Raw genomic sequence first — 127944 nt, 5'->3', positions numbered from 1 at the left:
GGTACCGCTGCCACTGAAGAGTCCGAACTAAACTATTTGAAAAGTAGATGATAACTCCAACAATGGAGGTTAACAGGGTTTTGTGCAGTACTCGGCCGCATTATGTTTCGTCTCTAGCTAATTACTTAATGCGTAATTATTTTCATATATATTTCGTTATCTCTTTAGGTAAAAAAGATGATAATTATCCGGTTAGAAGCATGCATTATTTAATTACAACACTTTCGTACAGTAGTCTGCACTTATTCAGGTAACAACATACATGGTACAGGGAGTCAAAGAAACAAACAAACACGGTCGATGGATTCGAAAGATTCGATTCGTCGTTTTAGTACTGGGATTCGCATCAGGCCAATCAGGCCCTCCGCGCATCCGGAGTATACCGATTTTAAAAAGAAGCAAACCAACGCGGTACCGGAACGAACCGGAACACGGTGTTGGTGGATTTCAAAGACTCGATTACCCGTTTTCGGCAATGGGATTTGGATCGGGCCAATCAGGCCTTCGGCGGATTCCGGAGGGGCCTCTTTCAAAAAGAAGCAAACGAACATGTTTGGTGGATTCGGAAGACTCAATTAGCCGTTGTGGGCAGCGGGATTTGGAGAATGACAATCAGGCCTTCGGCAGACTCCGTAGGCGCCTCTTTCAAAAAGAAACGAAAGAACGTGGTTCGTGGATTTGAAAGTCTCGATGGATTTGGATCAGGCCATTCAGGTCTTCGGCGGATTCCGGAAGGGCCTCTTTGAAAAACAGGCAAACGAACGTGGTTGGTGCATTTGAAAGACTGGATTAGCCATCTTCGGCAATCGGATATCGAGCAGGCCAGTCAGGCCTTTGGCAGAGTCCGGAGGCACGTCTGTCAAAAGAAACAAACGAATGTGGTTGGTGGAGTTGAGAGACTCGATTAGCCGTTTTGGACAATGGGATTTGGATCAGACCAATCAGGCCTTCTCCGGACTCCGGAGGGGCCTCTTTCAAAAAGAAGCAAAATAACGTGGTTGGTGGATTTGAAAGACTTGATTACCCGTTTTGGGCAATGGGATTTGGATCAGACCAATCATGCATTCGGCGTACTCCGGAAGGGCCTCTTTCAAAAAGAAGCAAACGAACGTGGTTGGTGGATTTGAATGACTCGATTACCCATTTTGGGCAATGGGATTTGGATCAGGCCAATCAGGCCTTCGGCTGACTCCAGAGGGGCCTCTTTCAAAAAGAAGCAAAATAACGTGGTTGGTGGATTTGAAAGACTTGATTACCCGTTTTGGGCAATGGGATTTGGATCAGGCCACTCAGGTCTTCGTCGGACTCCGTAGGGGCCTCTTTCAAAAAGAAGCAAATGAACGTGGTTGGTGGACTTCAAAGAGTTGATTACCTGTTTTGGACAATGGGATTTGGATCAGACCAATCAGGCCTTCAGCAGACTCCGGAGGAGCCACTTTCAAAAAGAAGCAGAAGATCGTGGTTGGTGTAGTTGAAAGACTCGATTAGACGTGTTGGACAATGGGATTTGGATCAGACTAAATCAGGCCTTCGGCGGACTCTGGAGGGGCCTCTTTCAAAAAGAAGCAAAAGAACGTGGTTGGTGGCTTTGAAAGGCTCGATTACCCGTTTTGGGCAATGGGATTTGGATCAGACCAATCATGCATTCGGCGTACTCCGGAAGGGCCTCTTTCAAAAAGAAGCAAACGAACGTGGTTGGTGGATTTGAATGACTCAATTACCCATTTCGGACAATGGGATTTGGATCATGCCAATCAGGCCTTCGGCTGACTCCGGAGGGGCCTCTTCCAAAAAGAAGCAAACGGACCTGGTTGGTGGATTTGAAATACTCGATTAGCGTGTTGGACAATGGGATTCGGATCAGACCAATCAGGCCTTCGGCGGACTCCGGAGGGACCTCTTTAAAAAAGAAGCAAACAAACGTGGTTGGTGGATTTGAAAGACTCGATTACCCGTTTTGGGAAGGGGGAGTTGCATCAGGCCAATCAGGCCTTCGGTAGACTCCGCACGGGCCTCTATCAAAAAGAAGCAAATAAACGTGGTTGGTGGACTTCAAAAAGTGGATTACCCTTTTTGGACAATGGGACTTTGATGAGACCAATCACGCCTTCGGTGGACACCAGAGGGGCCTCTTTCAAAAAGAAGCAAACGAACCTGGTTGGGGGATCTAAAAGACTCGATTACCCGTTTTGGCAATGGGATTTCCATCAGGCCACTTAGGCCTTCGGTGGACTCCGGAGGGCCTCTTTCAAAAAGAAGCAAACGAACACGGTTGGTGGTGCTGAAAGACTCGATTAGCCATTTTGGGCAATGTGATTTGGATCAGGCCAATCAGGCCTTCGGCGGACTCCGGAGGGGCCTCTTTCAAAAAGAAGCAAAGAGACCTGATTGGTGGATTAGAAAGACTTGATTACCCGTTTTGGGCAATGGGATTTGGATCAGGCAAAACCGGGCCTTCGGCGGACTCCGGAGGGGCCTCTTTCAAAAAGAAGCAAACGAACGTGGTTGGTGGACTTCAAAGAGTGGATTACCCTTTTTGGACAAAGGGATTTGGATGAGGCCAATCAGGCCTCCGTCGGACTCCGGAGGGGCCTCTTTCAAAACGAAGCAAACGAACGTGGTTGGTGGATTTGAAAGACTCGATTAGCCCTTTTCGGCCTTGGGATTTGGGTCATGCCAATCAGGCCTTCAGCGGACTCCGGAGGCGCATGTTTCAAAAAGAAACATATGAACGTGGTTGGTGGATTTGAAAGCGTCGATTAGCCGTCTTGAGTGCGGGGATTTTGGTCAGGCCAATAAGGCTTTCGGCGGACTCCGGAGGCACCCCTTTCAGAAAGAAACAAACGAATGAGGTTGGTGGATTTGAAAGACTGAACTAGCCGTTTTGGGCAATCGGATTTGGATTAGGCCAATCAGGCCTTCAGAACACTCTGTAGGCGCCGCTTCCAAAAAGAAGCAAACGGACCTGGTTGGTGGATTTGAAATACTTGGTTACGCGTTTTGGGCAGTGGGATTTGGATCAGGCCACTCGGGCCTTCGGCGGACTCCGGCGGACTCCGGAGGGGTCTCTTTCAAAAAGAAGCAAACGAACGTGGTTGGTGGACTTCAAAGACTCGATTACCCGTTTTGAACAATAGGATTTGCATCATGCCACTCAGGCCTTCGTCGGACTCCGGAGGGGCCTCTTTCAAAAAGAAGCAAATGAACGTGGTTGGTGGACTTCAAAGAGTTGATTACCCGTTTTGGACAATGGGATTTGGATCAGACCAATCAGGCCTTCGGCGGACTCCGGAGGGGACTCTTTGAAAAAGAAGCAAAATAACGTGGTTGGTGGATTTGAAAGACTTGATTACCTTTTTTGGACAATGGGATTTGGATGAGACCAATCAGGCCTTCGGCGGACTCCGGAGAGGCCTCTTTCAAAAAGAACCAAACGAACGCGGTTGGTGGAGTTGAAAGACTCGATTAGCCATTTTGGGCAATGGGATTTGGATCAGGCCACTCAGGCCTCCGTCAGACTCCGGAGGGGCCTCTTTCAAAATGAAGCAAACGAACGTGGTTGGTGGATTTGAAAGACTCAATTAGCCCTTTTCGGCCTTGGGATTTGGATCATGCCAATCGCCCTTCGGCGGACTCCGGAGGCGCATATTTCAAAAAGAAACATGAACGTGGTTGGTGGATTTGAAAGAGTCGATTAGTCGTGTTGAGTGTGGGGATTTGGTTCAGGCCAATAAGGCTTTCGGCGGACTCCGGAGGCACCTCTTTCAGAATGAAAGAAACGAATGAGGTTGGTGGATTTGAAAGACTGGATTAGCCGTTTTGGGCAATCGGATTTGGAGAAGGCCAGTCAGGCCTTCGGAATACTCCGGAGGCGCCTCTTTCCAAAAGAAGCAAACGAACGTGGCTGGTGGATTTGAAAGACTCGGTTACCCGTTTTGGGCAGTGGGATTTGGATCAGGCCAATCAGGCCTTCGGAACACTCTGTAGGCGCCTCTTACAAAAAGAACCAAATGAACGTTGTTGGTAGATTTGAAAGACTCGACTAGCAGTTTTGGCTGCTGGGATTTGGATCAGGCCAAGCAGGCCTTCGGCGGACTTCGGAGGGGCCTCTTTCAAAAAGAAGCAAAAGAACGTGGTTGGTGGACTTAAAAGACTGGATTACCCGATTTGGACAATGGAATTTGGATCAGACCAATCAGGCCTTCGGCGGACTCCGGAGGGGCCTCTTTGAAAAGGAAGCAAAACAACGTGGTTGATGGATTTGAAACACTTGATTACCCGTTTCGGGCAATGGGATTTGGATCAGGCCACTCAGGCCTGCGGCGGACTCCGGACGCGCCTCTTTCCAAAAGAAGCAAACAAACGTGATTGGTGGACTTCAAAGACTGGATTACCCGTTTTGGACAATGTAATTTGGATCAGGCCAACCAGGCTTTCGGCGGACTCCGGAGGCGCCCCTTTCCAAAAGAAGCAAACAAACGTTGCTGGTGGACTTAAAAGACTCGATTAGCCTTTTTGGGCAATGGGGTTTGGATCAGGTCATTCAGGGCTTCGGCGGACTCCGAAGGGGCATCTTTCAAAAAGAAGCAAACGAACGTGGTTGGTGGAGTTGAAAGACTCGATTAGCGGTTTTGGACAATAGGATTTGGACACACTAAATCAGGCCTTCGGCTGACTCCGGAGGGGCCTCTTCCAAAAAGAAGCAAACGGACCTGGTTGGTGGATTTGAAATACTCGATTACCCGTTTTGGGCAGTGGGATTTCGATCAGACTAATCTGGCCTTCGGCGGACTCCGGAGGGGCCTGTTTCAAAAGGAAGCAAAACAACGTGTTTGGTGGATTTGAAAGACTTCATTACCCGTTTTGGGCAATGGGATTTGATTCAGGCCACTCAGGCCTTCGTCGTCCTCTGGAGGGGCCTCTTTCAAAAAGAAACAAACGAATGAGGTTGGTGGATTTGAAAGACTGGATTAGCCGTTTTGGGCAATCGGATTTGGAGAAGGCCAGTCAGGCCTTCGGAACACTCTGTAGGCGCCTCTTACAAAAAGAACCAAATAAACGTGGTTGGTAGATTTGGAAGACTCGACTAGCAGTTTTGGCTGCTGGGATTTGGATCAGGCCAACCAGGCTTTCGGCGGACTCCGGAGGCGCCTCTTTCCAAAATAAGCAAACAAACGTTGCTGGTGGACTTAAAAGACTCGATTAGCCTTTTTGGGCAATGGGGTTTGGATCAGGTCATTCAGGGCTTCGGCGGCCTCCGAAGTGGCATCTTTCAAAAAGAAGCAAACGAACGTGGTTGGTGGAGTTGAAACACTCGATTAGCGGTTTTGGACAATAGGATTTGGACACACTAAATCAGGCCTTCGGCTGACTCCGGAGGGGCCTCTTCCAAAAAGAAGCAAACGGACCTGGTTGGTGGATTTGAAATACTCGATTACCCGTTTTGGGCAATGAGATTTGATTCAGGCCACTCAGGCCTTCGTCGTTCTCCAGAGGGGCCTCTTTCAAAAAGAAGCAAATGAACGTGGTTGGTGGACTTCAAAGAGTTGATTACCCGTTTTGGACAATGGGATTTGGATCAGACCAATCAGGCCTTCGGCGGACTCCGGAGGGGCCTCTTTCAAAGAGAAGCAGAAGATCGTGGTTGGTGGATTTGAAAGACTCGATTACCCATTCTGGGCAATGGGATTTGGATCAGGCCTTCGACGGACTCCGGAGGGGCCTCTATACAAAAGAAGCAAACAAACGTGGTTGGTGGATTTGAAAGACTCGATGACGCGTTTTGGGCAATGGGATTTGGATCAGACGAATCAGGCCTGTCTTGTCAGCGAAGGGGACACAGACGACCATCTGCGTGCCCGCGAGCTGACGGGTTCCACCCATCAAAAAAACCTTTATTTTCATCTGCTATTGGCTTTTACAACATCAGAAGTACCACGTGATGTTTACGAGTCATACCTAGATAAGAATGAGCACAGCTATCTAGCAGATAACACCACAACTCTTGTTTTTTTAAATAAGTCAAACGCAAACATAGAAACGCGGAAAAGAAATTCCATTCCAAGAAAAAATAAAATAAAGCACTTGAGTTCGAAGTTCAGTTCGAGAACTGAGCACTCACTCCATGGGGAACCTAATTGGTGTCTTGATGCAGCGCCCATATCGGGAGACCCTCATGCGACGTGGAGGTTCAGTTGGTGGCGGCTCTTCCGTTGCTGCCACGGGAGCGGTCGGTTCTCCAGGTCCACCAGCGTTGTCTTCGACAGGAAAGTTTGCCTTGAACTGTGGTGTGGTAGGAGGGGATAAAAGGGCTGACGACTTAGGCGAAGCGATGGCGATCAGGTCACGCCTGTTACGTCGAAGAATTCCCTGAGGGGGTCTTCACGGAATACTATCTTGGCTCAGCTGTTTTTCCAAGTACCTGGCCCTTGATCTGCATGTCAGGAATCCAGACGATGTCCTCATCAGAAAGAGAAGAGAGCGGACGTGCAGAATGACGCTTATCAAAGTTTCTCTTCTGCTTTCTTTTCTTTTGTCGGTCCTTCGCAACCCACCTTGAATAGGCAACAGTTTCCGGAAGTAGAAGAGATGAGACAACTGGAAGGCGGCTTCTCAACCTCCTACCCATCAACAGCTGCGCAGGGCTGGAGCCTGTTGACCCAGGTGTGTTCCGGTAACTAAGCAAAGAGAGAAACGGGTCGGACGCCTTCTTGGGAAGATCCTTTATAGTCTTGACCATCCTCTGCGCTTCGCCGTTTGACTGGGGATACTTTGGGCTGCTTGTGGTATGACAAAATCTATAGTGGTGCGCAAACTGCGTGAATTCAGCAGACTTAAATTGTGGGCCATTGTCCGTGAAAAGTTCTTGCGGGATTCCATGACGCGAGAATATTTCTTTCATGCGCTAAATGACAGCATTAGATGATGTCGCGACAAGTCGAACTACTTCTGGATACCGTGAATAATAATCAACAAGTAACAAATAGTCCTTGCCATTTAAATGAAACAAGTCAGCTCCCACCTTCTGCCACGGTAGTTGCGGAGTTACCGACGGTATGAACGGTTCTCGAGGCTGAGTTTTGTTCATTAGGCACTGCTGGCAGCTCGTCGTTACTTCCTTGAGTTGTGAAGAAAGTCCGGGCCACCAAATGGATTCATTGGCTCTCGCACGACAGCGGACGATCCCTTGATGTCCCTCGTGAAGTCTGGCTAACATTTCATTTTGAAGTGGTGCAGGAATGATCAGTCTGCTTCCCATCAACAACAAACCTTGACAACAACTTATGTGCATGTGGTTTGCATAGTAGGGCTTCAACACGGCACTTTCTCTCTCGACGGCCAGCCGTTTTCAGATAGTTTGTAGAGTTCTCTACATACCGGGTCGAATTTTTGTGCCGTTCGTATTCTTTGCAGCTGGTCCCTCGAAGCGGGTAATGTAACGATGGCACCGTTGGCGAAGGACTGGACTTCGGCTATGGTCAGTAGTCCCTCGTGCTTAGCATCATCTGTTGTAGGTGCTCTGTACAGTGTGTCTGCAGTAGGTAGTAGCTTTCCAGGAACATACTCTACAGTGAAAGAGTATCGCATGAGACGCATACGGAAGCGCTGAATTCGAGGGGTTAGTAGGTCTAACGACTTTTCCCCCAGGAGAGTCACAAGTGGTTTGTGGTCGGTGTTAAAGACGAAGGTCATACCTCGTAAATACTCATCGAATTTTTCAGCTGCCCATGTCAAGGCTAAATCCACTTTTTCTATTTGGGCGTAACGCCGTTCTGCTGGCAGCAAGGACCTTGAAGCAAACGCAACTGCTCTGAATACCCCGTTGTCTTGCTTCTGAAGCAGAACCGCACCAAGCCCGTAAGATGACGAATCGGCTGATACTATCGACTCACGTGATGGGCTGTACTTTGCAAGACACGTGTCTGCTGTTATCAGGCTCTTCAAAGCGTCGAAAGCTTTTTGCTGAGGTATATCCCAGATCCACTGCGTAGAGCAAGATAACAGCGTTCTGAGGGGAGTTGACATGGTTGATAACTGCTGAAGAAACCGAGCTACATGATTCATCATGCAAAGAAACATTCCAAGTTCAGTGATTGCAGTTGGCCGTGGGAAGTTTTTAATCGCGGCGACCTTGTCGGGGTTTGGGCAAATTCTATGGTTCGTTAAAATAACACCCAAAAATGGAATCCAAACACGCACTTTTGCCGATTTAACGTCATTCCAACTCGACGAAGGCGATTTAGAGTTTTTCGCAAACGCTCATCATGCTCTTCTTTCGTCATACCGTAGACCAAGATGTCGTCCATCAAACTTTCCACGCCGTCAAGTCCTTTCAGAATGTCGGTCATCTTTCTTTGAAATACTTCCGGCGCTGAAGTGATGCCAAAAGGAAGCCGCTGGTAACAATAACGCCCAAAGGGTGTTATAAAAGTAGTCAGTTCCTGGCTCTCCGGTGACAACAGAATTTGATGAAACCCTGAGTTTGCGTCTAATTTTGAAAAGAACTTTGCTTCACTGAGATTTCCCAGCACTTCTTCGACTGTAGGAAGGACATGACGTTGCCTCTGCACACTTTTGTTTAATTGCACGAAGTCGACGCATATACGGACTTGGCCGTTCGGCTTAAGCACCGGAACAATGGGCGCACACCACTGCGTAGGCTTCTCTGCTTTGCGTATGACGGAGAGCGACTCTAAACGACGTAGCTCTTCTTCGATGGCTTTTCGAAGAGGTAGGGGTATCCGACGCGGTGTTGAGATCGAGAAAGGCTCAGCGTCCGGCCTTAACTGAATTTCGTATTCTCCGGGCATCTTTCTAATCCCTTGAAAGACGGACGGGCATATTGCCTCGTATTCGGACGAACAGTTGCCCTCGTTTAGGAAGTGCACTACTCCTAAAGCTTCCAAAGCCGGCATTCCAAGCAATGGTACTGGAACAACAAAAATAGTCTGTAGCGAAAACTTTCCCTTCCACTGTACAACGGCGTCAAATTTTCCTACAACGTTCAACTTCACATTGTTCGGACCCATGAGCTCCTCTGCACAACTTAGGTTCTTCGGAAGGCCTGGAAACTCATGACTGACCACCGTCACGTCCGCGTCGGAGTCAACCTTTGCTTTGACGGCAAGTCCGTTCACCTTTACTTCAATAAACCGCGCTCTGGACTGGCGACATCCTATAGCTCCGAGAAAGTTATAATCTTCATTGTCATAATCAAGGGTGTCGACGTCTTTAATTTTGTTGGAGTTCCTTCTTGTGTTTTGTTTCGATGACGATCTACATACACTCGCGAAGTGTCCTTGCTTGTGGCACTTCAAACATGACTACCCTAACGCAGGACATGCTTTTCTTGCATGGGAGTCACGGCCGCAAAATCCACATTTTTCCGGCGGTTTTCTCTTAGGCGTCTGCTTCCTAGCAAGCCGCAAAGTGTCTACATTTATTTCACTTGTTGCTCCTTCGTTCGCTCCACTTTTAGGGTCGTTTTGCTGCTTTTTAACGTCTTCCGACAAAGGTGCCTTAGCAAATGCTTTTTCAAATGTTAACTCGGCATCCATTTCGAGACCCTCAGACAATTTTGTGTCCAGGAGGCCGAAGACGAATCTGTCGCATATCATACGCTGCTTTGATGAACCAAACTCGCAACGTTCCGCAAGAGAATGTAAGTTGGTCATGAACTGATCCACCGTTTCAGTCGGTAGCTGCTTGCAGAGATTAAATCTTGCTGTTTCGTAAACGACGTTCTTTGTATGCACGAAGTGCGACTGGAACTTTCCTTTCACAGTGCCATAATTTTTCGCCTCTTGTTCGGTTAAGTTGAAAGAGCGGAAAATTTCTCTAGCATTTCTGCCCATGCAATAGAGTAGTGTCCTCACTTTTGTTTCGTCACTCTCTTCGATAATTCCAGAGGCATGCAAGAAGTCTTCAAATTCATCACACCAATCTGGCCACTCGCTTACGTTTTCGAAGTTGAATTGCGGTGGTGCTTGTAGGCCTGTCATTGTGGATCGTGGTTGAAGCGAAGTGCACTCTTCCCGTCCTTGGGTGCTGCCTTTTTCTTCTGGCTTGGTCATTGACGCTAGTAGGGTGGCGAAGATAGAGTAGTCCAAGCAAGGCACTAAAGTAGTGGAACTTCCGATCCCACTCCTGACACCATGTCTTGTCAGGGAAGGGGACACAGACGATCATGTGCGTGCCCGCGAGCTGGCGGGTTCCACCCAACAAAAAAACCTCTATTTTCATCTGCTATTGGCTTTTACAACATCAGAAGTACCACGTGATGTTTACGAGTCATACCTAGATAAGAATGAGCACAGCTATCTAGCAGATAACACCACAAGGCCTTCGGCTGACTCCGGAGGGGCCTCTTTCAAAAAGAAGGAAATGAACGTGGTTGGTGGAATTGAAAGACTCGATTACCCGTTTTGGGCAGTGGGATTTGGATCAGGCCAATGAAGCCTTCGGCGGCTCCGGAGGCGCCTCTTTGAAAAAGAATCAAACGAACGTTTGCTTGCATGATGAACACAGTGAAAGACATACATGCTTTCATTTTTTTACATTTTACGTTTTCTTAATTGATTATATGGATTACGTTGCTGCAGATGGCAGTCATATAAAAATGATGGCTTACATTGTGCTTCATCCTTTATTTTCTTTGTACTCTTTTTTTAAACATGTTACATTTCATAAAGCAGCATGTAATTCCCATAGATATATAATCTCTGTTGGCTTGTACTTTTTCCCTTGAAATTTCCTAGCCTGTTTCCGGATTTGTTCCGGAACACCACACCATGCGGGTGACTGATCTTGGATCAGTCAGGATACAATACATAATCACAGCACGTATGACTGATTTGCTCTCTACATGTAACTGCAAATTATGTCGTGTGATTCACTTTATATTCATGGGTTAGCACTTAACCTAGGACGTCATGGCTTTAGAGCATTTCTCAAAGCTTTATTTGTCAAAGTCTAAAGTTTTGCCAATTAAGCGAGACACATATACTAAACAGTGAAATGAGAAGTGACAAATTAAACTCGCAGTGTACTTGACGTATACTTGAAGTACTTTCTCAAGTACATTGTACTTTACTAGAAGTACACTTGGAATTGCTGACTTTGTACTGTACTTGAAGTAATAATGACGCCCGGTAGCTGGTACTCTACTTTAAGTCTAATTTTGAGGTACTTTGCCTATCACTGTCCTCGGATATGTCCTCCAATTCGATGTAGGTTCCTTACCAGCATCACCGGAACGCCTTTCTACATCAGGTACGGGCCACCACACTACTTCCTACTTCCTACTTCCTAATTAGAACGGTCCTACTTCCACATTTTTTAGTACTTTCATAGGCTTTGAGAATCGAGGCATCGCGTTGCATTTTTATTTTAGTTTGATACGCACTAGATCACCTGTGATAAAATCCTGGGCTTAGAGCGTCGACTATGATCAGTGTGTTGCTCTCTTATCTCCTGACGAAATGTCATTCGCCCGAGGAAATCAGTCACATCGCGTGAAGGCATCGGTAACACGACCACATTGAGCATTGTACGTGGTAGTTGGCCGCGTAACAATAAGGCTATTGGCCTGAGGGTAATACACAGGAGAAAACAGGTGCTTGATGCCTGGCTCATCCGGAAACTCCTTAGGCACAGCTGATGTGAATTGTGGGCCATGGTCTGAGACCAGTTCGTCCGGGAAACCCTCACGGCAGAACACCCGGCGAAGGAATCCAATGACTTCCTCCGATGTCACGCGTCCTATAAAAGCGATTTGCAGCGATTGCACATAATACTCCATGAGAGAAATGGCGAATTTGGCTCCATAGAGTGCATTTTCAAATGGCCTCACGATATCGATAGCCAGCTTCTGCCAGGGTATTTCCGATAGAGGAATAGGTTGCAACGGGGCAGGAACGGTTTTGGGCGACTTGTCCGATGCTTGACAAGCACAACGGTCCTTGATGCAACGTTCGACTTCCCGATCCAGCCCTTCCACCAGTACGCTTCGCGTATTCCTTGTTTAGTCCTACCTATACATGGATGTAACCCGTGTGCTTGTACGGTCATTCTTGCGGTCAACGATTCGGGGTTTACCAGCATCTCTCCCCTGAAGAGCAACCTTTCAATAATGGAGTGTTCATATTGCAAGTGGTAAAATCGTCCTCTTGCAGACGTCCTTTCAAAGGTTAAAACGTTGTCACGTAAGTAATAAGTTTTAGCAGACTGTCTTCCTCCGTTACTCGTTGTACCTCAGCCTTGGTCAGAGATGTTGAAATCCAAGGCAAGACGATTTCTTCAAATTTTGTTTCCTCCTTGATATAGATGCGACGATATTGACAATGCATCGGCAACAATGTTTTCCGAACCCTTCGGATGTTGGACGGTGAAGTCGCAGTTAAGAAGTCGTGCCGTCCAGCGCAAAATACGTAGTGGTCGCCAACCCTGTCCTTGAGTTGTCAGAAGTGTAGACAGCGCTTGATGGTCGGTGCGCAGTGTCAAGTACCTGCCCACCGTGTACACGCCTGCCTGAGGATGTACATGCCATATTTCGCGTGCCCACACACATGCAAGCAGTGCCGTTAATAGAGTGGTGTGGGGGATGCGGTCCGCACCGAGTGAAGGGGTGATGCGCCGCAGCAATGCTGCAGCTTCCTCCCGTTCTCTGCGGCGCGATGACGCCAAAAACAACATTAGGAGCCTTCTACGAGGCACATTGTTATCATTATTTTTTTCTGAGTGTGACGTAATATGTTTATTCATCGTGAATCGCCTGGCACAGAAAGGGGATCCGTTAGTGGGGGAACGGGGTGGGGGGTGACGCAAAGAGCCCTCGCGCCGTGTGACTCGTACTATAGCGACGCCATTGCATGCAAGTCCTTCTCGTTCTCCCCTCGAGTAATTTCATTCTGCGCTAAAAAGGGTCCTTGACGCAAACGCTACAGTGCATAGGCCATTCTTCGTGTCTTGCTGTGGTACGGCCCCTGTTCCATAGCTCGATGCAACCGTGGTCAGAATAATGGGTAACCGTGCGTCAAACAGAGACAATAATCCAGCTGTTGCGAGAAGTCTTTTGGTACCTTCGAACGCGCAGTCAGCTTCTTTGTTCCATTTCAAGGTAGTCACTTTCTCAGGAGCTTCCGCAGTGGTTCAACGACGTGCGCCTATCATGGAAAGGGGCGCGCATAGTACCCAACTAGTCAAAGGGATGAATCGCGGGTGCTGCCGGTACTCCTCTCTGGTTTTGCCGAAGTCATCTAAACATACGATGACTCCAGGACGATCCCGCAGCAGACGGGTTATAAGTTTCTGAAAAGCCGACCGGACTGATGCAAGTCCGAAGCATACTCGACGGGATCTAAATAGACCTTCGTGTGTAATAGAGGTTGTTAAGTGCCGACCTTCTTCGTGCAATTTGACTTGGTATTATGCTGAGGACAAGTCTCTCTTAGCGAAATGCTTTGCTCCGGGCAAGGAATTCAGAAGTTCTTCCACGGTTGGCAGCGGATAAGTGTCAGCTACAACTGCCGTGTTGGCCTGCCGCTGATCGACACAGAGACATATGTCACTGCGTCTTTTTTCTGAATCACAACGATTGGTGATACCACGGTGATGGTGACGGCGGGTTCAGTAATGCTTTGGGTTCAGTGATGCATGTTGGAACATTTTCAATTCTTGAGGTGTCTTATCTTTAGCGTGGGGAGCAGGCGCCGTAACTTGGATGCTATCGGTTTTTGCATCAGGTTTCAGTTGTACTTTCGGCATGAACCCCTTTGCTAATTCGATTCGGCAGTCTGGTGGCAGAGATGTCATGATTACTGACGTGAAGACACTGTAAGAATTTTCCGTGTATGCAGACATTTAGAAACTTTACGACGTCTCTTTCCAGTACAGTTGTTCCTCGTGCTACAACATATAGCAATATCGTCGCAGACTTGCCCTTGAAATGAACTCTCGCCCGGAAACAGCCGCGTACTGGTATCTGCTGTTTGCTGTAGTTCACAAGAGTACGTTACGATTTTGATAATGGAAACTTCAATCGGAGCAAATAGCAGAGGCACATTTGCTCATTAATGAGGTCGTCGATCCAGTATCAACGGAGTGAGTAATCGAAATACACTCTACTGTAACTTTTGCACAAATCTTCTCTTCGTGTGCATTTCCGATCTTTGGAACAGTCACTGTGTTTTCACCTTCGGGCTCCACGGCGCCCACATGTACTTTCCCGCACATCTTCATTAAATGGCCCCATCGTGCCGCATTTTCTGCATATTTATCAATTGCTTTGCATGCACTATCGTTGGCAACATGTCCTACTTGTTCACGGCGAAAGCATGTTGAGACGTAAGTCTGGAGCATGGAGATTTTCTGACATTCCTTATCGATGGTGTACCCTCATTTCTTGGCTGAGGTCCACCGCCAACTTCCTGCGCTTCCACTGGCTGCTGGAATGCTTTTACTGCTCTTGCGCCGTCTTCGTATGCAATAACCATTCAACTGGATCATTCCAGGCCAAATCACCCAAAGGTAGTGTTCGACCCCCCTCAGTTTTGGTTCCAAAAATTATCATGCACTTCTTACTGCAAATAAATACATTTTCCCAAGTTTTACTGCACTGTGTTGAACCGCTGTCGATTTAGGTGGTGTCAAAGTTCGTCAGAATCGCGAAAATCATATTGCGAAAAAGGAGACGTATCCAACGGGGTTTTGCGTCTAGGTGGATGTTAGTGACATAGAATGAAAAAGCGTTGCCATAATATTATGCCAATATCAAGTTCTTCCCTTGTGTTCCATTTTCGGCCAGCGAAACAGAGCTGCTTTTTGGCGGTATTTCTTACAACTTTGTGCCTTGCTAACGGCACTTGTCACACGGGCTGCAAGAGCCCAAAAAAATTCAGCGTGTTCTCGACCTTTCACACTTCAAAATCACACGTTTTAAAGGCGGAGCGCTTAATACTTTTTGCTACATTTAATCCCAAATGTCGTACTTTTTTCAAAGTTGGCCGTTTTCAACGCCATTTTTGAAAACGAAGCTGTCGGGCGAGAGATATGCAAATAGATAGATACAACAGATCAATACCTATGCTAAAACATATACAAAAATTGAGCAGGCACTTTTTGGTGAGGGCGAGAAAATATTTTTATATCGCACCCTCTCTACACATAGTTACGCTGAGGGGGGGGGGGGGGGCACGGGTGGGTCGAGACGCATGGTTCGGGGAATGTTTTTTGGGGTGGTGAAGTTTTCTGATCGGTTTTGGAGGGCAAGAACATGCATTATTTGCATGTCATCTGTGCTACTATCACGTACCAGCCTGAGCTGTTCATGTGGTGCTTCCTAATCTATCCACACTGAAGAGCTGGCTGCTGATGCTGAACCAAGCAGGCTGGAATGATTATTTGCAATTCAGACAGTTTACATATTTGATTTACATATTCGATTGTACATTACATTCGATACATTACATATTCGATTGTACATTACATTCGATACATTACATATTCGATTGTAACAGATTGCAGTAAGAACAAAAAATACGCATATAAATGAACGCATAAATGTTTCATTATTATTTCATACTTTCTCTTCAAAGCAAAACCAAAGTTAAAAAGCAGAGAACTATTGGTAAGGTATCTCATGAAAAATGGCCACTACAGCTTCCTCTGTACGACAAACAGATAGGTCTTGAACGCTGCTCCGAATGAAGTCTCTATGCGTCTCATGGAGCTTCATGCCACCGGCTTCCGTGTCATATTGGTTAGGATGATCGCTTTCCACGGCGAGACTGGGAGGTGACACGGGTTCGAATCCTGTCACCGGCTGTGCTGTCTCAGGTTTTCCATGGGTTTACCGAAGACTTTACAGGCGAATGTCGACGCAGTTCCCCCTGAAGTCGTCCCAGGACGCATGCTAACCCCCCTGTCCCCCACTCCTTCCTGAAGTACCCTCTCCATCTGTTCACGTCTGTACGCCGCTCATAGCCACAGTTGATTCGCGGAGCTAAGAAGGAAGAAAATTACATAGCGCAGTCCTTCAATTTGCACGCGCGTATTTGCATTATTCGTGAGCATTCCTCACATTATTCACTGACACCTAGTGCGAGTCACTTAGTTTAGTGAAATATACATGAAGTGTAACCTTTAGAAAACCATAGCGAAATCAAACAACGACTGGGGGTCCGTCAAGATTACCTAAGGAATTGTGGGGACCAAGAAGTGCCTCCTGAAGTTCCTATTTCGGCCATTATTCAGCACCAACGAAAGCAACCTTTTTAACAAACTTTTTGGTAACCCGGCATGCATCACATGTAAGAAAGACGACCATAATCAGCTGAGCCGCGGATGACCTCTCCTCTTAAGCCGATTTCAAGTTCATGAATTAAAGGTTTCATGGATGTTGCATGGATGGACGTTGCTACCGGCCACTATGCTTTACGTTTAGGACGCTACAGTGCAGCAAAACCCATCCGCCTACAATGTGAACTGCGTTGCTATTGATCATAAGAAACGAACATTTGAAGTGATAACACGATTTGTTCATAATATTCCTTGTGAGCGCGAAAGCATCACTGTCAGTTCTCCTGAGTACCACTTCAAAACGCCGCGAATGAAGTACTCTGAGAAACACCTGCGAACAAACATACTGATGGACTGATAACTGAAAACTACGCAGTTTAATAACAAAAGGGCTGGGAAAAGGGGGCATGCTCATATCCGGCTGGAGGGCGCGGCTTGTGTAATCTGGGCACGCGATATGTTCGCGCGCCTCACTGGGCGCCGTCTCGTGCAGCCCTCGCGTAACCATGTAGGACATAAAAAATATTTTCTCGCCCTTATCAAAAAGTACCTTCTCAAGTACCCTCTCGGGTTTTCAAGTCATGGATGACAAGCCAATCGTCCTGTTTCTTTGAAGCTGGTAGCGTCATGTAGCCAAGTTTGGATTTAGTAACTTGATTTCACTCGGGGAAAATAATTTTAAAAGTTAGTAGTTGTAGATAGACTTTTTAGGTGTACACTACTCTTTCCTCTTTGCAGTTCTTTGTTAGCTGCGCCAGCGTGCTGAAGGGAGCGCAAGACTGTAAGGATGCCCAGAAGATGTTTGCTTTAGATACCTTGCTCTTTCTGGCTCGTGACTGGGAGAACGCTCAGGAGATCCCTTATGGCTTGGATATGGAAGGAGACTTCCACGGCGAGTGGCTGACGCCTAACCACTCTACACTGACAAGTCTTAAGAGTATCCAAAGGGGTATTAAAGAATGCACAAAAAGCATCTTTAGTTTTTTAATGCCGCACCCGGGAGACCAAATTAAACAGCCAAACTACGACGGAAGATTACAAGGTACGTGAGGAATTCTGATGTAAGTTTCCACTGCATGCAATGTCAACTTTTAGCTTATTTCTCAACAGTAAACGTATACTTTGTACAAGACATGCGGAAGGAGGATATAGCGCGATCTAAACTCGTTATCAAAGAGCGATGATGCTAACAACCCTCTCCGGTACCCTTTTGTAGTCAACATGTTTGGAGCTGGCCACTCTGCTAGCTTCAGTTCGCTAGCGGATGGAACATGAGTGAAAGTAGTTCTCTGAATATTAGAACAGTGAAACGGACGACATCTTTCCATTCCTCCCGTTCTCTGGATTCCTAGGCGACTACCAACGTTGAATCGTTCTCATTTGACGTGCTCGAGATTCGTAGTGCATCTCCTAAAACCTATAATTGGTTCGATGTTGCTGAACGCACTAATATTCAAGATGACGTGTGGAACAGGAGGAAGTGTGGACAGTGTTTTAATTTATTGAAGAAAAAAGTATTTGCTCGAGAAACTTAGAAAGAGGTAGGATGCACGGTCTCAGTACAACTAATCGGGCACTACACCAGTGCCGGATTCAGACCCAGAGTTCGAGGGGCCAGCCTCTTTGTCGAAGCGCTTATTCGGAGAGGGGAGAGAGGAAAACCCAATGAATAAACTGACGGACTGAGGGTGGAGGGCGTTCGTCCCCCCCCGCTCCAACGTATCAGCCACTGTACTGCAGGTTATACGCAGATGTTTAATTTCTTTTCATTTCATTTACTTACCTGAGGAGCCTCAGAAGAGGCAGGATGTATTTGCTGCCATTACTAGAGCGTTAACGTGAGCAAAAAGTATTTGTTGAGGAGCGTGTTGTACGGGAACATATTTTGTTGACTTCTTCCTCTGAGCTCGGCCCTTTCCTTCTTCCGCTTATGTAGTGACGCCACGCAACGACTCCTGCGGCCGCGGAAGTAGCGCAGACCTTTAAAAATTCGTTTATTTATTATCCACGCACTTCTCGGAGGAAAAAATAGCCAGTTCGATTGGCGTCCTTTCAGAACGAAAAGTGCCGCAGTCGTGCCCCACCAACGAAGGGAAGGTTAGGTAGCCAGCGAGGTGACCATCCATGACTCGAAAACCTGAGACAAGGTAGAGGACGGATAAACACGGTAGAGGAGATCACGGAGAAACACAACACGGTTCCAAGCTCAGCCGTCAGGTGTATTGCGAAACAACATTTAAATAGACACTTTGTGGAACAGCATGGAAGAGGCCCGCTTTGAGGAGCCTGTTGGATCTTCCCTGCTCCCCCACTTAGTGTCTATTTAAATGTTGTTGTGCGATAAAACCTGAAACCTGAGTTTCACACCGTGTTGTGTTTGTCCGTTACCGTCCTCTACCTTGTCTCAGGTTTTCAGGTCATGGGCGCACTACCTGTTCTTAAGTATACGCGAAGTGTAGACACAGTTCTCAACCCGTCCGTTGCTCGGCCCGACTTCTAAAAATGAGAGAGTTCAGCAATAGCCTGTCGTCTACCATTTGTTCTCGTTTTGTTTGTACTAATTCTCCCATTCATGTACCCACTCGTAACCTTAAAAATACTTAGTTAATAGATTTTGTTCCCAGGCGGGTATTGAGAGATGCTCCTTCGTTATAGCGTCCTCTTTTAGCAACGTTTCTGCGATGTGCACCTATCTTGTTCATCCGTGTCACGTCATTCTGCCTGTTTGGAGATGACACCAGTTTTTGCATACAGTGGAAATGAAGGGGTTCGAAAGAGCCAGGTGACGAGCGTATACGTATCTCTGGTTTACTTCTGCGTTAAATGTGCGAGCAATAAGCATGACGGGTACTACAAAAAGAAGCAAATGTAAATATTGCATGATGTCACAAGTGAAATGTATGCTCGCCATTACTTGCCAACATCGTGCCGCCAAGAAAGTGATCTAATCCATTTTGTCGTCTTCTCCTCTGCACCCTTTCGTTGAACGACTTAGAGGCGTCATGCTAGAAAATCCAACACTAGCGGATTACTAGGTCAGGAGTTAAAAAATAAAGAAATAATTGGGACAGTCAGCTGTACTGCGAATGCATGACAAAAAGAACGCGAGAGTGTTGGACTCCTTGCACTAGTTCAAGAGGTGCAGATAAAAAGAACGCAACTATAGGTGATAATAATAATAATTGGGTGTTTACGTCGCGAGACAGCTGAGATCATGAGCGACGCCACAGCGGTCTGTCTGTGGATTGCTTTAGCCCACCTGAGGGTTCTTTAACTTGCGATGAAAGCTCACCACACGGCATCCCGTATTTAACGTCCCTCGCGGAAGACGGCGTGTCTAAGCAACTTGTACCCTGCCACCAAGTTGCTGGCAACTATGGGTGAGCTTCCGGAAGTGACCGCTCCTTAAAAATGCAATTCATGAAGAAAATAAAAAAACGAAAAGTCCCGGATGTATTGATGATTACGTGTTTAACGTGCGGCCATGAAGTACGCTATGCTAAATGTTTTGTCGTCAAGAAAAATAATATCGAAAGAATGAAGCACGAAGTCAGAGCAACTATTTACTACGTGACCTTTCGGGCAGAGTCTGCCCTTCTTCAGACAAAAGAAGCAGTTAAAACATTGCTTATATAAGGAGTCGGATCGGTGAGAGAAATAATCAAAGAACAAGAAAGAAGCAACCCAAGGATGAAATCACAAAGAACAAAACAGACGGCTATACATTTGATAGATATCTGAAGCCAAGACAGTTGGAAGAAACGTACACCACTCTTTCCGTTTGAATTTCTGCAGGCCGCGCTTGTCCGTTGAAAAGAAGAAAACGGTTAAATATAAGTGTGCTTACAGCTAACGTGAATTCCGTGAAAAAAAATTACTTGTGCATTCAAAAGTTGGACAGTGACATGTTGTAAAAACAATGCATAAATGCATACACATCAAAATAATGAGGGTAGGGATTGGATATCTTTTTTAAGTTATACAATGCTAAGGTATAGGGGAAGCATAGATCGTTATTGTGCATTAATCAACCAGTCACAAAATCAAACTAATTAACCAAATGACAAGCATTTACCACAGCCTTGTTGATTATTGGAACAGGCGGCGAAATATCAATGTTCCCTTTCATTAGGTGGTAAAGTGGACCGCTATGTACATTTATACCATGGGTAACCAGACTGTGAAGCAATTAAAAACGATTCTCTGTTCTTACGCTTATAATTGTTAGTGAAGCCGGATTCTAAAATTATAATCTTTAAATCTTCATTATAATCGTGACTAGGGAGATTGAAATGCACAGATATGGGAGTCACCTTTGTGTCCATAAAACCTCTCGCGCATGGAATTACAAGACTCTCTAATGTACTGTAAACCACATCTTGCGCAAAATATTGCGTAGCAAATGTTATATTCAACAGTTTAAAGGTTAAAAACAGTTTAAACGGTTTAAAGTTTAAACCGTTTAAAGGTTAAAAACAGAAACAGCAACAGTTTAAAGGTTGTCCAATTTTGAACTCAAAATCGCTGGCGTGACTTTTGATTCTAGTGCAAGGAAAGATATGTTTACAAGGGGTGCAGCCTGAGGGCTGTTTTTGTACGTTAGAGTAAGAAAGTATGTCGCGAATGTTACGGTGGCGCCGAAACGCTATGGTAGGAGCATGCGGGAATATTTCTTTTAACTTGCTGCCTGCATGTAGAATGTTAATATGACGATCTAGAATTGTTTTGCATTTTCAAAGCTTTTTTTTGTATCGAGTAGCGAAAATTAAGTTTGACCCCTCCCTTTTAATTATTGGTTTGAAAAGAGAATCTCTCTGTTTCTGGGATGACTTCTGTAGAGCTTCTTTAACTAAAGAGCTTGGTATCCTCGTTTCAAGAAATCCACAGACATGTTTCGGGATTGCTTGGAAAAACTATTTTCATCGGAACAAATACGTTTTAATCGCAAGAATTGACCGTAGGGGATATTTTTCTTTTGTGTATGGGGATGATAACTATCGAAATGAAGGTATTGACGACGGACTGTACTGTAGGTTTCCTTGAAGAGGTCAGTTACTAACTTGCCATCTTTAAGTGAAACTGTCACATCAAGAAAATTCACAGCATGGTATAAGAAAGTGCAGGAGAATTTGATGGAACTATGCAGTGAATTAAAGTGATCGAAAAATGCCTTCAAAGATATTTTGTCTCCTGACCAAATCACAAATATATCATCAATATAACTGTAGTGAATTAATGGCTGTACATCAAAGCTCTCAAGTGCTCTTTTCTCAAAAGACCCAATAAAAATATTAGCACAATTTGGAGATACGCGTGAACCCATTGCGGCTCCATGGACTTGTACGGAGTGAGTGTTAGAAAATACAAAGTTCTCATACTAATGTATAGCCTTCTGTTTTGTTCTTTGTGATTTCATCGTTGCGTTGCTTCTCTCTCGTTTTTTGATTCTTTCTCTCACCGATCCCACTCCTCATATTAGCAGTGTTTTAACTGCTTCTTTTGTCTGAAGAAGAGCAGACTCTGCCCGGAAGCTCAGGTATTAAATAGTTACTCTGACTTCGTGCTTCATTCTTTCGTTATTATTTTTCTTGACGACGTTTCATCAAGCTGGATTGTGTATTATTTTACCCTCTTGTTCTCTAAATGTTTTGTAGAAGCGATATTTTAATAAATTTCTTCGCCATTAATTTTAATATTTATCTTTAATAGATATTTATTATTATCGAATTCGAGTGTAAGCAAGCTTCCTATCAAGTCTGCTGGAGTACCACTAACACCACGGCGAGTTTTCTTAATTAAAATTCTTAAATCACGGCGAGTTAAGGTTTTATGATTATGTCTGTCAAACACCTATGAATACTCCTGAAATATACAGGGTGCCCAAGCTAAGTGTGAACATATGTTCTAAATATATACTATGTATCACGTTTTATGAGATGAAATCAATTGTAGTATCGCATATGCTGAAAGGCACTCCTTAGGAGGGCGTCAGCAAACTTCAAAGACAATGTCTTAATTAGCTTCAAAAATTACCTTCTTAATTATAAAAGCCACAAAGCTCTCCCGATGAGAACATCTGTTCCTTTCGTTCACCTGATGTCGTTTTCGCCGATTTCAGAACAATAATTTCCGTAGATCGTCCCCCCCCCCCCCCAAAAAAAAATCCTGAAGGAACACCGTTTTTTGTTCATTGCGCATCTTCGGAGACGCGTATTTTCTTCATCCCCAATGTCACTATTGTAATTAGTCCGATGACATTGCGTTAGCATAAGACATTCGTGTTCTAATTGCTTGGCATACAGAATGCACACCTGGACCACAGCACGCCACAGAGACCGTAGCTCACGGCACATATGCAGACATTGATCATATGACATACGCCGAGCGACATGATAGACATATTGAGCCCGCTTGCGGAACTCCTGGAGAGCCCACGAGACACATCTGAATAGGACCAGAGACAAGGCGCGACTAACGGCGGCTCAAGCCTGACGCCACTCCATGCTTGTACGTGACGGACACCTCGGTCTCCCCTCTACGATGCGCACTTGTCTTCGAAATGGGGCTTCTAATGCCAACGTATTAAAAAGGATATCAAACTACTCAGTAAAAAAAGTGCTGCCTCCAGCGTACCACACTGTTATTTTGCGGCCTGGAATGCTGCCGCCACAACAAGATTTCCTCCTTAGTTAGGGTGCTCCAAAGTACATTTGTCTTTTAGGAGCCTTCTTCAAGGAACATTTAGGAGCCTAAAGGGTCTTAAATGCCTTATTTATTTGCGTTTTCTACAATTAAATACTCAGAAGCTCAAACTCCATGACGATGCGCTTGACGTGGCTGCTATTTCTACGGAAAACAGTGTTCCTGACTCGTTTTGTGCATTGTATTCATTACGTCAATGTCGCTATTACAGGCTTGTGCGAAGAATTCAAACAGTGTCTGGATAGTCTCGCTTCTCTCCTTTTCTCTCCGGAGAGGCTTACGCCAAAAATGTTGAATGGAAGGCCAGTAACTTGCAACGATTTCAAAGGTCTTCTCCTGGTAAGTTAGTTTGTTCTCGTTTTACACCCAGCACGTAGTGCCATTATGAAAAGTTAGAGAAGACTAGAAGCAAGTTATGTGTAATAAAGTATAAATAAATTACCCAAGCTAGCATTACATACTGACCACACCCGACCCACAACCCCTCTGGAAGTCATTATATTACAACATACCTCTACCGAAGAAACGTCACCGTGACGTAATCATCGTGTTGGTAGATGTAATGAAACCGAAACAGCGCTGGCGGAGAACACCGCCGTTTCGCAAAGCCATATTCCTTGACGAAGGTCACGGGTGGCTTCTTGTATTAGTGGTACTCACAAATGAGTAACGTTTTCAGTCGCTTTCGTGTATTCATTTGCGTTCCCAATCCGCCGCTACCACTGTTGCGAATCAGGACCTGCAGCGCCGACCCTGCTTGTTTAAGACATTCATTGACTGAAAGACAATGATGTTGCTTGGACCCTTTGGGGATTTGTTTCTTTCTTGAGTGTTGTAAATCGTGAACAACGCCGAAGAGAAACTATTTTTTTTTTGAATTTTGGAACGTGTGGGTCGGATCCTTTTCTCTAGCTTATCGAATGTCCTGCGTCACTTTGGTCTAAACGACGTTCAGTTAGTGGCTACCCATCTGACCATAACACCGGATACTGTTGGGCAACCCTCTGCTCGGTCGTTTTGAGACCGGGCGCTCGGAATGCGCCACGAGAACATGCGAGACTGCTTCGCTTTGACCAAGCGAACATGACTGCAAAAAAAGTTGTCCCATAATGACCACCTGAACTCGCCTTAACTCGTCCAGAGGGCTTTGTGCGTTGTGTGTTTAACTTAAAATGGGCGAGCCCATCTCGAAGAAAGCGCTCCGGAACGGCCGCTGACCATCGCTGGCTAAACATTGGCGGCGCCGTCCTTCTTGTGACCACCAGTTCTAGACATGCCGGTACGCCAGGCGTGACGTCATCATGGCATGTCTGGACAGGTTAGGCAGCTCAGGAGAAGCAAGAAGAAAAACACTTATAATCGAGGCAGAGGAATGCAAAGTGCTGTGAAAGCAAGAACAAAATATACTAACAACAGACACCGCCAACAGCTAACAACAAAAATGACCAATCGCACAACAAATCAGCCCACTGTCCGCCACAGCAGCAGTCACGAGGAGCGTAAAACAATACGTCGGTTCTATCCGAGTACCAGGCAGAAAACTGAATCATGATGTTTTTATCATCTTGTATGAAGTCACACATCTACCCACAACGATTACCTTCTGTACTAATTTAATTGCAAAATTATTAAGAATCGTGCCAGCGCTGCTCTGGTCCTCGAGATCAAGTCAGCTTTCGTGGCAGGAAGGAAATGTCGGACGCGCACTGGCAATTCCAGCAACCAACGTCTGACATGTACGGAGCATGTCACTGCTAATCGCAAACAAGATATTATTATACATAATCTAATTATATATATATATATATATATATATATATATATATATATATATATATATATATCTTGAGAAGTTGGAGTTGGATCGGACGGCTACGTAATTATAGTTGAAATAAATGGGAGACAGAAGACGAAAGTAGGGGAAGTAACAAAAAAGGGGTTTATTAAAACTTAAAAATCATAAAAGTTAGGGAGGATGTCTACGTTACGGCGGAAGCTCCGCCTTCTTCGGGACAAAAGAGCTAAATGTGGCCACGAGGCTGATAAGGGGCTTGAGAATGACGTGGTCGGTTGGGGGGAATTTCCCCCAACCGACCACGTCACGGGGTCACTCAGCGAGCGATATACACCTGGGAGGGTGACTGAGCACTCGTCAATGCCACAGTGCAAGCCAGTGAATTATAAAGAGAGGAAAAAAAGCCATTAAAAAATAAGAAAAATGACGCTAGATGTGTTTGAAATTCAAACTTACAGATTAAGATGGCTTCTATGGCTGCACGTAGAAAAACAGATACTCATGGAACGATGCGACAGCACCAGAGGACACGTGTTTCGCCGTGTTTGAGGCTCGTCGGCCCTGGGTAGCTGCGCATCGTTCAGGATTGGCAAACCAGGGGTCACTCAGCGAGTGATATAGACCTGGGAGGGTGACTGAGCACTCCTCAATGCCACAGTGCAAGCCAGTGAATTATAAAGAGAGGAAAAAAAGCCATTACAAAATAAGAAAAATGACGCTAGATGTGTTTGAAATTCAAACTTACAGATTAAGATGGCTTCTATGGCTGCACGTAGAAAAACAGATACTCATGGAACGATGCGACAGCACCAGAGGACACGTGTTTCGCCGTGTTTGCGGCTCGTCGGCCCTGGGTAGCTGCGCATCGTTCAGGATTGGCAAACCAGGGGTCACTCAGCGAGCGATATACACCTGGGAGGGTGACTGAGCACTCCTCAATGCCACAGTGCAAGCCAGTGAATTATAAAGAGAGGAAAAAAAGCCATTAAAAATTAAGAAAAATGACGCTAGATGTGTTTGAAATTCAAACTTACAGATTAAGATGGCTTCTATGGCTGCACGTAGAAAAACAGATACTCATGGAACGATGCGACAGCACCAGAGGACACGTGAGAGAAAACCCTCTAGTCATATCCTCCTTGCAGTTGTTTTGTTAAATAATTTCACTGCCCAGATAGAAAATATCTGCAAGTGGAACTACTTGCAAGTTGTTTATGAAAAAAATACCCATTTGAGAAACCACTTTGAAATTGTTCACTTTAAAATTCACTTGGAAGCTGTTCCACTTGAGAAACCACTTGGAAGTGGTTCCACTTCGCAAACCACTTACATATGCTTTTCCACTTTTCCACTTTGGGATTTATCTGCAAATGGTTCGACTTGGAGAACCAGTTGCGAGCGAGTACACTTCAGTTTCCAGCTTTCAATCTATGCCCAGTAACGCCTACGTACCATACGAACATCAGGCACATTTAAAAAATCATGATTTATGAGATACGGCGAATGTGATAAAATATGTGGTACCGCGCACGTACCGTATCGTGCATGAGGTACAGCTTGGGACAAAAGTTTACGGAACACGGTAGTAGCGTATTTCATCATCTGAGCGGCCCCCTGCTTGCTAACAGGAAGAGATCGAATAAGGAACGGGTGACTGGCCATTCTGTCCATCTCTCAGTATGTGAGTCCACTCCTGTTTGTTGTTAGGGTGTCGCACCAATGCAGAAATGCGACATCCCCGTGTTCCGTAAACTTTTGTCCCAAGCTGTACACATGTGATACGATGGGACTTCGCCACGTACGAACGCAATCAGACAAACATCAAACAATGCAAGTTCTCATTTCAAGCTTCCAACCTGACGTGGACAAGGGAATCGTGCCACCAGCGAAGTCCAAACTGAAACAGCCCCACATATTCGCGACGTGCATAAAACAAACAAACACAATGAGGTAATGAGCAACACGCTATTTTATTACGAAAATACATATATTGAAGGTGGCATCCAGGTTGACACAATAATGAAAAACATCTCGCGCACAGTGTCGGGAAGTATTTCACACGTACATACACATGTTTCAATGTCGCAAAGTATCGCACAATGAACAGACAATATAACTAGCTGCAGACCGCGTTTTCTTAAGGTGACCAGGCGCGAGATGAATCTCGGGACATTTCGCGATCCAATGTTGAACTGCAGTTGTTCAAGGAAAAGTTCAAGCACATGTTAGTCATGTGCGAACTGTAAGTTGGTCCACTGGCTTACCCTTCCAAGAAGCAAAGTCAACAAAATCTAGACTGAAATTAGCAGAAGCAGCTCACGACGCAGAAGTCACAACCACCTTTGTTCTCCATCCGAGCGAGCACCGTGGAACGGCTGTTCTTTTCCAGCTTGCAATCGCGTGATATCAGGGGAGATGGCGGTTTCGTGGCGAGGCATTGACTTACCACCTATATGCGCAAAGAGTACGCTGAGCTTAGAGTACAATGCTGGGCAATTTCAGTTGCTCCATTGTAAACAAGAACGTTATTTAACGCCTGGCTCTCGGATGGAATAGACGTGGCGCACTGAACTCCTCGTGATATCTTTTGCCCAGCTTTGTTTGCGATTTGTAGTGACGTGCCCATGCATGTCGGATATTGGTTGTTTCAATCCTTGTCAGTGCATGCCCGCTATTTTCTGTCTTCCACGAAAGCTGCCTTGGCCTCAGGGACGAGAGTAGCGCTGACATGATTCTTAATAATTTCGCAATTAAATTAGCAGAAGCTGACTGCTAGGGGATAAATGTGGTGTCATGAGGAGGAAAAGGCTCACAATTCAGTTTTCTGTCTAGCTTTCGGATGCAACGAACATATCGTTCTGCGCTCAACAGTGACTGTTGCTGTGGTGGACAGTGGGAAAATTTTTGTGTACTTAGTCCTTTTTGTAGTTAGCTATTGATAGTATCCCCTGTTAGCACGTTTCGTTCCTTCTTTCACAGCACCTTGCGTTCCTCTGCCTCGATTATAACTGTTTTCTTCCTTGCTTGTCCTGAGTTGCCTAGCCTGTCCAGACATGCCATGATGGCATCACACCTGACGTCACAGGATGCCCAGAACTGGTGGTCAGAAGAAGGACGGTGGCGCTACCTGGTGTCATGCTTTACGGCTGGGTAGCCACTTGTCTCTGCAACCATCGACGCAGCGATGGTCAGCGGCCGTTCCGGGTCGCTTTCTTTGATATGGCGTCGTTCATTTTCAATTAAATTGTTTTCTGTTGAGTTTGAGAAGACTGGGACTCCGTTGATCACGATGAACTCGAACATTATTGCTTTCTGGACTACATATATCTGTTCTACAAGTAGGGATACGCCCGACTGGCTCATCATAGTGAACGCATGGCGTGATCCCCGAAACCAGACGACACGCGCTTCCCCGTGATACGTGATCTTCTCGCGCCAAAGCGGCGCCGTCGCGCTTGGCTGAATCGTATACCACCCAACAATACACAACCGCCCTTCCCCCTAGCTGACATAATCGTCCAAATATTTCGGACGTGTCATCATTCGGCGTGGTCGTGTAGATATAGGACCACTAAGTTGCGGTGAAGACGCACTGGCTTCTGGAACAGCTGGGGAACAAGCTGGTGCTTGATCCATTGGAATATATGTAGGTGTTACAAATCCTTGTGGGACACAGTCGCCTGCAGAAACATCAGTCGGGTTCTCAACTGACTCTGGCAGTTCGTTGATTGGTGTGGCGCGACCTCTCATTTGGTTTAGATGGCGTCTGACAACCCTGCCAACCTGAGTTATAATTGTGTACGACACAGGTCCAGTAGGCTTCTCACTTGTTGGAGGGGTCCATGGCTGTCCATGGCAGTAGTTTCGCACGTACACCGGGTCAGAGTCTTTAATGGCCCTCACCGTTGGTCTGGGAGCCTGCTTTTCCTCTGCTTCCTGGCGTTTACTTATTCCGTCTGGATGCAATCAGTCCAGACAAGTCTTCAACCCGCGTCGCATAAGGAGCTCGGCTGGACTAAAAGCTGTCGATGAGTTTGGAGTGGTATGCTGATACAAGAGGAAACGAGCAAGTCGTTGCTGCCAGCTGCCATGTACAATACGTTTCATCGAGTCCTTCATTGTTTACACCATTCGTTCTGCCTGTCAATTGATTGCAGCCCGATAGGGTGTCACAAGAATTTGCCTTATAGCGTTTCTCCGAAGGAATGTTTGGAGGTGAACAGATGTCAACTCAGGTCCGTTGTCGCTGTACACAACATCTTGAATGCCGTGCGTAGCGATGATCTCCCGTAATACGTTGACAGTAGCTTCGGCAGATGTAGATTGCATGAGCTTTACCTCTAGCCACTTTGAGTGGGCGTCAACTACTTGGAGTAAGGATTGTCCATGGGACGGACCAGCAAAGTCCACGTGAAGGCGAGACCATGGAGGGTGTGGAACCTCCCCAGGATGTATTGTCACACGTTGCGGCGCATGCCTCGTGGATTGGAATTCAGCGCAACTCTTGACAGACTGTTTGATGTCCTCATCGATCTTCGGCCACCATACGTACGACCGAGCAAGGGCTTTCATGTGTCCAATCTCTGGATGACCCAGATGGAGCTCGTCTAACACTCGCTGTTGACCCTCGTTTGGAATTATTACTCTGTTTCCCCACAAGAGGCAATTCTTATGAGCAGATAACTCGTAGCGTTTCGACCAGAACATCTTGAACTCATCTGGACATTTGTCATCTGGCCAACCCTTCCACACCCACTTGAGAACTCGGGAAAGTTGAGGATCGTGTATAGTCATGTTCGCAATGTCCTTCGCATGAAGCGGTGGACTGGCCAGCTCTTCGGTGAACAGCACTTCGGGTGGACATGGCATTGCTTCGTCTTTGACGGGAAGTGGCAAGCGGCTTAGAGCATCTGCATTAGCGATTTTCTTCACAGGTCGATGAACAAGCTCAAACTAGTAAGCGTTCATTATCTGAGACCAACGAAGCATTCTTTGTGAGGTTATCATCGGAGTGGGCTTTGACCTTGTGAATATTCCCAGAAGTGGTGGATGGTCAGTCACAATTGTAAATGCCCGTCCATAGATGAAACTTGATGAAACTTCTTTACTCCGGCGATAATGGAGAGAGAGCTTCACGGTCGAGTTACTCACCGTAGTTGTCAACGTGCGTGAAGAGAATGCAACTGGAGCGTCGCGTCCATCCGGCTGTTGCTGACTTAGTACAGCCCCTACACCATAAGGTAATGCATCACACGTGAGGAATGTAGGACGTTTCTCATCGAATGGTACAAGAACGCTATTTGATGAGATAAGCTCTTTTGCGCGCTGGAAGGCCACGTCATGGATGGTAGTCCAAGTGCGCTCTGCGTCCTCGTCGAGAAGACGATGCAACGGCTCAGCAACGGTAGCCTTGTGCTTCAGAAAGGAATTGTAGAAGTTCAGCAGACCAAGAAAAGCTTGAAGCTCTTGCTTGCTGTTCGGACGCGATGCATCATGGATCACTCTAACCTTGGAATCTGCAGGGTGACTGCCGATAGCGTCGACACGATACCCAGGAATTCTACGGAGGACACACCAAAGAAGCATTTGTTCTTTCTGGCTCGCAGGCCAGAACGGGCAAGTCGACGTAACACTTTGCGCAATCGTGTTGCAAGTTCGTCCTGGTTAGCTGCTTGAATTAAGATGTCGTCGAAATAGGGCACTACTCCCTGTTGTTCCACGAGAAGTTCGTCAATTAACTGGTGGAAATCTCCTGGAGCTACATTCACACCGTACTGGAGGTGTTTGACTTTGAAAGCACTCCGATGTGTGATGATGGTTTGTGCTTCCGCAGCATCATCGTCTACACGTAGTTGAACATAGGCATGTGCAAAGTCTATTTTTACATAGCAGCCACCACCAAGAAGAAGATTGAAGAAGAAGAATCATGAAAGAAGATGGGTGACTGCAGGAATGGAGTAGGGATGAACACACATGGCGGTGTTGATAGTAACCTTGTCGTCGCCACACAGTCTTACTTCTACTTACGGTTTGATGACAGAAACTACATTAGTAGCCCATTTAGGATTTGAAATTGCTTCAATAACATTATCGGCGATAAGACGACCGGGTGCAGCATCCATGTTCGGATGTAATGCCAGTGGAACGTTCCTTGCCTTCAGTCGGATGGGTGCAACAGAAGGATCTAGTGCAAGTGAAACAACGGTCGTGTGTAATTTCCAAGGCATCCTGAAATACTTCTTTGAAGTCGTTGAGTACTTGCTGTAGGCGGTTGGCATCCATGTGGTGATCACCCGTCAACCTGATACCCAATGGTGCGATCCATTCGTACCCCAGCAGACTCACTCTTTCTCCGTCAGCGATAAGAAGCCGCAGCGAACCTCTGAAGGATCGATACTGAACATCAACGAAGCATGTGCCACGCAGCGGAATTGGCTGCTTTTGGAAGTCGCGTAGTGAAATGGAAAATGTACGAATAGCTGGGCCCTTCTCTGGCCATTGGCGCTTGTATGTAGCTTCAGAAATAATAGAATAATCGGATCCTGAGTCGGTTTCCATCTTGCATTCAGACCCATCTATCCTTACTTTGGTGTACTGCTTCCATAAAGTGGATGTTCCTATTCGTCCACATTGTTCATTGTCCTTCGTCCACATTGTTCATCTGATAGATACTTGCAGTAGCTGAGACATGTTGTTCTGGCTGTTCAACTGCATGTGTTGTTTGCGAAGGTTTTTTACCCTGTCGCTGTTGGGCAGGAGGACACAGGCATTCAATATGTCCTTTTTTGTGACAGTGACGGCAAATTGCTTCTCGGAACGGGCACCGGTCACGGTCATGTGACGCTCCACATCCGTGGCACGAAGTCTTCGGCGGGGTTCTTGGAATGTCGGGACTCCGCTGTGGATTGTTTGCGGATACGATCCCGGTGATCATTATTGATGTGATGGGCCGCGGAAGCTAACCCCCGAGTTTCTATTTCCTTCGCTTGCTCGGCCGGTGCTTCGGCAGCGAGGGGTTTTGCTTTAGCGCTCTCGAAGGTTAAATCCCTTTCGGCGAGCAGACGCCGTTGTAACCCGTCATCACGAATGCCGAACACAAGCTGATCACGTAGTCTTTCACTCCGAGTGGATCCGAAGTTGCAGTCCTCAGCTAGCCGGCGTAACTCAGTCACGTATGTAGTGATCCTTTCGTCGGGACGTTACACGCGTTTGTGCAACTGGAAGCGGCTGGATATTAGCGATGGCTTCGGAGTGAAATGACTTTTCAGCAGTGCGATCAGTTCATAGTAGGACTTTTCGGATGGAGACGCTGGTGAAACGAGGGATCGAACGACTCCAAGTGTCTTGGTACCACAAACGGCCAGCAGCTGAGCACGCTTTTTTGCAGCATCCGTGATAGCATTAGCTTCGCAGTAGAAGCGCAGTTGATCCGCGTAAACATGCCACGAAGAATGATTTGAAACATCGAACTCACTGATTGTTCCTGCCATCTGAAGTCCGTCAATTTGTGAATTCGGCGTGATCACGTGCGAAAATCAATCTTCCCAGGAGAAGGCCCAGTAGATCCCATCCTCGTCGCCAATATTGACTTTGGGAAGATTGAGCCTTCGTTGATCACGATGAACTCGAATTTTATTGCTTTCGGGACTACATATGTCTGTTCTGCAAGAAGGGATACGCCCGACAGGCGCATCAGAGTGAACGCATTGCGTGATCCGCGAAACCAGAGAACACGCGCTTCCCCACGATACACGATCTTCTCGCGCCAAAGCGGCGCCGACGCACTGGCTGAATCAGACACCACGCACAAATACACAACGTTTTTACTCACTCGATTCATGCACTCTATTCTCTCTTTTGTTTTTCTTTTTTGAGCACGACATGCCCACAATGAACAAAGTCCCCAGGAGACGAGTTAGATGATCCCCAAATAGTGTGGTGACTCACTAGGTGACCCTTATTGCTGTGGGGGTCCTAATCGGTAATTAATTGCTATTTAATGGCGTCTAGAGGGATTATGCGTTGTATAGAGTACTCAGTACAGACTACTCGCGCTCTCTCAAGAATTATGTGGTTATGTAGTGATGCATCCTTACAAGTGCCCTCAATGATCAAAGCAGATTTACATAATGTTTCTGTGATTAGTTATAGCGTGAGTATCATAATGCACCATCGTATTGCAACATCTTATTGATGGAGCTCGTTGAAGAGTAACTTTTGAGAGAACTGTTGAAATGTCTTCTCATGTTCAACAGTTGCCGCTTGCGTCGATCCCACCGTATGAATGTCTGTATGAGTGAGCAAAAATGTAAGAGTGAAAGGAGGATGAGCGACAGAGAGTGGCTGGTTTGCCCGTTCAGATGACGCCCCCTTGGAAGTCGCTGAGGAGACGTGTTAGCTTAGCTCAATTGGTAGAGCCGTGGACCGGTAATCCACAAGATGTGGGTTCGACTCCTACAGCTGGCTAACCTTTTCAGTGACTTTCATCTTTCATCGTTAATTTCTTAGGCAGTTTGAGGCTTTGTATGTCCTTTTTATGTTGTTCCAGCCTCAGAACATCAGTTCTCTCATGTTCGCTGTCGCCGTGGTACAAAGGCAGTATAATGAACGCTACTGAGGGACGCGCGTATGTTTCCTTTAGGGATAGTAGTCCGCGACTGCCCGACTTCGAGGGCAAGAGGGACTACCACACCCCCCTGCCTCTCTTCTACCACCATCATTTTCTCTCTCTTTTTCACCCTTCCTTCTTCGCCTCTCCTGTGTTCACTTTGCCGTCAAACCGAGCAGACCGCACTTCCCCAAACATCATTCTCCTCTCTGCGACGCATATGGTACCTAACCCACTTCGTCTACAGCGGCTAGGACGTCTTCTACTAGTTTGAAGGTGACTATTTCGATCGCTACGGTAGTTTCATAATTTCTCGAGAAGATGGCTGTGCTGGCACTTGTGCTGTCTTCTCCCGTATCACAGAAAAGGTACGAGAAGCCTTTCATGTATCGCGGTAGGTTCGTGCAGGTGCCCTTGAGGGCGGGAGCGTTGGAGTTTCGCAGTACCGAGACAGTCACTATGAGAGTAACATGTGCACTGATGTCCGCAAGGCCCCAATCACCGTATCGTCGTTCTTCGTGACCCGCTGCACCATATTTTCTGAAATCTTAAGTGTAGCAGATAGCTTTTCGCTTGCCTAGCTGGCGTCCCTCTTGCATTGTGAATGATGTTGGTGCTGTTCGTCGGTTTCGCGAGACCTTAGGGCCCGCGTAGTTTATCGCAATTGATACAGATAATTTTATACAAACGTTGCTCTGAAGTTGCTCTGAAATCTGACGAAGTTCGTTCGCCAACATGCTTGCGCCGGCGCGCCGGCGCCGTGACATATGCCCTGGTGTGACATGTGAGGTCTTACTCTCTTTCACGATCACCGGTCGAGTGGCATAAACAATTCGAGTGCGTTGGCTTCTTGACACGACGGTTTTGTGGCCGCGCTTCAACACGTGACCCCTAAGCAGCGGGCAACGAGGCTTTACGCGATGATACCCCGCCCCAGAAAAACTCGGAAGCTCGCGCATAAATGTCATCGCATTTAATTTCTGAATAAACAACAACACCCTGTATAGAGCCGGTTGCAAAATCAGGCAGCGTTTGATCAACTGCTAGACGTTTATAAGTTTGTGCTACAAGTTTATTTTTAAGATGATGACTGGGGAGTTTCATCGCCAGGAGTGACACGCTCTACCCCATTTCTGGTGGTGATGCGGGGATGAAATAATGAACCCCTTCCCTTCACAATAGAAATCCAAGTCGTATGGTATCCAAAAATGTCAGAGAGCTCTGAGGGCAGAGCGCTGGTGTGCTCGATTTGACCGGGTACCAAGCAGTTTTGAGACAAAAGAGGAAACCTATTACACACACACACATCAAAAATTGTTAAGAGTGTGATCAAGACAAATGAAAACGGGAGCAAACGAACTTTCAATGCCGTACGAAGACGATGTGATGTTTCCGCGCTCACAGCAATACCTGAAAAGGTAGGCTTTGCGTTTCTCACACATTTTAATGTCCCTTTTCAGACGTATTCATCTGTGTGTAAACACGGGACGCTGCCTGAAGTGCAGACTGTGACTGACGTGAGTATGTTTTTATTCTATGATGACACTCCCAATAGATACCTAATTATATTGCTGGCTAAAGTACCGTGTGGTCAAATGTAGTCAAAAAATTATTTGCGCATACGTAGGTACAACTACTAGTCAGGTTTAGCCGTTTAAGGCCTAGAGTAACTTTGTTCCTGTAAATACTTCTAGATATTGAAGGTTACGTATGTTGTATCATGACACCCCGTGACTTCACCATTTCTATTTAAATTGTTGTTGATGTTATTGCACGCGTCAAGAAATCACGCGCGAACGTCAGAGAGGCCCGTGCCGATATGGCAACGCTTGGTTGGTGGGTGCAAAGAAAAAAAAAACTAAACAAAAAACATTGATATATTGGCCCAACTCATCATTGGGCTGGTTACTACGGCAGCGAGTTCTCGCCACGCTAGGCTTTCTCGCATGTAACCCAGAGATACTTCCACGTACAATAGGAGCAAACGTCTTCCACATATAAATACATCCTTCGGAAGTTCACTTTTCTCCAAACGAACGTCGAACCAAGTCGCAACGTTCCGTTCATCGTAATCGATGGGTCCTGAATTGCCATTGAACCCGTCTTACATGGGAACCCTTAAAGCGAACCGAACCGCGTTAGCGAAGCGAGTTCTCTCATGTACACACTCCGGAGGCCTCCCAGGTGGGTGCATCGAGACGGTTCGGTCCGCCTGGAGAACGTGAGCACCTTGAAGCGGTCGCATTTCACCCCAAGGGCGTTTATGTTTAATCGTCTGGAGGAGCCAGGAGCGGATACGTCGTCACATAGCTGGCTCAGACAGCACAGCCGGTGGTAGGATTCAAACCCACCACCTGCCAGTCTTCGGTACGACCTTGGTTACCACCAACGAGAGGGACGCCTTAGCCCACTCGGCCATGCCGCTGGTCGTCGAGACACATATGACCATAAAAATGGCGGCGCCCATGATCAGCGGCCAAACCGTTTGTAAACAATGTGCCTGTTGTTTCTGCGCGACGTTTTGGATGTCTTTCGATTACGATAATTATTTGTATCGGACAATATCGCAGTACGACGCGCAGTTTTGCACAGTCCTTGTATTATTGACGACATCCAAAGATGTGATGATGACCAGGCGTTAAGACTCACTGAACCGATGCGATGTACTTAAATGTTGCGAAAGAAGTACCGTGTAGCTTACCCTCACAAAATACGTTAATCTCTTGCCTCGATGACGACAGAATTATGTCGGAAAGCGGCACAACGACATGTCACATGAACTCAAAATGACACTTTCTGCGAGCAGGACAAGAAGCGGGATATCGCCTAATTGGTGTTTTGCTATGGAAAAGGATTTTGCCCCAAACATTTTATGGTTCGATCTATGCCGATATCCTGCCTTGGCACCGGAAAAGGAAGCTCCTCCGGAGCCATCGAAATGCAATCAGTGGCCCCCTGATGTTTCTTCAGCCGTTAACTTCGACATTGTAGACATTGGTGTGTGGTGAAAGATTCGCCCAGGATCTCCGTTACAATTCATGGATCACCTTTAAAGAAGCTCAGGTTGCAAGGACGTTTTGGTTGCTCCGATCTCACCTGCCAAGAAATTCAGTACCAGCGGCTGCCAAGGCAGCTACGTGCCCGCCTGTGAACCCCTCAAATGTCTCACTTCGGGATCATGTAACTGCTATGTTGTCAAAAGGACCAAAATCTAAATGTATCTAAATTATCTAAATGTAAAACCCTCGCGGCTTGACATCGCTGCCAGTGTTTTCAAGATCTCTTTATGTTTACCTGATCCGACCCAATCTTCAACCTTCGTTAAGCAAGCTTTGAACCGCATGACAAATCTGATAGATACTTCTATAAAACATAGCTCATGTAACTTCAGGCTTGTGAAGAGTGTACGTTCTTTCATGAATGTCAAGGATCTCGCCTTAGTTCAAGCTGACAAATCGTCTCGTTTCGCGGCCCTAAGGTCTAGTGATTTCTGCAAGAAGAAGTGTGATGCATTGAACAGTTTGTTTAAACCTTTTCATTTACAATTTTTTTTGCAATATACAATTTTTTCGCATATTTTTTTTCCATCTTTTCATTGACAATTTAAGAAAACACTTGTTCTCCGTTTTTCGTGATGAAGAGGCTAGCCGGTTAGTAAATTCTCTAAAACTTCCGTTGAAGTCTACGTTGTCAGTCAAATTCTTCCTCAAGGATCATAAGCCGGAGTAAATAAAAACCAAACATGGCAAAAAGTCGTTTCGGGCTTCCTGCTGAACGGCTTATCAGAGATTCCCTTTGAAACCGCATTCCGTTTGAGAAATTCCGAAGCCTTTTTATGAGATCTTACTTCAGTTCATTGGAAACGTTGCTTTGTTGTGCCTTTGGACATTAAGGATTTGTATTATAGCCTCCAAAATTATTTTTTATTACGACGAGTTCGTGACTTTCTTGAATCATAGTTGCCTGCGTTCCAGAACAATGTTGCACCCCCCCCCCCCCCCATGAGTGTTTCTAATTTCTCGTAAGCCAATGAGAGCCGAGCGGGATTTTCAACGCCTTCCACTCTGGTGGCCGCCATGTTGAAAGCAGTCTCGCAGAGAGAAACCTACTGCGCACGCTCGTGGCGACCTCGCGATTCGTTTTCCGTTTGCGGGCTGCTGCGTGCGTCGGAAAAAGTTCAGCTCGGGCGAGCTCCTTGCGTTTTGCTGCGGGAGGTCGCGCACGTGTCTGTTGCCACGGTAACCAGCGCAGCACGCATGGGCACGCGTCAGAACATAGTGTGAACCATGCTTTAGTCATGTGTATTCTTTCCGCGAGTATTTAATGCGTTCTATATATAAAAACGCACTCGTTCTCCATGTACTTCGTCAGCGACAGCTCATTTCGAAACATGACTAGTGTGTAACCGCCAGTGTAATGGAGGCGCGCGTAATATATTTCTAGTGGGATCTGTAATGCGACCGCGCGAGCCAATCATGGGAGACTTCATATTTTTGAGTGTGAGTGAGGCTGTCCTGCGATTTTTAAGGTCTCTCTGAGGATTAACATATTTGTTCTGAACCACCATGTGGGTCACCTTTTTCACCTGGGAAGGGAAAGAAAATGAACGAGAGTTGCAGTGGTCCCCCGTCACTTCTGTAAGTCGTCTCCTCACATCGGTGCACTAGCACGCGCAAAGGACTTTCCCGCGTGGATACGTTGCGGTTCTTATTGTTGCCAACGCAGATGGCGGCACGCTGCGCAATCTTTATGAATGTAATTCGGTTATTTAATAACCGCGACGTGCTTTGTCGGGTAAATTCACAGTATCCCCTTTTCAAAAAAAGGGCAATCGAATGGTACAGTTTATGAGAGGAGCAGGGGCTACGAGAGCTCCCTTCGATATTCGAAAAATTCTAACATTCGCAATGGCACTATAATATATGCATGGCATTTACGAGCATTTCCGAAGGCAACAGCGCTCCAAAGAACGGTATTGACCGGAAACCGAACCGAAACCACACGCCATTCCTTGCTCTGGCTGTCTGATCTTCTGATAATAAAGTGACGTACGACACACAAGCAAGTGATGTAGTGCAAGCTATCTACACAGTAAATAAAAAAGAACACACTTTTCTACACAAAAAATGTGTTTTAAGTGATATGCACGTTTTTTTTACTCCAGTGACCATGATGAAGAGTGTAACAGGCAGTGTTTAAAACAGTTTTTAAAAATGCACCCTTTTTAACTCCAGCTACTGGGATCAGAAAAGGTGCTGAAGTGATTTACACCCTTCTGCACCCCCTATTGCACCGTTTTAGCCGAAAGCGTGTCAGAAAGGGTGTTTTCAATAGCGAGTTATGTTAGAGAAGAAATATCATGTCAGTGTCATCCCATGGGGCGCTGCAAAGGCACTAGAGGTCGACCTCGTGGGGGTACCCGGCATCCCAATACTGCCTGTGTGGTGATGGAGGGTATATGTGTATGGAGCCACATTTGTGGGTCTATTCATTGGGAGACCAGCTGTATAATATCAGCAGTTTCTGGGTGTGCTCCAAAAAAAAAAACAAGAAAAAAGACCACTCCGGGGGGGGGGGGGAGATTCGTGTTGTCGGCTCGCTAAACAAAGCGGTATTTGAATCTGAGCTTATGATTAAATGTAGTGGCTTGAATGTTACTTTGTCACCTTTTAGCTAGATATTTAAACTCGAAATACATTTGGCTTTGAGAAGGCGGTTCCACGTATTATTTATACTTCAGCTCAGTATACAATATATTTCCAACTTATACGGCCACATGAGGATCATGCTCATGCGACAGGTTTGATCGACGTTTCGATTCTGCGCCTCCGAGCCTCGCCCTCGCCTCGTCACGAAGGAATCATCGCCATTAGCATCATCGGAATGCCGTTGGAACGGTTGCACAATCTTTCAACTGTCTCAGCGTTCGCTCGTCCATTACAGAACGAAGGAGGATATGATTTTGCGCTCGCTTCAGTCGCTGGCCCTTATTCTGCACGATTCATAAGTATCTTGCAACTACCCCCATTCTGAGCAGGAGTTCCAGTTCCTAGAGTTCACCCACCAGCTAGCCTGTACTTACGCTACTTTAAATAGCAGTAGTAACAGGGAGCAGATCTACACATTCAGATAAACGTTCATATATATCAATCACTACTCACCAGTGTAAATGCACTTTACTCAATGGAATGCGTCGCTCGTATGCGTGCGTCTTTGAATCCTATGTGCGTCGCTCGTAGTCTCACGCGATTTAGCTGGTGCAGAAGTTGCAAGACAAACAAACTATATACGTAATACAGCGCTTGACCATAGAGATTAAAATATTTACGTTTCCTTGCCTATTTTGAAGAGTTAAAAAATGGGAACTACCGACACCAACCGGCTACCGCAACGACATTTGAAAACACACACTGATGCAGATGGGCTGCTCTTCTTGCCGACGACGAAGCCCGTAAAGTTTCGGTTTCAAACTCAAGTGAAAATTACGCAGAGTTTGATTTCGGTACGCTGCGCGCGAATGTTTCTGGTATGACAATGAAAAAATGGCTAGGAAGCAAGCGAGCTGGTGAGGATGATGCATAATGTAAAAACCCCGAGACTAGGGAACACGAAGGGACAGACACAACAAAGTAAGTAACAAAAAAGTAACTTGGGAGAATTGCGGTAGGACCATAAACGATTGATATATTATGAAATGTAAATTAAGATTATCATTTCTCTTGCCAAAACGCCCAGTGAACATATCTGCGCATACTATTTGAGCAGCTGTATGCACCTGCAAGGAACACAGAGCGTCTTCAATTCACCCCGCGTAGTTCTAGGGCAACTGTCAAAATTATAGTGACTCAGTGGTACTGGCTTGAAGGCTTCAAGGTGGTTTCCAATATCAAGTGGGACGGTGCAACACTGGAGCCAGACCCCCCCCCCCCCCCAAAGGAACCTGGCCTCAAGTGGGTTGGTAGGTTGTGCTCCCAGGATGGACACATGGTACAGCAGGCATCCCACTCTAAATACCACAATGGGACCTGACTTCAAGTGGGATGGCTGGACGGGGCCCAGCGTGGAGGCACAGTGGAACCACTCATGCCACCCAAGCATCCACAATGGGACCTGACTTCAAGTGGGATGGCAAGCTGGGGCCCAGCCTGGCAGCACACTGGAACCACTCATGCTACCCAAGGATCCACAATGAGACCTGAGTATGCCACTCTGGAACTGGCTGGGACCGTACTGAACCCAACTGGAACAACTGTGGTGCCAGTCTGGGACCATCCTAGATTTTTGCCTGGGATACCATGACTGTTGTGCTGTATGTTTCGAGCGGCGGCTGCAGTCCTGCGTCCCGTCAGGTACGTGTACACGTATCAGTTCGTGGCTGGTGTTGATTCTGCTAATTCCATTCTCGTTTTTGCAGGCCTTACTTTGTTGAACAGTAAGCTGGGTGAACGAACTTCGTTGTAAGTAAGACGTCTACGTCTACGATGACGTAGACTCTACTTCAGAAAATAATACAGATCTCTATGGATGGGCCTAATGTAAACTGGAAGTTTTTTTAGAGCTTCAGGCACCATATGATGACAAACTACCAAGTGCAGTGCTTGAACTTGAGCACCTGTGACTTACACATTGTTCACAATGCCTACAAGGCTGGACTGGCAGCTTCCAAATGGGATGTGGATACGTTTTTGTCGAGCCCGGCTTCCCTGTTCCACGATGCCCCTGCACGACGCGAGGATTTCACAGCCATAACCAACAAGAGCACGTTCCCACTTAGGTACGTGCCGCATCGATGGCTCGAGAACATTCCTGTTATAGAACGATCACTTTTGATCTGGGGTGATGTCGTGGAGTACATTGAAGCCACAAAGAAGCGGAAAACTACTGTGCCCAAGTGCCACAGTTATCAGAACCTGATGGAATTTTCACGCGACCCTTTGCTGCCTGCGAAGTTGAACTTCGCTCCTAGCATGGCCATGAGTTTCCAGCCCTTCCTGACTGAGTATCAGACGGACAGACCGATGACGTTTTATTTAGCCAGAGACCTCGAAGCGATCCTGTGGAAGCTTTTGGCAAGGTTCGTCAAGTGCTCTGCGCTGTCAGATTCAGCCTCAGTCACAGCTCTGTTGGGCATTGATCTAGATGATCCTAATAACCACGTGTCATCAGAAAAACTCGACATTGGACCTGGTGCTGAAAAAAGTGTGAAGGCAAGCAAGGCGAGCAGCAAAGATATATTTCAGTTCAGGATGCAGTGCAAGCAGTTTCTTGTGAAAGCCACACAGAAACTGGTGGAGAAAAGTCCCCTGCAGTTTGTTGTTGTCAGGGCTTTGTCCTCTCTTGATCCTCGACAAATATGCAGCAAGCCGGACAAGAGTGTTTCAAGACTAAAATCTGTACTGGATTGTCTCATTGCTACCAACCGAATGAGTGAGCAAAAGCGAGAGGTTGTGCTCGGCCAGTACACTGAGTTCATCCAACGTCAAATGCTCAAGATACGCACATTTGAGAGAGCCAGTGAAAACCTGGATCTCTGGTATGAAGACGTCATCGGGCATGACCTGGCATTTGCTGACCTGTGGAACGTGATTCGGCAGCTACTTGTACTGAGCCACGGATAGGCAACAGTTGAGCGAGGGTTCAGTGTCAACAGGCAAATCGCTGTAGAAAACCTAAAGGACCTCTCTTACGTTTCACAGAGTGTCATCTGCGACGCTGTTAGGTGCCATGGCGGAATTTTGAATATTCCAATTTCGAGAGGCCTGAGAGCTGCGGTCACAGGTACTAGGCAGCGATACGCTGAGCATCTAGACAGCCTCAAAGCAGAGCAGGAGGAAAAGGCAGAAAATGACAGGAAGCGAGCCAACAAGACAGTACTTGATGAGATGAAAGCAAAACGGCGAAAGCTCGAAATTGCAGTTGAGTCGTTGATGGAAGCTGCGGATAGCTATGCGGAGAAGGCAGAAGGAGCCGGCGATGTAACCCTGATCATTAAATCGAACAGCCTTCGAAAGACTGCCAAAAACAAGAAAGAAGAGCTCGCTCGAACAGATGAAGAAATACGGTGTATTGAGAGACTTTGCTGTAAGCATACTGAATTTCGGCAGGGAAAACAGTAGGTGTGCCCAGTGTTCTTTCAGATTGTACATATTACGGCTATATAAACAAATTTCTAACTAACGAAGAAATTTCTTTTGTAATTCTCCTGGTATGCTTACATCGATCCCATACATATAGCTGACGTCTAAATAGGGGCAAAGGGCGTTGAAATCTTGCCGTGTGCAGATCCGGCAGGTCCTTGAAAACCCTTGCAAAATTTTGAAATTCCTGGGTACGAACCCTTGGTTTGACCCTCTTTGTCTGTTGTTTTATTTGCATCTCTGTGGCGGGTAATGGGTCGCCAGCCTCGTGTCCTCTTCGGTGCAAGTCTACTACTATATTCCAATGGAACTCAAGGGACCTCCGATCCAAGGTGTCGGAGTTTCGTCAATTTGCTTGGAGGTGCAAGTTTCCATTGATGTGCATCGCTGAATCTGGGGTCACAGATGACTTCCGCCTCTCCAATTATGTGACGTTTGTTTCGAGACCGCCTGGTGCGAAAAGCCGAGCTGCTCTGTTCGTCCGATACTGCTGCAACTCGCAGAGACATACAGGCGACTGGAATTCGCGAGCACGTTTGTTGTACCGTTCGCTTTGACCGCCTGGACATCTCTATCGTTTCGTTCTATCTCCCACCTGCAATTTCCTACAACGGTGACAACCTTGAAGCACTTCTAAATAGCCTCCCCGCTCCGTACGTACTATGCGGCGACTTCAATGCGCACCATCCTATGTTGGGCAGTGTCCGCTGTGACACGAGACGTGCTCGTCTTGCTGCGCTATTCGAGCGAATTGATCTCTGTTGTCTAAACAACGGCTCTCCAACGATCACTCAGTCTACCCGTATGTCATCGTGTTTGGACCTTACAGTTGCAACATCGTCGATAGCGCAGCGCATTTCATGGCTGGTCGAAGCGTACGCCCTTGGGAGCGACCATCTTCCCATCCTGGTCCACCTTCGTGGTGCCATGGGTCCCCATCTCGCGCACAGTGCCAAGAAGACAAATTGGACTTATTTTCGTGCGACTCTCGATGATGCAATCGTTCGAGGAGAAGTTGACTGCGGGCCCAGTTCCTGTCATACTGTCGCTAACGTCACGCGTTCTGCCACAAGAGAGTACCGTGTAGTTGTAAAGTTTACTGCGGTCGACGACAAGCTTGAGCGACTGCGGGCAATTCGTCGTCGTGCCGAACGAAGAGCTTGTCGTTCAGGTCTTCTCTGCCATGTCGCTGAAGCTCGTCGTATACAGAATGCTATTCAAAAGCATCTTCACAATCTTGCAAGAGATAGCTGGAGAAGATTTACGTCCTCTCTGTCTCCGCGGACGCCGTTGTCACGAGTATGGAGTGTGCTAAAGGGCCTATCTGCACCTGTCGTTCAGCGGAACCCTCTCAGGTCGTTGTCTGTGGCCACCGCGCGCTCGGTATTCGAGGTTGCGGAGGAGTACTGTGTCCGCCTTAGTGCAACAACTGGGGCGGTGCTACCCTTGACACTTGACGTCCCTGTGGCCTTGGAATCGTCGGAAGATCCAGCTCTTGATGTCCCTTTTTCACTAACAGAAATGATGGCTGCCATCCGAAACTCCCCTGCTCGCACTTCTCCTGCACACGACCAAATTACGTACAAGGCGCTCCAGAACCTTCCTCCGATCGCTCATGAGAACCTTTTGCCCACTTATAACGAGAGTTGGTACAGTGGCACTGTTCAGCATATATATGTTCAGCATATACCATATGCATCAGCAGTACGCAGACAGACAACGTTTGAGCGGATGGCATCAGAAGGTCACGTAACACGTGATTCCTGACGAGAGGAATCACGTGTTACGCGACTGATGAGGACGTTACTGATGAGGCCTAAGAAGGCCGAAAGGGTACGTCATTGCCAAACATTGCCAATTCCGAACGATGCGCAGCTACCCAGAGCTGACGAGCCGCAAGCACGGCGAAACACGTGTCCTCTGGTGCTGTCGCATCGTTCTATGAGTATCTGTTTCTCTGCGTGCAGCCATAGAATTCATGTTAATCTGTGAGTTTGAATTTCAAACACGTCTAGTATCATTTATTTGTTTCTTTAATGACTTTTTTCCCTGGATTATAATTCACTGGCTTGCATTGTGGCATTGAGGAGTGCTCAGTCACCCTCCCAGGTGGATATCGCTCACTGAGTGACCCCTGGATTGCCAATTCCGAACGATGCGCAGCTACCCGGAGCTGACGACCCGCAAACATGGCGAAACGCGTGTCCTCTGGTGCTGTCGCATCGTTCCATGAGAATCTCTCTCTCTCTCTCTCTCGATATATATATATATATATACAAAAAGGAAAAGTAGCTAATGCTCTATGGCTGCACGTTGAGCATATGTTTACAATTTGATTGTGCACTCCCAGCCGAGTACAGCTGTTTCGTCCTAGTTGGGATTCATCAGTCCGCCGTAGGGAAGTGACACGATCTTGGGTCGGCACTAACAGTGCGTCTCGGCGAGACGTCAATGTTCCACGGTGACAGCGCCACCAGTGGAGGCCGCAATGCAAGCCAGCAAGTACACATACAAAAAGGAAAAGTAGCTAATGCTCTATGGCTGCACGTTGAGCAGACGCTTACAATTTGATCGTGCACTCCCAGCCGAGTACAGCTGTTTCGTCCTAGTTGGGACTCATCAGCCCGGCGTAGGGAAGTGGCACAATCTTGGGTCGGCACTAACAGTGCGTCTCGGCGAGATGTCAATGTTCCACGGTGACATCGCCACCTGTGGAGGCCGCAGTGCAAGCCAGCAAGTACACATACAAAAAGGAAAAGTAGCTAATGCTCTATGGCTGCAGGTTGAGCATATGCTTACAATTTGATCGTGCATTCCCAGCCGAGTACAGCTGTTTCGTCCTACTTGGGACTCATCAGCCCGGCGTAGGGAAGTGACACGATCTTGGGTCGGCACTAACAGTGCGTCTCGGCGAGACGTCAATGTTCCACTCTGACAGCGCCACCTGTGGAGGCCGCAGTGCAAGCCAGCAAGTACACATACAAAAAGGAAAAGTAGCTAATGCTCTATGGCTGCACGTTGAGCATATGCTTACAATTTGATCGTGCACTCCCAGCCGAGTACAGCTGTTTCGCCCTACTTGGGACTCATCAGCCCGGCGTAGGGAAGTGACACGATCTTGGGTCGGCACTAACAGTGCGTCTCGGCGAGACGTCAATGTTCCACGGTGACAGCGCCACCTGTGGAGGCCGCAATGCAAGCCAGCAAGTACACATACAAAAAGGAAAAGTAGCTAATGCTCTATGGCTGCAGGTTGAGCATATGCTTACAATTTGATCGTGCATTCCCAGCCGAGTACAGCTGTTTCGTCCTACTTGGGACTCATCAGCCCGGCGTAGGGAAGTGACACGAACTTGGGTCGGCACTAACAGTTCTTCTCCGCGAGACGTCAATGTTCCACTCTGACAGCGCCACCTGTGGAGGCCGCAGTGCAAGCCAGCAAGTACACATACAAAAAGGAAAAGTAGCTAATGCTCTATGGCTGCACGTTGAGCATATGCTTACAATTTGATCGTGCACTCCCAGCCGAGTACAGCTGTTTCGCCCTACTTGGGACTCATCAGCCCGGCGTAGGGAAGTGACACGATCTTGGGTCGGCACTAACAGTGCGTCTCGGCGAGACGTCAATGTTCCACGGTGACAGCGCCACCTGTGGAGGCCGCAGTGCAAGCCAGCAAGTACACATACAAAAAGGAAAAGTAGCTAATGCTCTATAGCTGCACGTTGAGCATATGTTTACAATTTGATTGTGCACTCCCAGCCGAGTACAGCTGTTTCGCCCTACTTGGGACTCATCAGCCCGGCGTAGGGAAGTGACACGATCTTGGGTCGGCACTAACAGTGCGTCTCGGCGAGACGTCAATGTTCCACGGTGACAGCGCCACCAGTGGAGGCCGCAATGCAAGCCAGCAAGTACACATACAAAAAGGAAAAGTAGCTAATGCTCTATGGCTGCACGTTGAGCAGACGCTTACAATTTGATCGTGCACTCCCAGCCGAGTACAGCTGTTTCGTCCTAGTTGGGACTCATCAGCCCGGCGTAGGGAAGTGGCACAATCTTGGGTCGGCACTAACAGTGCGTCTCGGCGAGATGTCAATGTTCCACGGTGACATCGCCACCTGTGGAGGCCGCAGTGCAAGCCAGCAAGTACACATACAAAAAGGAAAAGTAGCTAATGCTCTATGGCTGCACGTTGAGCATATGTTTACAACTTGATTGTGCACTCCAAGCCGAGTACAGCTGTTTCGTCCTAGTTGGGACTCATCAGCCCGGCGTAGGGAAGTGATACGATCTTGGGTCGGCACTAACAGTGCGTCTCGGCGAGACGTCAATGTTCCACGGTGACAGCGCCACCTGTGGAGGCCGCAGTGCAAGCCAGCAAGTACACATACAAAACGGAAAAGTAGCTAATGCTCTATGGCCGCAGGTTGAGCATATGCTTACAATTTGATCGTGCACTCCCAGCCGAGTACAGCTGTTTCGTCCTACTTGGGACTCATCAGCCCGGCGTAGGGAAGTGACACGATCTTGGGTCGGCACTAACAGTTCTTCTCCGCGAGACGTCAATGTTCCACTCTGACAGCGCCACCTGTGGAGGCCGCAGTGCAAGCCAGCAAGTACACATACAAAAAGGAAAAGTAGCTAATCCTGTATGGCTGCACGTTGAGCATATGCTTACAATTTGATCGTGCACTCCCAGCCGAGTACAGCTGTTTCGCCCTACTTGGGACTCATCAGCCCGGCGTAGGGAAGTGACACGATCTTGGGTCGGCACTAACAGTGCGTCTCGGCGAGACGTCAATGTTCCACGGTGACAGCGCCACCTGTGGAGGCCGCAGTGCAAGCCAGGAAGTACACATACAAAAAGGAAAAGTAGCTAATGCTCTATGGCTGCACGTTGAGCACATGCTTACAATTTGATCGTGCACTCCCAGCCGAGTACAGCTGTTTCGTCCTACTTGGGACTCATCAGCCCGGCGTAGGGAAGTGACACGATCTTGGGTCGGCACTAACAGTGCGTCTCGGCGAGACGTCAATGTTCCACGGTGACAGCGCCACCTGTGGAGGCCGCAGTGCAAGCCAGCAAGTACACATACAAAAAGGAAAAGTAGCTAATGCTCTATGGCTGCACGTTGAGCATATGCTTACAATTTGATCGTGCACTCCCAGCCGAGTACAGCTGTTTCGTCCTACTTGGGACTCATCAGCCCGGCGTAGGGAAGTGACACGATCTTGGGTCGGCACTAACAGTGCGTCTCGGCGAGACGTCAATGTTCCGGCATCGCCACCTGTGGAGGCCGCAGTGCAAGCCAGTAAGTACACATACAAAAAGGAAAAGTAGCTAATGCTCTATGGCTGTAGGTTGAGCATATGCTTACAATTTGATCGTGCACTCCCAGCCGAGTACAGCTGTTTCGTCCTACTTGGGACTCATCAGCCCGGCGTAGGGAAGTGACACGATCTTGGGTCGGCACTAACAGTGCGTCTCGGCGAGACGTCAATGTTCCACGGTGGCATCGCCACCTGTGGAGGCCGCAGTGCAAGCCAGTAAGTACACATACAAAAAGGAAAAGTAGCTAATGCTCTATGGCTGTAGGTTGAGCATATGCTTACAATTTGATCGTGCACTCCCAGCCGAGTACAGCTGTTTCGTCCTACTTGGGACTCATCAGCCCGGCGTAGGGAAGTGACACGATCTTCGGTCGGCACTAACAGTGCGTCTCGGCGAGACGTCAATGTTCCACGGTGACAGCGCCACCTGTGGAGGCCGCAGTGCAAGCCAGCCAGTACACATACAAAAAGGAAAAGTAGCTAATGCTCTATGGCTGCAGGTTGAGCATATGCTTACAATTTGATCGTGCACTCCCAGCCGAGTACAGCTGTTTCGTCCTACTTGGGACTCATCAGCCCGGCGTAGGGAAGTGACACGATCTTGGGTCGGCACTAACAGTGCGTCTCGGCGAGCTGTCAATGTTCCACGGTGACAGCGCCACCTGTGGAGGCCGCAGTGCAAGCCAGCAAGCACACATACGAAAAGGAAAAGTAGCTAATGCTCTATGGCTGCACGTTGAGCATATGCTTACAATTTGATCGTGCACTCCCAGCCGAGTACAGCTTTTTCCTCCTACTTGGGACTCATCAGCCCGGCGTAGGGAAGTGACACGATCTTGGGTCGGCACTAACAGTGCGTCTCGGCGAGACGTCAATGTTCCACGGTGACAGCGCCACCTGTGGAGGCCGCAGTGCAAGCCAGCAAGTAGACATACAAAAAGGAAAAGTAGCTAATGCTCTATGGCTGCAGGTTGAGCATATGCTTACAATTTGATCGTGCACTCCCAGCCGAGTACAGCTGTTTCGTCCTACTTGGGACTCATCAGCCCGGCGTAGGGAAGTGACACGATCTTGGGTCGGCACTAACAGTGCGTCTCGGCGAGACGTCAATGTTCCACGGTGACAGCGCCACCTGTGGAGGCCGCAGTGCAAGCCAGCAAGTACACATACAAAAAGGAAAAGTAGCTAATGCGCTATGGCTGCACGTTGAGCATATGCTTACAATTTGATCGTGCACTCCCAGCCGAGTACAGCTGTTTCGTCCTACTTGGGACTCATCAGCCCGGCGTAGGGAAGTGACACGATCTTGGGTCGGCACTAACAGTGCGTCTCGGCGAGACGTCAATGTTCCACGGTGACAGCGCCACCTGTGGAGTATATATATATAGAGAGAGAATAGAAGCTTGAGAGGGCGGTTGACCACGAGAATGAAATAAGCAGGAACAATCAGAAGACGACAAAGAGCTTACAGGAAAAGACAAAGGGGAGTTTATTAACACATATAGGGATAGGGGTCGACGTTTCGGCAGTCAGCGCTGCCCTCGACGGGACTGGGGTTTGGTGACAAGAAGAAGCTTTATATATGGGAGAGGGTTATGTACAAGGGAAAGAGAGCAGCGCATGCGCTTTTGTCATGACTAACATAGGTTGGTGACTAAGTGAAAAGGGAATGACCAGGTCTGTGCAGCAGGACATTGAGGAAATACCCGTGAGCCTGAAAAAGAGACAAAAGAGCGTATGTATTGTGCTGGATTAGGAACGCAGGTTGCGAATAGTATTAAGGATTCCTGGATCTTCGTTTATCTGACACTGGAATTTATGAATGAGATAAGACTCGCGCTGTTCCCTGAGCCGCTGGGAAAGAAAGCCTGACTGCAGGATGAAAATAGATATATTGGTGATTGAGTGTCCTGGTTTACTGAAATGGCGCGACACTGGCAGATTAGGTTTCTTCGCGACGTCAGATTTGTGGTTATTGAATCGCGTTCTAAATGAAGTAGCTGTCTGTCCGATATATTGGGCGTTGCATTCATTGCATTGAAGAAGATAGACAACATCGGAAGAATTACAGTTAAAGTCGCCATTAATGTTGACCCGGTAATTAGAATTGGTACTTTCTGCAGAGTTAGCGGCTTGCATTGATTTACAAATTTGGCATCTAGTTGCATTACAAGGGTGGCAACCAATGTTATTTTCTGGAAGTTTGTTAATTTTGGCATTGACTAGTCTGTCTTGAATGTTCCGCGCCCGGCGATAACTTACGCGCGGTGGCTGTGAGAATATTTCCTTCATCCGATCAGATTGTGAAAGAATTGTGTAGTGGCGGTTGAGTATCCGGCTAATGTTAGGGACGCTGCCATTGAATGTGACAGTGAGATTTACTGCAGAATTTCCATTGGCTCGAGGAGATCTTTGGAGCAATTGTTGGCGATCCGTGGATCTTGCTCTGGCTATAGCGTCTTTAACAAGTTTGCCCGGGTATTCACGATCAATGAAGGTTTGTTCTAGTCGTTGGAGATGGTTGTCTAGTTCGGCATCGTTAGTGCATATTCTGCGGTAGCGCAATGCCTGACTATAAGGTATGGCTAACTTAGTATGCCTTGGATGGCAACTGCGGAACGATAAGTACTGCTGAGCATCTGTAGGCTTCCGGTATAAGTTGGTTGAGATACCGCCGTTTTGTAACTTGACTTCCACATCCAAGAAGGTAACAGTGGAGGCGGAGTAGTGGGAGGTAAATTGAATGTTAGGGTGAATTTGGTTGAACCGGTTGATGAACGTGAGAAGGTCGCTTTCAGAATGAGGCCATATGATAAAAATATCATCTAAAAATCTCTTGTACACAAGTGGTTTCAATACGGAACATTCGAGAAATGTTTCCTCCAGGGATGCCATGAAGATATTTGCATAGTTGGGGGCCATTCTTGTGCCCATAGCTGTCCCGTTAACTTGCAGATAGTGCTTGTTATCAAATTCAAAGTTATTGGAGGTCAAAATAAGTGTTAGCAGTTCGGTGAGGACAGTAGGATCATACGGCTGGTCAGGTTGATTTTTGTATGCTGAAACGGCCGCTGCTATACCATCTGCGTGGGGAATATTAGTGTAAAGGGACGTGACGTCTAACGTTGCCAAGAGACAGCTTGAGGGAACGGTTACTTGCGATACAGTTTGAAGGAAATGGTTGGCATCTTTGACGTAGGAAGGTAATTTAGGGTGGATAGACTTGAGAACGTGATCGACGAAGGACGATATATTTTCTGTAGCGGTACCGTTACTGGACACAATTGGTCTTCCGGGATTGCCTGGTTTATGTATCTTAGGGAGCATGTAAAATCGGCAGATACCAACCATTTCCTTCAAACTGTATCGCAAGTAACCGTTCCCTCAAGCTGTCTCTTGGCAACGTTAGACGTCACGTCCCTTTACACTAATATTCCCCACGCAGATGGTATAGCAGCGGCCGTTTCAGCATACAAAAATCAACCTGACCAGCCGTATGATCCTACTGTCCTCACCGAACTGCTAACACTTATTTAATGGCAATTTAACACATAGATTAAAAAAAAAGAATGGTCGACGTTTCGACAGTGGCACTGTCTTCGTCAGGATAAAAGACGTACAAGGGTTGCATATTGGCTAAATAGGTTTCCTGGGTGACGTCACAGTCGGTGCAAGTATGCCACGTGGCAGTTGTCTGAGTCATATTCTGGAACATTCCGCAAGGTCAAGTCCGGGTGGTGATGTCATCTTTCTTGGGGAGCCAGCTCAGGGTGAGCTGTACTGAGGCCATAGCTGAAAAGAAAAAAAAAATAAAAGGAAAAAAATGGGAAGTATATCCCATCTAGGCGATCAGATTCCTTACTGTTGAAAGTACACCGGGATCTTCGCTAATGATTGATTGGAATTTGTAAATGAGGTAAGACTCGCGTTGTTCCCTGCCTCTATCGGAGCTAAAATTTGATTGAAGAATAAAAAGGGCAACGTCATTTATTGAATGCTCATGAATGAAGCTCCTCCTTCTTCGGGACCCTGTCCCGAAGAAGGAGGAGCTTCCCTCCGAAACGTCGACGCTTCACCATTTCCAAAATAATGTTCTAATTATGTAAAATAAACCTTTGTTTGTATTCTATTAACACCTCAAATCCGTCGCTGTGTCCCCTTTCGTTTCGCTATATATATATATATATATATATATATATATATATATATATATATATATATACTCCACAGGTGGCGCTGTCACCGTGGAACATTGACGTCTCGCCGAGACGCGCTGTTAGTGCCGACCCAAGATCGTGTCACTTCCCTACGCAGGGCTGATGAGTCCCAAGTAGGACGAAACAGCTGTACTCGGCTGGAAGTGCACGATCAAATTGTAAACATATGCTCAACCTGCAGCCATAGAGCATTAGCTACTATTCCTTTTTGTATGTGTACTTGCTGGCTTGCACTGCGGCCTCCACAGGTGGCGATGCCACCGTGGAACATTGACGTCTCGCCGAGACGCACTGTTAGTGCCGACGCAAGATCGTGTCACTTCCCTACGCCGGGCTGATGAGTCCCAAGTAGGACGAAACAGCTGTACTCGGCTGGGAGTGCACGATCAAATTGTAAACATATGCTCAACGTGCAGCCATAGAGCATTAGCTACTATTCCTTTTTGTATGTGTACTTGCTGGCTTGCACTGCGGCCTCTACAGGGGGCGCTGTCACCGTGGAACATTGACGTCTCTGCAATATGCAACCCTTGTACCTCTTTTGTCCTGACGAAGACAGTACCACTGTCGAAACGTCGACTATTCTTTTTTTAATCTGTGTGTTAAATTGCCCATTAAATAAATTAGTTTTTGTTAACGTTCCTGTAATCTGTAGTCCAAGTCTTATTATTTCACTTATATATATATATGTCCTACATATGCCGTATATAATCCTATAATATAATAAGCATCGTATGCGACACTGCATTGTAGGCATTCAAGTATACATCGCATAATTGCTCCGATGCTGCTGCGGCGGTGTGGCGTTGTACTTATTCGGGGTAAAGCAAAGCATCGTTGGCGTTCCAATTCAGAATTGGCCACAGTACAGTGAATGCAGTTGTATGGGACACATGCGCAGCAACCTGATGAAATAAAAAGCAAACGCGATCCATATCCGCGGCGTGAGCTTCTCCTTCTGTCGGCAGTAGAGGGCGAGGATCTGTGCCGGGAGGACAAGACATCCTCTTACTGCCGCTCCGGAGATCAGAAACTGGTGACGCGAGGAAGAGCGCCGGTTATGTGGTGCCAGTGAGCGCTGACGTTAGCTGCCGCCTGAGTGCCAGCCGGAAGAAAACTGACTCGTGCGAGTAGAGTGTTACTGCCACGAAACCCATCTTCTTTCTTTCTTTTTTTTATGCGATCCCCACGCTCGCGCCCTTCGTCATTAAACAGCCTCAAAAATGATGCACTTGGCGTGTGTTTTTCTGTATTATCAATTGGGGGGGACGTTATCGCCGGCACTTGGATATGACACCCGCTCTGGGACTTATCCTGCTTATGTTGTTTACCTGTAGTGGCAAGGCGCGCCACCTGTTCCTATTGGAAGTGTGGCCTCCGCTGAACCTAATAAAAGCGGAGGGATCGATTTTGCCGGGGCTGTTTTGCCGTGGGGTATCAGGCTGAGCGGTTGGTCTGGCAGTCGGTAAGATGTAATAAACCTTGCTGTCTTCTGGTAAGCTGGGCTTTGTTGAGTGTCTCCCTCGTACACTGGACAGACGGACTACGACCCCTAGTACGGGATGGCGATCATTATTCATTTTTATACGATTTTGCACAATTTTTTACACATCTTATCAGCTAACTATCGTAAGCCTTAGTTCGTGTTACAGGATTAAAATGTATTTAATATGCCACTTAAAACGGTTGTCGCGCTGCAATATCGCTGGTAAAAAATCACGGTGATCGTTGGGCGGTATTCTAGGCAGGAAGCGCGTCTTGCGGACGGCGCCAGAAACAGGTGGCTCGGGCGGCTCTGTCTCATCTCGGCACCGTTGAACAAGCATTCTCGAATATAGGTGGCTATGCTCTCACCGTGTCCGCACTCGACCTGCTCGGATCTGCTTGGAAATCTTCGAAACCGATGAGGTTGCAAAGTAGTTTTAATAACGGTGGCTAATATGTAGTTAAACCGGTAATTACACCTTAGTTTCAGAGTGTGGTTGTGATTTTAGTTAAACATCGAAAGAGCAACCCGTCACAGATCGATATTGCAAAGAAAGACGGTGGATAGCGGGAAACGGAGTCCTGTTAATCGTAGCCCAACTGTTTGTTCAGCTGTCTAGGCAGGTATCTTTTTCGTGACAAATTCGCATGCATGCATATACGGCGGAAAATAAGCTGCTCCTCAATGCTCGCACGCAATCTAAGTGGCTTCCAACATCATTTTTCTTAATCACAGCAAAAAAAAAAAAAAAAATACAGAAAAAAAACGGGTGAGCAGTGCCCCTCAATAAATGACTTAATCCAATCGAGGGGTGGAGGTGGTTGTCCCAAAAGCGAACAGGTGTATAAAGTGTCCTAGCAATGTATGAGAAGTGGTGGGAAGTAGGAGATATATAGAGGATAGCTCTCCTTAAGGGAGGGTAAAAAAGACGTGACAGGTTGAGAACATCCTGCCAATGAGCGTGACGGATTTGGAAGTGCATTAGAGAGTGTGGAAAGGATGAACAACAGAAATAGACGTTGGTCTGTACTGCTCTCCCGCTGAAATCCAACTATAGGGAGACGTACGACAAGTAGCACACGTGGTTTATAATATAATCAGTATTAATCTAGTTTATTTGCCACACATGTGCTGAAAACATTCGTAACCAAACTGTGTTTTATTGTTTCTTTTACATGAGCAGCAAGCTGCGTACGTCCACAACCAGAAGGTCCTGAAGAATATTGACCATGAGTATGAATCAGCCATGGCAGACGTAAGTTGCAACATCATTCCACGCATCGCTTCTGTTTCCGACGATTGGTGAACACAAAGCGACAGTGGCAATCATCGGTCTACGAACATAGACAGATCCTCGTACGGCGAATGAATAAGCCTAGATTTAGTAGTGCTTGAAGTCTGTGTGACAAATTTCTCGGAAAACAGAAATGCCGGGCACAGAAGGAAGAATATTGAAACAACCTTTGGTAGAATTTCATTCTGCCACACTACAGTGCTCAGTGTGGCGAACGAACGAATGTCATTTTCATTGGGCCGTGCAGCTCGTCACGTATTTCATGAAACAGCCATGGTGACAGTTTTAGGTGAGCCATGATCTGGTGCTAATGAAACAAACAATGCAAAGCACGCGACTAAGGCGCACAGTAGCCAGTTGCGTTTTTTTATTAACTACCGGCGGTTGGTACCAAAGGGCCGCCAGTGAGAATCGAAGGCATAACCTCCGATTCCTAGAATTCGGACAATTTTAACACCGTTGCTTCAGAATCCCATCCCTTTGCTGATGGCTTACGCTCTGCGGATGTCACTGTCACAGACATGCATCTGGCCGTTATGAACAGATAGCGCAACCAGAAATAAATGTTTCAGGAGGGGTCCTACGGGAGGTTTACATGGGGAGAGGATTTTTTTCCTTTCCCAAATGAGCTATCAAAGGTACGATTTCGGGATGTTTGAGCCGCGGATGCCCTGACACTGGTTAGGAGGCTTAAAGGAGCGTTAAAGTGGTATCTAACATGGCCAAAAACTGCTGTCATCTTGTAAAGCAGTACGTGAAAAGTATTCCCACAAAATATTTTTGTCCAAAGTTGTTTCTCCGCGGCGCAATTAATTTGCAAAATTGTCCACCTACTCTCTCAAATCAGCCACTCTATTGTGACGTTTGTGGTAGAGAGCCCCCTCATTCGTTGGTAGGAAAAACCGTCTGCTACGAACATTGCGAGCTGTGTCTTGTTGACTTCTTTTCTCTATAAGATTTATATGACGTTTTCTATTAAAAAAAACAAAGCATATATGCAGCCTGACCAAATAAGGTTGCAATCACAAGAGCAATATATTATTGGCTTCTGTGCAATCTAAGAACTCACAGTAGCAGAAAGCAAGCGATGACGGCGGTATTGTGGCGCCACCTGTTAGCCACTGAAATAACTGTGTGGCGAAAACGGTTAGAGAGGCTGCACACTGTCGGGAAGCACTGGGGTATCGCTGTACAACACACAGTTAATTTCAGGCTGCACCACTCGTTCTTCCCGTGTCATTGACAGCCTTCAAATCCTCCGTTTCGGACATCACGCAGCCGGAGAACGCATGGCGTCTCCGAAGCGGTAGCAGACGCTCCGACCTGCTCGGTGTTGCTCACCTCGATCATGTGATCCCAGGTCCAATAAGGAGCGTCCCTACCACTCGCGTCACATTGTGACGGGCGTGGCGGCGCTCATCACGTGTCTATCGTGAAGGCGAACGAGGGTGTTTCGCGCACGGGAGGTTCGGGGGGCTATAGCAGGCGTCCCAATTTCGCTACGGTTGCACGAATTGTGGGAAAACTGTTTTCGGCCGCCTAACATTCTATACCGACCAAAAACAGAAACAAAATTGTGTGCTTCTAGACTGCTCCTTTAAGTGAGACATAGGCAAATGCCATTGCAAGACAAGGCTTGGTGAGTTTTGTTTTGCTGACGTCGCATCTATATATATATATATATATATTACCTGAATAAAACTGATATAGGACACGTTTCATTCCATGTACAGGTTACGTGCGACCTACAAAACCTATTTGGTGTGATACCTTGTTTATGATGTGATCAGATTTCCGACGACAAACATGTTGTACAAGAGTGTGGAGTGTTCCTTGGTTACATAGTTAGATTGACAACACTGCATTTACGAATTAATTACATGTTTGCGGAGAGGAATGTAGTCGAAAAACATGACAAAATATGGGGCAGCACTCAGCATCGTGAGTTTAAGTTAGGAATTGCTTCCTGCAGGGTCTGCAACTGCTACTCGAGAAGCAAGGCAAAGAGGACAAAACCGTCGCGCTGGAAAAAGAGCACAACAGACTGAAACAAGAAGCCCTATCGAAACTTGGAAATACTCCTGTAATGGGGGACAAAATGAGTGACCTTCAGAAACAGCTGTCCCAGGCGAGTTCGGACGTCAAATATGTGATTAGGAGCTATTATTTTCCTACATACCTTGTTACACACGAAATCATGCACGATGATCATTACGGCTCTTCAGCGCATTTCATGGGTAAGTTATGGGCGTTGTAGGAAATTGTGTAATCTTCATTCAGCACCTTATAACTGATGTTGTGGTTTCCATTACTTTGCCTACAATTCTCTCCTTGTTTGTGTTCCTTTTCCTTTGTTTTCTTTTCATTTTTTTCCCTTTTGTTGTCTTTTTCTTTCATTTCTTTCCTGGTAATAGCCAGCCACTGTAGCGGTGGCTAACCTTTCACTTTTATTTTTTTAAATAATAAGCACATTCCCCCCTTCTCCCCTAAAGTAGATTTGAAGGCAATTACCGCATTATTTATTCATAACAGGAAAAAATAGCAGGAGCCCTTTGGCTGCACGTACAGCATATGGTTGTAAGTAATACGTCGCCCTGCCTGTACTGAACAGCTTGCTTGGTCCATCATCAGCAGTACGCAGGCACACAATGTTTCAGCTGATGGCGTCAGAGGGTCACGTGGCACGTGATTCCTCCCGTCAGGGTGTGCTGATACGCCACTGAAACTCCAGTGCGAAGCCAGTCAAGTGTACAACAAGGGAAAAAAATGGCAGGAGCTCTTTGGGTGCACGTAACATATGCTATACGTGTAGCTATTGTTTCCCTCGTACACCGGCTTTGTACTGGGCTTTTAGTGGTGTGTTGGCACACCCTGAGGGGAGGAATCACGTGCCAGGTGACCTTCTGACGCCGTAAGCTGAAACGTTGCCTGCCTGCGTAACTACTGACGTTGGAACAATAAAGCCGAAACAGCTGTCTATGGTGACGCTTGACTTACAAACATATATGCTGGGTGTTCAAAATTAAGCTTTCACGAGCGCTACTCAAACACAGCGATGACAGGAAACCGGATTATAACTTTACGCTAATTGTGTAAGAAACAGGTGCAGCTAATTATGTAGCACCTGCTTCTTACTCAAGGAACAGAAAAAATAGCACCAGTTTTCTTTTGTTCGCTTATTTGCAAAGTGCTAGTGAAAGCTTAATTTGAACACCCTGTATATATAGTAGATGAAGAAAATATCCGGAGCCTTTGGCTGCACGTACGGCTGTACAGTACTGGCATGGCGACGTTTGATGGGCAGAAATTAAAAGTTAAATAAAGAAACAAGTTCGACGTTTCGACAGTGGCACTGTCTTCGTCAGGACAATAGATGCGCAAGCGGTTACAGATTGCTTAAATAGGTTTGGTATGTGAAGTCATCACGTTACAAAGCTCGCCTCAGGCGGTTGTCGGTGGTCATGTACGGGAATATTCCAGAAGGTCTAGTCCAGTTGGTGAGGCCATTCTCCTTTGGTCCCTGTCCTTTTTGAGGGAAAATTTCTGGTCAGGGTGAGTGCTGCTTCGGCTTTGCTGAGAAAAAAAAAAAAAAAAGGAAAGGAACCGAAAGAAAGAAGATCAACTAGGCGGCCAGATTTCTTACCGTTGACAGTGCTCCGAGATCTTCGTTAATGGTTGACTGGAATTTGTGAATGAGATAGGATTCGCGTTGTTCTCTGCAACGATCTGAGCTAAAATTTGACTCTAGAATGAGAAGTGACACATTATTTAGTGAATCACCTGGTTGTTTGAAATGGTGAGAGACCGGGAGGTTTGGCTTTTTTGTAACCTCAGACCGGTGATTGTTGAACCTGATCCGAAATAATGTTTTGGTCTGACCTACGTATTGCGCTTGACACATGTCGCACGGAATGACACAAATGATGTTGGGTGAATTACAGTCAAAGTCACCAGTGACGGAACACTTAGAATTAGTGCTTTTAAGTACTTGGGTGCTTTGCATTAATTTACATATTTGACACATGCGACCATCGCACGGACACCCAGCAAATCTGTTTACGCGTCTCTTTTTGCAACTTCTGTAATATTTCGTGGCCGTTTGATAATTTTTTTACCTCAGCCTATATATATATATATATATATATATATATGTTTACAAATCAAGCGTGCCACAATCCCAGCTGTGGACGGCCGTTTCGAGCTAGTTGGCTCTCATCGGCACAGCGCAGGGATGTGACACGCGCTTGCTTTGTAAACATATGCCTCACGTGCAGCCATGGAGCATTCGCTCATTTTTATATTTGTATCTGTACTTACTGGCTTTGCACTGCGGCCGCCAGAGGTGTTGCTAACACCCTGCAACATTGATGTCTTGCAGAGACACAGTGTTTGTGCCGACCCAAGAGCGTGTCACATCCCTGCGCTGTGCCGATGAGAGCCAACTAGCTTGAAACGGCCGTCCACAGCTGGGATTGTGGCACGCTTGATTTGTAAACATATGCCTCGCGTGCAGCCATGGAGCATTCGCTCATTTTTATATTTGTATATATATATATATATATATATATATATATTAATATATATATAGTTGAAATAAATGGGAGACAGAAGACGAAAGTAGGGGAAGTAACAAAAAAGGGGTTTATTAAAACTTAAAAATCATAAAAGTTAGGGAGGATGTCTACGTTACGGCGGAAGCTCCGCCTTCTTCGGGACAAAAGAGCTCTTAGAGAGAAAGAGATTTTAGCTCTTTTGTCCCGAAGAAGACGGAGCTTCCGCCGTAACGTAGACATCCTCCCTAACTTTTATGATTTTTAAGTTTTAATAAACCCCTTTTTTGTTACTTCCCCTACTTTCGTCTTCTGTCTCCCATTTATTTCAACTATAATTACGTAGCCGTCCGATCCAACTACAACATTTCAAGATATTAATATATATATACATATATATATATATAGTGAAAAAAAAAATAGCATAGGCTCTTTGGCTGCACGTTGAACATATGTTTATAAGTTCCAAACGTCGCCACACCAGCATTGGCCAGCTGTCTAGTGCTGGTGTGGCGACGTTTGGGATTTATATTTATAAGAGACTTGGGAGGCCGTATAAGGGTTAAAAGTAGTTGCTACTTTTATTATATCAATAACTATGGGGTTACTGGAAATATATTTAGAGTTAGGTGTCGACGTTTCACAAGTCAGCGCTGCCTTCAACAGGACTAAACTTGGAAATAGGTGACAAGGGCTTATTTACAAGGGAAGGGGGAAATGAGAGAGAACAGTACACGTTGAGCGGCGTTGGTGATGTTGCAGGAGCATTGTTGCTGGTCGTCCATTCAGCACTTGTAGGGGCGTTGGCTGTCTTCCAGGAGAGTTCTCCTTGGTCGTCTGATAAGCCTGAAATGATAAAAAGAGAGACGGCAGAAAGAACGAGAGAGGGTCGGGGGACTTGATCTTTGAGCTAAGGCTGCAAACTGTAGACAAGACGCCGTTGTCTACGTGGCGGACTGGAATTTGGTGGACTGGGGTCTACGGGGTCTATGGTGGACTGGAATTTGTCGATTTGTGGATTCACACTATTGCCTGCTACGGCGTGAGGGGAAACCACATTCTAGGACGTACACGCGGATGTCCCTGAATGAGTGGCCGGTTTGTCTGAGATGACGCAACATAGGAAGACTTTGTTTCTTTGTAATATCGGATCTGTGGTTATTAAAACGAATTCGGAATCATGTTTTAGTGCGGCCAATATATTGTGCTTTGCATGAGTTGCATTCCAATAGATATACGTTGGATGAGTTGCGGTCGGAAGCACTTTTGATTTTTACTTGCACAAGTAATACACAGGCTTGGGAGGCTGTCTATGGGATAACAATGGTTGCTACTTTTGTGACATTAATAACTGCTGGTGTACTAGAAATGTATTTACAGTTACGGGTCGACGTTTCGGCAGGCAGCGCAGCCTTCGAAATTGGAAATATGTGAGAAGGGCTTATATACAAGAGAAAAGGTCCATCTGTCCATCTGTATCCAGTTATCTATATATCATCCATATACCATAGACGTCAGACCGGTGATCACCGTCAGACCGGTCATCACCGGTCTGACATTACAAAAAATCCAAACCTCCGGGTCTCTCGCCATTTCACACAACCAGGTCATTCACTAAATAATGCGTCACTTTTCATTCTCCAGTCAAATTTTAGCTCATATCGGTGCAGGGAACTAAATTCCAGTCAACCATTAACCAAGATCTCGGAGCCCTTTCAACGGTAAGAAATCTGGCCGCTTAGATCAGGAGGAAGGAAACACAGGAGCGGCCGTTTTGAACAGATTTCCGTAGGTCTCCTCTGGCGGTCGCTCCTGTCAAAACCGTCATTACTTCCTGTCCACCACGGGACCCTCTCTAAAGTTTCGGTTTAGCAACGCTTTGTTGCTCGGGCTGCCTTTCGTGCCTTTCCAAGGTCATTTACTCTTAAAATGTGAGTACCACTGCGGAAACAACGTTTTTAGAAGTTAACGATGAAAGAACCGGTAATCCAGAAGATGTGGGTTCGAGTCCTACAGCTGGCTAACCTTTCAGCGACTTTCCTTTTATTCTTTCATCTGTCACGGGAATCACGTTTTATTCGTAAGTACGTAGTTGATCGCTTGTTTCGTACCCCTGTCTCTGATAGTCATCCTGAATCGTTCGTTTGCAAGCTGGCGCTGTGCCACAGCTGCTGATTCATCTGATTTCCTCCATTGTTGTGCAAGTTAGATTACTGGCATGCTTTACCACTTCAGTAACAACGACACAAAACGTAGCGACGTCCTTACTGAAACGTCGCTGCCACGGATGATGTTTCAAGTCCTGCGTGCTTCTTCTACAGACCGTGACCGATCTCGTATAAACCAAGAGTAAACCTCCGAACACACACAAACAAGACTGGACGCGCGGCGTTCATCACAATGCATCTGGAGAATCACGACTCCCGTCGTCTGCTTGGACAGCTGGCCCAGGGGCGCGAAGCTGTAGTAGAAATCTATTGTAGCAGAAAACTCACGTGACCTCCGGAGCTCGACCAATGACTGAGAACTAGCCACCCTTTTTTTTCTTTTTTGATTATGTCGCGAATGACGTAAATGACGTTTCATCCGTTTCTCTCTTACTACTTTCCTCCTCTCTGCTTTGCTTCCCGTCCTCGTTTGTTGTTCCTTTTTTTTCTTCCATGCATTGTTTTGTTTTTGTTCGCGTTTGTCGGAATGCAATGGGAGTTACAGGAATACGACTGAGCCTTCGTTGTTTTTGTCACATGAAGTATTTTATTGTGCGACATACGGTTATGCAAGCAAGACGTACACACGATGACACTAATATTGCTCCAGAATTTGCTTGAAGAAGCCTGATGATGTCTTACTGCCTCTGGCAAAGACTGCTACTGGGAACTGGAGCTCAGTGGCTGCAAGATGAAAACAATTGGTATCAGATATACGGTTATGCATGTGAAAGTTGCAATGTAAATAGAAAGAATAGAGGTGCTATTCAACCGAAAAAAATGCGAAAAACAAGAACGGTGGTAGGGTTGTGAGAAGCTCGCAGTCATGGGGTGTGATGAGCGACCTTAGTACGAGAAATACCTTTTATTGCGGTCCTTCACAATTATAGATTCAGACCGATTAGCCTGGCAATCTTGGCTTTGGCGCTACGTACAGAACAGCTACTAAGTCAACGCGTCTGACGAAACTTGTCGAGAGAAATCACCAAGAATCAGACTTACAGTAGCGTCATACCTTTATACAGTACGACGTGAACGGGTATTTAGTCATAACATTTAGATGATATTGTTTCACGAAAAGAAATATAGTCTACCATCGTATCTGCAAAGCTACGATGTCTGTCTCGGTCACCGCGAATTCCGGTAACTGTTAAGCAACTCATTCACAATACACGAAGTGAATGCGGTGTTGTAAGGCAACAAGCAACGACAAATGACTTACCTCTCGGCAGTCGGTGACCAGGTACCGGGTACGGTGCGTTCGGACGCTCGAATAGTTTCTAGACCAAGAAGCAGAGCACAAATGTTGCGCAGGCATCTTCCCTGGCAGCTGTGACTGTTTGAGGACGCTCACATGATACAGCTTGCGTTTTTAAACAGGAAAAATCAGAACTCATAGTCCAACACAACCGCTACACAACACGAGCCGTCAGAAATGGACGCCGGCGACTCCGTGGACGCCGGTTCCAACCAACCGGCACAGCCGCCGCGCCGTCGCCTGTTCGAGCGCTCGCGAACAAATTTGAAAACAGCCAATCATCGCTCAGAAAACGAGTTCATTCTCATGGGAACCAATCAGTAATCACTAGCCACCGGATGTCTCCATGACGTTCACTTTGTGACGTTTTCTGACGTCCGATGATGTGAAACGCATGAAGCGCCTCACTTTATCCCGCAAAGGAACTGGCGAGTTTCGGGCCCTTGGCTGGCCTTCGCATGCTCTTGGGGTCACGTGAGCGGTCACATGGTAGACAGGAGCATCCCAGAATGCAATGCGAAGGCGAGCACGCTCGTTTCAATGACAAAAAGTTGGAAGGGACGCTCCTGTGTTTCTTTCCTTCATGGCTTAGATGGGCTACACTCTTTCTTCCTTTTCGTTTCTTTTCTTTTTGTTTCTTTTCAGTAAAGTTCGAAGCAGCGCTCACCCTGCCCAGGAATTTTCGCCAAACCGGAGGTCAATGACATCACCACCGGGACTTGACCTTCTGGAATATTCCCGAATCTGACTCGCTATCATGCTTATGACGGCGTCCGTGATCTCCCTCCTAGGGCAAGCCGCTACCATACGCGTGGATTGGTAGATGGAAACCAAAAATGATCATGTTCGCGGCATCCCTTCGCAGTTTTGGGGGTTTGGGGTTTGAATAAACTGTTACATTATACAAGACCCAAGCGCGTGTCGTAAATATTTTTTTTGTTTAAGATCGTATCTGTGCTACGGACACCGGGCATCGCTCGAGTCGCGGAGATGACAGCGTTGCCGGGTCAGATTTAGTTTTTTTGCCCGCCTTCGCTACCTGGGTAAATCTACCTTGTAGATTCTGTCAAGCAGCTTTTCTAACGACATCTCTATTGGCGTTCTAGGGAGCTATACTCGTCAAAAGTAATGGAGGTCGATTACATTACGTCACGAACTCTTGGGGAGAGCTAACAAAACACTCCTCGCCCATAGACTTCATTTATCCGTAGCCGTCGTCCACGGGTGTCTCTAGTGCTTGAACAGTAGGAAGCTCGCGCTTTCCTACAACAGGGGGGTAAGGGGGAAAATGCGTAGCGCATAGGTGTAAACGTGTATTACAATTAATGTGATGTGGAGATATTCCGTTCAATGCGGGAAAACCTTCACGTGCATAAATTGCGAAACATTGCGCATTTCGCCACGTTGGGGGTCAAGTGGCGCCACGCTGTAGGCTACTCTACGCGCACATACCGCACGTCGGCACAAGTTTCTCTTTCACGATACAACCTACAACCTTCGGCTTCCGGCGAGAACACGCGAAAGGGGGGAATCGCTGCGGTATGGGAGCTCCGATAGAGCGCCAAAATTGCAGGATCAAGGGCTAGACCATCGGTTTGTGGACGCGTCACATTCCCCTCTGTTCTTCACGCCTTCTTCGCGTAAAGGCTGATTTAGGGTGCGGCGCAGTTTTCGCCCATGACCGCCCGCGTTCGCTACGCCGCGCTTCCTCATCCTGCCGTGATCATACTCTGACGCTATTCGGCGCAACGCAACGAAAACAGCACCGGAGATTTTGACATTTCGTAGTGGGAAAGCAGTCATATCTGTACCCGCGTGCTGTAATCTGACTAAAGCGAATCCGTGTTCCCATTGTTGGCGCTGTTGTGTTTGTATTAGCGTAATGCGTTTGGTACCCCCAAACGTGAATACCGAATTCAATAAGAAAGTCTCACGTCTTTCCAGTTGCTCTCCTTCTGTTGCTTGACTCCATAGTCCATCCGTCGTTCATTATATAAGCGGGATGTTTGTAATGATCCTTCCCCAAGGAACCCGACACTACCGACACTAAAAACTGTCCAATCTTCTTTCTTGATCGTGGCCCTCTCTCTTCCTCGTTGGTACATTACAGTGTTCCTTTCCAATTACCATCAAAAGCTCAATGAGCGACGCCGTGTTGAGAAATGCGAGTTCACCGGAGCTCACGCCATGCACAGCTCGCTGGCCGCCGGTAGGTGTAGAGCATTGCCCTAATCCCCCGACGCCGGCTAACGTAGCCACGCGTTGACACCGCGCCGCGCTTCGCCGTGTGTCGTCGAACTAGGAACTCACCGGCGACGGTTCGCGATGCTCGACCGTGCGCTGGGCGTCGTTTCGCACCGCTCCGCCGGACTCTAAACCAGCCTTCACCACCAATGATAGCCGAGACACAAAGTAATCCAGCTCGATTACTATGACGAAAATAGCTGCCCTAGCTACTCGCGTTCGCGAGATAGACAGCCTGCAAGGTACACCTCTCTCGCACGCTTCCACCAGACACCGAGATTGCGTTAGCTCTGCATTGCCACTGCATTGAAATTGTTAGATTGTATCTTACACGTATAAGCTGCGCTTAGCCGGTTGGTTGCTATCTCTCTATTTCTCACCGTGTTATCGCATCATGAAATTCGGCATAGTTTTGTTGCATTGCAATTTTAGACCTGGCTGCCAACCGAACTTACGGAAGTTTTCACTTCAAAACGAAAGCGGGAACAAAATGCCGTTACCTGCTACATCTGAAAAACGGAACTAACAACAACAACAACTTTATTTTCGGCCTTGGAGAGTGGGGAGTTTCATCGCAACAGGCGATACTCTACCCCAGTGCTTGGTGGAATGGGGGGAATAAAATAACGAGCCCCTTTACAATAACGATCGAAGTCCGATGGTGTCCAGAAATGTCAGAAGAGCTTTGAGCGCAGAGCGTTGCTGGGCTGGATTGGGCCAGGGACCAAGCAATTTCGGTAGGGAGAAAGGGCGAGAGTCCAGCTGACGAAGAGACTCGGAGAGTGTCATTCGGGAAGGTTCGTAGTGAGGGCAATGAGGGCAAAACGGAACTAAATACATTACTCGCACCAGAAAACCGAACAAGTTTATTTTCCGTTATGGAGCATGTTTCACACATACAAATTATGAACACATCTTTTTTCATTATCACTGATATTTCACATTAAACTTAATTTCAGTAATAGTTGGTGCGCGGTATGTCCATCGGATGCTTTTTTTTTTTTTTTTTGCGCTTTGGCGCCAGAATACCAGCAGCGATACTGACAATGTGCTCAACGGAAGCACTTGAAGGAACAACCCATACGGATTGTTGAATGAATAGATTGGTAGGAAGAAGACCGACGCATTTTGCAGTCCAAAATGGCCTTACAACCGAGTCACCAGACACGGCACTAGTGCAAAGGATTAGTGTTCATTTTTTCGAGGTGCAAATGACGCTGTCGACCAGTATAACTAAAAACAAGAAAAAGTATAACTAAAAACGAGATAGTACTCAACATGCATCTTTAAATTCGATGAGGAATGCTGGAGGTGCTCAGGCATTTTGTTGTCAGAAGGCAAACAAGGCAGAGAAATAGTAAATTCAGCCTCGTGTTTTTCCTCTTTCACCTTGAACATAGCTTCTAACGCGGGTCAGAATGACGCCATTGTAGTGACACAGTGTGTGGGCCTCCAGACTCCAGGGCCAGGCTCTTCAACTCTCACATAACCAGCGTTATCCTGATATTTGAAGTTCGCTAACTCCAAACGTCACGCGGCAGGCACGTGAAAACCGTATTGCAAGACAGGCATTTTAAATGAACTTTGTGATTGGCCGTCGCGCGAGAGCTCGTGGCAAGTCACAGGTGAAGTGACGCATTAACCTATAAGTTGAAGATAAGGGCCCAGAAGTCGGAGGTGCCAAAGCAGTGCGAGAAAGAGCACATCCCAGGTGAAAAATGTCTGCGATCCCAACATAAAAATAGGCTTCAAGTAGAAACTGCTTTATAAACCACTTGTAACTGAAACGGAAACTACCTGGGATGGTTAATTATTTTTGAAGTATTCTGGAGTTAGTGACTCAAGGAATGTGGTGACGCCGCGCATCATCCAGGTCAGGTTTATGGCATTGACAAGTTCCGACAGTGTCCTCATTACCTCGTAATACCACCACAGCCAAATCAGAAAGACCAAGATGTGGTATTCCCAGAAGGCTCAATGTGGTCAGTGACACGGGCATCGCTGACTGAACATCGACCTAGAACACCTGGTGCAAGGCACATCGATGGCGGACAGACTTAAGATGTTTATCTGTATTGCAGCAATAGGGGAGTGGTGGAAAACTAAAATAAAGAGTAATGCGCACTAGCAAGTTTCCTATTTTTGTAATGAAATCCACTGCTAGCTAATTTGAGAAAAGTAACTTAGTCGTTGGACTTTTTTTTTTACATCGTCCCCCATAAAAGTAACTAGGTATCTATTTGTCTATTACAGATGATGGAAATGTTCTACACAAATTGCATGCAGACAATTGTGCTCGCCACAAAGGAAGCAGAGGTGCGTATGTGGCTTTTCGTCCCTTGCATAAATCAGAATGAGCGTGTTTCGTAAATCCTTTCTTATTTCGGATGACACGAAAGCGACGTGCAATTGAGTCACAATTGAAGGCACAAAAGAAAGAGGTACGTATGAACGTTTGACATGAAAGATGACAGCCTCAGCGGAAGATTCCACTAGAAGAAAAACTAAAACTGCTCACGCAGCCCAAGTTCCGCCCGTGTTATGTTATAGCATCCATGCGGTTCCGGAATACAAGGAGTGGCGTACAGTCCACTACGCAAACGACACTTAGCAGATGAGACGTAGCAGGTGACGCGGTGAGCGTTTTTTCCAGCCGTCTTCTATGAATTCTGCGGGATATTCCCCACGGTTAGCAGTGCACGTGAAGACACGCCGTTGAGCGCTTGCGTTCACTTAACAGCAGAAAGATATGAGGTTTCTCAGAGCTTCCGCTGAAGTATTCTGAGAGATATCGCTCATGTCAATACCGGGTGGGGCTATAGCGGCCAGAAACAATAGCGTGACGGTCACCATATTTGCTTCGCACGAGGAGGACGCACGAAACACTATGAAAATATACCGCTGCACTAGCGACGCCAAAGCTTCTGAATAGTTAGCTGATGCGGATCAAAGTCGCGAAGTTTCTAAACTTGTCTCGTATAGTCCCCTTGGCAACATAACCCAAAGGACCATCACTGCTGCATCTGGCACATTTTGAGTAAAAATATGTATTTATGCAAAAAAAGACACATTGTAGAGATATGTGTCACTTTACACGTACACGGGTCCAAATTTATTCAAGATACTTAACTACGGGACCGTTCACATACACACACTCTTGAGCTCATGAAAACTTTTTTTTTTAATCTTTGCAGTTGCAAGAGTTACGTAGACGGCATGAGAAGGATGAAGAGGTGGTACGACATAAAGAAGAATTGATTAATCAGGTGCGGCCTGTTTTCATGTGGGCTGTGACGTGAGTTGTACAGAACATAGTACCTCTGAGCAATCTCTGACGAGACAGCCACGCCCCCGCTTATGTCACTGCCACACTCGCAGAACTCTGACATCGCGGAAGACAGATTCGATCCGGGGAACCGCCACTCCGCAGCCCGACGCTTCACCCACTACGCCACTCTAGCATAGTGTTATGTCGTTCTGATAGCTGATGTATGGTGGGCTAGAAAGACTGGTGTGCGGTTCGCCGGGTGTCATATGTACGCCGACATTCGTGCCGAGAGATGGCGCGAAGCGTATCTCGGCGCTTTGCGATCTAATCGCCCCTTGCGGTTGATTTCCGTGCTACCAGTCATGTGATTGCTCACCTGCCGTTGACCCATGAGCGTGCCTGTTGTTTGCTCTGTATGCAAAACGCCCCTTGAGTGCAGCACAAATGATTGACATACCTAGATATTAGCCATCATATTCCCCGCGTCTGAATCAGCCCTCGGATCTGGGACGTGTGTACTGTGATAACGATAAAGACGTGTTGGAGCAGCCGGTTTTTGCCTTTGCGTAGTGATATTGGTCATATGTGCTCATCCTTCCCTTCATTTGAGTGACATTTAGCTTCTAGGTTGCAAGGTCCAGTAACGGGGAATTGTGATGAAAATGTTCAAGTCGGTGTTGGGCTATGAGCGTGAGATATATGTTAATTGCAGCAAACCAACAGAAGCGATAGAAAGGATGGCACGAAAATCTAACCAGTGATTTGTTTATTTTACAATACTGCTGGTACCAGAAGGGACCCTGGTAGGAGTAAGGAAGGTACATTATTGATAATATGTACACCTAATGCACTCATATAGTGTCTGATATATACCTAGAAGACCTCAATAACGCGTCCTGGAGTAGTCAGTCCCTAGTGTTTTTGGACTAGCATATCCGCATTCCCTTTTACCACTCATCACGCAGCAGACTTCTTGATGTTTACCTTCCTCAGTAGCATAATAAGAAATACAGGCATAAGTAGTGATTTCGAGTAATGCAATACTAATAGTAATTCGCGACTTTAGAGGAGCATGGAAACGACATTTAACATGACTCAAAATCCCGCGTCATCTGCGAAGCTGTCCACAAGGAGTCGCCATGCGAAATATTTCCGATCTCCGGCGTATTGTCACCGCGCGATAAAATTTACAAAAGACAGTCGGAGACAGCAGTCGCGGACGAGGGATACGAGCCCCGCGTGACGTAGCAGTTGCTCGGCGCCTTTCTTCTTTGTTTTTTTTTTTTTTTTTTCATCTCGGCTCGCGCGCCGCTTATGCATGTTTGAACTGTGCCGTTGGTCGTCACCGGTAAAGTACCGTACCTCGTGATACGTCACGCCATCTTCGGCTTCGCTTCGGCTCTCTTCGGATGTGGAGAAGGTTTCATTTTTTTTTTTTTTTTTTTTTAAGGTGTGCAGGACAAAGCCTTGCGCGTGCGATGTGGGTTAACTGCGCTTATGGTTCTTTCGTAGCAGCTCATTTTATTTGTTGTAGAAGACGTCGCAGCGTAAAACTAAAAACAACTCATTGCGTTTTTAGCTTTTCCATTCGACTGAACATTTAAACATTGGTTTAAAAACCAATAGAAAACAACAAACAACTACAACAACTAAAACTATGATGAAAGGACGCAGACGGGTAGAAATCCAGCGAACCGGTAGAGAAATAGGAAGAGAGTTGCCTCAGGAGCCGCCGATATTTTGAACAGAGACTGCTCTTCTTCTGGGCACCGTCCTCACCATTGGTATGGTATTTAAAGGGTTAGGTGTGACTTGTTAAAAGGTTCATGCGAATAGTGAGTCAACAGCCCGGAGGTAAGAAAGGGTCCGTACGCGCCTCTACGGCCGGAGTAAATGGCAGCTTTGTTAGAGTGTGGAGGGGATTATGCGAACAAAGTGATCTTTGTCCACACCGGTTACAGAAATGGAAGGTTCACGAACATGGGGACGAAACGGGACAACAGACAAGAAATGGCATGTGTTCCGAAAGATAAGAAAGATGGTTACGTGGGGAAAACCCAGAGCGAGCAAAGTTTTTCTTTTTTTGTGTGTGTGTGTAATGTATATTTGTAGTACAAAGTTGTGGCATGCAATGAAGAAATCAAAAAGCAGTGGCCATGCAGAACGTAACAGATGGTAAACGGGATTGAAAGGAAAAGGTATGAACATATTTTATTTGTGAAGTGTTTCTAGGGTGCCTTGTGATTTGTTGATCACGGACGGGTGAAGAGCGTTCAAATTGTATATAAGATAAGATTCCCAATCACATCTGCCACGTGTGGATCTGGACCCGATTTCTAGAATCTATAGTTTAAGGTTGCCAAAATTGTGACCAGAAACGTTAAAGTAGTCGGCGACTGCTTTGGGGAGTTTGTTAGACGTGTCGGTTCTGTGTCCGGCAAGACGGTTGTTCATTTGTTGGCCGGTTTCACAAATGTACTGCATAGAGCAGTCGCCGGATTCAATGCAGTATATGACATGGGAGCTTGTGCATGTGAATGCGTGGTTAACGGGGTGGGTGTAGTTGCTTGCAGTGCTTTTGATGGAGTTAGCGTGTTGAACGTGCTTGCATGTTTTGCAGCGCGAGAGTTTGCAGGGTCGTGTTCCAGTGTACTGGGTGTTCGTTTTGCTGATTTTGGCACTGACCAAGGAGTCTGCTAGGTTTTTGGCACGTCGGTATGTCACCTGTATTGGATGGGTGAGTATATTTCTAAGTCAGTCACTGCTTTGCAGGAGGGGCCCGTGCACCTGTAGAATGGCTTTGATGTTTGGAAGTGCGTTGGAATACCTTGTGATGAAGCTTATTTGTCACGCGTCGTGATCATTTCGGTGTTCGAGAACTTCGTTTCGATCAAGTGTGAGTGCCTTCCCTATTAGAAAAAACCATACAAGTGTCCGTTTGGCAGTCATACGGTATAACTGAACGGACTCCATACACTCTATGGACTGGTACGGACTCCGTACACTGTATGGCATCCTATGGCAGTCCGTACACTGAATGGCCTCCTATGGCAGTCCGTACACTGAATGGCCTCCTATGGCAGTCCGTACACTGTATGGCCTCCTATGGAGTCCATAGCCTGTATGGCCCCCGACCTTGCTGTATGGCATGGGTATGTGTGGCAGTCCGCAAGATGATGGGATGAGACGTGAGTGTTTGCTGAACGTAACACCAGCACAAAATGAACACAACTAGTGCATGTCAATTTGACAAAATTTATTGTCTTATAGCCTTTTTAGGAAGTCAGCCAAGTAGCTGTTAATTGGATCAATTCACTCAGTCAGACTTCTGCCTTTGCAGCTGGGCTTCGTGGCAGTGTACTCCTGAAAGCAACCTAAAATAAGAAAATGAGCATGCATTAGTACCAAATACCACGCTACCATATGCTCTGTGGAAGCATATTCTACAAAAATAAGGAACTTCTTAACATGATGAAAATTGATGTTCTGAAGCTCGAACACAGAGATTAAACGAAAACACACTAAGCTTCAAGTGTCTAAGAAATACAGAAGAAGGAAGTCACTGAAAAAGCCAGTTGTAAGACTCTAACCCACATTTCCTGGTCCAAGACTGCAATTGAGCTAAGCTGTCCCACTTTGTGAGACAGCTCGTGGTGACCAGCACCATGGGGCAAGTAATTTGATTGGTCAACGAGGCAGCTCTTGACGCAAGTAATACTGTTTGCTGTTCATTTGACAATGTTAACACCATATGCTACCATATGCTGAGCTCGGAAACCCATTTTATCTGTACAAAAAAAAAGTTTAAATGAGGAGTGTTCACTGGCTTTCTTTCAAAAATGTTACATTGTGCTTGCATCTGCATCAGTATTGTACATAACAGCTTAGAGGACAAAGACTGGTGCGAAGCAGCTTTACTATATAGCGTAAAGCTTCCTCTCAAACGAACGGGATGATAGAGCTTTCCCAAACAGAGGCTTTTTGTTTAAGAACATCCCCCACAGCCACACAAACAGATAATGGGGATCATCTCAGGGCTTTCTTTAAAGGAGTGCTGAGGTGCAAACAAATAGCTCCTGCTGAGGAACCATGAGCATAGGTGACGCAGAGAGCAAGCGAGAGAGCTCTGTTCTGCGCCCCTTTGAAAAATTATTCGCCTCGTGAAGAGAGTGCATCACAGAACGAGAGGAAGTCGGGTTGTATGTTACTCCTTCACGAGACCAGTGATGTACTGCAGAACTGCTCAAGCAGTTATAAGCAGACCGTGATGTGCGAAGAAAAAACTAAGAAACAAGGTATGGCGCCTTCACCGTGTCATAGAAGCATTCTGTTCGTTGTCTGCAACTGCTCTCTCCAACTATTTTTTTTTATAAATTCAACTGCACAGCTATAACGCAGAGAAGAGTGAAAATATTTTGCATGGTGGCGCCTGATGGACAGCTTGACAGGTGAGGCAAGAATTCGAGTGATGTTAAATGTCACCACATTCTCCTTAACAAGTGGATACTGTTGTCAAAATAGAAAAATTGCTCAATGTTCTGGCAGAATAAATACACATACTCGTGACAGCAGCAACTGCTGGCGCCGCTTTGCAGTCATGATCTGTCCGTGGAGCTCCCTAGGTGACCGCACTGTTCTTGCCACTTCTCGCTGCAAAATTTTTCAAACCAGCCTGATACAGGTACCGGCAGGCTTCACATACACTGCAATAAATATACTATACCGTGGCATGAACAATGAAATCTACAACTCAGACATTGGGGTACTGCCATTGGAGAACTGCACTACACTGATATCTTGTCAGCTATGTGGAAGTAAACAGCTCTTGAACACATGGAATAAGAAGCTCGTGTAATGCATGTTGTACACTGCAGCAGTGGGAGCCTGACAAAAGAGCAGCAAGGTAGTTGGCATGGTTGGGACAACAACTTATAAAATGGAACAAAAGCTGTAGGCCATATTCGTCATTGTACTTATTCACGATAAGTAATGTGATGAAGACACAGCTACAGTAGCCGCCAATGTGTCAAACCGAAACTTTTTCGTTCAAGATTTTGTACGAATACTAGAAAGACAGCTCTGGAATAAAAGATGGCGGTTCATATTGGTCCAGTGCTAATGGTGTTGTAGGCACTATCAACAGCATTGTCTGTAAACTGTTTTCGGATTGTTGTGTTCGTTCTGGTTGTGCCAATAGGCACAGGGCAATCTGAAAACGGTTTACAGACAATGCTGTTGATAGTGCCTATAATGACATTAGCACTGAACAGATATGAACAGCCATCTTTTATTCCAGAGCCGTTTTTCTAGCACTGGCATAAAATCTTGAACGAAAAAGGTTTGGTTTGGCACGTTGGCTGCTAGTGGAATGCTGTGCCTTTATCAGACTGCCCATGATGAAAAGTATACTGACCAACATGCCTTACAACTTTGGGTCCGTTCTATAAGTTCAGTCTTAAGCATGCCAACTACGCTGCACCGCTGCTCTTTTGTCAGGCTCCCACTGCTGCAGTGTAGAACATGCATTTCACAAGCTTCGTATTCTATATATCTAAGTGTTGTTTACTTGCACAAAGCAAACGAGATCTCGGTATGGTGCACCTCTCCAATTGGTTGTACAGCAATGCCTGAGTTGTAAATTTCCTTGTTCATGCCACAGTATTTGTCGTGTGGTATCAGCAGCTTGAACAGTAACTAACGTAAGCAGTAGATGCATTTATGAACATGGACTTTGCTCCATAGTAACATCCTACAAAAATTGAAAAACAGAACATTGACAAAGGCAGACTGGGAGTAATAAAATTAACAGAGATCCATGCTTTGACTTCATGCATTTTAAACTCACACTGTCATGCATGTCTGTGTACACGTGAGAAGTAGTGAGAAATAAAATGCCATTCACACCGTTTCCCAACGAAAATAAAAAGTATTAAAGCGTAGTCCTACCACAGAGCTGCATCCGTGTCATGAGCATAAAAAATCTGTGGCACTTGCTTGTGGACGTCACACTGTCTTGATAAGGTACGTTTTCTGGAAAACAGCATTTGACAGATGAAAGGCACAATCAGAGGAGTCTGTCGTACAAAGCATGGCATGCATGTAACTAATATAGTGTGGAAACACTACAAGTACACAATAGTATGTTCATGTTCATATATGTCAGAATATATTTGTGAGTTATAGAACTGATTTTAAAACAAAATTTTGTAGGAAAAGAAAGATGGCTTCAGTACGCAAGCATGCAGTGGGTTTATTTATGAGAAATTCACCTGTGTTATTTTATCTAAGCGTTGCGAAAGACAAAAGCAATGGTTTGACAAGATAACACGGGATTGTTTGAAAAAGTGAATGTGTTACGATTTCGGGGCCAACTATACTATATGTCTACAACACAGGGCACTTGTATTTGCAGCGACATAGAAACACACATTCAAGTACGTGCATCTCAAACATATGATGATCTAAACGACGAGATGTAGCCGAGACACACCCGAACAGAAACATCTAAGCTTCCAACCCATCCGCGCACAACCAAGTCGCACATGACAAACCACAGAACCCCACCTAGCAATCCTCAATGGCACGCGCTTTTGTATGTGCAATGACGATTATGTAACACATTTCAACGCTTATTCCAAAGCTAATCAACCGGGTCCCGATACCTAAACAACTGTTGCTAACTCTAGCGAATCTCACTCTCCTCTCGTGATCGAGTTTCGTTCCTTTGTTTGAACGGATCGCAAAGGATTTTCAAACTTCACGCATGCACTTTGCAATCACAGATAGCATTCCGTATCACTTCATTATCACATCACAACAAATATTTATATGTTTACCTTTCATTATCGGCACCTTGGCGGGACAACAGTCCATCGTTTCTTCGCCAGCAGGCATAAACAGCCGTTGAGCTAAAATCGTCCACCGATCCTTCATGGAAGTGCAACTCCTTGACACTGTAGTAACTACCTCCACTTTGTCCGCATATATCACGAGTTCATACACTGCACGCAGATTAAAATACGTTGTGCAGCCAAGAAAGGTTTTGCTGGAAAAGGAAATTGATCACACAGAAACAACGTGCTTCGCCTACGTCCGCCATAACCACCCAAAGCCAAAAACACAGCGACACGTAGCCCCCTAGGCAAAGTGCATCTAGCAACAGGTAATTTTTAAATATTATTTCTTACCGACTTTTGGCTTTGCGCAAAGGATTAACCGGATTAACCATCATTTTTCTCGAACTAAATAACAGTGCCCCATAACATTAATCAGAGTGCCATACGTTGACGACCATCGCCATACTTAGGCGGCAGTTTGTCTGTTTCGGTTTCTGTTCTATTGTTGCATTTTCGTGTTATGAAAACACCGTACCACGGAAAGTATTACGCCAATTATGTGCGTGTAGTTGTGTTTGTGATTATAGAACGCTCACTTCAAGGCATTGAGAATGATGTGAAATCACGAAAAGGATAACTCGTGATATCTCCAGAAAATAGCCACGAGCGGCACCCAACGATATATGAACAAAGGACCAGCATAGCCTATGTGTTACTTCAATATTGTTTACCTATTTTTAGATCCCTATCATGCGTCAACAAGTAAATATTGAATCATTTTATTCATGCATATCAACGTATCCCATCTGCCCTTTATGGTAAATTAATCAAACATATATATGTTATTGAGTATAGCACTAGGCGAAATTCAATGATTGTTCCAAAGCCAGCCGGGTTCTGTTTCCTTAATTCCTGTTGCTAGCACCAGCGTATCTTTTTCTCCTCGAATGACAACAACTTTATATTATTATTATTAATAATAATAATAACAATAACAATAACAATAATAATAATAATAATAATAATATTATTATTATTATTATTATTATTATTATTATGTAAACAGTGCAAACAGCTTGATTGTGTGTCGTAAGCTAAAAAAGCAACGTAAACAAATCAGCTTTAACAGATTGCAGTTTGGAAAAATCTCTATGATAGTGATGAAAGTGTTGCGGCATGCGCAAAGCAGCAACCATGTCACGGTGATGCGCACACAGCGCATTTTACATCTAGTCGTCCTTCGGCTAAATATGATTTCTATGCCTGCCAAGAGATTCCGTACACACAGAAGTTTGCTGTATGGACACCTGTACGGCCGTCACAGAAGTCCGCAAACTCGCTCTACGGACTTTGAACGGCTGCCATAGAGTTCCGTACACACTCTCTATGGAACCCGTACGGCCACCATAGAAGTCCGCACATGCCATATGGATTCCATTGGTGCACCGTAGCAGTCCGTACGCGTAGCGTTTGAGGACCATATAATTCCATAGCGTTCCATACCATTTCCATTCAAAGTCGTAAGAGTCCACACAAGTCCATACATAATCTGTATGGACTTTTATGGTTTTTTCCAACAGGGTTGCGACGGAATTCGGTTAGGAGGGTGTCTGTAGTCCCTTTGGATAAGTGTGCTGCAGAATTCGTCAAGCGTCTCAGCATAATCTGTGTCATTTGAACAAATTTTGCGCAGTCGCAGTCTTACACTCTGCCCATTAGGAATTTCAACCTTACAGTGACGGGGTGATGACTCTTGAAGTGAAGGTATTGTTGTTTGTCAGTTGGCTTTTTGTACAGAGCTGTGGTGAGGTTGGGATATTGTGGTGTCGAGAAAGTTGATGGAGTGAATTGAGTGCTGTGATGTGAACTTTATAGTGCTGTGCGTGGTGTTCAGTAGATCTACGAACTTTTGATATTCATATTCACCGTGTTCCCATATTATAAGTATATCATCGATCTATCGAAGGTACATAGTGGGTTTTAGTGCGAGCGCGCTAAGAACTTTGTTTTCTAGGAACCCCATGAATATATTTGCAAACGTGGGTAAAACAGGTGTGCCCTTACTTGTACCGTGTACTTGTAGGTAGTATTCGCCATTGAACTCAAAGTAGTTCAGTTGAAAAAACTGATTGCTTACCTCCTGAGGCCATCGGATAGTCACATAAAGGCTTCACCCCCAAACCAGTTCCTGGATGAGGAGAACTGGCACCTGAACTAGAGCTAGAGTGGACATCAACCCTTAGCAACAGAGCCCGTACGTTTCTAGACATATTAAAGAAACAGTGCCACGCGCAACTCGCTACAATCCAGGGCCACATAAAGAATATCAGTCTCACCGACAGGGAAGCAAACACTCTCGAACTGCACATTCAACAACTCAACCGCGAGCTAGCTAACAAGGAACACTCAAAACTCGGAAAACCTAATTCCAACAACGACACCAATACCGAACTCACTAACACAACACAGGCTGAAGCCGAACAAATAACATCTACCAGCACAACCCCAACTCTCCGCAACATGGCTCAGCCACCCCATGAAAACGCTGACGCAAGCATCGTAATAGATATATCACGCTCACTACACAGCCCATTGGAGAGAGGGGATGGGTTCCGTGTCTTTTCTGGTGTTTGTTGTAGAAAGGGTATTGCAGAGGGCTGTGATTCCATCGTTGCGTGGGATGTTAGTATAGAGTGATGTCACATCTAGCGTGGCGAGTATTGCGTTCCTTCCAAATGTACGCGTGCTGTTTATATCTCTGATTATTCCGAGGAGGTATGGTGTGTCTTCTACATGGGATGGCAGTATGTTGTCGGAATACGGTTTAAATAGTGGTCCAGGAATTTCGAGAATATTTTTGTTGGTGTGTTGTTAGGTGCAATTGGCCTGCCGGGGATGTCTGCCGGATAGAGCTCGTTGGCGTGTTTTTTGTGGATTATGGGCAGTCAATAGAAGCGACCTGCGGCAGTGTTTGATGAGGTGAGATATCGGAGGTCATAATGTGTGATGAGCTTTCGTTGGTGGAGGTCCTGTATGGTATGGGTTATAAGCTCAGTGCACTCCTTTGTTGGGTGATGGTTCAGTTTGAGGTAGTGTTGCGTATTGTTCAGTTGCCTACGAGACTCATAAATGTATTTATCTGTGGGCAAGATCCCGATACTGCCACCCTTATCTGCGGGCTTGATAATGATATCATCTCTGTCAGCTAGCGCTTTGATGATGTCACGCTGTGTTTTAGTGAGGTTGTGACCACGCCAGCCTTGGGAAATACCGCGAAGGATGTCGTTGCTTACTTGCTTAATGTACCGGTCTACTGCGTTTTCTCGGCCGTGATTTGGTGTCTAGGTTGACGGTAGTCGGAGGTCGTTGTTGGTTTCTTGCGTTGTGTCAGCGAAGAATTCTCTTAGGCGTACTCGTCTCGCAAAGTGCTGGTGGCTCAGCGATGTTGAGGTAGGTTAGGGTTGTGGTGGTCGATGTTATTTGTTCGGCTTCAGTGTGTTGTGTTAGTGAGTCCGGTATTCGTGTCGTTGTTGGAATTAGGTTTTTAGACTTTTGAGTGTTCCTTGTTAGCTAGCTCGCGATTGAGTTGTTCAATGTGTAGTTGGAGAGTGTTTGCTTCCGTGTCCGTGAGACAGATATTGTTTATGTGGCCCTGGATCATAGCGAGTTGCGCGTGGCACTGTTTCTTTAATATTTCTAGCAACGTACGGGTTGTGTTGCTAAGGGCTGATGTACACTCTAGCTCTAGTTCAGGTGCAAGTTTTCCCAATGCAGGAACTGTTTTGGGGGTGAGACCTTTATCTGACGATCCGATGCCCTCAGGAGGAAGCAACCCGTCCTGTCTTTCTCGCATGTCGCAGTCTTAGGGGATATCTGTTGGAAGTACATACATGAACACATCCCACACGTAGAGCACGGACCCCCCATACACTTCTGAAGTGGCTCAAGAATATCATACATCATGACACATGTAACCGCCGCCCCACCGATCATCACGCACTTCATACTCCACGTAGGGACCAACGACATCGCACGGTCGACAGCCCGACACGTCATCCAGGAATTGAAAGCACTAGTTTCCTTCATCACAAACAACAGACCATGCGCTTAGATAGTGCTGACAACGATACTTTCCCGAGAACAGAACAATCACCGAGAACGCATACACCAGGACACATGGCTATACGAGTTCAACAGGAAGGCACACACTGTCAACAACCACCATCTCCACATGCGTCATGTACATACCAACGTTATGGTTATCACGCACGCAGCTTTCGACTTTCGACCACCACGTGACTCACAACACAGCACCTAAAGGCATCACACGCAAAACAGTTCCTGCTTTAGGAAAACTGACACCTGAACTAGAGCTATAGTGGACACCGTGAGCTAGCTAACAAGGAACACTCAAAAGTCGGAAAACCTAATTCCAACAACGACACGAATAGCGGACTCACTAACACAACACACGCTGAAGCCGAACAAATAACATCGACCAACACAACCACAACTCTACGCAACATCGCTGAGTCACCCCGAGAAAACGCTGACGCAAGCACCGTAATAGATATATCACGCTCACTATCCAGCGACGAACTACAAGTCCTCTCTAGAGGGTTAACATTCTGCCCTACACTCAATTCTGTTAACGAATACGAAATCCACAAAGACATATCAGACTTTGCGAGACGACTAAGCCTAAGGGAATTCTTCGCTGACACAACACAAGAAACCAACAGCGACCTCCAACTACCGTCAACCTGGACACCAAATCACGGCCGAGAACACGCACTACACCTGTACATTAAACACGTAAGCAACGACATCCTTCGCGATATTTCCCAAAGCACGCGTATTCACAACGTCACTAAAACACTGCGTGACATCATCAAAGCGCGAGCTGACAGAGATGATATCATTATCAAGCCCGCAGATAAATATATTTCTGAGGCTCGTCGGCAACTCAACAATACGCAACACTACCTCAAACTGGACCATGACCCAACAAGGGAGTACGCTGAGCTTATAACCTGTACCATACAGCACCTCCACCAACGAAAGCCCATCACAGGCGATGACATCAGATATCTCACCCCATCAAACACTGGCGCAGGTCGTTTCTATTTAGTGATCACAATCCAAAACGTACACGCCAACGAGCTCTATACTGCTGGGATCCCCGGCCAACTGTATCTAATAACAGCACACCAACAAAAGTACTCTCGAAATTCCTGGACCACTATTTAAACCATATTCCGACAACACTGCCATCCCATGTACAAGACACACCCCACCTCCACAGAATAACCAGAGATATAAACAACACGCGTACATTTGGAAGGGACGCAATACTCGGCATGCTGGGCGTGACATCACAGTATACTAACATCCCACACAGCGACGGAATCACAACCCTCTGCAATACCCTTTCTACAACAAACACCAGGAAAGACACGGAAGCCATCCTCGCTCTAATGAACTTCGTCCTTAAACTCAACTACTTCGAGTTCAACGGCGAATGCTACCTACATGTACACGGTACACCTGTTGCACCTACGTACACAAACACCATCTTCATGGGGTTCCTAGAAAACAAAGTTCTTAGCGCCCTCTCATTAAAACCCACTATGTACCTTGGATACATCGGTGATATACTTATTGTATCGGAATACGGGGAACATGAATTTCTAAAGTTCGCAGATCTACTGAACACCGCGCATAGCAACATAAAGTTCACATCACAACAGGCAACTCATTTAATTAACTTCCTCGACACCACAATATCACTAGACAACGGCAACCACACCACAACCCTGTACAAAAAGCCAACTGACAAACGACAATACCTTCACCTCAAGAGTCATCACCCGCGTCACTGTAAGGTTGGAGTTCCTAACGGGCTGAGTGTAAGACTGCGCAGAATTTGTTCAAACGACACATATTACGCTGAGAAGCTTGACGAACTCTGCAGTACACTTGCCCAAAGGGACTACAGACTCCCTCCTAACCGAATTCTGTCGCCAGGCAGTCTCACTCGATCGAAGCGAGGTTCTGGAACACCGAAATGATCCCGGTGCGTGCCAAATAAGCTTCATCACAAGATATTCCAACGCACTGCCAAACATCAAAGCCATTCTACAGAAGCACGAGCCCCTCCTCCAAAGCAGTCACATACTTAGCAATATATTCACCCACCCAATACAGGTGACATACCGACGCGCGAAAAACCTAGCAGACTCGTTGGTCAGTGCCAAAATCAGCAAAACGAACACCCAGTACACTGGAACAGAACCCTCCGGCGCCGCAAAACATGCAAGCACGTTGAACACGCTAAGTCCATCAAATGCACTGCAAGCAACTACACCCACCCCGTTAACCAGGCATTCACATGCACAAGCTCCCATGTCATATACTGCATTGAATCCGGGGACTGCTCTATGCAATACATTGGTGAAACCGGCCAACAAATGAAGAACAGCCTTACCGGACACAGAACCGACAACACGTTCAACAAACTCCCCCAATTAAGCAGTCGCCGAACACTTTAACGTTCCTGGTCACAATTTTGACATCATTGAACAATATATTCTAGAAACCGAGCTCAGATCCACATGTGACACATGTGATAGGGAATCTTATTTATATACAATTTCAACGCTCTTCACCCGTCCGTGATCAAAAAATCAAAAGGCACCCTAGAAACACTTCACAAATTAAATATGCTCATATCTTTTTCCTTCTATCCCCTTTATCACCTGTTATGTTCTGTATGGCCACTGCTTTTTGATTTCTTCATTGCATGCCAGAAGTTTCTATTACAAATATATATTGCAAAAAAAGAAGAAGAAACTGTGCTCGATCTGGGGTTTTCGCCACGTAACCTCTAAACTCCTTATCTTTCGAAATGCGCCCCGATTCTTGCCTGTTGTCACGTTTCGTCGCCGTGTGCGTGAACCTCCCATTTCTGTAGCCGGTCTGGAGCCAAGATCATTTTGTTCACATAATCCCCTCCGCACGCTGACAAAGCTGCCATTTACTCCGGCCGTAGAAGCCCGTACGGACCCTTTCCTCCCTCCGGGTTGTTGACCCACAATTCCCATGAACCTTTAACACGTCACACCTTACCCTTTAATTACCATACCAATGATGGGGACGGTGCCCAGAAGAAGAACAGCCTGTGTTCGAAACATCGGTGGCTCCTGTCCTGAGGCAACTGTCTTCCTATGATTAAAGCAGCTCGCCATGTTTTCTATTTTATCTGTTCCCTGTATGTTACTACGTTCCTGTTTTGCTCGATACTTAAAGTAATCATACGCCAAATTTTCTTGTGGTACGCAACAAATATATTTCTTTAACAATAACTATAATAATAAGTCTTTTAGCCTCACTTAATTCCCAACCATTGGAACCTTTTTTCTTAGTTTTCATTGAATAGTTTTCACTGCCATCTAATTGTGGTTACACGACGTTTCAGATGATAAACGTCACCTGTTGTCTATGGTCTTCGAGTGGACCCCTTGCAATACTTCTTAAGCATGAACTTCGTTAAGCACATGCGTACAGTGGCCTTGCACATATTAACATTTATCGTGGTGCTAGAGATATGGTTAAAATTCTACAAAGATTTGTTGAACGAAAAATAGTACACTGTCTGGATTTTAGGTCTGTTGTGCGTAAATTTTGTACGGCTCATCTCAAAGGGAATATCTTGTGATCAGAAATCAATCACTCGGTAGTCCTCTTTCCAGTCAAATGTGTGAGACATCAGGAACAGATCACGTATCGAAGCAGAAGCCTCTTGAATTCTAGTGTAGCTGTTGACGACGGTGGGTAGATCGTTACAAAAGACCATGTTCAGTCGTGCATTTTCATTCATCAAGTCTCCAGTTCTTCTTGCCCTTTTACCCTTTTTAATATAACCTGATGATAGCTATGATGACACAAGATAAAAATATGGGGATGTGAGCCGCGACAGAGTCGGACTGGCTACCATGGGACGCCTACAAACGGTGAAAATGTAAACGCAGGCACATATGCTGAAACGGGTAAATGTAAAACGGGTAAAATGTAGAACAAAAGTCTCATAACGAATGAAGTTAGCATGACAAAAGTAATATCACGAGGGGTGCGGCACACCAAGCGCACACTTAGCAAGTTATAATTACGCACCTATATTACGCTTTTCAAATGTAGCCGTTGTGGTTGTCGGTAGTGGGCCACAATCCAGGTGGCGAATTTCACCATTTATCATCGTCAATGTATTTGTTCCTGTTGTATAATGTCACGTTAACAGCGCTCTTCGGCCGCTCAATCGGTGGATAAAATGATGGCCTGCGAACCATTGTGTCGCATCAATTCCATTCAAGCATTTTCGGTTAATTCAGATGTGACTCTCTTTTTCCTTATATGCAGGGTGTTTAACCTAACCTGATAACAAATTCCAACTGTCTCTCCGGATTGTCGGACTGTATCTTCTCACTTTGGGGCAAAGCCTCCCAAACGTAACTGCCGAAAGTCAAAATAACTTTCGTTAATACAAACGAACTTTACCAAAAATTGAAAAAAGAAGCTATTAATAATGTTTCTTTCTGATCGTTTTTACAACTTCGTCTCGCAATCTTCATATTAACCTGTGCTGGTACCGTAGCTTCCCCAAACATGTAAACTGGTCGAGGTCGAACTGGTGCCACTTTACTTCCAGTTGCTACCAGTCTAGCTTGAACTGTTGCCAGTTCAATTTCCAGATACCACCGCCCCAACTTGAACTGGTACCACTTCACTTGTCAGTTGCCGCCAGCACATTTTGAACTGGTTCCTATTCACTTCCCATTTGATACCAGTCCAACTTGAACTGGTACCACCAAGTTCACGGTACCCACCAATTTGCTACCAGTTGGTTCCAGTTGACCACCAGTAGACCACACGAACTGGGAAAGAGGAGGTATCAGTTGACTTCCCAGCTAGCTCATTTTTTCGCCGGGAACCTTCCTCCTCATCTGCTAAGATTTTATAGACTGACATATAGAGTTGCCTTTCTTTTATAACTCTGTTCCCTTTGCTTTGCCCTTCCATTGATCTTGTTAAAGAAATCGTCCCCAGTTGAATAGACTGTATGTTGCACTACCTTCATTAGAGCATCCCCGAAAGTGGGTCCTTGTTCAACTTCATCCACTATGTAGGGTCCAGTGTAAACGAGCTTTCGAAGCACGAGGTGCCACTTGCTTGGTTGGTAGTGTTGTATCAGCTCTCGGAAAAATCCTGATCCCACCTCATGCAGAAGCGCTGAGTAATGCGGTATAGGTTGTTTGCCTGTTCCAAAATGCGCTATGCAGAAAGGTGTCTGCGTTGTGTGCATTTTGAAAAGTGCAAGGTTACCGCAATAAATCTAGATCATGTGATGAATTGAATGAATTCACGGTGTCTCGTTTGCTAGCTCAACCTGAAGCTCGTTTTGCAGCCACATATTTACAGTTTAGATTTGTGTAAGAATAAAAAGTTACTTGATTTCGAACGTGGACCTTGAAGGGAAGTAATCGTAGGAGGGGTGCAGTAATATCGCGAACTGCTTAATTCTATAATATGTCGTTAAAGACGTGTAATTGAATTGATTAAAGACATGTAAGATATTATTTTGCGCTGGAAATAGGCAGATATAGTGATTTCCTACAGCAGAGCTTGAGAACGTTGTCTGTTTCCCAAAGTCAGCTATGTAAGTATGGAGTGTAGCGTAGCCATCATTCCTACGTTCTAGGTGACATATTCGTTTGTAAGGGTTGCGCAATATGAGCAAGGCGCCTTGCAATAGTTGCAGTTGTATGTGATATGCATGATTTATCACGCCTACAAGGTCCTTCCAAGGCTCATTATGCCCTCCTGATGTTTCTAGCTGTGTTGTCTGTGAACGGTAGGCAATCGGGTAACTTCTCCTCTGTGTCCTCAGAGTATTTCGAGGGTTTTACAGGCCCATGTTGTACATCACCAGAGCAGATGTTTTTGTCAGATGCCAAGCTTAGTGGATAGAACTGAGCTTAACTCCAGTCCAGTATCGAGTAGATGTTGTACGTCATAGCAGCCTGCCCCACGCGTCATCCTTGCTTGATTTTTGAAATGTTTTGCATGCATGGGAATAGCAGAAATAATGTATTCATGTGCTCTGTCGTGGGAATAACATCGTAGAAGCTGGTTTCCTACATAGCATTTATATTACCTGTAAGATTTTCAATACACCTCCAAATTTCAAGATTTACCTAAAAGTTCACCTCTGTCAAAGCAAATTCCCACTTTACATCAAAGTGCACTCACCGAGCAAGTTCAACTCTGAACTCACTCATCATCGTTACTGATTGATCGGGTAGATATCATTTGATGCATTCTAAGATAAACCAACATAGAATTACTGGACGTGCCCCATGTTCTCAAAAGAAACACTGATATTTTTTTTATACATATCGTTTATGTAAACAAAACCACGTAAACACAAGTGAAGGCATAGCTCTAACATACTCTATCAACTATTCCTATACTTTATCTGCAATATGATAGCATCGTTCGAAGTGCGCTTGGCACAAATTGTGGAGTGTCATTTGAACTTAGTGCGGCTTATTGTGGCACCATCTTTGGAAAGCCATGTGAAACGATATTGAACAAGAGTGAAGCCTTACCGTAGTTTAGTGGCGCCGTCCAAGGAAAGCAACGTGAATGGTTCCTGAGTGACGTTCAGCCCATTTAAATTTTGCACAACAAATTTTGGTGCCACCTCTTGAAAGGTACACAAAGCGGTGTTTGAGCGTGGTTTATTGTGGCACCATCGATGGAAAGCAACGTGAAATGCTTTATTTTTTCAGCGATGTTCAAATTCTAGCGCGCAGTGGCGCCATATATCTAAAGCGGTGCGAAAAGTTCATTTATAGTGGTACCATCTATTGAAAACGGCGCTAAGCGCACGCGTGACGCCAGAGTGCTGGGGGTTGGAGGTCACATTACCGCGGGTATGCAATGACGTCGCGTGACGTCAGTGCCAGCGTGACTGTGATGTTGGAGTCGCTTCCAGATAGGGAGCTGTTGTCAATGACGTCAGATACTGCTCAGAGATAGTGTTCTCTATACTACTAACGTGTTATTTGTCTTGCAATTCAAGCGTGCTCACTTTTGCGATCGGGGCCATACTATCAACAGCACGGCTAGTATGTTTCAAACATGCTCAGCCCTTATTACAGGAGATTACACACTCCTTGGTCAGATATATATGCACATCGCATTAGTTTTGTTCTGATGCAAGATTACCGAGGAGGAAACCGACGTCCTCGACTGACTGTAGAGAAACCGATTGTCCGCGTTCCCGAGATTAATGACCATCTGTGCTCAAACTCAATTTGCTCTTTGTGTTCGCTGCAAGACGTCAGACAATACACTGAGAAATACCTTTCCTCCGGGTTTGAGAATATCATCGTCATCGGCTGCACTTGTTTCTGAACGCTCCCTCACCGTTCACAGCACCATTTCTACAACAGCATATGCGGAATGTCCATCTTAAGTGCTCGCGAGACAAACGGGAATCCCGGATGCTGGGCTAGGTATTTCGAGGGTAGGTCAACGGCGAGAACTGTTCTTTTCCTTCAAGGCGACCTGAGGCTATTTCCCATCGTTTCCCACATTCATCGTCACTGTTGGGCATTATAAGTTGTGGTTCCCTATTGAACGACCCTCATACAATGCTGCAAGATAGCCCTATGGCTTGCCTGATGTCACCTACGATACGGTGTCCTGGCAGTACCTGATCTTCAGCTGCACACTGTGGAGCATCCTGATAGTACGCCCTTGTTCTCCTAAATGTTGCTGTCATTCCTATGTGCTCTGCAAGGTTAAAAAGGCGCGCCAACTCATGGCGCCATGAGCCGACAGAGAAAGCCTCTTTGAAAGGAGCCTGCTCTACGGGCTGGCTTTGAACGGGACTCCGTCGACTAAAGACGCATGTCTACCTAACTGCCAAGTAATGTATAATCATACATTAAAAGGTTGCTTCAATACTCCGTCGCGAGTCTATCCTACACCACCATGAGATCTCGGGTGCGTTCCACAACTAACCCTCGAGTAGGAGTTGGTCACGTGACAGAGTTGTACCACGTGACCAGGGGGGTAAGGTAACCCTCGTGTAGGTTGTGGAACAGGCGCGAGTACGATTCTCGACATGGCGACAGCAGACGACATTGACATTTGGGCTTCGCGACATAAGCGCTGTCCGCTGCTTCGCTTTAGTGACACTGTTTATTTTGGTATAGGGACACCTTCGCGGGTTCGTAAAGCATTCACGCCACGAATCAGGGGTATTTACAGCACGTTCCGAGAAAGGGTAGCGCTGTTCTTGTCCGCAGCTAGCTCTAAAACGCAAAGAAACAGGTTTCGACCCCCACATGCAACGATCTAATGTGTGTTGTATGTATGGTTCCGTGCATGTTGCACTGAAGACAACATCAGGTCGCAAAATCGGCACCGGAACTTTCCTGCATCATTTGTGGTGCTGCGGAGACAAGCAGCAGCAAAAGCAGACGATCGTAGATTTTAGTGCAGACGACAGCTCTGACGTCACTACCCTTACCTACTCCCGTCCGATAGGGGGTAGAGCGAGTCGACCTCGGGTAGCTACTCTCGAGTAGGCAACCCGCTTTTGGAAGGGGGGTCGCGACGTCATCGAGTAGGTTTTGAAACGCGGAGAGTAGCAACTCCCTACTCTCGGGTCGACCCGGGTGAGTTCTGGAACGCAGCCCGTGGCAGCGGTGGGATCAAGTCGTTAATCTTCAAAAGCATCACGTAAGCCAGCTCTGACGGAGGAAGGACCAACAGAAACGTCAAGACGCGGTCTCAACAACCAAGATGGCGGAAGAGGCCAACGCGCAAGGAACGCAGAGCGTCCCAGCAAACGTTTTCAACATGTTGTCAGCACAATTGCCCGAAAAGTTTGATTTTCGGCAACCTCACTCGCGGAAACCCCGGTTCCAAAGGTGGGAATGTTACAGAATCATCATGGAGCTACACCTCCATCTCCAAGAAGCTCAAGTTAATACTTTCTTATGTGCGATAGGACGCGAAGGGGAAGACATACTGTGCTCGTTGAAACTGACTTCGGAACAAAACAAAATTTACGCGGCAGTCACAATGGCATTCGAAAAGCACTTCGAGCCTTTAGTAAAATGCCTCGAGTAATCGAACCAACGTCATATATGAATGAGCCTATTGCAACCGGCAAGAGCCCAATGAGACCGTTGATGTTTTTGATAACGTACTTGCATAAGATGGTAGATCGCTGCCAGTATGGAGAGCTAAAAGAACAGCTGATACGTGACCGTTTACTTGTCAGTCTGTCTGATGTTCAGTTGTCGGAACGTCTTCAGTTAAACACGGAGTAGACTTTGGAATCGGTAGTAACGGCAGCTGTAAACAGCTATACGATAGAGCTGCGGCACAAGGACATACGGGCCGAGGAGAAAGGCGAGAAAACCGTTGAAGAAGTACGGACAGGAAAAGGCCGACTGCGCCAAGACAAGAAAAAGACATCGTAGTCCAGCACACGTTCATGCGTTTGGTGTGAAAATGCGCGACCCCGCAAACGACTTCAGTGCCCAGTGCACTACAAAATCTGCAACAAGTTTAAGAAAAAAGGACCTTTTGTCTCAATTTTGCATGTCACCTTAATTCCCCAAGACACCTCAAAATAGTCAGCTGCACTACAGTGCGGCCGTGGAAGCGGACTACCTGGAAGAAGCCCTGATTGAATCGAGCTCCGAGCCATAGAAGGTTAAAGCCACAGTTTGGGAAAGAGATATGACATTCAAAGTCGACACCGGGGATGATGTATCAGTAAATACCCCAACGCCTGTACTCTGGGGAAATGGGCAAGTCGAAGAGCCCCACCAAAGTCACTTTGAGTGCAGGACAAAATACCGGGGTAACCACCCCGGGGCAGGTAAAACCAACAATCACATGGATGCATCATACTGTACAGATGCATGCCTTTGTCGTCCCTGGCTTACGGGAGCCCTGTTAAGCCAAGTTTGGATGCCAAGGAAGTTCATAAGGACTACCCCAAGCTTCTTTTAGGACTGGGATTGATGGAAGCTCCGAAGAGGATGACACTCCTGCTTGAGGCAAAATCTTACGCCGTAATATATCCAGGAAGAGTGGCTATTCCGGTCCTGCCAACGTTCAAAATGAACTCAAACATATGCATGAAGTGGATGTGGTAATCATGGTCCACAGGGCTACTGAGCGGTGTACCCCCATGTTAGTAGGAGAAAACAAGGTAGCGAACTGTGCATATGCATAAACTACATAAAGCTTAACAGACAATAAGTGTGAGAACGTGTGCTGATGCCAACGATTGAAGAAAGCCTGGCGAGACTGGCGGAAGCACAAAGCGCTTCCAAAGCGCTCACTGAAACTGAACAACGGTACGCCCAAATAGAAAAAGGGGTTTTGACCATCACCTGGGCAGGCTCTCATGTTAAAACTGGGCCTACGGCATCAGATTGAAACAGATCACACACCTTTGGTGCTGCTACCTGCCTTTACAGACTTTGAGCCACCTCATGGTCCCCCGCCACCTTTTCTTTATTTTTTTTATTTTTCTCTTTTGGAAATAGCAAGTCGGCCTTGTCCTGTCTGACCTTTCCTCCTTTCCTTTTTCTTCTTCTTTAATAAACATACCCCCTCCCTTTGGTGCCTCTTCTGACCTCGAAGAAAATCGACCACTGAAGTGTACGTCTGCAACGGTTCTGCACGAGTTTGTCGTAATTTGACCTTTCGGTGTCACATGTTCCTGGGAGGGACATCCACACGGCAGATGTTCGTTCTGGAAATCCTGTATCAAACGTAGACAATGAAGCCACATGCGATCTGGATGTAGCAATGAGTGAATATGAGGTCCTGATAATGGAACTTTTACCAGCATCAGCCGATATGCTAACACGCATGAAGACAGAAACAACGAAACATCCCATATAATCTCGAGTGATTGAATACTACTCCAAGGAAGGGCTGACTAGACCCCAAAAACCTGCCTTGCAAGGAACGAAGATACCCAGTATGCTCAGCTGATCTCTGTGTGATCGAACAGCACCTGTTCAAGGGCGACCGGATGGTCATACCACCCTTCCTTCCCAAGGAACATTCATACTGGACACCAGCGAGTTTCAAGATGCAGAACGCGAGTAAGCGCAGCCGTATGGTGGCAAAGTATAGGCGCTCAAAAAAAAAAAAAAGACTTCGTACGTGGGTTCTCCATATGCCAGGAACATATCGTGCAAGATTAAAAGGCGCGCCAACACATGAGCCCAGAGGGAGAGAGTGTGTGTTTTTGAAAGGAGCCGTGCTCTACGAGCTCTCTTCCGAACGGGACTCCGTCGAGTAAAGACGCATGTCTAACTTAAGTGTCATGTGGCGTATATTAAAAGATTGCTGCAATACTCCGCCGAGTCTATCCTACACCGAGGATGACATATGGAACGTTACAAGCACCACAGGACTCCCCTTGGCCAACTTGATCACTTGATCACTTGATATAGTTCGAGATCACGGTATCCGATTACAATCCATGACTTGAAAACCCTTTCGTTATCCGATTGCAAGTCTCCCCCATATATGCCACAGCTTTGAGGCAGCCCTCCTATGTCGTCGAAGAGAGCCAGATAAATGGCAGAGTTCTGTTACTGATGATTATTTTGATGTACTATTTGCTTTCTAGCTTTCCCAGCGTTGCCAAGAGAGCACCAGTGCAAAAGAAGCCGTCATCGCCAGCCACATGGAAAAGCAAGGTGTTCATCTGGAGGAGGTAATGTTGGAAAGCCTAGCATTCCTAGTAGAAGGTGAGGCGAAGAGATGCTGGAGGACAAGCGCAGCACCTTGGCCTGAAAGGCCCACTTACATGATTTGATAAAAGGACATGAGTTAATTAAAATGCTCACGTAGGGGCTTCACCACACTCTGACGCACAATCCGCACACAAAAATGTGGTTATAAGCAACGCCAGAGTGCTTTATCTAACGATAAAGCTTGTACACCTGAGGATGCTTCGACGTGCGCTGAAATGTACGCATGCATGTACGTATTGTCTAATCAACTTGCAATATGCCACCATGTTACTGGCGCCATTCGCTGAGGTGGAACCCACAATCAGTATGCAGGACTCCTTTTTTTTTCTTAACTGGCAACTTGCATGGCGGTTACTGGAATGGTAATTAGGGATTTACGTCGCGAGACAACTGAGATCATATGAGAGACGCCACAGTGGTCGGTCTGCGGATTGCTTTTCTCCACCTGATGGTTCTTTACAGGGACTATGAAATCTCCCGAACCCCCATACTTTTTTTCGATGGAAACTGTTCTTCCCGCAGAGAAACTAATATGCCACAAATTTTTCCGGACGAAATATCTCCACTCTGCGAGGAGCGCGCGCTGGAAATGTCTCTTCCGCGTTCCTCCTCTCCCGCGCACATTTCCCTGTCGATGGTGTAACTGTACGGACCGCACTTCGGTTCCCCGTTACGTCACCGGTGTTGCACAATGGCAAGTAATGCCGTGAGCTCGCGCTGTGGCTGCCGCCACTGCCGAAATCTGCCGATCGCGCGAAAGCTGCTGTCATGGAGATTTCCACTCCCGATGAACGCATACGCGATATCCTACGGCGCATGCTCCTGGCGGGATTCCTCGGCTCGGCAACACGTCACGATGACGTGTTGCTGAGCCGGCCGTGGTCGCGTCAAGTTGTCCGTTGTGTCTCTGCTCGGCAGCTCGCCACGGCGCGGCGCCAGCTGTCCTCCGCCGCTCCGTTTAAATTCGCTCCCGAGAAATCCGCTCGCGCGACGAAAGTAAAATTTCGGTTCTAGACTCAGAAAAATGTCTTCTTTCGAACGAAACGAATAAAAAAATCGTTTCGTAGTCCCTTTAACGTGCGGTGAGAGCTCGCCACACGGCACCCCGTAACGTCCCTCGCGGAAGACCGCGTGTCTGAGTACCCTATTACCTTGCCACCAAGTTGCTGACGTCCTCGGCCTGGTTCGAACCCGCGATCTGGGCATAAAAATGCCAACAAGCTACCGACTGACCCATCGAGGCCGGTGGTTACTGAAATGTTATCGATCTAATTTCAGTTAGGTTCTATGGACTGGTGCAGTTGTACCTAAAGTAATACATTGATGTCTTTCATCTGAAGGATATCAATCTACCGCACGATATCGCAAAGCGGACACAAAGCACACATGACACGTGATGGTCAGTTCATATTACATCATTCAGGAACCTGCAAACGAAAACCGAAAACCGACAATGTAAATGATTGTGGCAGGTGACTGAACTTCGTAAACTACTGAAGCAGGTTTTCAGTAGTTGACAAGATACCAAATACAGGATGAGATTCTGAAGATTTTCCTGGGTTGTTCGGCATAATTTGTGGCAATCGAATGTAGCTTCCTCCGGACATGGTCTTTAAAAGCTCTTCCACTGACACCACGAAGTATAACTGGCTCTTGTTTTCTTTATAGACTCTTTGAATGAGTGGAAGGTACTTAAAGCAGCTCAAATGAGAGGCCTCGCGTTGCAGGTCACCTGCGCTCATCAATGTTTCACTGGAGCTTATTACTCGTCGGACGAACCAGGATCGCGAACAAAGTAATCATAACTGGGTTATCTCCTGATACCTTTGTAATCTAATTTAGAGCGAGAGACAAATCGCGAGCTCTTACGCAAGTGTGAACTTGGTCGGACTCAGCTTTGGTGCCCCGTTGCAGCTTCAATGGTTAGAGACCCAAAAATGCGTAGTCAACGACAGCTCTCTAAGTAGTGAAAGAGCCATTTGCAGACCGACGGAGAACAGTATAGCCTTCACAGATAAGATGTTGCCTCACATTGTGCGCAAAGAAGATACGTCCATTTGAGAATTCATCCGTGAGGGGTCGTGTCTAGTACATTTTACTCCTGTGGATTTGGGTCCATGTTTTGCTTAACGCATGTTTTGCACAAGCCATAATATACTAGGTGGGCCCAATTACTAAACATATACGCGGGAAAAGGGATGCCAGAAAATAGAGAGCAGATATAGAGAGATTATAAGAGAATTTAAGCAAATCCTTCTAGCTATTTAGCGAACAGCGATAGCTGTCGGGTACCCCTGAGAAGTCACAACTTGAGGCTGATGCGCCCTCTGTGAGGCGCGGGCGGAAGCACTTTGGCGCAGGCTTATCGCAGCGTGAGCCTGAGTCGCCACTGAGGGTAGCACAAAGGGTGGGCAGTAATGGTAATATTTTGTATTATAATACTATTACTGTTGTAACACTTTTGAGTATTTGAAGTATGTGTTATGATACCTGTTCTAGAAATGTATTTGTATCTACATTATGGTACACAAAATCGAGGTACAAGAGGCATTATAATACTTTGAAGGTGGAATACTTTCCGAAGAACATAAGTCCGACCTGCTGAGTGTCACCAGTGCAGTTTATCAGTGATTTTTTGTGTCCCACATGCATTGGGACACGAAGAGGACCCCTATTATTCCCCTGCCTCAAATTATCCCAAATGCAGTGAGCTTGGCGCCAGAGGTTACCGCAGGCTTCCCGGAATTTCTTCCAGTTCATCTCATTGCAAGGCATTTGTCCTTTGGAACGATGCACCTAGTCCAATCACCTCTGTAGGCGGTTGCACTATGGACAGTCGCATACTTTCGGACGGCCCACATTTTATCGTCCAGACTGAACGCAAACAATACTCTGCCACACAGAGATCAAGCTTTACACTGTGACGTAATGAGCGCTATCTCACGAAATTCGGAAAGGCCACGCAATAGTGTCGTAGCGTAGTAACAGTAGTGGCGTACAGACGTCGACAGATGGAGAGAGGACAGCAGGAAGGAGTGGCGGACAGAGGGATTAGTTTGCGTCCTGGGCCGACTCCAGAGGGAACTGCCCCGACATTCCTCCGGAAAGCCTTCGGAAAGCCCAGGGAACATCTCAGACAGCACAGCCGGTGACAGGATTCGAACCCCTGTCACCTCCCAGTCTCAGCGTGGAAAGCGGTCATCCTTACCACTGTGTCACGGGAGCTGGTAGTTGATCAATATTGCACGTTTTAAATCGACGTAACGCAAAATCGGGAGATGGAAATGCCTATCTAATTAATTTTCCATTCGTGGGTGATTCCATTTGACATCGGGCAGGTTTGATCCGACGACCATCCCGGATTTTTTATACGTAATATACGTTGGAGCCTAGCTTATGGAAATGATTCCAGCACACGAACAAACTGAAAATTATTTTGGGTCTTAGCTTAAAAAATAATTACGTGAAACGGCAATTTTGTGCACTGGTATTTTCATCAACTTTTGGACTTTGTACCTCTAGGGCCATGAGGCGCAGGGGGAATATATTTTTGTCTCAGAATATATGGGTTGTCGTTAATTGGCGCGTACTTTCTACGGTCGCGGTTGTAACATATAATTTCCTAAAAATTATCAAATTCACTCCATTTGCAGATTGCTCTGCTTTTTTGGCGCCACAGTGCTCGTCTTTATGTTACCGATACACACAGAACGTGGTATCGTAATATTCGTCATTGCCGTCTCTTTCTACTCATATCAAGAATGTAACAGGTTGTTCTTCGAACGCAAAGCTCTCAGGGCTGAATTGCTTAATCATGGTTCAGCGAAACTGTCAACTTTGAACGTCGGTTTCGGGTATCCGCCCACTCAGTACGTTGTTCATGCTGCTTAAAGACATCGTTCCACGTGTTCCGAGAAAAAAAAATCAATTCTTTCGCCGATCAGAGAAAGGCAAAGCACAGCCAGCAAAGTTAGAATCACCCGTACCTCACCAGTTATATGCCAATAGGAACAGCCGCGTGCAGATGCGGCTTATGACTTTGCAGCATGGGGCAATCTTTCCAATTCACTGCAGGGTCTCTTTATGTGGCCGAGTATAACATGATGTGACTTGCACGTGTTTATACAGGGTGTCCTTTTTAAGGCGATACAGATTTATAAACAATACGGGCTATAGACGTGCTATTTTCATTTCGATCATCTCTGGGCTGGCGGACTTTCATGGCCGCATGTTGCTCAAGCATCAAATGACTAATTACCTAAAAATCGTTAATTAACTTTTTAAATTATAAAAGCTACGAAGTTGTCCCAATGAGAACATGTATTCCTCTCGGTGACCTGATATCGTAGCCGTTTTCAGAACAAAAATCCGTTCGGTAGATCGTCCCCCCAAAATTAATGAAGCAACACCATGTTTTTCTTTATTTTGTTTAGTGCACGCCTTCGGAGGCCCGTCTTTCCTTCACCCCCAATGTGGAGAGTGTGAAAGAGCACACTGTCACCTCTTGAGTCTTGGAAAAAGATTAAAAGAACATAGACCGAAGATAAGGGCGGTTCCGATAGCGTCACCCGATGCATGTGTCTTTGTTTTGTTTCAAGTTAAAGCTGATCTTCGACCCATGAGGCGGCACTGTGACAGCATCTTCGACGCATGAGGCTTCCTTCACCTTCTCACATTGGGGGCGAAGGGAGAGCGCGTCTGCGAAGATGCGGAATGAACAAAATAAATTAAAAAAATGATGTTCCTCCACAATTTTTTTGCGGACGATCTACCGAAGGGATTTTTTTGTTCTGAAAACGGCTACGATATCATGTCACGGAAAAGAAAAGGTATTCTCATTGGGACGACGTCGTAGCTTTTTTAATTATAAAGTTAGTTAACGATTTTTAGGTAATTAGTCATTCGACGGCTGAGCAACATATGGCCAAGAGCGTCCGCCAGCCCAGAGATGATCGAAATGAAAATAGCATGTCTATAGCCCTTATTGTTTATTAACGAAAAATCTGTATCGCCTAAAAAAAGACAGCCTGTATAGTTGTTGCAGAGGTAAAGGTAAACAGTTTCCAGAACATTTTAGTGAGCTTGAAACACATCTGGTAGGTAAAAAAAAAATGCAGACGATGCCCAACATTGACGTGCGTGGAAAAGCAGGTACCTGCCTGCTTTTCCACGCACGTCAGTGGTGCGCATAGTTTGCATTTTCGTTTACCTAACAGCAGTGAATCTTAACGGTAATGGTAACAGAAACGGTATATTACCGAAATTGGAGATTATAACGATAACGGGAACGGAAACGCACACCACCGTCCTCCATTACCGGAAACGGAAACGAAAATTATCGCCCGGTATCGAATTCTGGTAATGGCTATTACTGTTGTGGGATGACATTTGAGTGACTTTTCATTTGATTTTTGTATTTTGATAACTCCATTCCTTATAATGCTTGAAATACCATACAAGAGTATGGAAACAAAGCGCAATATTGGACCTCGAGGTGCGTCCCTGGCTTATCCCGTCCCGGTCCTCATAACTCTATGACATCAACAGGTCGCTGTACTCCACCATAACAGGAGGATGACACCCTAGGACTTTTAGTTACTCCTTTTTCCTTTTTGTTATTTCACCATGGCCACTGCAGTATTATTTATTACTGGGTGGCTGAGGACGCATGAGGCTAGGATGAGCACATCCTGCAAGACTTTTGAAAATGTACAAACGTGTCTTCAGTCACCCAGCAACTCAAGATGGGTGTGACTTTCCTCCAATGTGGCATTCATAAGCGGACGCATCCTAACGACGTAAAATTACTTGTGTAGTTTGTACGCGTGACACAGAAGCAGCACTTGGGCAAAACAGGATGCTGACAGTCCCGGACAGGCTGTCCTCCGGCAGCTCTGTAACAGCCTTTCCATTATTGGAAACAGCAACGAATAAGTAACGGAAATGAAATTGGAAGGCTGGTACCAGAAATGGATAACGGAAATAAAAAAATAGCAGTAATGAAAATGTAAACGGTAGCGAAAATACGTCCGTCATCATTCCCTGCCTACCAGGTGTTTTTCAAGGTGAATAAAGTGTTGTGGAAACTGTTTACGTTCACCTGTGCAACAACGATATAAGCACGTGCAAGCCACGTCATGTTATACGAGGGTGGTTCCATAAGTTTTCCAGCCCGACCAACTTTTAATAATCATAGACACGAAACAAGTGTACCACTTTTCGACATAGTCACCCTTAACTTCGATGCACTTTTGACACCTTTCAACCAGCATTCTTATTCCCCTTGAAAAAATAGTCCGAAGTTGTCTCCACAAAATGCTGGAAAACTGCCTCTTGCACATCACTATCGTTTTGAAATCTCCGTCCACTGAGATCGCTCTTCAAGTTTTAGAACAGGATGTACTCTCTCGGTGCCAAGTCTGGACTGTAGGGTGGGTGGTGGATTTCTTCGAAGCCGCACTCCTTCAATGCTGCCTTGGCAACAGTAGCCATGTGAACAAGGACATTATCCTGGAGCAACCGGACACCTCGACTCAACCTGCCGCGCCTCTCTTCCTTGATGGACTCTCGCAGTCGGTACAGGAGTAAAGCACAATACGTCTCATTCACTGTGGTGTTCCCCTCTTTGAAGTCGATGAGGAGGGTCCCGTGACAATCCCAAAATATTGTTGCCATGATCTTCTTTGTGGATTGTGTGACCTTGGCTTTTCTTGGGGGTGCTTCTCCTGGTTTGCGCTGTTCCGTCGACTCCTTTTTCGAAAGGGGATCATAGAAGAGCACCATAGTCTCATCCACTGTAACAATCGACTTCAATATTTCTTCTTCGTTTTCTTCACAAAGCTCCAAAGACACTTTGGCACAGACGACACGCTGTAGCTTTTGAACTGACGCGAGAAGTAGTGGCACCCATCTCGCACTGACCTTTTTCATGTGAAGGCCCTCGCCGAAGATGCGAAAAACGGTTGTTTTGGAAAAACCCAGTCTTTCTTCCCAGCCATTCCCTTCACCTTCAGACGCCTGTCGCTCAGCACTTCCTCCTCGACAAGAGACAAATTTTCTTGTGTCACTACTTCCACTGGACGACCACCGCGTGGATCATCTTCAGTGGACTCTCGCCCCAGTCGAAACTGCTTATCCCAATCTTTCACCGTTGTGTACGACGGAGAGGCTTCCCTGTACACGTTCTCCAGTCGCGCTTTAATTCCCTTAGGCGAAAGTCCCTGTTTTGTCAATAATTTTATCACAGCGCAGTACTCGATTTTCTCCATTTTAGCTGAAGAGTGCACCCTGGCTGTTTGAAATGCCGCTCTACAACCGACAAAAGCATGGAGAGGGTTGACGGTGGTGCTCCGGCCCTCCAACAGATGGCGGCACGCGTGCTTAAGCGCAATTCCAAGTTCGCGCGCATTTTCTACAGCAGGCCGGAATACTCGGCCACATAAAGAGACCCTGCAGTGAATTGGAAAGATTGACCAGTGCTACAAAGTGATAAGCCGCACCTACACGCGCTGTCCCTATGGGCATACAACTGGTGAGGTAGGGGCGATTCTAACGTTGCTGGCTGTGCTTTGCCCTTCTCTGATCCGCACAAAAAAATGACCTACGAGCAGTACGAACAACGCACTGAGTGGGCGGATACCTGAAACGGACGTCCAAAGTTGACAGTTTCGCTGAACCATGATTTTGCAATTCCCCCTGAAAGCTTTGCCGTCGTAAAACAACCTGTTACATTTTTTATATGAGTAGAAAGAGGTTGCAATGACGAATATTAGGATGCCACATTCACTATGCATCGGAGAGACGAGCACTGAGGCGTCTAATAAGCAGACAAAACTGCAAGTGGAGTGACTTTTAACATTTTTGGGAAATTATCTCTCAGAGCTGAGTGCGTAGAAAGTACGCGGCCAACTAACGACAACATGTATATTTTGTCACAAAAATATCTTCCCCATGTGCCTCATGGCCCCAGAGGTACAACGTCCAAAAGTTGACGAAAATGACACTGCGCAAAATTGCAGTTTCACCTGATTACTTTTTACGTAAACTCCCGGAATAATTTTCAATTTATTCTTGTCCTGGAATGTTTTCCATAAGCTAGGCTTCAACATATATTGTGCATAAAAAATCCGGGAGGTCATCGGGACCAACCTGCCTGATCTCACCTGGAATCACCCTCGTGCAACATCGCTTTTATTTCGCGAAGGCCTCCTGGTAGTGCAGATGCATTCAATCCCCCAACCCACTTCCGTGCCCCAGCAAAGCGCCTCAGGCACGCTGCTTGTAATCCTCAGCTGTACAAGCCTAGCTGCAATTTTGCCACCCTCACATGCTCTTGACGTAAAATACCAATGGGCTCTACAGAACGTCATTCCTAAGCCTATAGATACTATGCCAGTTATGAGGACGGTGATCAGAAGAAGTCGAAACGTCCGCGGCTCTGTGTCCCAGGGCTCTTTCTTCAACATTTTGCTAAATGCAGTATTTCAACTCTGGCTTGCGTTTGTATTATAACATCGGTAGACCCCAGCAGGATTTCTCTGTGCGTCTGGGATTTAAGCGAGAAGCTTCAGTAAATTGGCAAATATCCTGCAAGACATAGCATATTGTTAAGAGATAGTGCAGACTGGCGTCGTAAGATCTGGGACTGCATGGAGCAACGAAATTCTAGAACAGCGCCCTCAGCAGCTTTGGTAGTGCGTTATGCGCACTGACAATGTTGAGGACAGTAACACGTGTCCGAAGCACTAGAGAAGCGTACTAGAAAGCCATTGAGGAATCCTTCTCTACGTTTGTGCAAGCACGCTCTGGTCAAGAGGGAAGCGTTTACCCAACCTGCACAGCAGATGTGTTTGTTTGAGTGGATCATATGCTCACGTGCTTATTGTTCCAGTTCTAGCTGTCCCACCCACGTTACCTAATGCTACCTTTCGTACACTGTGATGCACTTTACATCAGGTCCCGCTCTCGTTCTTCGCAGGAGGACAAAAAGAACTATGCACGTGATCTCGCTTCCAGCAGTGTTATTTTGCGAGTCCTGAAGATCATCTGGAAGTATGCCCGTCCTGGTGTATTAATGCTGCTTAAGAAGTTCCACCTCCCTATTGCACCAAATTAACGAAATGTACATTCATTCCTAATAAAATATACTTTATCTCACCGTGCACATACAAGTGTCTGCTTGTTCCTCAGTAGCTACATCTTATGGGCGGCGCCTCTTAAACCTTATGCACTGATTTCATGTCCCGAACTATACACACGGCTTCGGTCCAGTAGGCAGCTACCAGTACTAATACCGTTAAATATAACAACCAAGTAAGTATGTAGTGAGCAGTTGCTCCAGCCTTCTTCGAGCATTGCAGCTATTTCTGTACTTATGGCACAAAGAGATAGCTGAGTGCTAATCTTACCGAAATATTGATTTCCTCGTTGATTATCCTCTCTCATACTGCGGTACCAAATAATCCGTTGCCCTATCCTCTAACTTAATCCTTCCACCATTGTCTCCGGGACGTGGTCTGTCCTGCTGCCTATTGTTTGAAAGACCAGGGCTGTCTTCATCAAGCAGTTTCAAATCGTGCTTAGACCTGAGTTCGATCTCAAGGTCGTACTCAACGTCTGAGCCGGTTGCATAAAGCAAATTTCAGAGTAACCTGAGCACGTTCTCATGTAGCGTTCTCAGATTTTGAAACAGGTAACACCATGCTCAACCCCATTGTGAACTTGAGAATGGGTGCTCTGCTTTTGGATTCAGACGGTATAGCTACTTGATCTCCCACTCGCATGTAGCTGGTTGCTTTGTAATCAAGTGGCATATTGCATTTCGCGACATTTTTTATCAAATTGAAAATGTCTGACCATTCATTTTTCAACTTCACGTGCTGGTTCTCCTCCTGTCTAATTTGGCGTTTGTTCCACTGCCGTTCAACTGCTGAGAGACAGCGACGAGATGCAGACGACATGTAGTCATTTCCAACCTGCGAAACGAGAGAGCACACGAAGCCTGGTGTGCACTTTATTGAACAGCACACATGACTCCAGGTTTTACACAGGTCTTATTGAATCTGGTGATGTTACTGGAATATCTCTGTGCCAGCCTTAACGGTGTTGTATTAACTTGCGCACTGAATAAAACGCAGACGACATAATCTGTCGCCATTTTGAAAGGCGTGGTCTATATATGCTTTACGCACATCATCCACATGAAAGAAAATCAGATTTTTCAGCTGGAAGGTACTAGTGCCAGCCAGTCTTCCGGCTGGCAGGAAATAGAATCCATTCCAGTAGGAAATTTTATCCCCTGGCTGGAAATAGCTGGCCCGAACGAAAAATCCATCAATACTCCATCAGAAATTCTAACGATCCATTAGAATATTTTGATGGACCATCAAAACAGCTTGTCGGCACATTAACAACACCTAGTAGTCCAACACAACTCTTAGCGGTCCGACAAATGCTGTCCCAGAGCCCGTCAGGTGGGCCCAATGGTCCCACAAAAGGCCTGATGGCACCACAGGGCCCTTGACGATCTAACAAAGGGTATCAACCTGCCCATCAGGATTGCTTAGTGGTCCCACAGGATAACAGAATGGTGTGCCAATAAGGCTCTGCGGTCGAACATGTCATGCCGTATTGTACATCAGGCACTCCTAACTGAATATGAGAGATGTGAAATAAACACCGCTTCCCGCACAATTCTATGTGCTGGCTGGAAGCAGAATGGATTCCATCAGCAAGTTCTACCTCCCAGCTGGAAACAGAATACTTTCCAGCAGCCAACAGGAAGTTGTACGTCCAAACTGGAAACGGAATACATTCCAGCAGGACCCTACGGCCGGAAATTGAAAGGAATTTCTCAGAAGACTTGCAGCCATAGTGTTCCAATGCGTGGAAGATTTGCTCCCTTTTGTGCACCTATATTTAATTTCTCTTCCAGACGAATTTAAAATCCCTGATCAGCAGGTGGTTGAGATGCATTCGTAAACAAAATTTTTCGGCTGGAAATAGAATCCATTCCAGCAGCAGGTTGTATTCCCTGGCTGGAAATACAATCATTCCATGAGGAAGTTGAGCCTCCCAGATGGAATCAGAATACATTTCAAAAGCCACGAGGAAGTTCTAAGTCCCAGCTGGAAACAGAAGACATTCCCGCAGCCTCCACCTGGAAATAAATATGGAATTCCTCATAAGTCTTGCAGCCATAGCGTTCCAATGCGTGGAAAATTTGCTCCCCTTTCATGCATCTGTATTTAATTTCATTCCAGATGAATTTAAAATATCTCATCAGCCGGTGGCTGAAATGCATTGGTAGACAAAATTTTTTGGCTGAAAATAGAATCCATTCCATCAGGAAGTTGTACCTGGCAACTGGAAACAGAATACATTCCAGGGGGACCCTCCGGCGAATCGAATAGACCTTATGCATAATAGCGTGACCCATCGATATCGACAGGAGCAACCCGCCATTTTACGTACTGCTCCTACGGACGCTATACGGAGCCCCATTCCAAGTTAAAAGCTAGCTTATTTAGCGCCTCTGTCCTCATCGTGTGCATGGTTTCGTCTGTTCCATTTCGTGTTGTCTCATCGCACTTTTGTCGTTGATGACAGCATGTCAGACACTCGGCTCATCCTTTGTCGTGATCTGGACGAAGAACTTGTCTCTGATACCCTTAATAACCGAGGTCACAATAAGGGAGTACTATGCTGGAGGATCAAGTTCACTGCGGCAGCTGAAAAAATCATACAACTTCGCTGTTGAATCTTACGTCGATTGCGGCACTGTCATGACGAACACAGCGGATATCAGGTGAGGACGCTCGTAATGCACTTTCAAGCATATAGTGGTATGGAGTGCATTTGCTTCCCAATCGTAAACCATGAACATTGCATAGTGCGACCGAATATTCTCGCTCGTTCGTCAACACAGCTGAATGCATGTAACTGGTGAGTGCAGTACAGGTTGATGAAAATAAGCCTGAGCTCGGGGTACTGTATTACCGGTAAGCCAAAACGACGACGTACTCGTTTGGTTAGGTCCGTACACCGCATTTGAGGTCGTGATATGTAGTTAATCTGCTTGTCTCCGTTAGCATAATATCAGACTATTTTCGTCCTGAACTGTAGCATTTTGCCCACTAGCTTTGTCGTACTTACTCAGGAGTACCAGGAACTTCCCAGCACTAACGCGAAATGCGGCTATAACATGAGTTCGTTACACTGGCTTGCAGTGTTGGTACTTGCAGTGAATAAACGGAAACAAGAAATGATATTGATGCTTGTCTAAACTAGAAGTATTTACTTTACAGGTCCGACAAGGTACATGTGCGTGCCATGTGCTACAGAAGCCAAAGCAAAAATGGACGACCACATATGACCCATCTGGTACTGCAGCCAAGCACTGGAACCGTGGTAGACACCCGGTGCCAGTGCCCTCCTGGTGCTGCTGCGGCTTGCAGTCATGCCATGGCTCTCCTTCGGGTAGTGTCCCTGCTAAAGATGAATGGTTTCGATGAATCTCCCCCTCAACTTGCATGTGCAGAGCTTTCACAATGCTGGCGACGGCCAAGGAAAGCTGCAATGAAAGCGACAACTGTGCAGGAGGTTGACTGGCGGAAACCTCGAGAAGGTTAAGGTGAGAAGGTGGGAAGGACACACCAACATATTCTCGCCTCTTTGACCCACGACGGGAAGAAGAGAGTGCAGATAGTGTGCAGAGCGCCTTTAGAAGACTTGCTGGACGTTTGGGGAGCCAAGGACAGCTCTCTGCTTTTGCCCTTCAAGAAGGATCGAAGCTGCCATTTACTGAGACAAAGTTTGGTTCAGCCCCATACGATTCACCCCTGACATATCAGCAGTCAGAAAGGCCGGCACACCGCGAAGTTTGGCGATCTCGGAACATTGCTCTGGAAACTGCAACGGATGAACCAGCAGTGCCCACCCGTACGAGCCTGTTTGGTGACAGCATCATTCCAGCTGCAGCCACTTCTTGACAAGTACCAGGCAGATATATTGAAGGTAGCGTGGCTGCTCGATTGTTTTCCTGCGTGTATGAAATTAATGAGACCACATGTATATTCCATGCATAGACCCTGAATTTTCCGGGTTTTATTTTTTCCGTATTCGGGGGTAAAATTCAGGTCAGTCACTTGATGTCTAAAATTCATGCAAATTCGGGCGGAAAAATTACCATCAGGCTGAATTTGGGGATAAATCGGGCTCTATTGTCGAATAAACGTTAGTTGTACAGCCTATCCAGAGTATCAGACGTTGAGATCAATCGTGTATTTTGTGAAAATTTAGTATGTCATTGCTGTGAGGTGCTTAGGTTAGGTGCAGTTTTGCGGGTAGAAATCGGGTTTAACCCTAAACCGGTGAACCTCGGTTCGGGGTGCAAATTCGGGGAAAAATCGGGTTTAACCCTAAAACTTCACGGCCTAACCAAGGTCATCTTTGCCTGACACTGTAAAACATTTTATTTTTGCATGTCCTTTATTTTCGCGATTTGAAAATTTCGCGAAATTAAAGGGTGTGCAAACATTTTTATTTGCATATAATACTACGTGAAAAATCCTTGAAAAATTGCTATGCATGATTTGTACTTGACCTATCCTCTCTATTAGTTCTCTCCGACTTTAAGGGCATTATTCTCACAAGTGAGGCGGCCATGGCTCTGGAGCGAAACACAGTGAGTGATGGCTAGCAGCAAGGAAGTGGCGCCTAACTGCATCGAACTTTGGCCAGGTTTTACGTCTTAGTGAGTGGTCTGAAAAGGGTCTTAGTAATTTGACTGCCCAGCGTAATTTGTCAAAGGTACGAGCTATAGCATATGGCAGGAAACACGACGGTGTTGCTGCACAGGCCTACACTGATGCGATGAGGCGCCTTGGACACAATGTCATTCCGTGCCCGGTTGGGATTGTTGTCCATCCAAGCTACCCTTGGCTCGGAGCCTCCCCGGACAAATTTGTATATGACCCCACAGAGTCTACACCAAACGGAGTGCTCGAGATAAAATGAAAGATAGCGAGCCGCACTTCGCCAAAGACAACGTACCGTACATGGCTATTGATGAGGAAGGGTGCCCAAAACTGAAAAAGAATCATACCTACTAGTATCAAATGCTTGGACAAATGGCTCTAACTGGCTGTGCGTGGGGTGATTTCGTTATCTGGTCCGAAAGGTGGCTCGCGATTGAAAGAATTCACATGGACTCTGCGCACTGGAAATCTGCTAAGAAATCTCTTGACGCGTTTTATTTTACTATATTTTACTTCCTTTCTTGGCTTCCAGTCCCAGCGAATTCAGTAGCGAGGTTGCACCGTTCCTGTGTGTTACAGCCATTTGTAAGTGTAGGTGCATCTACATTGTGTTTTAATGTCAGTGTGATTGTCTACGTAGTTCTACTTATACAGGATGTTTCACCTAAAGTAGTATGGAATTATTTGTAAAGAGTGCGATAAAAGAACACGAGCATCACTTTTCTGCTGCTTGAGTTACAGACTGGTCCTACATCAAAAGTACTACCTGCTTGTGTTGTGAAAATTTCTATAACCTTAGGTGAAACACGCTGTATATTGTCTGTCAGTCAGTCACGCACCACTAGTCCCTTATCTCAAGCGCAATGATTTTATCAGGAAATGTGCAATTGCACATCATAAGCTGTGATATGATAATAGTCAACTGTGATATTTTACATGATGCAATATTTTTATGTTATACTCTCTACAGATCTTTTCCTATACGAACACGTATTGTTTATGACACTGTAATCTGTTAACTTGCTCCCATGGTTTGACAGCAGTCTTTGCATTCCATAGACAGTGGCGCTCAGAATGTAGTAGGAAACAAGCACAGTGACGCCCAGTGTGTCAAAATGTATTTTGTAATGCAGTGAATTTTTTTAAATACAACTTCAATATACTGACAAGGCAAAAGAAAATAAAACCATTTCTGCAATGGATTTCTCATTATCATACATTTGCACAGTGCACTAGTTCTTGTCTTCAACTAAGGGGCTTTGAAAGTTGGTTAAGATGACGGCAAGGGTTCACATTTGGTTTGATACTGGCCCAAGGCTCAGGGGTACAGGTCTATCAAAAATGTGAAATGTCTTCACGCGCTGGATGCTGCGTTCAACATGAATTCGTAAGGAGGCAATCTGTTTTGTTTCTTGTACTTGTACTGCAGAGAACTCTTCGTTTCGGAGGAACGGTGTAATGTTCAGCCTCACGTTTTTTTGCTCGAGAAGATCACAAATGGTGAAGCCCTTATCCGCCATGACAGAGTCTCCTTCTTCAAAGGACAGGCCAAGAAATCCGCTTCTTATGACGCATTCCCTGTCAGACGTGCATCCAGTAAATAGTTCTGATACAAAGGTCACTAGCCCATTTGGAGCTATGTCAATGAATCCCTTAAGGATGTTCGCACTCTTGTAGGTTGAATACGTGCGAGATTGAAGGGCCAACGAGCTTGCAACTTCACAGCGGATTTCTGTTATGTCCAGAATAACTCTCGTATCTGGATACTGGTCCTTGAAGACTCCAGCCATAGTGCTATCAACTACAGTGCGAGGCTGCCACAGTGGCAGCTTCGCTAACTTGACATACGTGAAGTTAAGCCAGGATATGCAAATACGGGACACTGTCGACTGAGGGACACAAAAGGGACAAAAAGGGTCTTGGGCGAGCAACACCAAGCGCAGCCTGACCACAACAAGGAATAACTCATTCCTTGTTGAAAGCTCTCGCATCCTGCCACACGCTGCCTGAGGGGAAGTCCTTCCGTGCTTCTTCTGCCTTGCAATATTACAGCCCCTGGGTCAAGGTAGTCATGAAGGGCATCAAATGTTTCTAGGTTCGGCAAGCCAGTATAAAACTGCATCTTTCATCAGATGTACATAGGGAACCCACATCCATGGCTTCGATGCAGCTGCTGTGTTCTTTTCCAACCTCCATAAGTTGACGCTCAACCTCCTGCTTCTCTTGAAGTACCTGCTTAACTTTTTTCATTTGCTTGGAGCAGTTGGCACTGCGAATTTTGTATTTCGAGGTCCTTCTCTGCCAGCTGCCTCGTTAGAGTGTCTAGAGAGTCTTCGTTGGAGTTGCAGTTTTCACTTTGGTGTTCCGGCGTCTCATTGACCTCTGGTCCTCTGCAAGGTGGTGATATACGGCAGCACTCGTGTGTGGAAGCATCATCGACATCTGGTGCACTATTGCCGCTGACTTGTGCTGCAACTGCTTGTTGGGCTGGCATGGCTTGGACGGTAAGGCACGGCAGGGCACTTTCTTTAAGGCGACAATATCCGTTTGCAACGCTCGAAAGAAAGTCTGACGGCAAGAAGTGTTTGGAGCAGACGAAGGTTGATATCTTAACTTCAAATGGCACATCTGCGTAGCATAGTCTCACTGCCTTGAGCCACACATTTCTACGGTTTTCATCATTTGGGATCCGATAGTACGAGACCTATGAAGCAACAGACGTACGATGTCACATTTACCGCAACACTCCCCTCGCGTTTGAAACCTACCTTCTTCCCTGTCGCATCTCGGTAACCTCGTTGTCTGCAGCCAGCGACACAGGAACAGCGCACAGCAACACTGCGAAGGCACTTCAGCAGGAGGGACTCCACGTACAAACAATCGGGTTCTCCGGAGCGTACGTATAATGGCGGATAGAAGGAGATCCGCACCAGGCGGCGCTTTCATTTTGCTTGGGGTCTATTCCTCAGAAGACTTGCAGCCGCAGTGTCGCAATGCGTGAAAAATTCGTTATTCTCGTGCACTTATATTTAATTTATCTTTCAGATTAGTTTAAAATATCCCATGACCTTTTAGTTTAATTGCATTGGTAAACAAAATCTTCCAGATGCAAATAGAATCTATTACAGCAGGAAGTTGTGTCCTCTTGCTGGAAATAGAATTCATTCGATCACGAAGTTGTACCTCCCAGCTGGAAACAGAATAAATTCCAGAAGCCAGCAGGGAGTTGTACACCCCAGCTTGAAACTGCACATTCCAGCAGGACCTTCCAGCTGGAAATTGAATGGAATTCCTCAGACGACTTGCAGTTATAGCGTTCCAATGCCTGGAAAATGTGTCTTCTTTCATGCACCTATATTTAATTTCTCTTCCAGCTGAGTTTATAATTCCTCATCAGCCCGTAGTTTAGTTGCATTGGTAAACAAAATTTTCCGGCTGCAAATAGAATCCATTCCATAAGCAAGTTGTACCTGCCAGCTGGAAAGAGAATAGATTTCAGAAACCAGGAGGTTGTTCTACGTCGCAGCTGGAAACAGAATTCATTCCTGCGGCACCCTCCGGCTGGAAATTGAATGAAATTCCTTAGAAGATTCGCAGCCATAGTGTTCCAATGCGTGGAAAATTTGCTTCCTTTCGTGCACCTATATATAATTTCTGTTCCAGATGAATTTAAAATCCTTCACCAGCCTGTGATAAGGATGCATTAGTAAACAAAATTTTCCGGCTGGAAATAGAATACATCCCATCAGGAAGTTGTATCCCCTCGCACGAAATAGACTCCATTCCATCAGGAAGTTCTACCTGCCAGTTGGAAACAGAATACTCTTCAGAACAGAATTTATCTTCAAGATGAATTTAAAATTCCTCATCAGCCTCTGGTTAAGATGCATCGGCAAACAAAATTTTCCGGTCGCAATAGAACCCATTCCATCAGGCAGTTGAACCTGCCAGCTGGAAACAGAATACATTCCAGCAACCAGGAGGAAGTTGTACGTGGGTAGTTTCATTTGAAATCGAACAACGTGTGAAAGTCGTATTTTTTAATTCGGCCACAAAAAATATATGTTAGAGGGCAGCTCAAACGACGCAAATCGCACCTCGTGCGACGCTCATGCGTGTAGTAGTTTCCGCGTAGGAGAAGGGGAAAGTCTGAGGCTGCTTGAGCACGCTTTCTTCTGGACCGACTTTGACGGAATCTAGCACCACTAATTTTATGTCTAGGAACTGGAGGATTTTCGTGATTATGGGCTGCACCATAGACACTGTCGACAGCCACCCACAGAACTACGAGAGCCACAGATTTTCTGTTAAAAAATGTCAAACTTGGCGTAAACGTTCACAAAGGCCATACTTTGTTTCCAATTTTCTTCATGAAGGAACGTCTGAGAACATCGAGCTTAGTGCCATTCGATAGGACGTTAAAAGTGCTTTCATACTGTATAGAATTCATTTTTCTCAGCCCAGTTGTTTCTGTGTTATTAGCTTGAGAATCACACATGTTATGCGAAAATTGCCAATGTTGCATCTGAATTTTCTCAAAAACGCCATCTTCGATTTCCTTGATTATTTTTCGAAAGGGAGCGTCATGTCTCTACTTTAGACGCCAAGCGAGACAATCTTTTATTTTTGCCTGAGAGACGCGCAGCGATTTTTTTTTTGTCAGGCAGGGTGCATGAGGCTGCGGCCTTGCGCAACCCATCCACGACCACGCGACCTTCAACATCTTCTTTCCTACATGTGTCCCGCTGACGGAGAAATCAATGACCACACTGCGTGAGCTTGTTGTAGTGTCCCCAGAGCATCACTTTACGTTTACCCAATGGTCTCCCAGTTCTGTCAGGCTCATTGAAATCGTGGGAGAGTACATGAGTTGCCTGTGCGCCCTTGACGAGAAGCCCCAGTTCGACGAACATACCGACAAAGCAGTGAGAAGAAACGAAGCGCTTCGTAGAGATCTTTATCCACTGGTAACATCTTAGCTTTTGTTTCAGGTTCCTGCCAGTCCCCCAGGAAGTGTGAAAGTCACATCATTTTCGTTGGTAAAAGAACGGAAAACGGAAGTTTCGAAAAACGTAAAATGTGCCCATTGCGAGACCCTTGCAGGTGGTGGCTGCCACCATTGGATTAGCATCATCCGATAGCTTTACACATGTCCTTTCACATGATATAAAGTGACTGGGTTCAAGCGCATGGAAGACTACTGAAGACCACATCGAGGGTTTAAGGTACCTACGGCTACCGGAAACGAGGGATTCTAGTTGTGCGTTGTTCTGTCGAAAATTTTGATTCCCACGGTGACACTGACACATCTCGGTGTCAGTCGAAACTCGAAACTCGGAACGTGTTATACTTGAGGGCAGCAACATACTGTCATCACAGCGGTATTACGGGCTTTGTATATAGTACTTCACGTGGTTCCGAAATAACGCTACGGAGCTTAAAACTAATTAAAGAGAGCATGCACACCTTCGGAACTATCACTTATTGCGCCCAAGCTAAGAGGTGACTGCAACCACGCGACCACAAATTTGTATTCTCAGGTGTTGTAGCTTTCTGTCCCCTGTGGCCGTAGTTCTGCCTTCTTAATATTAACTCGCACGACAGCCTCATAGCGTGCGTATGTGCATTGCCTCAAGCACATGTGCGGGAGAATAGTGAATATGCGCGCGTGCGTATATGCACACGTCGTGCATGCGACTCCCATGAAAGTGCGCAATAGCAAGTTCAAGTCGCCCACGAAAGTATTGCCCTGCGTCTCCAAACGAAAAAATAAACATACGTACCATAAGTGCAAAATAAGTACATAATGCAACATCTGGGCATTAAATTACAAAGCAAAGACTACGAAGCAAAACGCGCTCGTAAGCATACGAAGAGCGCCTTTGTGTGGAGTAATCGCTCCGCGGAAAGGTAGCCCTACGTCTCAATCAAAAAGAGAAAATGTATTTTACCAGCAGCGCAAAGTACCGGCATGATTCTGCCGCTGTTGAATAAATCGTGAAAAATATTCCGGCTTTTTATAAATAATTAAAATCAAACATGCAAAATTTTCGCGTGCCGCTCGTGGTTTTGCGATACTAGGCGGACAATGAATGCGCTTGAACCCTTGAATTGTGAAAGGTCATGTCTAAAGCTATCGGATGATGCTAATCCAATGGTGGCAGCCATCACCTGCAGGGGTCTCGCAATGGGCACATTTTACGTTTTTCGAAACTTTCGGTTTTCGTTCTTTTACCAATGAAAAGGATGTGCCTTTCACACTGCCTGAGGGACTGGCGGCAACCTGAACCAAAAGCTAAGATGTTACCAGTGGATAAAGATCTCTACGAAGCGCTTCATTTCTTCGCACTGCTTTGTCGGTATGTTCGTCGAACTGGGGCTTCTCGTCAAGGGCGCACAGGCAACTCTTGTACTCTCCCACGGTTTGAATGAGCCTGACGGAACTGCGAGACCATTGGGTAAACGTAAAGTGATGCTCCGGGGACGCTACAACAAGCTCACGCAGTGTGGTCATTGATTTCTGCGTCAGCGGGACAAATGTAGGAAAGAAGATGTTGAAGAAGAAGAAGATGTCGCGTGCTCGTGGGTGGGGCGCGCAAGGCCGCAGCCTCATGCACCCTGCCTGCCAAAAAAAATCGCTGCGCGTCTCTCAGGCAAAAATAAAAGATTGTCTCACTTGGCGTCTAAAGTAGAGACATGACGCTCCCTTTTGAAAAATTGGCATTTTTTAGAAAATTCAGATGCAACATTGGCGATTTTCGCCTACCATGTGTGATTCTCAAGCTAATAACACAGAAACAACTGGGCTGAGAAAAATGCATTCTATACAACATGAAAGCGCTTTCAACGTCCTATCGAATGGCACTAAGCTCGATGTTCTCAGACGTTCCGTCATGAAGAAAATTCGTAACAAAGTTTGGCCTTTTTGAACGTTTACGCCAAGTTTGGCATTTTTAACAGAAAATCTGTGGCTCTCAGAGTTCTGTGGGTGGCTGTTGACAGTGTCTATGATGCAGCCTATAATCACAGAAATCCTCCGGTTCCTAGACATAAAGTCAGAGGTGATAGATCCCGTCAAAGTCGGTCCAGAAGAAAGCGCGCCCAAGCAGCCTCCGACTTTCCCCCTCTCCTACGCGGAAACTACTCCACGCACGAGCGTCGCACGTGGCGCGATTTGCGACGTTTGAACTGTCCTCTAACATATATTTTTTATGGGCGAATTAAAAAATACGACTTTCACACGTTGTTCGATTTAAAATGAAACTACCCACGTCCCATTTGGAAACAGAATACATTCCAGCAGGACCCTCCTGCTGGAAATTGAAGGGAATTCCTCAGAAGACTTGCAGCCACAGTGTTCCAATGCGTGGAAAATTTGCTCCCTTTCATGCCCCTATATTTAATTTCGCTTCCAGATGAATTTAGAATCCGTCATGAGCCGGTGGTTTAGATGCGTAGGTAAACAAAATTGTCCCGCTGGAATAGAGTGCATTCCAGCAGCAAGTTGAATCTGCTGACTGGAAATGGTACCATTCTATCAAGAAGTTGTACCTGCCAGCTGTACACTGTGAGATACCATTCCCTAAACCCCACCGGGGTTTCCCTGCCGTTCTGTCTTACAGCTTCCCGATAACAAGGGAACAACCAAGAAATGCAGCAGCTGTCAGCAGTTCCTGTTCAATTCCAGTCCGCGGCGAAGACACCTCTCTCTTTCTGCACGCCCACTTCTGTTTAAGCAGTTCCGGGGAGATGGGGTCACGGCTCTCGCCATTCCCTGCTGTAGCGATACGTCGCCACCTTGTGGCGTCCACAGCTTCCTCTCCCCAAAAAACTTAGATATCCGGGAAGTCGGACAGGTACAAAATCCGTACATCTTGCCGGTGGAACCGGACTGGGATGGGATTGGTAGCGCCGCACCAGGGCCAATGCGGCTTCCAAGTCTTGTAGTCCAAGTATGGGAGTCGCTGCGGATGCTAGCTGCTGCGCATGGGTGAGGTGGAGAGGCTCCGCCTGGTCAGCTTCCGGGTTGACATGTAGCACCCCACAAAGAGGACAGAGGCGGCTCCTCTCTTCCGGGCTATAGGTGGCTGACGGCTCTGTTGGGTGTCTATCCTGGAGGGTGAGTCCTTGGAACGGTTCGGGAACCTGGGCAACTGGGTCCCCTCGAAGAGGTCGGGCCTGGTCGCGCTAGCGTCCGCGGGATACGAAGGAGATACTGGTGTCCCCTCGCAGAACCGTCCACCCTGTCGAAAAAAACCATACAGCCATCTGTATGAGCAATCATATGAGGCTCGTATATGTGTTTATTGTATGAGCAATGATATGAGCTATATGAGCATGTATGAGCTATATGAGCATGCATGAGCTATATGAGCATGTATGAGCTATATGAGCATGTATGAACTATATGAGCACTCTCTCAAACAGCGTATGAGCTATATGAGCACTCTCATACAGCGTATTCATGTACATGAATGCACAACCGTCTGAACAAACGTGCAACATGGCGTGATTAGGCTAAAATGACAACACGTGATTACAAAATACCGGTTTATTCAGGTACTGGCGCGACGTAGGTCCCTCAGAAAGCTTGCCAAATGCTTTTGATGAGCTTTTTTCGTTTCTGTACAGGCACCTTTGATGTCGATAGTTTACCGTTTTCTGCATATTTGACGAAGGTATCTGTTGAAAAGAACGAACAAAATTAGAACTGCGCTAAATTTCTGCGCCTACAAGTATTCCAGTTCCCACAACCTATACAACCGTATGGGTTTCATGCTGAAATGAACATGACTGGGGCCTGTTTCTCATCCCAACGCGTAGATCACACCTTCAAAGCATTAAGTTGTATTTAGTCAGTCGGAATAACGCACGAGGTCATTTTGCCGATTAAAATTTAACGTAACCTTCCTCTAATGCTGGTGATGTCCAATGAACGCGGTTCTAAAACATCTGAGTATGTTTGCGTTGTGGTAGCAAAACTGAGTGCATGTACTTGTTCGCGCAGCAACGGGTTACTGACAGAGTGTTCGTGGCTTGCTTCACTTTGGGGCATCCAAATACACATTTTTTTTGCATGCTAACGTGCGATTTCGGTATGCCCTGGTGCACGACTTTATTTTAAACACTCTATACACACATGCAAAGGCTATCAGCGAACCGGCTTTCCACAAAAAGTAAAAAAAAGCAGGAATATGGTAGTTGCAGACAGCTAACCCGACAGACATAAAGGGCGATAACGGAAAAACGGGACTGCAACGTACCTGTAATGCGCACACACCTGCCACGGCTTCTGTAGTTTGATTCTAAGGTACACACACAAAACATCTTCAGTGATCACTGAAACGGTACAAAGACACTGTCACAGCATGGAGACGGCGACGAAAATATGAGTCCCACGCAGAGCGGAGCGAAATACGTCCAGACGGCTCCGAGAAGCAGGGCAGAATAAGCAAGTAAGCGTCCAAGCACTGAGATGGCACTCGCAACGGCTTGGATGAGAATCCAGGCGCCAAAGAGAATGTAGGACACGATCGGAACGGGAAATATGCACCTAAAATTTGAACAGAATCGGACGAAAGGAAATGGAGCTGCGACCGTTACGGCCCGCCGACTGTGACGAGCGTCTCTTGAAAGGCCATCACCAGACGCTGTGGCGCCAGCACTTCTAGGTGAATAATTGGTTAACTAAACGGTCAACCTTTCTCATACTGCTCATATCTTTCTCATACTACTCGAAATGCAGCTCATACTGCGCATAACGTTGCTCATACTGCTCATTACTTTTCTCGTATTGCTTATATCTGCGCACATAGCGCGTCGTTGGCCTTGCCGTGCGGTTCATACCATTGCTCATACTGCCCATAGCGCTGCTCATACTGCTCATTGCTTTTCACATATTGCTCATTGCCTTTCACATATTGCTCATTTCTTTACACATATTGCTCATTTCTTTACACATAGAAAGTGATATGAGTTTTTTCAACAGGGCAGGTCGCAACGTGACAGGTAGGGCGATTGCAAGGCGTCGTAGCCCGTGGCTCGGCTACGTTGGTCTCGTGGAGTGCGAGACCTCGCGAAAAACGAAAAACGTCTCCTCGGTCGCTTACGTGGGCGAAGGTTATAGCGGATAATCCCTGGGACCCCGCCCTGGGCAATAGTCTCTTGGGGGCGTGGTTGACCGGCCCTAGGTGGACTTGAGGGAGGGAGGGCTAGCGATGCTAGATCGTGGTCCTCCTCTCACCTACCGTTGTCCGAGATGCGCTGGCTGAAGATCTTGACGTCTTGTACGTGGACGGGGCCGGTTTCCTCGTTGTCACTGCAATGCTCGATCCTGTAAGTGACCGGAGTTAGCTGCGCGCTTACCCGATAAAAACCGTCCCATCGATCAGCGATGGAGGCAGCGAAGCCCTTCGCTGCAACGCTCAGGGGATGTGTTCGCCTTAGAACCAGGTCTCCAATGAGGTAAATGACCAGGCGTCGACCTTTGTTGTACTGGAGAGACTGCTCTAGTGAAGACTCAAGACCCTCTCGTGCCAAACGAATGGCAGTCGAAATTCTACTGCGAAGATCATTAGCATACTTTGCGTACGAACGACTAGAGTTTGCGTGCCATGTTCGCAACGTGTTTTAGAGGGGGAACACAATTTCCCGACCGAAATTCAAATAAGCCGGGGTAAATCCTGTCGGCCTATGTTCCGTCGCACGAGTGGCAAAGTCAAGCTCCGTAAGACGGGCGTCCCAATCTTTATGCCTTTCGGTAAAAAATACCAACATCATCTTGATGTTGCGAGTAATTCGCTCAGTTATGTTCGCCTGAGCGTGATACAGGGACGTCTTTACGTGACGTATGCTCAACGCAGAGCAGCTATCGACAAGCACCTTACTTATAACCCTGTTGAAAAAACCATACAGCCATCTGTATGAGCAATCACATGCGGCTCGTATATATGTTTATTGTATGAGCAATCATATGAGCTTCTATTAGCAGTTATGAGCTATATAAGCTTGTATGAGCTATATGAGCATGTATGAGCTATATGAGCACTCTCATACAGCCTATGACCAATATGAGCATTCTCATACAGCGTATTCATGTACATGAATGCACATGAACCGTCTGAGCAAACGTGCAACATGGCGTGATTAAGCTTAAATGACAACACGTGATTACGAAATACCGGTTTATTCAGGTATTGGCGCGACGTAGGTCCGCCAGAAAGGTTGCCAAATGCTTTTGGATGAGCTTTTTCCGTTTCTGTACAGGCACCTTTGATGTCTATAGTTTACCTTTTTCTGCATATTTGACGAAGGTATGTGTTGAAAAGAAAGTACAAAATTAGAACTGCGCTAAATTTCTGCGCCTAGAAGTGTTCCAGTTCCCACAACTTATAGAACCGTATGGGTTCATGGTGAAATGGACATGACTGGGGCCTGTTTCTCATCCCAAAGCGTAGATCACACCTTCCAACCATGAACGCAGTTCTGAAACATCTGAGTATGTTTGCATTGTGCTTGCAAAACTGAGTGCATGTACTGACAGAGTGTTTGAGGCTTGCTTCACTTTGGGGCATCCAAATACACATTTTTTTGCATGCTAACGTGCGATTTCGGTATGCCCTGGTGCACGACTTTATTTCAAACACTCTATACATACATGCAAAGGCTATCAGCGAACGCTTTCCACAAAAAGTCAGAAAAAGCACGAATATGGTAGTGGCAAACAGCTCACCCGACAGACATAACGAGCGATAACGGAAAAACGGGACTGCAACGTACCTGTAATGCACACACACCTGCCACGGCTTCTGTAAGTTGATTCGAAGGTAAACACACAAAACAGCTTCAGTAATCATTGAAACGGAACAAAGACACTGTCACAGCGTGGAGACGACGAGGAAAATATGAGTCCCACGCAGAGCGGAGCGAAATACGTCCAGACGGCTCCGAGAAGCAGGGTAGAATAAGCAAGTAAGCATCCAAGCACTGAGATGGCACTCGCAACGGCTTGGATGAAAATCCAGGAGCCAAATAGAATGTTGTAGAACACGGAACGGGAAACATGCACCTAAAATTTGAACAGAATCGGACGAAGGGGAATGGAGCTCCGACCGTTACTGCCCACCGACTTTGACGAGCGTCTCTTGAAAGGCCATCACCAGACGCTGTGGCGCCAGCACTTCTAGGTGAATAACTGGTTAACTAAACAATCAGCCTTCCTCATACTGCTCATACTGCTCATATCTTTCTCATACTGCTCGAAATGCAGCTCATACTGCGCATAACGTTGCTCATACTGCTCATTGCTGTTCTCGTACGGCTTATATCTGCGCATATAGCGCGTCGTTGGCCTTGCCGTGCGGCTCATAACATTGCTCATACTGCTCATAACGTTGGCACACTGCCCATAGCGTTGCTCATACTGCTCATTGCCTTTCTTATATTGCTCAGTGCCTTTCTCATATTGCTCATTTCTTTACACATAGAAAGTTGTATGAGTTTTTTCAACTTCTTCATGTTGAAGAAGTGCAGTATCTTGCACGAAAGTTCTTGTTCAAATAAATCTTAGTTGCCCTTACCGTTTTTCATGTTACCTATGTGATTCCCTCTTCGCGGACTCCTTGACAGTGTTTCTGTTTGTTTTTTTGTTTTTTTTTTTGTTTTTTGCTTCCCTTTCCGACGTTTTTTCAACAGGGAAAGTACGAGGCGTTATCCGTGATGAGCTGGTCCGGGAATTCAAACCGGGGAAAGACGTCCAGCAGTCCGTCCCAGATCCGAGCGGACACCAACTTCCGCATCGGGTATAGCTCAACCAACTTCGTCAAGTGAACTGTAACAACTAACTGATACTGGTTACCACGGGGACTTCTGGGATAAGGACCCATTGCGTCACATGCGAGTATCTGCTAAGGTTTCTGGCTAACGACCATTTGCAGCAAGCCGGGAGGCTGCCCTCCACGCGGCATAGACTTCTGACATATCTGTCAGCTGCGTGTATACCGCAAAACATCCTGTCTCGTGCCGGGCCAAGTCGGGATACAACACAACTTAGAATAAGTCTTGCTGCCGCGGCCGTGACCCTACAATGCAGAATCGTGGAAGTATTTGAGGAATAACTCACGTAGCTTCCTTGGAACTACGATCCGAAAGAGGCTATCACCAACTTCCTCGTCGTCCGCCTGGGGAATGTACCGGACCAGGAGACCATCCTCGCTCAGCTGATAGGAGTCGTACCTCTCCTCAGCGTCTTCCGTGTCTTCCAGCTTTGCCGTTTCCAGCCACCTTGACATATGCTGACAAAGGCGGTCGGTCCTCTGCGCTTCCAAGATGTCGTTCCTGCTTGCAACCTGTCTCCACGAGAGCTCCTCCTCCGTGACGGCCTGGTTAACCGCAGCCACAAGCTTCCTGCGGAATAACGACGTCCTCAATGGGCAACGGTCCTCGAGATAGCTCGTCTGCCGCCTTATTTGAGGTTCCCTTTCGGTATTCCACCGAGAAGTCGTGTCGCTGCAACGTTAAACTCTAACGTACGAGTCGTCCGGCTGGGTTTTCCAACCTCTTTAACCAGGATAGCGCCTGATGGTCAGTTTGAAGAGTGAATTTCGCTCCATCCAAATACCTGTCGAACTTATGTAGTGCGAACATGATTGCTAGACACTCCTTCTCCATCACGCTATAACTGCGATCGGGAGACATCAGCGAACGGCTTGCAAATGCCACGGGCTGGAGTTCACAGTGATGCTCTTGTAACAAGACTGCACCAAGGCCGCAATCGCTTGCATCTGTTTGAAGTACAAATGGGCGCTTCAGGTCTCGGAGATACAAGCAGGTAGTTTCCGCAACCGCTTTAGCGAGAGAGGTAAACACCTGTTCCTGCGCTTGACCCCACGACCATCGTGCTCCCTTCTGCAAAAGCCAAGTTAGCGGTTGCGTTAGGTCTGCGCATCGCGGTCTATAAAAGCCAATCATACCCAGGAAGGGCTGCAACCTTTTAACATCCGTCGGGCGAGGGTACTCAAGGATAGCCTTTAGCTTGTCTTCGTTCGGCCTGACCCTGCCGGACTCCACCTTGAACCCAAGGAGATCGATGCTGTTGGTAGACAAATGCATCTTCCCGGGATTAACAGTCAATCCTGCAGCCTGCATGCGTCCTAACACCACTCCCTGTTGAAAAAACTCATATAACTTTCTATGTGTAAAGAAATGAGCAATATGTGTAAAGAAATGAGCAATATGTGAAAGGCAATGAGCAATATGTGAAAGGCAATGAGCAGTATGAGCAGCGCTATGGGCAGTATGAGCAATGGTATGAACCGCACGGCAAGGCCAACGACGCGCTATGTGCGCAGATATAAGCAATACGAGAAAAGCAATGAGCAGTATGAGCAACGTTATGCGCAGTATGAGCAACGTTATGCGCAGTATGAGCTGCATTTCGAGTAGTATGAGAAAGATATGAGCAGTATGAGAAAGGTTGACCGTTTAGTTAACCAATTATTCACCTAGAAGTGCTGGCGCCACAGCGTCTGGTGATGGCCTTTCAAGAGACGCTCGTCCCAGTCGGTGGGCCGTAACGGTCGCAGCTCCATTTCCTTTCGTCGGATTCTGTTCAAATTTTAGGTGCATATTTCCCGTTCCGATCGTGTCCTACATTCTCTTTGGCTCCTGGATTCTCATCCAAGCCGTTGCGAGTGCCATCTCAGTGCTTGGACGCTTACTTGCTTATTCTACCCTGCTTCTCGGAGCCGTCTGGACGTATTTCGCTGCGCTCTGCGTGGGACTCATATTTTCGTCGGCGTCTCCATGCTGTGACAGCGTCTTTGTACCGTTTCAGTGATCACTGAAGATGTTTTGTGTGTGTACCTTAGAATCAAACTACAGAAGCCGTGGCAGGTGTGTGCGCAATACAGGTACGTTGCAGTCCCGTTTTTCCGTTATCGCCCTTTATGTCTGTCGGGTTAGCTGTCTGCAACTACCATATTCTTGCTTTTTTTTACTTTTTGTGGAAAGCCGGTTCGCTGATAGCCTTTGCATGTGTGTATAGAGTGTTTAAAATAAAGTCGTGCACCAGGGCATACCGAAATCGCACGTTAGCATGAAAAAAAAAGTGTATTTGGATGCCCCAAAGTGAAGCAAGCCACGAACACTCTGTGTCAGTAACCCGTTGCTGCGCGAACAAGTACATGCACTCAGTTTTGCAACCACAACGCAAACATACTCAGATGTTTCAGAACCGCGTTCATTGGACATCACCAGCATTAGAGGAAGGTTACGTTAAATTTTAATCGGCAAAATGACCTCGTGCGTTATTCCGACTGACTAATACAACTTAATGCTTTGAAGGTGTGATCTACGCGTTGAGATGAGAAACAGGCCCCAGTCATGTTCATTTCAGCATAAACCCATACGGCTGTATAAGTTGTGGGAACTGGAATACTTGTAGGTGCAGAAATTTAGCGCAGTTCTAATTTTGTTCGTTCTTTTCAACAGATACCTTCGTCAAATATGCAGAAAACGGTAAACTATCGACATCAAAGGTGCCTGTACAGAAACGAAAAAGCTCATCAAAAGCATTTGGCAAGCTTTCTGAGGGACCTACGTCGCGCCAGTACCTGAATAAACCGGTATTTTGTAATCACGTGTTGTCATTTTAGCCTAATCACGCCATGTTGCACGTTTGTTCAGACGGTTGTGCATTCATGTACATGAATACGCTGTATGAGAGTGCTCATATAGCTCATACGCTGTTTGAGAGAGTGCTCATATAGTTCATACATGCTCATATAGCTCATACATGCTCATGTAGCTCATACATGCTCATATAGCTCATACATGCTCATATAGCTCATATGATTGCTCATACAATAAACACATATACGAGCCTCATATGATTGCTCATACAGATGGCTGTATGGTTTTTTTCGACAGGGCTTCCAAATGAGAAAGGTGTTCCTGGAATGTACGTGACAAAGTTACTACGTCATTCATGTAAGCCATAGTGAAATTGTATTTCGCATCGCCAAGCACCCCGTCCATCACTCGATGAAAACCAGCGGGAGAATTAGACAGTCCAAAGGGTGGTCTAACAAATTCAAATAATCCCCTGTGGCAGGTAAATGCAGTTTTCTCAACATCATCTGGTGCTATAGGAGTCTGCAGGAATCCTCTACTGCAGTCCAAAGTTGTACACACGTGGGCGGATCCCAAAGAATACATGATCGAGTCTATCGAGGGAAAAGGGTACGAATCTCTTACCGTCATCTCGCTCAGTCAGCGGTAATCCACGCACAACCTTGCGGTTCCATCCTTTTTCGGCGCAAGAACCACCGGAAAAGCCCACGGGCTGCGGGTAGGTCTCACAGCACCGGTGTCGATTATTTCATCTGGCGTAGCGTCGAGGAGCTTACGCTTATGCACGCTCAAAGGCCGAAGATTACATCGCCAGGGCCTTGCGTCGCCGGTTTCTATCCGGTGCTCTAATGCATGGGTTAGACCTGGTCTCTCAGTGAATATACCGGAGAATGGCCGCAATGCTTCGGCGAGCATGCTTCGCTGGTCTGGGCTTCCTGGAAATCGTTTCAAGGCGTCCTCCAAAACAGCGGGTGCGACCGTCGCTGTTAGGTGTTCCGCTCTGGAAAGTAGCTCAACGGGCATAGATTGTCCAGCTCCGGAATCCTGGGTCTCCTGACCAGCCCGGTTCTGCTCCGTTTCCAGCGTCGTTCACTCCACGAAGGCGTAGATGGTTGTACCGCTTGCACGCTGGTAACCTCCGCGACGTAAGTCCAGGACGAGTCCCATTCGGATAATGAAGTTGCGTCCCAGGATCATCAGTCCCGCCAATCCTGGCAGGTACGTAGATGAAGCGTTGTCTGACATATCGTCCATCGATGGTCAAAGTGAGACGTACTGCTCCTCCGGCTGGTACCAAGTATCTGATGCAAGCGTGAGGCAGGTCCTGGTTGTCCGTACGGAAATGTTCCGCTCCCGGCACAAATAGTGGATGGTGTCACCTGTCAGGGGTACAGCCGCTCCAGTGCCCACCAAAGCCGCAACGTCCTTGCTCAGAACGCGCGCAACGATAAACGGTCCGATATTGTATATATCATCTTGCGCTCGACATGCGAGCGGGACAGAGGCCACTACGTTATCAGCCAAGATAGCATGGTTAGAATTCGCTTGCTTCATATCGACATTTTCCGCAGCCGACGACAGAACTGAGTCATTTCCAACTACCGCTGCCGGCGTCCCGGGTTTCCCTGCGGGGGTTGTCTGGGGGTGGTAGTGGTCTGTTGCAGGCCGTTACGACGAAAATGACCCCCTTCGCCGCAACGGTAACAACGGTGTTGTGTTTCAGCGTTATTACCTGCCTGCGTTATTACGCCAGTCCTGCCGCAATGCATGATGAGCATCACCGAGTTCGCGCTCGTGCGGTTCTGCTCGTGCAGACCTCGCTCGGTTCCTTTGCTCATATGCAAAGGACGGTATACTGGCCAGGCGGACGAACCGCCGTGTTTTCCAGCAGTCCCGGGGGGGGGGGGGGGGGTTAAGATCCGCGTCTAGCGACTATCTCGGTCTGTTCCATGCGCAACTAGGCTCCAGTGTTTGTTCCGGCCTAGGCGGTGGGCAGTACTGCAATTCCGCCAACAAATCTGCTTGGATGACTCGGGCTTCTTTAGCAAGATCATCTAGCGAAGAAAAGCTTCGCCCCCACAAATAAGGCTTAAAACGAGGGTGACATTAGCGAATAGCGCGGGCCACCTCCTCGCTTTCTGCCGCGAGAAGTTCAGCTTTGCGGTACAGCTCTTGGATTGTCCGGGTATATTCCAACAGGCTCTCCTCCGCGTGCTGCCGTTCCAGTCGTGAGTTCCTCACACATACGCGTTTACTAATCCAGGGGCAAAAGTTACTCCCGAAAGTGCCGCTGAAATTCAGTCATAGACGGAAATGCAGGTTGAGGCAGGCGCCACACAGCCGCTGAGCTTACCAATGCAGCGGGTAGTATACCGCGCAGGAGGGCTTCGTCGGTTGCTCCAACGGCTGTCTGATAAGCCTCCTCGTCCGCAAGAAAATCTTCGACAGACTTGGCGTCGCTGTAGCCCGAAAATGTCGATACCGTCAGGTTCGGGCGTAGCGGGGGTTCCGAGGACTGCTGGGTGGCGGAAGTGCTACTATGGAGCTGCCGCGACAATAAAGCGCAGAGAGCTGTCATCTGCTGAAGCAGGTCCTCCGGTACTGGCGGGTCGTCCTCGTAGACGGGCTCGAGAGGCTTCTTGGGCGGCATGTCCAGCAAATGCACATTCCCCAACTACAAATAAAACAGCAAAAGCGACAGCGAGCGAAGGGCACGGGCGACAATTGCTACAAACAACACTGCCAATGCACACGCTGTCAGTGCCTTCGAGCGTGCGGCAAGACGGGTCCGGCCCCACGTGTGGGCGCCAATTTGTGGGATTCCGCCCCCTTGAATCCCACGGGGGGTTGAGTCCAACCCGTCTCTCCCTAATGTCACACCCAGGAACACCAACAGCAAGTTGCTAGAATGCCGTTTGATGCCAAGTTGATGTCAACAAACAACTTACATCATGGTGCACAATCTCTCTCGCTCGTTCGCTCACCTTCTGTCCGTCCGATCGGCGAGCATCCGCTTATCAATGCTTCCCTCAGCATTACATGCGCGCCCTCTCTGGGCCCCAGCCGCGGAGCGCGACAGCACAAACTGACGGCGCGATCGCGATTGTGGGTGCCTGAAACGCATGCAACCGGAATGCTTAGTTTTGAAGCAGTTGGAGGGCAGTTGTTGGACAGTTGGAGGACAGTTTTGAAACAGTTGGAAAACACCGCAGGCGGAGCAGAGGCTTCGGCCCACTGGGTCCCATAACTTCGATTAGATGATGAAAGCACCATTGAGGTCAACTGCAAGCACAGCAAAAGAGAGCTGTGCCACGAAACGGACGGAAACGGACAGAACATGTACGTACCACTGCAGTATGAATAGACAGTCCGACCAAGGGATTGCACTACGAAGACCTCTGCTGCGTGGTGTGTTTCTTCTTGTAGTCAGGGTCCCTGATCGACATGCTGCGTGATATGCGTGGGTGAACGAACTCTGGAAGGAGCTACACATCATATAGTACCGCTGAAGGTATACCCAGGCCCAATGGATGGCATCCCGGAAGCAGCTGATGTGTTCACGTCCATACGACCTGACATGCTATCTGGTGGGCCCTCAGCATCTACGACGGCCTTCAGCAATTACGTTTTGCATTGCAGCGTAACTTCCCTCCGCAATTGATTTCTGTTCTCTGACCCTATCTCCATGAGCCAACTTCTGCCGTCTTTGTTGCGCTGTAGAAGATAGAAGTCCGAAGAGAAGTTGTCGAGAAAGAATGGTGGTGCGATGACGCGAGTCCGTACTCGGAATGATCGAAGGAGAGCTCAGGAATAACAAAACTAGAGATTCAGTTACGCTATGCATATTGCACTAAGTACATTACCGAAGGTCGAGGCTGGCCATCTTTCCCTGGACTTTGTCGAACTTCCAGATCTCTTGAGGTCCGAAGACCAAAACAAATACCTCTTTTCCAGGGCGTCACAGCCTTTTTCCTCACTCGCATCAGGGCATCGGCTTAAAAGTTATAAAAAATAACAAATTCACACTTTTCCCAAACTCTAATTTGACCATTCAAGCACTAGTACAACCCACAAAGTTTCATCCATAAAATTTCTCCTTTACCTCTTTATCATTATTAAAACTCTTAGCAATTAGACAACATCCATAAAACCCTAAAGCAACTCCATGAGTGGTCGCTTCACAAACTACGAAGTAGCACAGTCTTAGGAAAATATGATAACAAGGCAACTCCGACAGTTCGGAGGTCACCTTCCCCAGAGCGCCGGTTTACATTTTTTCAACCCGTCAACCTTCTAGTCGAAAATGACACGAATATGCGTTTACCTCAAACAAAAGGGACAGTTACAGATGCATACGACTCTGCTCCTCTCTCCAAGGACTCCCTTACAAAGGAGGCGACGAAATGACTTTCGTCTGTACGTATGCTTTCGCCTGTCTGTATGTTGCTGCAGAAACCGGTCATGCAGTGGAGAATCATATTTCCTCTGTCCGAGTTGGCAGCGGAACTGTATCCTCATCACCGCAGCTCTAAGTTGCTTCCTTCGATTATTTTTCCGGGATATTCGGTCACCAGGAGCCGTTGCAGAACGTCCAACTAACGCGCTCACGGCTTGCCTGATTGCCGCAAGCTCCATAGGATGTAGCGGATACGGTGAGCGGCCCTTGTTTTATGGTTTTGTGGACGTTGTTTAATTGCTAAGAGGTTTAATAATGATAAAGAAGGAAAGGAGAAATTTTGTGGATGTAATTTTGTGGGTTGTACTAATGCTTGAATGGTCAAATCAGGGTTAGGGAAAAGTGTGAATTCGTTGTGATTTGTTTTATAGCTTTTAAGCCGGTGCCCTGATGTGAGTGGGGGAAAAGCCTGTGACGCCCTGGAAAAGACTGTATTTCCCGATTGGCATTGATATATTCCAAATCACAGGTCTTATCGGACTGCGGATGCCCAAGGCAAAATGAGGAAAATTATCAACTACTGTAGTGAAATGAAACAATGAAATAAAAAAAAAAATGTCTGCAAGTGAGGAGTTGAATGGACTGTGAATTCTCAGCTCTCCAATAATGAGTTGAACAAGTGCAGACAGTGTACAATTCTTCACCCGTCACGCAGGGTCCATTTCTGGCCGTTCTTGCACGCACGTCATGGGTATTGATGCTTGAGCAAACTCGATCAAAGATTGCGTGATTCGTGTCGAGTCTGGCGCTGCTGAAAGATTATCCAGGTGCATTTTCTTGGAGAACTTCAGGGCTTTTTCTCTGCGTCTTTTCCGTTTTCGGCGGACAGATTTCCTGCTACCCATGCGAAAAGCCGTGATTGCGGAGGCACAGCACAACCACCGAACGAAGGAATCCACGACAACTACCGACACCTGCGTGTCTACGCTCCACTATGCCAAAATATAGATTGTGACAGTTTGTCGCGTTTTTCTCACTTGGGCTGATTTTTGTGGAGTGCAGAGAGAGGGTCCCAACGCGCAGTCATAATCCCAGCTGCTTTACGCCTGTCAGCCACTGCTCAGAAGAATCCGCGTAAGAATTCTTCGCTTCAACATGAACACAATGTTTCGGGTATGTCGATTTTAGACACATTTTTCTGGCACGTACTCTTGTCTTCTGAGGTCTGTTTATTTTGTGATCGGCCATAATATTGAGGGAAGGCTAAAGCGCAATTTTCGACGTCCGCGGAAAAATTCCCAAAACATAAAAGATAAATTTCTGGCACCATTAAGTACTAGAACCCACTCAGATCTTTCATGCAAGACTTTTTTTACGCAAATTCACTCTAAGAAAGACAAAAAAAGAGAGAGTAATTTTACTCTTTTGGAGACTAAATGCTTCGCCTCAAAAGATAGTCTCTTTCGGGAGTAAATCACGCAAGTCCATGAAGGTCAGATTGCAGACTGCGTTTCACGCTCAGCTCTAACCGCTACACGCTCAGTTCTAGCACCTACATAATTCGTGTGCATGCATGAAAGTATTATGAATCAAACCATGAACCGTGATATGACGAGCGATATAAAATCTTGCGACATACATAAGGCACAGATATGGAAGCGGTATAAACGCTCATGGAGTGGCAGGCTTGAGCCCGCTTGAACTGAAGACTCGGCGGAGGAGCGTCCAACCAGCCAGCCGTGATGCGTCTGCTGAGGCCCGCAGAAGCACGGCACCACCTCCACGGCACAAGGTAGGGAGGGAACCAGCAGTGCCTCCGTGAGTGCGGCATAAGGAATCTTTGGATCCCCAGAGGGTGCTCTCACGGGGGCGTTTCGCTTGCGCGTCTGACATTAGCTATGCAAGTAGCGAAAGGGGGTGAAGCAACTTATGCTTTCGGACCTCTCTCGGTGGTGTCGGTGAGCTACCCCCCAACCGGACGTCATGAGCGAGGAAATAGTGTACTAATCCGCACGCTGCATGGTCAGGACTGTCAAACGCCACAAAGAGGGCACGGATCTGAAGTGCTAGACATCGGTCCGTGATGGCAGGCAGGCCCAATCCTGTCCGTCCACGCGCAAGATACAGATGTGAGCTCCTGACCCATTTAATTGAACCAGGCCACAGGAAACGGAAGGCGTTGGGAGCTATGGCGACTCGAATTATTGCATGGGGCACGCAGACAGCGGCGAGGAACCACAGAAGAATGTAGACTAGAGTTTTTGAGTGTACTCCATAGGGAGCAACACGACACGGTTGTGCATTGATGTTGAGGGTACCGCCCTTTGATCGATTGAGTTGTCCGCCAGGCACTTTAACAAAATCGTCGAAAGCCCACAGCACAGGTTCAAGGCAAGCTTCCCCTTTTAGCATGACAGAGATATCATCAGCATACGTGAAAACAGGAGGGGGCAACGACCGGGCAAACTAAGAAGGACATGGAGGCAGCTTAAACGAATCAGGAGCGGTTTGACTGGAACAGTGTACAATCCAGGAGAAAGGGGACAGCCCTGCCGTACAAGGCGCGTAATCCCAATAGGACGCGATAGACCACCAGCAAGGAAGACCAGGCTTTTCGCACCAAGGTACAACACTTCCACAAAGCGAATCCATGCTTCATAGGAGCCGTAAGCTGTATGCATGGAAAACATATACGAATGACAGACTCTGTCAAAAGCTTTTGCTTGGTCGAACAAGGCTAACACCGCTGTTAGCTGTCTCAGGTTTAACCAGTGGATGGCGTCACGAATGGCCATCCTGTGGAGGACCGATGTCCTGCCAGGGAACAAACAGTCTTGGCGGGGGTGCAAGACGTTCTCTAACTGCGGCGAAACACGTGGGAGAAGCGCCTTGGCTACAATTTTGTAGTCACATGTCAAAAGTGTTATGATCAGAGCGCGCCTTGCGACAAGCATTGATTACACGAGTTAAAGCACCGCCAATTAACTTCCAGAAACGTTTGTAGAACTTGATCGATGCCGGGGCACATCCCGCTCGGTATTGACGAAACAGTGGCGAAAGGTTCA

General features: G+C 46.5%; 2 protein-coding genes and 1 long non-coding RNA gene across 3 annotated transcripts; 2 read left to right on the top strand and 1 right to left on the bottom strand.

The window, feature by feature from the left end:
- The first annotated feature begins 15712 nt into the window (after positions 1-15712).
- Positions 15713-57161, top strand: LOC135373669 (atlastin-2-like). The gene is made up of 7 exons (XM_064606761.1): positions 15713-15757; positions 17035-17338; positions 23210-23337; positions 34862-34918; positions 54757-54828; positions 56840-57104; positions 57148-57161. The coding sequence occupies exons 1-7, from the start codon at positions 15713-15715 to the stop codon at positions 57159-57161; spliced, it is 885 nt and encodes a 294-aa protein (XP_064462831.1).
- Positions 57162-67374: 10213 nt separating this feature from the next.
- Positions 67375-100247, top strand: LOC135373680 (uncharacterized). The gene is made up of 4 exons (XM_064606767.1): positions 67375-67442; positions 68321-68392; positions 90970-91056; positions 100074-100247. The coding sequence occupies exons 1-4, from the start codon at positions 67380-67382 to the stop codon at positions 100209-100211; spliced, it is 360 nt and encodes a 119-aa protein (XP_064462837.1). The 5' UTR covers positions 67375-67379; the 3' UTR covers positions 100212-100247.
- LOC135373687 (uncharacterized) lies at positions 71634-75613 on the bottom strand. The gene is made up of 4 exons (XR_010416548.1): positions 75231-75613; positions 74341-74424; positions 72955-73044; positions 71634-71768 (listed from the first exon to the last, which is right to left on the bottom strand). It is a non-coding gene; the product is annotated as an uncharacterized LOC135373687 (long non-coding RNA).
- Positions 100248-127944: the final 27697 nt, after the last annotated feature.

This window comes from Ornithodoros turicata, unplaced genomic scaffold (genome assembly GCF_037126465.1).
Source record: "Ornithodoros turicata isolate Travis unplaced genomic scaffold, ASM3712646v1 Chromosome29, whole genome shotgun sequence".
Classification (NCBI taxonomy): domain Eukaryota; kingdom Metazoa; phylum Arthropoda; class Arachnida; order Ixodida; family Argasidae; genus Ornithodoros; species Ornithodoros turicata.
The sequence above is the reverse complement of the archived record's forward strand: the minus strand, read 5'-3'. Positions and strand labels throughout refer to the sequence as shown.

Bases quoted from the DNA above. Each gene is read 5' to 3' on its own strand.
- LOC135373669 (XM_064606761.1), top strand. From the start codon at position 15,713: ATGCGTCTCATGGAGCTTCATGCCACCGGCTTCCGTGTCATATTG. The intron at 15,758-17,034 runs GTTAGGATGATC...TCCTCTTTGCAG, and splicing joins CCGGCTTCCGTGTCATATTG to TTCTTTGTTAGCTGCGCCAG. The intron at 23,338-34,861 runs GTAAGTTAGTTT...GTCCCTTTTCAG, and splicing joins ATTTCAAAGGTCTTCTCCTG to ACGTATTCATCTGTGTGTAA.
- LOC135373680 (XM_064606767.1), top strand. From the start codon at position 67,380: ATGATGGAAATGTTCTACACAAATTGCATGCAGACAATTGTGCTCGCC. The intron at 68,393-90,969 runs GTGCGGCCTGTT...TTTGCTTTCTAG, and splicing joins AAGAAGAATTGATTAATCAG to CTTTCCCAGCGTTGCCAAGA. The intron at 91,057-100,073 runs GTAATGTTGGAA...CGTTCTTCGCAG, and splicing joins AAGGTGTTCATCTGGAGGAG to GAGGACAAAAAGAACTATGC.